Source organism: Zootoca vivipara, chromosome 3 (assembly GCF_963506605.1).
Source record: "Zootoca vivipara chromosome 3, rZooViv1.1, whole genome shotgun sequence".
NCBI lineage: Eukaryota > Metazoa > Chordata > Lepidosauria > Squamata > Lacertidae > Zootoca > Zootoca vivipara.
The window spans coordinates 9,266,559-9,410,737 of record NC_083278.1 but is presented as its reverse complement, the minus strand read 5'-3'; the positions used below and the strand labels follow the sequence as shown (position 1 = coordinate 9,410,737).

Here is a 144,179-nt window from a genome sequence, read left to right as displayed (position 1 = left end):
AGGTTTTTCTCATTTTCCATGAGACACTTCAGGATTTCCTCCTTCTTCTTTTCTTTCTTTCGTTTCAGGAAACTATTTTGCTGTATTAGAAAGCCTCTCATTACTGCTTTACTTGCATCCCATACCATATCAAGTCCAGTGTCTTTATGTAGATTCCAATGAAAATAATCTTTCAGGATATTCTTAGCTTTTACTACCACCTCTTTATCTTCGAAAAGCTCCTCATTCATTCTCCACCTAAAGGAATTCTGATCTTTGCTTTTCATTTCCATAAATATAGAATTGTGATCTGATAATGTTCGTGGTATTATCTCTATTTTACTCACCCTGGGTACTAGTTCTTTGGAGATCCATATATGATCAATTCTTCCAGAACTTTGATTTGGTTCTGAAAAGAATGTAAACTGTTTAAGCGTAGGATGCTTTAACCTCCAAATATCCACTAGGCCCAGGTTTTCTACCAATTCAAAGAAGGATTTTGGTAACTTGCCTTCATTCTTCCTTTTCTTTGTCCTATCCAATTCTGGTACTGTCACTCCATTGAAATCGCCCATAAGCACTATCTTTTGGTCCATATACTCTGCTAACCTTTCTTCCAAATTCTTGTAAAATTCCGCTTTGTTCTCATTCGGTGCATAGATTCCCACCACCAGCATTTTTTCTCCTTGGGTCGATATTTGGACCGCTATCACTCTTCCTTCCTCATCTTTAAACATCAGATTTGGGTCCAATTTGTCTTTTATATACAAAACCACTCCTCTCTTTTTATTTTCTACTGAATTTATAAATTCTTTACCCAACCTTTTATTTCTAAGAATATAATTGTGTTTTTTTGCCACATGTGTTTCCTGAAGACAGATTATATCCAAATTTTTCTTCTTCAAAATATGATCAATTTTATTTCTTTTCACTTTGTTATTCAATCCATGTACATTCCAAGTATGTATCTTCAATGATGCCATTTTACTTCCTAATATCAGGAAGATAGAATTTTATCTAGTCTTGGTCGGGTTCTTTACTTAAATCTTTATCTTCTAAAGTTCTTGGTGCAAAACAGTGAAGCATGGGATAGAGCGATGGAGAAATTTCTGGAACAACAATGGGATAACAGCAACAATCGGGGGAGGGGGGCATAACATCTTACAAGGACAGGAAGAAACACCATGGACAGAAAAATTGCCACATACAGGGAGAACAAGGATACAAAATAAAAAAATCCTTCTAGTAGCACCTTAGAGACCAACTAAGTTTGTCATAGGTATGAGCTTTCGTGTGCATGCACACTTCTTTTCAGATTTCTTCAGATCTGAAGAAGTGTGCATGCACACGAAAGCTCGTACCTATGACAAATGTAGTTGGTCTCTAAGGTGCTACTGGAAGGATTTTTATTTATTTAATTTTTTTACTGCGTCAGACCAACACGGCTACCTACCTGTAACAAGGATACAGTTAGAGTTCCCTACTTGCAGTGGAAGACAGGAGTGCCTGGCGTGCTATGGTCCATGGGGTCACGAAGAGTCGGACACGACTAAACGACTAAACAACAACTTGCAGTTTTATAAATCATATAATGTGTCAAAACAAATAGAAATAATTAATATTGTAGTTTTTGTATAAGGCATTATTATTATGACCAGAATGTAACTGAAACTAATACGATTTTGGAATGCAGAAATAAAGACAATCATCAAATCTAGCATGCGGGAGACTACTTTAGCTAAGTTATATAATTCTGTATTTGAATGATTGGTATTAATAATTGTATTATAAATTGGTATTGTTCTACTGAGGCTATTACTGGACTGTAATTGAAAACTCATACAAATTTATAACAAAATAATAATAATCAACCAGAGCTTGCAAGCAGCTATGAAGTGGTTCCAGCCCTCCCTCTGACAGTAAAGTGAGATGAGCGCCGCAACCCCAGAGTCGTCCGTGACTGGACCTAACAGTCAGTGGTCCTGGGAAGCGGCCCAGAGTGGCTGAGGCAACCCAGTAAGATGTTTGGGGTATGGTATAAATAGTAAACTTGTCATTATGGAATGGGACATTCCAATTTACATCAGAGAAATGTTGGAGGACATGCATCACTGATAGGTAAAAGGGTAAAAGGTAAAGGACCCCCTGGACGGTTAAGTCCAGTCAAAGGCAACTATGGGGTTGTGGCATTCATCTCACTTTCAGGCTAAGGGAGCCGTCGTTTGTCCACAGACAGCTTTCCGGGTCATGTGGCCAGCATGACTAACACCGTGACGGAAACCAGAGCGCACGGAAACGCTGTTTACCTTCCCGCCGCAGCGGTACCTATTTATCTACTTGCACTGGTGTGCTTTCAAACTGCGAGGTTAGCAGGAGCTGGGACAGAGCAACAGGAGCTCACCCCATCACGGGGATTCGAACTGCCGACCTTCTGATCAGCAAGCCCAAGAGGCTCAGTGGTTTAGACCACAGCACTACCCATGTCGTAATATCAGCAAACTAAATAAATGCATAGCCACCTTAGGTCTTCTTTCACTCGTGGACCCTCAGGAGATAGTATATGAGGTTGGGCTTTTTATATATCTGGACCAGCCATCCAGTAAGAGAGAGAGAGAGAGAGAGAGAGAGAGAGAGAGAGAGAGAGAGAGAGAGCGCTTCCCCAAATTTTCTTCCTACATGGAAAGGGCTTCTTTCCATCTTGCATCTGTCTCTTTAATGGCACATCCCCATTTCAAATCAAAACATTCAGCTTTCAGAGGAGCAGGCTGAAAGAGTCCGTCAGAGCAAACGCTGGAGGGAAGGAGCCAAGCAAGCTCCAGATCAGGATCAGCAGCAGAAAAGACCAAAAGGGCAAAAAAACAAACTCCATTAGACTCGGCAAGCTGGAGGCTCAGCCACTGCCCTGGAGCCACCAGAGTAGTGCATTTTGTTGCAGCATTTACTTTCGAGAACAACAAGAAGAAAAAGGCAGGGAGGGAGAGAGGGGTTGGATGATCTCCCCCCCCCCTGTTTTTTTCCTTCCCTTTTCACTGGCCTGGGTGGAAGAAGGGGCATTAATCAACTAACGGCCCAGCCAACGAAACACCTCTCTTGCCAAGCTTTTGGAACTGGCCCTATAACCTTCCCCTCCCACCATGTGACCTTGCTTGGAATCATTTTTGTTCTTCATTCATTTCAAATCAGCAGCAGGTTACTCCATTCATAACAATGCCCCAGCTGTGGAACATCCAGGGCGGACTGCTATTTTCAGTTCCATCAACTGAACCCATTCTCCAATAACACAGGGAGAGGAGATATATATATATATATACACCGCTTTAACCCAAATATAAGCCACACCCAAATATAAGCTGCACCTTTAAAATTGGGGGTGGGGAGGAAAAAATACCTGAATATAAGCCGCTCCATTCTTCGCTGCTCCTGGAAGCATAGTGGGCCGGGGAGGGAAGGAGCCGCACTGCGTTGCTGGCGGCCTTCTCCCTTCCTTCCTTCCTCGCTCTCTCCCTTCCTGGCCTTGGGAGAGAGGACACACTTTAACTTTCCACGGTCAGAATTTGGGGGGAAAGTGAGGCTTATATTCAGGCCAATACGGTATATGTGCAGGTTTTCTATTTGAGAACAAGCAAGAGAGAGAAGGGAGACTTCAGCATATAGGCTGTTGGAGAATTTCAGGGATTGGTTGGATGACGAGGAGTGGTGGGAGGCACCAGTCAGGAAACCCCCGAGGGAAGCCCCAGAAGAAGAAAGCTCAGAGCCCAGGGATTGGTGGTGGGACACTGGGGAGAGGTTAGAGGAAAAATGGTTGGATGAGGAAGAGGCAACAGGCTTTAGTGAGCAAGGAGAACCAGTTGCAGGCAGCAGTTCAGACCCAGACGCTGAAGCAGAGGAGGCGGAGCAGAGGCTGCAGCAGAATCCAGGGAGCCTGCTTTTTCTAATGTAGTGTGCTCCCCTCCTCCTTTGTCTCCAAGGACACACAGGACAATACATGGAGCAGAACAAAGATTATGGACCTCTGCCTCTGACATATAGGAACATGCTCCACCAGCCCCGCAAGGCACCATGGCTAATGGAGTTTGTTCGTCCCTTGACTGCAGGGCGGCATGAGGACAAAACAGCCATGTGCCCTTCATCCTCATTTGTCTGTCCTGCCTGATTGCAAAAAGAGAGAGGGAAAAGCCCCCCGTCCTCCACTTGGGTGGTTTTCTCTTCTTCATGTCTCCCCTAAAATGCACCCCCCAAAAAAATGCACCCTGGGGCCCAGGCCCTGCTACCCCCCCATGCTACATCACTGACACAGAGGGAATTGCTTCTAATTAAACATGCATAGGATTGTGCCGAAAGCATGGGTGGGTTTAAATAAGGGTCGTTTTCAATCTGTGATTTAAATTGGCAAGAAATGGGATCAGCTTAAATCATGTTTATATATATATATATATATCAGAGACCTTCCCAATGTAGCTTGACTACAATTCCCATCATCCCTGACCTTGCCCATGCTGACTGGGGCTCATGGGAGTTGGAATCCAGCAACATCTGGAGAACAGCTGGTTCCCCATTCCTGACATAGCGGAGAAGGAAGCCCGGGTGGGCTCAAGAGCTTAAAAGCCGAAGCCTACCTGGATCAGCGGTGTATTTGGAGCCAAGTCTCTGTGTGCCATTATAGGATGAAAGGCAGCTGGGAGCAAAACTGAAGCCACAAGAGAAAAAGCTGCACCAGCGTCTTTGGGTAGATTTGTACGCATGCATCCTAAATAAAGTCTTCATGCTGCCTCGTAGCCTCCAAAGCCTCTGGCCACACAGTCCACAATCTTGTGCGCGACATAATTATATCAGCTTAGAGCAAGAGGGCAACTGTACAATTTAATGGATTGTTGTTATCATTTTTACTCTGTGCTTGGCTCGAGGGAGAATCCATTCTCTTGAAAACTGGGGCCACGGTCCAGTCCAGTCCAGTTTTGCTATGCTCAGTGATGCTCTGAAGCATGGGGTATTTATAGGGCAAAATCTCTCTGTGTATGTACGTGATATGAAAAGTAAATGCCCACACTTTGGGGTTGATAATCATAAAAAACAACAACCATAATATGCTGCAATAATAAATGTTTGGCCTACTGGGTAGTATTTAGCCAGCTTACCTCGCCAGGAATGATGTTCCCCAGCCCTTATATCACATTGCAAAGCAGCGTCTGTGATAAGAAGTCATTCAGATATTTGTAGAATTCAGCATGTTTGTGCTACTATTCCTTTTATACTAAGTGGTCCCCCCCCCCCCGCAAAAAAGTGACACTAGATATAACTGGGTTTTTAAAAACCTTTTATCATGAAAAAACAAAATTCAGGAAAGAGGCTTACCCAAAATAACCTTAAAACTTTCATGTTTTTATTATTATTATTATTATTATTATTTAATCCATTTGACACTACTGCAAGAAACACTGCAAAGAAATGAATGGGCTCTTTCCATCATACCATAGCTTGGTGTGCTTCTTCTAGAAATGAATAAGCCATTCCCAGTAATGGATAAGAAATTCACAATATTTTATGTGCTCTTAGGGGGTGATTCAATGGTCCTGGGAGAGTGTCGCAGGCCCCAGAAAGGCCTCTGGCATTGAAGAAGGAGATCTTCAGTGGGGGAACCTGCAGCCCTCCAGGTGTTCCTGGACTACATTCCCCATCAGCCCCAGCCAGCATGCCCAATTGTCAGGGATGATGGGATTTGTAGTTAGACAGATTGAAGCCTTCATTTTTAAAAAATAAAAAAGTGGAATCCAGCATAGCGCTTGGTGACCGTTCCATCAGCACAAGTATTTCTGATTGAACAATGGAAAGTTGACCCCGTCTCCGCCTACCGTGTGCCCTCTAAATCTGTTCTAGGGCTTCTCCCAACCCTCCAGGGCAGATTTGGGGAAGATGCGGGAAGGAAACAGGGAGAAAGTCTTATTGTGCATGGAAAATCCTTATACTAATGACATGGGTTCATTGAAGTCTGCCCATGGTAATTTTTTTAAACTTATTTAAATTGAAAAACCTTTTCAAAAAACCACCCAGATGCTTTTATCCAGCGAATATAGCTGGAAATCCTTTTTTAAAAAATAATAATAATCAGCTTTTACTAATGTGCCAATCAGTCTAAGCCATCATTTAAACCAGCTCCGCCATGCCTGATGATCACCTCCCTGGATATCCATTATTTTTAGAAAGGTTTACTTGGCAACACGGCACTCACCGCCACCTCCACCCCCTTTTTCCTTAAGGGAAACTGTGGATGCAGTCAGATGTAGGAGCAAGTCATGTTGAGTAGATTCTTCCCCATGCCCCTGGGGAGCAGGGAGCATCTGCTACAGGCCTCCTCTCCAGTGGGACCTTAAATGCAGATTACATACACCTCAGTGTGCTTTTGCTTTTAAAAACACCATTGCATACTCGCAGCTTGGTTAGAGAGATTCGTCTGCTTCTTTCAAAGAAAGTGCTTATGGCATTCAAAATTGCCCTGCTCATGCAAGATGGAGGAAAGAGGAAGGAGGAAAGTAAATTCCTGTAGGCCAGGCATATCCAAAGTCCAGCCCGGGGGCCAAATCCGGCCTGCCAGTTAGTTTAATCCAACCCTGATGGCTGATCCTGCAAGGAGTATGGGGTATGGGGGGGGGGTTGAGCCCTGCCTGTCTCACTATATTTAGAATCCTGTTTCTAACTAACCCGCCACTGTTGGATTCCGACTTATCAATGCGTTGGGCTTCCATCGGCCCATATGCTCCTGCCATGAATAATCTTCCTCCCTCCTCCAGCTTGCCCGAGGGCTTGCTTAATAAGCTCCTTTCCTGTGGCTGCCACCCATGCTGCTCCAGTAACAACCAGAAGATGTAGGAGCAAATTTCACAGGCTCATGTCAACTCTCTGCTGAAGTACATTGACCTTGGTATAGTTGCCAAATGATTTGGTTCATAAACAATTAAAAAAAACACCAAACCAAGTCTCGCTTGCTCCTCCACTTTTAACGGTAGCTTAATCCGCTGAAATCACCAACTAAAAATGTTCACAGAATGGAGATCAGCTTTATTGACTTCTGATGCACTTTTTAAGCAGGGACTGCTTTTAAAAAAGTTGGCAACCCTCCATAATATCCTGGGGTATTAGCATACCTGCCAAGTTGCTGTCAGAGAAATAAGGGACCAGGCCGGAAATAGCAGACCGGAAGTAGCGCTGCCGCCATTTTGGAACTGGGTGGAGTAACATCAAAAGTCGCTTCTGAGCATGCTCCGCCCAGTTCCAAAATGGCCAGCGCGCCAGAATAAACCGGGGGGGGGATCCGTTTTTTTCAGCTAGGAACAGCTGGAAAAATGGGGATTTCCCGGGGAAAACGGGAAACTTGGCAGCTATGGGTATTAGAGGGCTTTGGCGTATCCATTTCCTGTCAGAGCCCAGCTGTCCATTAAAGGTCAGCTATGGAGGGCCTTACTCTAAAAATCCATCTATATATCTATGAGGTGAGATAATTTATTATAATTTGTACTCTGCCCATTTGATTGGGTTTCCCCAGCCACTCTGGGTGGCTTCCAGCATATAGAAAAACATAATAAACACTTCCCAATACAGGGCTGCCTTCAGGTGTCTTGTAAAAGTCAGGTAGTTGTTTATTTTCTTGATATCTGGTGGGAGGGTGTTCCACAGGGTGGGCGCCACTACCAAGAAGGCCCTCTGTGGTGTAGTGGTTAAGAGCGATGGACTCGTAATCTGGGGAACCGGGTTCGCTTCCCCACTCCTCCACATGCAGCTGCTGGGTGACCTTGAGCTAGTCACACTTCTCTGAAGTCTCTCCGCCTCACTCACCTCACAGAGTGTTTGTTGTGGGGGAGGAAGGGAAAGGAGATTGTTGGCCACTTTGAGACTCCTTAGGGTAGTGATAAAGTAGGATATCAAATTCAAGCTCTTCTCTTCTTCTTCTTCTTCTTCTTCTTCTTCTTCTTCTTCTTCTTCTTCTTCTTCTTCTTCTTCTTCTTCTTCTTCTTCTCCTCCTCCTCCTGGTTCCCTGTAGCCTCACTTCTCTCAGTGAGGGTACCACTAGAAGGCCCAACTGAGATGCTAAGGAGGGTCGGTATTAGATATGCTGCCCAAACAACTCCATGCACACACAAGAGAGATATTATCAGGCTGGGGAGCGGAGGGAGGGACTCCAAAGTATATAGAAATGCAAGTGAATGTTTCAAAAACATCTCTAAAAGGTGTGGGAGGGATGCAAAACCAGGGCATCTAATAATGTGCCCCATAGCATACTATTCCTGTGTTCAAAGCAGTTCATACGCACTGTATTGTTTGCCGTCCTTACAACAACCATGTAAGGCAGGCCAGCATTATTATCCCAGCATTTTTATGTGAGGGGGGGAGCAGTAAAATGGAGATGGGGTGGCTTCCCTGAAGACCACCCCTAGTGAGTTTGTAAGAGAGGCAAGCTTCCGAGTGGGGACTTCCTAATTCATCGCTCAGTCATTATGCTACACCAGCTCTACTGCCACTTAGAGCGGATAAATGGCTGCAGGGCTGGGAATCTCTCCTGTTTGTGGGGACACTGCCAGCTTTGTTTTCATGTGCATCCATCACACACGTAATCTAAGTTTAAAACGGAGAGTACATCACAGAGTGAATAGCCTGTGCTAAATATCAGGCACTGGCTGTCAAGTACTGGTACTGATCAAATGTAAACGATGGAAAATGTTCAGGTAATGCTGAACGCCAGATCCTGAACATCAAACATGAAACGGGACACGGTCAATATTTGATGCTGGGGATTTGGCATGGTTAATCCTGGGGTGCCAAGCTCTAATATGGACACCGTGCCATCATAGCTGCCAAGTCTCCCGTATTCGCCGGGAAATCCCTGTTTTTCCAGCTGTTCCTAGCTGAAAATACGGATTTTTTGTTTTTTCCTGGTTTATTCTGGCGCAGCGGCCATTTTAGAACTGGGCGGAGCATGCTCAGAAGCGACTTTTGATGCTGCTCTGCCCAGTTCCAAAATGGCTGCAGTGCGACTTCTGGCGCGGCGGCCATTTTGGAACTGGGCAAAGCAGCATCAAAATTCACTTCTGAGCATGCTCTGCCCAGTTCCAAAATGGCGGCAGCGCTACTTCCGGTCTGCTACTTCTGGCCCGGTCCCTTATTTCTCCGACAGCAACTTGGCAGGTATGTGTGCCATGCACTGAGTAAATGATGCCAACACTGCGAAACAAGGTCTGTCTGGAAAACCAGAATGTCTGATCTGTTTTCGAGTTTAAGAAATGCTTCCTTCTCCTCCAGCGCTGTTTAAGATGCTCAGTCCACCTCCTAATCCAATCATATGACTGTTTAAACTGCAGCCATGTTGATGGGCTAGCCCAGGAACCGAACCCATTCCTAGGCTCTTCCCCGCAATGCCTCCCTCCTAGCCCCTGTGGGTAATCATTAGCAATCGGACCAAAAAAAAAAAAATCCCGCGCTGCCTGAAGAGCTGCTGTCTTCTCTAATCCCAGTGGGAGGATAGTTTTCCGTTCGATTGATTTATACAGCCAGGCCCACAAGACATGCAGGGTGTCGGTAAGGAAATGGAAGGGAGAAACCGCGGAATAATTGCTAGATCAAGGGCAGGATTCCAGAAATGCACCACTGGATCCGTTTAATGAAAAGAATATTTGATAGAGATGAATAAATTAACCCTGCCAAGGACAAACCTTGAGAACTCGAGCAGCGCTATTGTGAAGCAAAGATATTGTGCCCAAAGCTCATACCAGTGTCACCTTGAGCCTTGGTTCAGCTGGGACTTTGCACATGCCCTGGAACCAAGTCTTTACTTTAGCTTTGCTCTGAGCAATGAGTGTGGAACTCTAATAATAATAATAATAATAATAATATATTATTTATACCCCACCCATCTGGCCGGGTTCCCCCAGCCACTCTGGGTGGCTTCCAACAAAATATTAAAATACAGAAATCCATCAAACATTAAAAGCTTCCCTAAACAGGGCTGCCTTGAGATGCCTTCTAAAGGTCTGGTAATTGTTCTCTTTGACCTCTGGTACGAGGGCATTCCACAGGGTGGGTGCCACTACCGAGAAGGCCCTCTGCCTGGTTCCCTGTAACTTGGCTTCTCGTAGCAAGGGAACCGCCAGAAGGCCCTCGGCACTGGACCTCAGTGTCCGGGCAGAACGATGGGGGAGGAGACGCTCCTTCAGGTATACGGGACCGAGGACCGCTCCTTCAGGTATACTGGACGCTCCTTCAGGTATACTTGCAAAGGAATCAAAGGAACAGGGAATGGCGTAAGCTGCATATCCTTCCCATCAAAGGATGTCACAGTGGTTTAAGCTAAACCTCCTTCCATTGCCAAAACAAAATAAAAAAAAACCCTTCCAGTAGCACCTTAGAGACCAACTAAGTTTGTCATAGGTATGAGCTTTTGTGTGCATGCACACTTCTTCAGATACCTTCAGAATGATGCATGCACACGAAAGCTCATACCTATGACAAACTTAGTTGGTCTCTAAGGTGCTACTGGAAGGATTTTTTTAATTTTGTTTTGACTGCGTCAGACCAACACGGCTACCTACCTGTAACTCCTTCCATTGCAACAGCCTTTGCATGGGCCACAACTTCAGATGCAAAAGCCTAACCAGCCTGATAACTCAACAAAGAGGGAGGCCCAGTTATAGGAAGGAAGTGCATCATCAAATATCCAAAGGATATGTCGCATGGAAGATGGAGCGAGCTTGTTTCCTCCTGCTCTGGAGAGCAGGACTCGGACCAATGGATTCAAGTTACAGTTAAGGATTGCAACTTTTTGAATAAATGTGTTTTGGGGTTTGTTTGTTTTTGAGAAATAATAAAAAATTATTTTAAAAGAAAGGAGGTTCCGGCTAGGCAGCAGGAAGAACTTTAAGACAGTAAGAGCTGTTTGACAGTGGAACGGACTCTCTCAAGTGCTGAGCTCTCCTTTCCTTGAGGTTTTTAAGCAGAGGTTGGGTGCTTACCTTCCAAGTCCCAGACTGCAGAATCCGGGACCGGCAGCCGTGTGACCATAGCTGCCAAGTTTTCCCTTTTCTCGCGAGGAAGCCTATTCAGCATAATGGAAAATCCCTTTAAAAAAGGGATAACTTGGCAGCTATGCGTGTGACACCGGAAGTTGCGTCGACGTAACTTCCGGTGTCGTTTTGCCCTTCTATGGGCACCAAAAATGGCTGCCGACGACTTCAAAAGTCGCATCTATGCATGTCAGGAAGTGCGTCGACACTACTTCCGGTGTTGCTCCGCCCATCTATGGGCACCAAAAATGGCGGCCGCCAACACCAGAAGTTACGTCTATGCACTTCCGGACATGCGTAGATGCGACTTTTGAAGCCGGCAGCAGCCATTTTTGGTGCCCATAGAAGGGCAAATCAGAAGGAAAAAAATGGGGGCGGCAGGAGAAAATAACGGAGAAAAACAGGAGACAAAGTGATACGGGGGACTACTGGGAAAAGGTAAGTAAAAAAGGGGTTTTCCCGGGGGAAACGGGGTACTTGGCAGCTATGGTTGGGTGGCCATCTGTCATGGATGCTTTAGCTGAGAATCCTGCATTGCAGGGGTTTGGATTAGGTGACCCTTGGGGTCCCTTACAACTCTACAATTCTAGGATTCTGTGTTAGTTCTCACCCAAAGGATGGTCCTGTGGTGGATAGGGCTGGACAGAAGGGGCATTAAATGACAAAGGGCCCTGAGTAGGCATCACAATATCATTTTCCTGCTGGAGTGGGGCTGGGACGTCATGAAGATCTCTGGCGAATCAGCTAGGTGGCTATGGGGTCCCTTGTGGGGGGAAAGAGAGGCATTTCCCAGGAAACGCATATTTAGTCTGGATCCAATAACCGGGGAAAGCTGCTTACTGGAGGATGCTGTATTGTCACTGTCCTCTGACTAATTCATGCTAAATAAGAGCATCTCCTTGCATTATACAGCACAGAAGTTCTGGAGATTAATTAGGCTTGCACTTAAGTGATCCGTTATGTATTATCAGTTACTGTGGGGAAATTGCCCTGTACAGCAACTGCTGTGGATAGGATTCTTGGTATGGACAATTAGAGTTTCCAATAATAGGATGATATTTCACTTGAGCTGCCTCCGATTCCTTGCATTGAGCACCTCACCAATGACTCAAAGCCATAGCTGCCAAGTCTCCCGTTTCCCCCGGGAAACCCCCGTTTTTCCAGCTGTTCCTAGCTGAAAAAACGGATTTTTTTGTTTTTTCCCGGTTTATTCTGGCGCGGCGGCCATTTTGGAAGTGGGCGGAGCATGCTCAGAAGTGACTTTTGATACTGCTCTGCCCAGTTCCAAAATGGCTGCAGTGCGACTTCTGGTGCAGCGGCCATTTTGGAACTGGGCAAAGCAGCATCAGGTCACTTCTGAACATGCTCCGCCCAGTTCCAAAATGGCGGCAGCGCTACTTCCGGTCTGCTATTTTCGGCCCAGTCCCTTATTTCTCTGACAGCAACTTGGCAGGTATGCTCAAAGCAAAGGCAAAACAAGTACACGGGATTGGAGCATGTGCAGAGTTTCAGCTGCAGCAAGCTTTTACTAAGGTTACCTAAATGTTCATGGGGGTGGAGTGACTACCCTATGAGGAACGGTTGCAGCATTTGGGACTTTTTCGTTGGGGGGGGAAGGTAAGAGGTGGTGCAATAGAATTTTATAAAATTGCATATAGCGGGGAGATAGTAGATGGAGAAAAGTTGTTTCCCCCCCCCCCTCATAGCACTAGAATTCATGGACATGGAAGATTCAGGACAGACGAAATAAAGTATTTCTTCAAACACACACAGTTGATGACAGGTGTCAGATGATCCAACCCCCACGGTAGGTTGCCAGGAATGGATAAGACAAGGAAAGTTCTTACCCATGTTGTTTATTCAATATTCACAGAGAGCGGCTTGGAAACGCAGCCTCTAGGAGTAATGGTGTTGCTCTGGGTAAATCTCCACCCCACCCCCTTCTCTCCTACTTCCTCATTTGTCAACAGTACCACCCACCTTACGGTTGCTGCTTTGGGCCATCTGTCTCTGAGCCCTTTGCTCTCCTACTTTCAATGCCCGTTGGGTTCTGGGAGAGGGAAGGTCTGGAATGCTTTCTAGTGATAACATGTCAGCCAGCTGCTCCAGCTCTGCCACCTCCTCCTCCTCCTCCTCCTCTCCTCTCCTCTCCTCTCCCATTATTTCCCAACTTTTCTCCTCATCTGCCTCTGAGCTGTGACCTCCCACAAACCACTACTGTATTGTGAATCTATACTGCCTTCCTCTTCTCTGGAAGGTTCAGGCTGGGGAGGTGGTCTCCACCATTCCTCCTCTGTCCAGTCCCTGACAGTTGAACTACGGCACTCGCTCCCACAGGAGGTAGTGACGGCCTTGAACTTGGAGGGCTTTAAATGAGGATTGGACAAACTCATGGAAGGTTAGGGTGTCTATGACTACCAGCCATGATGGCCGTGCTGTGCCTCCACAGTCAGAGGCAGAAATGCTTCTGAATACCAGTTGCTGGAAACCACAGAAGCACTCTTGTGCTTGGGTCGTACTTGCGGATTTCCGAAGGGCATCTGGGTGCCCCCTGTGAGAACAGGACGCTGGACGAGATGGGCCATTGGCCTGAACCATCAGGCGCTTCTTGCCTTCTTAAGCTTCTCGGTACAACATCCTAGAAGAGACCCTAACCGCCCCACTGCAGACATCCATGGAAGACAGGAATGCCCCAATTTTTTTCTCCACAAAGAGAGATCCCTGAACTCCTCTCCCTCTCTCTTGCAGGACTCGCCCCCAGAACCATAGGCAGCTTTGGAGGGCTGCCAGATGATATACAAGTCAAAGAGGAGCCTTTCCAACATGCCAGTCCTGGCACCTCCAGAATAGTGAATGCTCCTTTGCAACCAAGCAGTTTTGTGTCTGAGAAGTTAGACTGGAGCTTGGAACACTCAACAGGCAGAAGGACTACAAAAATCAAATGTTGGCTACTGGTTATTGCTGGGATACCCTGCCAACCTCTTCACTTTCTGAATTGCCTCTAGTTTGCCCCTGCAATGCTAAACCTTGCAGAGAACTGTCCGTGGTGCTGACTACTTGCAGGCTGTCCCAGACTGCAGCTTGCCCAGAGCCAGAATGACTCTACAGCAGGCATCCCCAAACTGCGGCCCTCCAGATGTTTTGGCCTACAACTCCCATGATCCCTAGCTAACAGGACCAGTGGTCGGGGAAGAATGGAATTGTAGTCCAAAACATCTGGAGGGCCAAAGTTTGGGGATGCCTGCTCTACAGCATTGGTCCTCGGATGTTTTTCTCTGGGCCACGCTTCAGAATAAAAATTTCCTCAAGTCACACTGAATTTTTTATTGCTATGAAAGGAATACATTAGAAAATGAAAAGAAAAGCCCCCCTAAAAGTGCTTGATTTAGCATACAACGCAACTACCTTATAATATCATGTATAAAACAATGCAGCTACATAAGAACATAAAACACTCCCAAAATATAATTATAAAGAAGCCTCTTACCTTAAGTACGTATACAAACTCAATGAGAGATGTGAGCTTGCTTTTGCCAGGTAATCTAATCTGAGACAAACAAACTCTCATCTTCTCATCAACACAAATGAAATGTTTAAATGTTTTTTAATTGTCCTTGAATCTTCCTGCCACACCTGCCACCTTCTCATCCACCAGGGTGGTGTGCTACATCCTTTGTAAATCACTGCTCTACAGGCTTCAGCTTGGAGCAGAGCAATGGGTTATTAGGGCTGCCATCATAAAATCACAGAACTGTAAGAACAATGGCAAGAAAAGTTGATGGAATATGCTGAACTGGCAAAGCTAACTGAGAGACTCAAAGACAATTGTTGTTTTGAAGACAACAATGACTTCAAAAAGATTTCATGATGTATATACAGAAACAATGTGTTGAAATGAACTCACTTGCAGGATTCGAGTAATACACTTAAAGGTAAAGGTAAAGGGACCCTGACCATTAGGTCCAGTCGTGACCGACTCTGGGGTTGCACGCTCATCTCGCATTATTGGCCGAGGGAGCCGGTGTACAGCTTCCAGGTCATGTGGCCAGCATGACAAAGCCGCTTCTGGCCAACCAGAGCAGCACATGGAAACGCCGTTTACCTTCCCACTATAGCGGTTCCTATTTATCTACTTGCATTTTGATGTGCTTTCGAACTGCTAGGTTGGCAGGAGCTGGGACCAAGCAACGGGAGCTCACCCCGTCACAGGGATTCGAACCGCCGACCTTCTGATCAGCAAGCCCTAGGCTCAGTGGTTTAGCCCACAGTGCCACCTGGGTCCCAATACACTTACAATGGACAAATATAAATAGAAAAAAGAAAAAAATGAGGTTAAAATGTTAAGAACAGATTGACAAGGTACAACTTTAATTTTAGTACATAAGGCATATAAAATTATAAGCAGAAGAAAAAAATATATGCTCTAAAGCAGAAAGGGAAGTTGGGGGAAGTCAGGAGGTTAACTGAAAATGTTAAATGTAATTGAATTTTTGATTATGCTAAAACTTGTTGTAAAATCTTGATACAAATAATTTTGAAAATAAATAAATGAAAAGAATCATAGAATTGTAGAGTTGGATGTGAACACGAGGGTAATCTAGTCCAATCCTCTGCAATGCAGCAATCTTTTGCCCAACATGGGGCTTGGACCCATGACCCTGAGATTAATGTGATGCTTGTGTTTGCTGTGGCAATTTTCTCTTGGTTTTTCGTGCAATTGTTGCTGTGTGTTGTTGTTTTAATCTTGTTAGGCATCTTGGGCATGCAAAAAAAAAAAAAGCCCTAGACATAGTCAAAGTGTGAAACTAGGATAGATCATTGGACAAAGTCTGTTATGTCAAGGCAAAGCCAAGGCAGAATTAGATGGCTCAGGGATGAAACCATGGCAGACTCTTGTGCTGGGATGGGGGACCTGTGGCTCTCTAGATGTTGCTGAACCACAACGCCCACCATTCCTGCCCATTGGTCACACTTGGTGTTGCTGGCAGGCGTTGGGGCCCAATAACATCTGGAGGGGCAAAGGTTCCTCATCCCAGCATAAGAATCTACCCTGGTTCCATCCTTGAGCCTTCTAGCTCTGTCTTGATTTTGTCTGTTGGGACCAGTTAAAAAAGGGCTATTTCACAATCCAAGTTCCACACTCAGGAGGACAATATCTTCTTACCTATGATCTTCATATGCCAAAGGTAATTCAGTTTTGGAAATTCCTTTACAATGGCACATTCCTCCCTTCTCCTTAGCGCTATAGATCCTGAGAATTAATGGACCTGATTACTGACAGAAGCAAGACACATCCGTGAACTAAAATGGAAATCTAGAGATGGCTGCCTGGGAGATAAAGTAATATGCAGTTCAATAGATTGTGGAAGCTGCTGTGCTGTGAAATATCTACTCCACTTACTTCCCTACTCTGATGCCTTTTTCTCTCATGATCTAATCACACAAACCAGCAGGATGTACAAGTACAAGCAAACTTTTTATATATATCTTTATCTTGCTTTCCCAATATCTGTATCCACAAAAAAGAATTCCACTCAGGGGGATTACCAATCATTCCCGAGAAGCCAGAACATGCATCGCTCTGTCAAGGACGTGACTTACCACTGCATTCCCCCCCAACCTAGTTCTTTCTGTGCCCACTTTAAATGGCAAAATGATTTACACTCCTTTAATAGCTCTTCAACTGGCATGCAAAGAGGGTGGCGGCCCTGGGCATGATGGCAATTGGCCAAGACGCTCCTCAGCCCTAATGAGACTGCCTGCCACCCCCCTCCAAAGCCCTGAGGTTCGCTCTCTGACTGAAAGCTCCCGGCCTGTTAACTGTCAGCCCAGTAATCCAAGAAGTCACCAGCCAGTTCCATTGCTTCTGCCTGAGGCTACTGGTGCTCATTTAGAGCTGAAAATTCAGCTCGGCTTGGACTCCCACTCAGGATCTCCTCCTTCCACCACGTGCCCAATCCTGACTACATACAGAAAGCCACCAGTGTGCTTCTTTCACTTTTCAAAACATCCATAGGGAACCTTGGACAATGGCTGTTGAGTATGATTTTTCTTCTTCTTCGTTTTTTAATTGACAAATGAGGCATTGCTGAAGAGCTGGCATCTGAATTACTTTCCTAACTTGACCTAACATGGGGGATGTTGCTAGCATACCTGCCAAGTTGCTGTCGGAGAAATAAGGGACCAGCATAGCTGCCAAGTTATCCCTTATTTTAAGGGATTTTCCCTTATGCTGAATAGGCTTCCTTGTGAGAAAAGGGAAAACTTGGCAGCTATGGGGACTGGGCGGAAGTAGCAGACCGGAAGTAGCGCTGCCACCATTTTGGAACTGGGCGGAGCATGCTCAGAAGTGACTTTTGATGCTTGCTTTGCCCAGTTCCAAAATGGCCGCTGCACCAGAAGTCGCACTGCAGCCATTTTGGAACTGGGCAGAGCAGCATCAAAAGTCGCTTCTGAGCATGCTCCGCCCCGTTCCAAAATGGCCACCGTGCCGAAATAAACCGGGGGAAAACAAAAAAACCCGTTTTTTCAGCTAGGAACAGCTGGAAAAATGGGGATTTCCTGGGGAATATGGGAGAATTGGCAGCTATGGTTGCTAGTGGTGTTTTTCTAGAAACAGAGGTGCCGGAACTCACCATGAACACCTCCCGCATTTCCTTAGAATGGCAATGGCGCCTACCTGAGAGGTGGTAGAACTGAGTTCCAATGAGTTCCAGCTGAAAAACAGCCCTGGGTGTTACAATGGAGGCTGGTCTATTAGAGGGAAATGGGGCACTGAGCCACCTGCCAGTCTTCTTCCAACCAACCCAAGCTGTGGAACTGCCTGTCATCTTCCCTTAGTGACCTTAGTCCCTTGTAGAATTCAGCAGAGAGGTGGATGGAGACAAAATTAGAATTAGTTGTCTCCACCTGCCTTTGACGTTGGCTCCACCTAGTATTGGGACCCAGGTGGCGCTGTGGGTTAAACCACTGAGCCTAGGGCTTGCTGATCAGAAGGTCGGCGGTTCGAATCCCTGTGACGGGGTGAGCTCCCGTTGCTTGGTCCCAGCTCCTGCCAACCTAGCAGTTCGAAAGCACGTCAAAATGCAAGTACATAAATAGGAACCGCTACAGCAGGAAGGTAAACGGCATTTCCATGTGCTGCTCTGGTTTGCCGGAAGCGGCTTTGTCATGCTGGCCACATGATCTGGAAGCTATGCGCCGGCTCCCTCGGCCAATAATGCGAGATGAGCACACAACCCCAGAGTCGGTCATGACTGGACCTAATGGTCAGGGGTCCCTTTACCTTTACCTTTTACCACCTAGTATTGGTGTCCCCCAATAGGCACCAACCACTGATGGTTATACACAAGTACGCAATCCAATTCTGCCTTTTGAAAGGACCAGGGGTGCCTCCTCCTCCTCATACCAAACATGCCTGTGCTCTCTGCACTGTACATCCCAGAAATTAAGAGTTGCAGCAAGACAGAGATTTCTGTGGTTAAGGTGGATGTTTGTACCGAAGAGCCTAAAGGCCCCCTCACTTCATTTCAGAGGGCTACTAGGCTCATTTGAACCTCAGAGATCAAACCACAGCTGCCTGGCACCTTGAAATTGCGAAACTCTGCCAAGGCACTCCTACTGTGTTTTCAGAACCAGAAGTTTGGTATGAATGAGTTCAGGAGATACGACTATCTCTCACTGTTCACACTAAGGAATGAATAATTTTCATAGCCAGTTTAATTAAGAACTGGAAACAATGGCTGTTTTAGGAAAACAGAGAGCTGCCTTACAGCAAGTCAGAGCATTGGTCTATCTCAGGCATAGGCAACCTTGGCTCTCCAGATGTTTTGGAACTACAACTCCCATGATCCTTAGCTAACAGGGCCAGTGGTCCGGGATCATGGGAGATGTAGTTCCAAAACATCTGGAGAGCCAAAGTTGCCTATGCCTGGTCTATCTATTCCAGGCATCCCCAAACTTCGGCCCTCCAGATGTTTTGGACTACAATTCCCATCATCCCTGACTACTGGTCCTCTTAGCTAAGGATCATGGGAGTTGTAGTTCCAAAACATCTGGAGAGGCAAGGTTGCCTATGTCTGGTCTATCTATTCTACTCAGTATCCTTTTCAGACAAACAGTATGAATGCTAAAGACCTGAAAAAGGTGAATTATTGTGCTTGCTAACCCCCAAATCAAAGATCATAAACTATCATTTTGTAAAGCATTTTATTTAAAAAAAAAATATCAAGTGGTATATAAATTTTCAAAGTTCCTTTTCCTTTTTATTTTTTTCAAGCTCCATTTACCTTCCATACCAAAAGTTCTCCAGGCAGCTCACAAAACTGAAACATTTGTTCGTTCCTGCAAAGGTTTTGGGGCGGCTACACTGCATCGCTTCCAACCAGCAAGTATCTCATAACCTCCTGCTGGAATCTCATAACTTTTAATACCACAAATGTTCTGGTTTCTTTCTGTACCCGCTCTTGTTGTGCTATAGACACACCAGACAGCAATGATGTGGCAGCATTGGGGAAGCATCGCAGGGGCAAACTATAGCAGAATAAATGTACCACTAATGCACTGTGGCTGTATTAAGAACATGTTGCACACTTTGAAGCGCATGTCTGGAGCCGATCATTGTCTGCATTCTACATGTTTGCAGGTGAGAGGAGCAGATTTCAACCACTGCCTTTCTTCGGGGAGAAACAGACCTGTTTTTCCTGAGATCTCTTTCAAATGAGGCAAGTTGCCACTTTCTCAAGGACCTGAAGACGTTACCATTTCTCACCCTGGGCTCGATCATGCTGCCTCCCCCACCTCCTTCAGATATTGTCAAGGCACTTTAAATCCCCGCCACTTCATCCCACTTAAGGCAGCTTTGAAGCTTCATCTGCTTAGAATGTCCTTTTTATGTCCCTCTTAAATTTGCAGGTCCCATTCCATTTGCTCGCCTCCAAATATTCCTCGCTGCCTCCCTTTCCCACTCGAGGAGAGGGACAATCGCAGTTAGCTCCTGCTTAACTCTGGCAAAGGGATGCTAACATTTTATTAAGACAGGAGTCATGGCAACAGTTTAAAAGGGGAAAGTGGCGGGGGGGGGGGAATATGAAAAATTACAACAAAGCAGATCGAGAACAACTGTTCCTCCCCGAAAAGACTAACAGATTTGTTGTGGCATAAGCTTTCGTGGCCACAATAAATCTGTTAGTGTCTTGAAGGTGCCACAAGACTCTTTTGTTGTCTCAGGTTGGCATGGCTGCCATTGTTTGTTGCCTGCCACTGAAGGAAGGAAAACGGTGGTAAGTACTACAGTGTTCATTTGTAAAGACCAGTTGTTGTTGTTTTAATTACCCAATGGTAAATATGCTGTGACAATAGAAAACTCTCAAGGCTGAGCCCCTGGCAGCTGTCAGAGATGAGCCAGGAATCAATATTGAAGGCAAGAAGTCATGGGAAGTCATGTTATACAGAACCACACAGTTGGTTCACCTCATTCATTCTTGGGCCCCTAGATGATGTTTGACCACAACTCCCATCATCCCTGACCACTGGCTAAACTGACTGGGGATAAAGGGAGTTGGGGACCAATAACTTCTGGGGATCCAAGGTTTCAGAACACTGGCCTTCATTGAATGGCAGCAATTCAGATTTCAGAGCTTTATTTGCCTCCCAGTTCCCCCTGGAGATCCCAGGAATCAGTTCTTTGAGTATAAACCAGGGGTAGGCAACCTAAGGCCTGGGGGCCGGATGCGGCCCAATCACCTTCTCAATGCGGCCTGCGGATGGTCTGGGAATCAGCGTGTTTTTACATGAGTAGAATGTGTCCTTTTATTTAAAATGCACCTCTGGGTTATTTACGGGGCCTGCCTGGTGTTTTTACGTGAGTAGATTGGTTTAAAATGCACCTCTGGGTTATTTGTGGGGCATAGGAATTTGTTCATTATTATTTTTTTCAAAATATAGTCCGGCCCACCACATGGTTTTTCACATGGGTGAAAAAGGTTGTTGACCCCTGGCATAAACCACTAAATCACAGCCCTTCTTCATAGTGCCAAGGACAAGAGCAGGGCCGGCTCTAAGGCAAGGCGCCAGGGCGCGCCGCGCGGCTGCGCCTGCAACCGCTGCGCTGGGAAATGGGGCGGGGGGACGCCGGAGGGATCTTCGCACCACAGCACCAGGGCGCCAGATATGCTTAAGACAGCCCTGGACAAGAGACTCACAGAAACACAGCAGAACCAGGAATACCTCATTTCTCAGGCAAAGAGATGCCTTTTATAGCCCTTCCTGTCTGGGAGCACCCAATGGCCAGCCTGGATGGGCATGTCCAATGGACTGAGGACACTTCACAGCAAGGAAGATACGTATTTCAAGGTGCAGTTCCTATAGTTCACCAAAAAGGACAGTCACACAGAGCACTGAGGAATCCCAGGTCATGCCTACGCCATACATTTAATGCACATTTAAAGTACGTGGCTTTCCCCCAAAGAATCCTGGAATTGGAGTTTATTTAGGGTCCTGGGAACTGTAGCTTTATGGGGGTAAACTACAGTTCCCAGGATTATTTGGGAGGAGGCGAGCCTTAGCTGCTCCCAATAAAAGTGTTCATTTGTTTATTATTTACTTATTGACTATTGCATTTATATCCTGCTTTCCCCACCCAAGGAGCTCAAGATGGCATACATGCTTCTCCCCTTCATCCTCACAACTACCCTGTGAGGTAGGTTAGGCGGAGAGGTAGTGGGCAGGATTCAACTAATGCGTCCCATCAGCCAAATCCCTGAACAAGGATTTCTGTTTGCACTATAGGGCTTTCCAACCTCTCCTGCCCCAGTGTGTCCCCAAACTTGGCTTGCAGTGTCAGCAGGACCCCGAGAATAGCATGCATGGGGAGAATGGGGGGGTGGTTCAGTCTGGAACAATCACCTTAGCACTGAATTCCAACTGTCCCTAAGTCACCCAGTGGGCTTCATGGATGCATGAAGATAGGAACCCTGGATTCCCAAGTCCGAGTCTGACACTATAATAACTTGTTCAGGAAGCTATGGGCTCTTCTCTTCCAGCTGTTTTACGGAAAAGGCCAGAAGTCTTCAGCAAGGGATAATTTTCATCTAAGAACTCATTCCGCTGTGCGAGCAGCTGAAGCAGATGATGACCGAGAGCCTCCCAGAGAACACGGTTGTTGCAGACATTACAGGAGCAGCGTCCTAACTTGCTTGCAGGGAAGTACATCTTTGCAAATGTCCCTCCTGAAATATTCATGCACCACCTTGCTCTGGCTGGAGGGAACTGCAGTTCTCTCCTAGCATTACCTGCCAGGAGTCCTATGCATCCAAGCAAGCTGCTACAAGCGAAAGCAACCAGAGCAAACTGCTTAGCCAGCATCCATTTGTCCCGACTGCATCGAGCAGGAGCCAGGCACTTCTGTTTTCCTTTGACTTATTTGAGGCATCATTTAATTGGGGGACATTTTCAGCTTTCCAGCATGGAAAAAACCAAACATTTTTAAAGCACAGCAGGTGCTTAAAGGATGGAGTCTTTAAAGACGCAAATACTTTTAAGCAAGGGGGAAGAAAAAGAGACAGAGAGAGATGAAAGCCAATCAGCAGGATCCCAGGTGGGTTTTTTTTATTAAAAAAAATCAATAATAATCATGAGTTAAATCATTGAGGAGCAAATGCTTACAGCTGCTCTTGCCATTTCTTGAGTCAGACATGGGGGTGGGGGGAAATGACATGGAAAGCTAACCTCCTCTCTTAGTGTCACAGTGCTAACTGGGATGGTGCCCTTCTGCCGAGGTCCCTGGTTTTGAACCATGAATGGGGAAACTACAGGTCGCCTCCAGAAGGAGTTGGACTCCCACTCCCATCAGCTCCAGCCAGCGTGGTCAAAACTCAGGAATCCTGGGAGCTGTAGCCCAGCAACATCTGATGGTCCACAAGCTCCCCATCCCTGGTTTAGAAACAGAAAAGAAGTGGAAACAGAGAGCAAGACCAGGGGATTCCATTGGCCATGTGTTGGTTTTTTGATAAAGGAAAATATATGGCATAAAAAGGAGAATTTCCTGGATGCCTAGATCCAGGTTTAGGGCAAGTACTCTTTAGTGAGAAAACCCCAGCAGGTATTTAAAATCACAAAATATTCAGAAAAGGAAAGCATAGAAATATGGGCTGTTGGACATCTAAAACATCCCCTTTTAAATTACCTCCAAAATTCCCCTCTTCCCTTAGCAGAGAAAGAGACCCCACAAGAGAAGTGAGGTTACAGGAAACCAGGCAGAGGGCCCTGTGGAACGCCCTCCCATCAGATGTCAAAGAAATAAACAAATATTCAACATTTAGTCCCATGGACTGCAAGAAGATCAAACCTATCCATTCTTAAGGAAATCAGCCCTGAGTGCTCACTGGAAGCACAGATCGTGAAGCTGAGGCTCCAATACTTTGGCCACCTCATGAGAAGAGAAGACTCCCTGGAAAAGACCCTGATGTTGGGAAAGATTGAGGGCACTAGGAGAAGGGGACGACAGAGGACGAGATGTTTGGACAGTGTTCTCGAAGCTACGAACATGAGTTTGACCAAACTGCGGGAGGCAGTGCAAGACAGGAGTGCCTGGCGTGCTATGGTCCATGGGGTCACGAAGAGTCAGACACGACTAAATGACTAAACAACAACAACAACATTTAGAAGACAACTGAACGCAGCCCTGTATCAGAAAAAAAAAATTATGTCTAGGGAACAAGCTTGTTTTGTCCAGCTATGGAGACCAGGACTCGAACCAATGGCTTCAAGTTACAAGAAAGGAGATTCTGACTAAACATCAGGAAGAACTTTCTGACGGAAAGAGCTGTTTGACAGTGGAACGGTCTCCCTCGGGAGGTTGTGGACTCTCCTTCCTTGGAGGTGTTTAAGCAGGGGTTGGATTGCCATCTGTCGTGGATGCTTTAGCTGAGATTCCTGCATTGCAGGGGGTTGGTTGACCCTTGGAGTCCTAACTTTAGAATTCTATGATTCTATCTCCTGCTTCCACAAAAGTGCTGGACAGCTGCACTCTTCTGCTATGGTGGTCTTGGTAGCTTGGTTCCCACCACTGTATGTTGTTACTTACTCTCATCTTGTATATTGGGGTGAGGAATCTGTGCTCCTCCAGATGGCTGGATTTCACATCCCAGCATCCCCAATCAGCATGGTCACAGGTTCCCCACTCCTCTTGTTTATTGCAAACCTTTTTCTTTCCCAAAGCCCTTTCTTCTTAAGCTTCAAGCACATCCTGGCAGGCCCACCAATGAAATGGTCCCTATAGACCTGGGATGAAAACAATGTTTGCCCATTGACCAGTTGGCCTGCTTCCCTTCTTTCTTACTCAGTGTCATTTTAAACATGACCCCCCCCCCCCACACACACACAGCTTTTCAAATTGGCTTTCATTAATTTCCATGTGCGCATTATCAAATTCTATTCTGTCCTTACTCTGGGGACATAGAACATTTAAAGCAACATCCCTAGGGGAAGAGTTATTTAAAATGCAGGCTCTTCTCAGCATCGCTCAGCTTTTCCGAGGCAGTCAATTTAAGATCTGCTCTCTCCAGTTTTTAAATTTTTTATTTTAAGCACCAACACTCTAGTTCCTTCCAGTTTTTGTTTAACTGTTTATTTGGGTGGGGAGGATTTAAATGGGATTACAGGTACCTCAGCCTGTCGCTATACCTTATTGTATCTAAGCAGACGTACATGTCATTGAAATAATCACCTATCCCCCTCCCGTCTCCACCACCACCTTCCCTTTCTCTGTTGTTTTCCTTTGTCTCATTTTAGATGTAGTGACTAGGTGGTGCCGAGTGTAATTGGGTAAAGTCAGGAATTTGGAGAAGGGGTGTAGCTCTATGTTGGAGCATCTGCTTTGCACACGGGAAGTCCTGGATTCAATCTTCAGCACTTAGCAGTAGCACTGGGGGGGGGGGGGGATTCCCTGCCTGAAACCTTGGAGAGTTGCTGCCAGTCTGTGTAGACAGTGGTGTCCAAACTTCTTTCAAAGAGGGCCAGATTTGATGAAGTGAAGGGCTCTGAGGGCCAACCAAAAGGCCAACCAAAGTTGTTAACCTTTTTTTAGGGTTGAGTTGTCTGTGTCCAGGGCAGCTGTCTATCAGCTCCATCTGGTACGCAGGCTGAGACCCTACCTGCCTGCAGACTGTCTAGCCAGAGTGGTGCATGCTCTAGTTATCTCCCGCTTGGACTACTGCAATGCGCTCCACGTGGGGCTACCTTTGAAGGTGACTCGGAAACTACAACTAATCCAGAATGCGGCAGCTAGACTGGTGACTGGGAGCGGCCGCCGAGACCACATAACACCGGTCTTGAAAGATCTACATTGGCTCCCAGTACGTTTCCGAGCACAATTCAAAGTGGTGGTGCTGACCTTTAAAGCCCTAAATGGCCTCGGTCCAGTATACCTGAAGGAGCGTCTCCACCCCCATCGTTCTGCCCGGACACTGAGGTCCAGCACCGAGGGCCTTCTGGTGGTTCCCTCGTTGCTAGAAGCCAAGTTGCAGGGAACTAGGCAGAGGGCCTTCTCGGTAGTGGAGCCTGCCCTGTGGAATGCCCTCCCAACAGATGTCAAAGAGGAAAACAACTACCAGACTTTTAGAAGACATCTGAAGGCAGCCCTGTTCAATAAGGCTTTTAATGTTTAATAGATTATTGTGTTTTATTTTTTTAATGTTTAATAGATTATTGTGTTTTATTTTTATGTTTAATAGATTATTGTGTTTTATTTTTTTATTACTACCTCCACCACCACCATGTATTTTCATTACAGGGATGCGGGTGGTGCTGTGGTCTAAGCCACAGGGCCTAGGGCTTGCCAATCAGAAGGCTGGCGGTTCGAATCCCTGCGACGGGGTGAGCTCCCGTTGCTCAGTCCCAGCTCCTGCCAACCTAGCAATTTGAAAGCACGTCAAAGTGCAAGTAGATAAATAGGTACCACTCTGGCGGGAAGGTAAACTGCGTTTCCGTGCGCTGCTCTGGTTCACCAGAAGCGGCTTAGTCATGCTGGCCACATGACCTGGAAGCTGTACGCCGGTTCCCTCGGCCAGTAAAGTGAGATGAGCACCGCCACCCCAGAATCGTTTGCGACTGGACCTAACGGTCAGGGGTCCCTTTACCTTTACCTTTATTTTCATTACTGTACAGAAATGTGGAGGGTATGAATTAGGCTGCTGAAACAAAGAAAGCAAGGGAGAAAACCAGGTATACCTGAGACAAAATGCATAGAAGAATATCAGGCAGGTAAATAGATTAAGATGGGCTGATTATCTGCCCAGAAGTACGCTGCCCTCAATTCTTAAAATATGCCCACCTTCCTGAGCCACTATTTTGCGACAGCTTTCATTGGGTGAACATCCAGGTTCTGATGAAATAAATAAATAAATTGCTGCTCCCACAAGCCTAAAGTCTGCCCACCCCTGCTTCTTCATTCAAAGTTTCCCTGCCCACCCAGAAAAGAACTTTTGGTTTTGCCAGAGGCAAATGTTCCATGGAGAGTTCTATATTTACTTTGTGTTTGATATTTTGTCTTCGTGTCTGTAATGACACATCCTAATGAGAGGTTGTGCTTAAATAAACTATGAAATAGGCTGGAGCCGAGCCAAGGTATTTCTCTTTGATGAGCACTGACAAACATCCTTGCTGCCAATTTGCTTCCAAATTCCACATATTTTAGGATTAGCAGTCCTTAAGAGGGACAAGGTCTACTCCTTTCGTTAGTGAAGTCTCCCCAGCTTAGCATGGTTATTTACTTGGGTCTTATTTGTGTTTTGAAGTGGGATTAATCTTTTCTGCTACTTTTTTTTATGAGATCAGCTTGCTTTTAAGACTTTTTTTGGGGGGGGGACTTTTCTCGCTCCAAAGCTAGTGTGTCAAACAGCTTAAGGAGGCGTAGAACTGGGGAGGCTTTGATACCATTCCTAATGCTCAAGGCAGCTTTTGCAGTGACATAAATGCCACCCGCAATTCATCCTGGCTGTAAAGTCAAAACAATAGGATTTGCCACCTCTGATGGGATCCAGCTATGTTTTCCCTTGCAATGGCCAAAGCCAAAAGCATGAAAACAAAACACAAATAATCCATAAAGAAGAAGTGGGAACTGCAACAAAATGTTGCAGCATGGAATGCTCCCTTTTCAGGGTGCCAGGAGCTTTGTTCTGTTTCTTATTCTGTCTGGTTTTCTGTCCCCTCTGTGCATGCCATGGCTACCCAGCACACTTGGTGCTGACTGAGCTGTTTTTCAGAGTTTCCCCGCTTTAGGGATTTCCCCCCTCTAAAGGCATTCTGCAAACCTTGAAGATCCCCTCCGCCCACTAATAACTCCCTCTTGTTTGTTAGTGGTGGCATTTAGGCTGCAAAAACAATGGCACTCCCTCACACTGAGAACTGGAAATAGAGGGAAGGTTACATGACTCAGTCCTGTGACTCAAAGAAGCATGAATGGAAGATTTTACCCCGCACTGTAGATCCTGCATGAAATCAGAACTACTATTTGTTCATCCTGGAGCTTGCTAAACAAACCTTGATAAAATCAAAGCTCAGCATTTGTTTTCGGTGCCAAAGCTGAATAATGATTTGCTACAATAAACACGGCAGCATTATATATTCAGCTGTCCTTCCTGTCTGCTTTCATTTATGAGGAAAGCATAGCCCTGAAATAGCAAACAGTACCAGGAATCTGGTTCAGAATATATTTTGCTACCCCTCAAGGCACACATATAGCCTCCAATACAGGGGTCTGGGCCATGGATAGGACCCACGGCCCTCAATCTACATTTGCAGAAGCTCAATGAAAGAAGACCGAGCCCAGTCCTCTTCTCTTACACAAAACTGGGACGGAGGGTACTGATAGCAGAGGTGGACCTACATTTTGGGGGCTCTGAAGTTTGCATTGTCATGGGAGCCGCTTTGCAAGCAGCAATGAGGTCTGGGTAACCACTGTTATCTTCTTCAGCGGGGTTGTTCCATGGCAGATCATGGGAAGTTTTTAATGCTTGACATTTTTTTGTTTCTATATTTTCCTGGAAGCTGCCCAGATTGGCTGGGGAAACCCAGCCAGATGGTGTATGGGAAACAACCCAGAAGATATTGTCATGAGGAGATAGTGGCATGTCTTGGAGTTCTCCCCATGTCCTAGCCCATAGCTGCCAAGTACCCCGTTTTCTCCGGGAAAACCCCAATTTTACTTACCTTTTCCCGGTGGTCCCCCGTATCACTTCATCTCCCGTTTTTCTCCGTTATTTTCTCCTGCCGGTGGCCATTTTTTTTCTTTCCGATTTGCCCTTCTATGGGCACCAAAAATGGCCGCCGGCGGCTTCAAAAGTCGCATCTACGCATGTCCGGAAGTGCATAGACGCAACTTCCGGTGTCGGTGGCGGCTATTTTTGGTGCCCATAGATGGGCGGAGCAACACCGGAAGTTGCGTCGACGCACTTCCTGACATGTGTACAAGCGACTTTCGAAGCCGCCGGCGGCCATTTTTTGTGCCCATAGAAGGGCAAAGCGACACCGGAAGTTACGTCGACGCAACTTCCGGTGTCACACGGCTGCTGGTCCCGGATTCTGCAGTCCGGGACTTGGAAGGTAAGTCCTAGCCACGCCCCAAACTTACCTTATTGATGTGTGTCACTTTAAGGAAGGAAAGCCTGGGTGTTTGGCCACAGGTGTCGCTAGTTAAGATCAAGTTCCCTATAAAAGGCAGGCGTTTGGGGTGGGAGAGGGAGCCTCGTCTCAGACCCAGGGCTAGGGTGCTGTGAGACGGTGTGTGTGTCCTCGCTACCCATTTGAGGGGCTCCTGGGAGCGGATTGGGGACGTGTTGGTTTGGGTATGTATGTTTTTCTGTCTTCAATAAAGGTGCTTTGGTTCACCTTCTACCTGCTTGGTTCATTTGTCCTGATATCCTTGGAAAGAACCCCTGCATTTGGCAGAACAGATGGGCGGGGGTATAAATAACAAAATTATTATTGTTATCTGTGCTACTGACTCTCAGACTTTGGGATTGTTGAAATATATACAACAACAAAATTAAACAATTTGAGTCATGTGTTACAATTTGTTACTATGTTGTGTATTTCTGTGTTTCTATATCATAAGCCACCCTATGATCCTCGGATGAAGGGCGTTTTGAAATTTAATGAATGTTAGATAATAACCTTCCATCATTCCTGACAATCGGCCATCCTGCCTGGAGCTGATGGGAATTGTAGTTCAACAACAACTGGAGGGCACTAGATTGGGGGAGGCTGCCCCAAAAATGCCTTTGTGGTCATGCAAACATATTTACATGCATTTGCACTGAAGAAAAGATGTGTCCACCCCATAATAGGCAGACCCACTTGGGAGAGATAGTTTGTAAAAACTTTGGGGAGGCAACTGAAATCAAGCAACGTTTGGGTAACCTTCCCCAAACTGGTACCCTTCTGATGTTTTGAACTACAGTTCTCATCGGAACCAGTCAGCTAAGGGAGAGAGGTGATGGAAAATGTGGTCCGAAACATCTAGACCAGGCATCCCCAAACTGCAGTCCTCCAGATGTTTTGGCCTATAACTCCCATGATCCCTAGCTAACAGGACCAGTGGTTGGGGAAGATGGGAATTGTAGCCCAAAACATCTGGAGGGCCGAAGTTTGGGGATGCCTGATCTAGACTGAGGAACGCTCCCTCAGGGTTTCCCCAACTTGGGTCTCCAGCTGTTTTCAGACTACAGCTTCCATCATTGCTGACCACTGGTCCTGGTAGCTAGGGATGATGGGAGTTGTAGTCCAAAAGCAGCTGTAGACCTAAGTTTGGGAAACATTGGCTTAGATTTTTAAGGTTTCCAACAGCCCCATCAGAAAGGCACCAGATAATAGTGAAGTGTGAGTGTCTATTCTGGTATACCATCCCTTTAAAAGTTCCAACTTCTCATTGAGGAGGTGGAGTCTGAGGCAGGGAAGAAGGCCAGTGTGAATATAAGGGCTCTGTCTGGCTTTGCAGGAACTCATTGGTCTGCTGTTGGGAGCTGTCCGTGGTCCTGCAGATCCATCGCCATCACTTTTCATGATATCTACCTCTAGGAGAACATCTTTCCCATGAGACAAACTACTTACAAGCTGTACTTCACCTCCACCTTCCCAGTTGTCTGAGATCAGCTTCCCCATACATACACACACGACCAAGCACCTGTCTCATTTCCAAAAGCAACACAAGAGAAGCAAAGCGAGCAGAGAAGCATCGGGAAAGACTTTTACCGTTCCATCACTGAGATGTGCTGTACTGTATCTTCTGCAACTGACAGGCCCATATGGCCACAGATTCTGCAACATGATTGATTGGCAATCTCCTGAAAGGAGGGAGTAACCAAGTATGCATGGAACTTAAACGCAGTGATGTACGCAACTGCTCCAACTGAATAGCCACACCAGAAGGATGATTAATATCCTGCTTAAAAAGCTCTTCGCCCATTACGGTTTTCCTACATAGAGATTTCCCGTGTAGGACAAATAGGTGCTTGCCAAAATGTGCAAAGTAGGATATGAGTTTACCTTGTAGCAAGCTGCTCAGTCTGGGTTCTTGGGCCATGAAATAGACTCACGCCATTCATCGTGCTTTGCCATAAAATACATTTTTCCGACATGAATATTACCTCGTTTTAGGGAGGAAGTGTAATGTAATGTCTGATGCAGCTCTAAGGTAGTTTGGTTTAAGACAACTCCCAGTGAAAATCTGAGCAGCTCCAAACCTCCTTGTAGGTTGCCAAGTGGTGACACCTAGAGATGTTACCTGTCCATTTAACAGTTCAAAGACGCTTGGGAGAAGATGCAGTCCAGCCTATTGTGGAGCAAAACCAGAATCCTGCTTGATACAGCAGACATGAGCTGAGGTAGAGTAATGATGTGCTCTGTGCTAAGATGAGGTGGAACTCAGGCTAGATACCAAGTAGAGCAGGCTTCCTCAACCTCGGCCCTCCAGATGTTTTTGGCCTACAACTCCCATGATCCCTAGCTAGCAGGACCAGTGGTCGGGGATGATGGGAAATGTAGTCTCGAAACATCTGGAGGGCCGAGGTTGAGGAAGCCTGAAGTAGAGTAAGGCAAGGCTACACAGAGAAAGGGGTCAGGATGTGCTCTGTATACACAACTTCTATGATGCTTCAGCAGTGACCAAACTGAGCCTCAGCCCTATACAGGAGTAGCACAACTGCTTCCTAATTCTAAGCCCTGCCTGTATACTGGAAGGTGCTGCTTTGCTTTAAGGGGCCCAGTTCATTAGGACAAGTGGGGCACTGTCCTGCCAAGCTCAGTCTACTCTCGGCCAACCCTCACCTACCGAATTTTCTTACCTACAACCAGTCCAGGGGGTTGTCCTGGCTGTCAGCTTCCTCTTACTTCCTCAACCTTGGGGTCCCCAAATGTTGTTGGACTGCAGTCATCCCATCATCTCCAGATAGCAGGACTAGCGGTCAGAGACGATGGGAGTCATAGTCCACGAACACCTGGGGACCTGAGGTTGAGAAAGACGGGTCCAGCTGTTCCCCTTGTAGAATTCAGCAAAGAGGATGACGACGGGGACAAAGCTAGACTTTGCTTTGCCTGTCATTGGCTATGGTTGCACTTGCCATTATCTCTGGCTCCACCTACTATTGGCCTTCTAGTTTACACCCTACCAATCCCAGTGGACTCTAGACACCACTGAGCCCAGCCCTCTCAATTAGTCTCTTACTACATTGGAGCAGGATAGTTTCTGATGGCACTGAGTCATCCAAGGAGTCCTTCAATTCTGAAGATGCCACATTCTCTGGCTGCAGCAGAGACATTGGCCCTGCAGGCCCAATAGGTTTCAGTGCTTCTGGTATGGGCCCTGAGGGATCTGCCCCTTCTGTTTTGAAGTCTTCCACTTCATCACCTGGTCCTGGTCCCTGACAGTTTCATCTTCTTATTCTTCTTCTGCCTCAGACTTTTTAAGAGAGGGGAACCAGCAGCCCTCTAGGTGTCAATGGAATACAGTTCCCATTATCCTTGGCCATGGGCCATGCTGTGCGGAGCAGCTGGATGCTGCAGTCCCACAATATCTCAAAGACCACAGGTTCTCCACCCATGTTTTAAAGCAGGCATCCCCAAACTGCAGCCCTCCAGATGTTTTGGCCTACAACTCCCATGATCCCTAGCTAACAGGACCAGTGGTCGGGGAAGATGGGAATTGTAGTCCAAAACATTTGGAGGGACGGAGTTTGGGGGTGCCTGTTTTAAAGGGACAGACACGGTCTCTGAAAGAAGGCCTGGGAATCCCACGCTCTTGAAACATAACTTTTTAGCTCCTTTTAGCAACCATTGTCGAAAGGCACTTAAGTCTGGCTGATTTCCCTTTTCTTCATTAACTTTCTTATTGAGTTGTCTTCTGAAATTCAAGGCAGTCAGATCTGCTAATGGCATATTAAAAATTCTCCGTGCAAACGCGATAAACTAGATCCTCATTGTTATTCTGCAGAGTGATTATCTTTACTTGATGATGCCTCAAATTTGCCCAAATTCAGACTGAAACTTTTCCCCCTTTCAATTTGAGGCTAATTCGTTTCCTAACTCCTTGTTATGGTGCAAAATTATCAAAAATGCTCTCAGCCTCGACTTGCTCTAATTTATATAGTTAAGAATCGTTTACTGGCAATTAAAATTAGCCTTAAGGGCTTCTGCAAACAAGCTGGATTAGCGAACAGTGAAACATTTGCTTTTTGTAAACAGCAACTTCAGGACATTAAACCAGCCGGCAGGAGAACGGAACAATTTGCCTGGAACAAAGAATCATTAACAAAAAACAAAAAACCCAGAAACACATGTGGGGGCCCCCAGACTGAGTCGAGCTCTCAAAACTGCCATTTTGCGAGGAAATCACACATTACCGCAGCGAATGCCTCCCCCGAGAGCACGACTCATGAGCATAATTTTGCACATAGGCAGAATCCTCAAAGGACTGGGAACTTGCCTTTGCAAAAGATGCTTCAGATTATACGTCTTCCCCCTGCCAGTGAGGAGGTGCTTACTAGCTTCAAGCTTGGCAGCACATCGGTCCAATTCAGCTGCAGCAGAGGCTATTAACTTGTCACAAACGGTAGCCCCTAATGAGGATATACATTCCCATTGGCATTAAAATATGTATCCAGCCAGTTCCACATGGTCCAGATGAGCAGGATGATGCAGACAGGAAGATGCCTCTGGGCCTGCGTTCACGTCACCTGTGCATAGAGGGGATTTGTCCAACACACTCACACACCCTTTTAGAAAAGCCTTGTGTGGTTTCCCCTAGGGGAGGGGTTACAGGGCGGCACATGGGCTCTCCCACCCAGTGGGCAGAGGGCGCGGTCAGGCTTCTTAAACCAACACCCCCCCCTGCCCTAATTAGTTCCCTCTTCACCTTGCATGCCCACTCTCTAATGCAGGGGTCGGCAAGAAATGTTAGCCGCGGGCCGGTCTACTGTCGATCAGACCTTGTGGCGAGCCGGAGAAGAGGCACGGGGGGGGAGCTGGAAGAAGAGGTGAGGGTGGCAAGTAGTCATCCTCCCCCACCCCCCAGGCCCAGCCCCAGGCCCAGTGCTTACCTTCCTAGGGACTGCCGCCACCACCACTCTTGGGTAGGCAGAGCGAGCTCGTCTGCTCTGCTCTCTGGCCCACAGGAGCACCAGGGCAGCAGCAGCAGCGGAGGAAAGATGAGTGGCGTGAAAGGTCTGGCTCCGGAGAGGGGCTGCTTAAAACGGCACTCAGCCAGCTCAGCCCAGCCCCCTTCCTCCTCTAGGCAGGGTGGGGAGAAGCCGGGAGGGGGGGTGGAATGGTGTGGGGGGGAATGGCGCAGCCCGAACGAACAGAATTCCCATGCCGATCCATGGACAGTGTGCGGGCCAGATCCTGAAGGCTATTGGGCCTGATCCGGCCTGCAGGCCTTAGTTTGCTGACCCCTGCTCTAATGCTTGAGAGGGTTGCAAGATCGTGCCTGCTAACTGTGCCCCCCCCAGCAACAGGACATTTGACATGGGTGAGAAACGGGCTCTGCACATACAGCTGCACACCTGTAGGGTCTCCTCCATCTTTGAAGGGGGTAAAACGGTAAGGTAAAGGACCCCTGGATGGTTAAGTCCAGTCAAAGGCGACTATGGGATTGTGGTGCTCATCTCGCTTTCAGGCTGAGGGAGCTGGCGTTTGTCCACAGACAACTTTCCAGGACATGTGATGGAAACCAGAGCACACAGAAATGCCGTTTACCTTCCCACCGCAGCGGTACCTATTTATCTACTTGCACTGGCGTGCTTTCGAACTGCTAGGTTGGCAGGAGCTGGGACAGAGCAATGGGAACTCACCCCGTTGCGGGGATTTGAACCGCCGACCTTCTGATCGGCAAGCCCAAGAGGCTTAGTGGTTTAGATCACAGTGCCACCTGCGTTCCTTTGGGAGGAACCTTGATTGGACAAGGCCTGCAACTGTGGTTCAGGGGCCAATTTTTCCTCACTAACCCTGAAGGCATAGCTGCTAGGGACAAGGCAAGTGGGCATGTTAGTTTGCAAGGCGCATGACCATCGGGCTCATTCTCATGATGGCCTCTCACATATCCATTGAATGTGTAAGGGCGTTCATTTTTGGGGGGGACACCCCCCACCTTGTGTCACTGTGGAATGCAAGCTGCCCAGAATCCAATTACATGTGAACAGAGAGATAAATGAGTTGGTTAGTCAAATATCTCCTGCCTGTGCGCATTGATCAGAAACTGTGTGACTGGAGCCTTTTTAAAATCTGCAAGAAATGATGACTTCTGCGTGGGTGGGGGTCACTTAGTAATTGTATCAAATTGTATTGAATCACCATATGAATTATGAGGGCTGCGGAACCTTACAAAGCTTTTCAGGGCCTGCCGATCTCGGCTGCCTGCCCACCTGACCTCCTAATCTAAAGAAATAAATAAATTACGCAACCGGCCCAAACTTCAACCCTACTTGAGTTCATTCCAGACATCTAAACTGGAGCTTACAGGTGGCGAACGTCGCAAACCAAAAGTTGAAATGAATTTGCAAGGGCAGGATCTCTCTCTCTCTCTTTCGGGCTGGGGCTTATTGAAATAATAATTCAGATCTATGAAGCAAGGTCTATTAATTTTTATAAAAGTATTAAATAATTTACCAGATAGCTCCTTTCATCTCTAAGGAATGCAGGAAAAACAGAGGAGGAGGATGGGTTGGACCTGAAACACTTACCCCTGTCTGTGAAATGCAGCAAAGTCATCTCTGTTCTGCAGCCGTTCCTTTGCAATTCTGTTTAGGCTTCAGACATCCTATATGTGCTTACCTGGGAATAATTTCCATTGAACTCAATGTGGCTTCTTTCTGAGTAAATATGCACAGGGTTCCACTGTTAGTAATTCGGGGAAGGAAGAGGGTTGCTGTGAAAAATAGAAAGCTTCAGCTGTAGGAGAAGCAAACATTTTCTTCCCTCTGTTATTTTATCACAGCATCCCTCCCTGACAATCAAAGCAGGGACGTGGTACCCATAGCACTGAGGGCAGCTACTGGTCTTACAATAGGCCTTAGGAGGAAAGGTTGAAGGAACTGGGTATGCTTAGCCTGGAAAAAAAGAGGAGACTGAGAGGAGATAGTTCTAGTTACAGGTAGGTAGCCATGTTGGTCTGAGTCGAAACAAAATAAAAAAAATTCCTTCAGTAGCACCTTAAAGACCAACTAAGTTTTTATTTTGGTCTGAGCTTTCGCGTGCATGCACACTGTGTATCTGATGAAGTGTGCATGCACACGAAAGCTCAGACCAAAATAAAAACTTAGTTGGTCTTTAAGGTGCTACTGAAGGAATTTTTTTTATTTTGAGAGGAGATAGGATTGCCATCTTCAAATATCTAAAGGGCTGTCACATGGAATATGGAGCAAGCTTGTTTTCTGCTGCTCTTGAAGGTAGGACTCGAGGCAATGGCTTCAAGTTACAAGGAAGGAAATTCCGACTAAACACCAGGGAGAACTTTGGGGTAGTTAAGAGCTTTTTGACTGTGGAATGGTCTCCCTCGGGAGGTTATCTGTCATAGATGCTTTAGCTGAGATTCCTGCATTGCAGGGGGTTGGACTAGATGACCCTTGGGGTAGCTTCCAACTCTACAATTCTATGTTTCTATGACTTTGTATTCACAGGAGTGCATCTATGATTCTATGAAATCATACATAATAGTAAGACATAATAATAATAAGCAGGAAATATAAGGAAGTTGTTAATGTTTGATGTTTTACTGTATTTGATGTTTTAATTTGCTGCAAGCAGCCCAGAGTGGCTGGGGCAACCCAGTCAGATGGGCAGCATATAAGTAATATATTATTATTATTATTATTATTATTATTATTATTATTATTATTTCCTTCCCATCGGGATCCAAATGGCAGCAACTCTCTCAGGCTCTGCACACTCATCCTATTCACTTCATCTCTGTGAGAATCACATGAGTTGCACATTGCCTACATTCGCCAGCCACAAAAAACCCCAACAAACTGAGTCGGTTTTGTCTCGTGGTGTCACAAGAGGGTGACTGCAGGCTAAGGTTATCCAGGCTATGCTTAGCTTGGCTTGGCATGGCATGGCTTAGAGGCAGCACCAAGCTTCCCTCTGCCTCCCCCATTCTTTTTTCTTCCAGCTGGTGAAATGTCACAAAGCAGAGGCTCGCTCTATATAGATTTGCAGCAGGGTCTAAAAAGACGTTTTCATACATGAAAGAGCTGACAAGGATAACTTCCAGGGAGCTTTACTAGGAGTACAGCCACTGAAGCTAACAAGGACTGTCATGGAAAGAAAATGGAGGGGGGGGGAGTATAGCATGGAAATGCTTGGACAGCTTCAGAATGGCGCAGTGGGCGAAGGTCTCTGGTTGCACCTGACAGAATGAGCCAGAGCTGTGAAGGGAGACGTTTCAGACAGGGAGTGCCCTGACACACAAACAGGAGGTGGGCATGCAGTGTCTCTCGGCCTTTCCTAGCTCACATCCCTTGGCATACATGGAAGTGAGCAGCTTAGAGCTCAATCCAAGGACTTGCCCATCCTGCTTCCAACAACATTAGAGAATGATCAAGGGAAGTAATAGTACCACTGTATTCCGCTCTGCTTTGGTCAGACCTCACCTGGAGTACTGTGTCCAGTTCTGGGCACCACAGTTCAAGAAGGATACTGACAAGCTGGAACGTGTCCAGAAGAGGGCAACCAAAATGGTCAAAGGCCTGGAAACGATGCCTTATGAGGAACGGCTTAGGGAGCTGGGTATGTTTAGCCTGGAGAAGAGAAGGTTAAGGGGTGATATGATAGCCATGTTCAAATATATAAAAGGATGTCATATAGAGGAGGGAGAAAGGTTGTTTTCTGCTGCTCCAGAGAAGCGGACACGGAGCAATGGATTCAAGCTACAAGAAAGAAGATTCCACCTAAACATTAGGAAGAACTTCCTGACAGTAAGAGCTGTTCGGCAGTGGAATTTGCTACCAAGGAGTGTGGTGGAGTCTCCTTCTTTGGAGGTCTTTAAGCAGAGGCTTGACAGCCACATGTCAAGAATGCTTTGATGGTGTTTCCTGCTTGGCAGGGGGTTGGACTGGATGGCCCTTGTGGTCTCTTCCAACTCTATGATTCTATGATTCTATGAAAGCCTCTAATGAGCTAGTCAATCACTCATTAGGAGGAAAACTTCACATTCTTCCCATGCATGCTATTCTCGGGGTCCTGCCCTTGTGGTCTCTTCCAACTCTATGATTCTATGATCCGCCATTCTCCACTAGCGCTGTGTGTGTGCACATTGTCCAAGCCAGCCTTCTCCAATCTGGTACACCCCGTGCTCTGCAACTGCCGTGGTAAGGATTCGGGAAGGATCCACTGGTAGGAAGGATCCCGTGGTAAGGATTCGGGAAGCTGCCTTATTTTAATGAGGCAGGCCATTGGTTTATCTAGCTCAGTGTTTCTCAAACTTGGGTCTCCAGCTGTTGTTGGACTACAACACTGAACACTGAACATCCCTGCTAGCTAGGGATGATGGGAGTTGTAGTCCAAACACAGCTGGTCAGTGAGCATCACAGTGGAGCAGGGATTTGAACCCTGTTCTCCCAGGTCCTAATCCAACACTCTAGCCACTAAGGTAAAGGTAAAGGACTCCTGGCAGGGGCGTACCCATGATCAAAATTAGGGGGGCAATGGGCGGGGAGGGGCCACAGTGGGAATGTGGGTGGGGCTAAGCTCTGGAGGCGCGCTGGGACTTTGGCTGCCCCCTCCGCGCCTCCCAGCTGTTCCGAGGAGGCGGCCCCAGGCTCCCGCTTCCCGCGCGAAGCTACGGAGGCGTGCGGGGAGCATAAGCCTGGGGCCACCACGCTGCGCCCCTCAGCCTTTTGCTTCGGGGGGGGGCAATTTCCCCCCCCCCCGCCTACGCCCATGACTCCTGGACAGTTAAGTCCAGTCAAAAGCGACTATAGGGTTGCAGCACTCATCTTGCTTCAGGCCAATGGAGCCGGCATTTTTCCACAGCTTTCCAGGTCATGTGGCCAGCATGACTAAACTGCTCCTGGCGCAACAGAACATCCCGGCGGAAATCAGAGTGCACGGAAATGCTGTTTACCTTCCCGAGGAGCGGTACTTACCTTATTTATCTACTTGCACTGACGTGCTTTCGAACTGCTAGGTTGGCAGGAGCTGGGACAGAGCAACGGGAGCTCACCTCGTCACGGGGATTCGAACCGCCGACCTTCTGATCGGCAAGCCCAAGAGGCTCAGTGGTTTAGATCACAGCGCCACCCGCGTCCCTCCTAGCCACTACACCACACTGGCTCCACATGGTTTCCATGTTGGAACTGAGCAAACATGTGTTAGTACCTTTGAACTCTTCAATGAAGCATGAGATGAGCGAGTCCGGCCCTTTCATCCGACTTCCTCTCCTGCTTGTAGCAGCAATTAGGACTCCCCATGCACCCTACTGTAAGTGTGTCTGGAAGTTAGATAAAAGGGAGAATGACTGAGAGAAGCCACGGCTACCACATCTCCAGTTTTGCAGAAGAGTTCAAAGCTACGTGCCCTTGTTCGTCAGATGCGTCTGACAAATTTGGCCTATTTAAAGTCATCACTACAATAACGGATTTGTTAATCTAGAACAGACATTCCCAAACTTCAGCCCTCCAGATGTTTTGGACTACAATTCCCATCTTCCCTGGCCACTGGTCCTGTTAGCTAGGGATCATGGGAGTTGTAGGCCAAAACATCTGGAGGGCCGCAGATTGGGGATGCCTGATCTAGAACAGCATTCCCCAACCTGCTGCTCTGCAGATCGTTTTGGACCTGACCTCGCCTTCAGCCCCAGCAATGGTCAGGGATGGTGGAAGTTAAATGTCCAACAGCATTTGGAGGGCACCATGTTGGGGATGGCTGATCTGGAACATGCTACACAAGATGTGCTTCTGCATTTTCTCTGAGTTGTGGCCTTAAGCCGTTTCCACGGATGACCACTAAATTAGCTTCTGCGGTTCCGATGTCCTTGATTTGCATGTCAAATCTAGATTGGCAAGAATATGCATGCAATTTTTTATTTTATTTTTCAATGGCTTTGCCTTGCATTTCCCTTTGGCCTCCACTAACAAAACTCCTATTCCAGACTAACAGCTGTTCGAAATCTCAGTCACATTAAAGAAGTGAGCTTTTGGTGTTCTATAGCATGCAGTTTCCTGGGACGTTTGCATGATTTGTGAAAGTGGGCTTAAGTGGGAGCACCTAACTGGACTGTATCCGATGAGAAATGGCTGAGGGACATAACAGACTAGATTTGGGGTGCAGCAGAATCTATTCCGTTAAGAAAAATGGGGCCCTGTCCCAGCATTTTGCCATTTTCTCCCTTCTTAGCCACGTGCTGGTTTTTTTCCTGGGGAAATCTGCAAATTTAATGCAGAAAGAGAACAAGATGGGCTCATGAGGAGAATGCATGCGAAAGGATCACATAACAGATAGATCTGTCAAATCCTTATAGGAATTTTTTTGCTTACATCCTAAGGCATCTGCTGTGCATCAGTGTTTATTTAATGTCCGGGAATATCAAGGATGCGGAATCATGCAAGAGGGACGGCATCACCTGTTCTTAAAGTATTCAGAATGGCAAATGCTCTGTGATCCTCAGGCCCAAAGCAGTGTGTGAATGTGCTTGAAGAGGAAGACAAGGTGGCTCAGAGCGAGTGCCCCAGAGTTACAGCTGCTTAAGCCTCTGGGCTTGGTGCGCAGAAGCAGAGTTTCCCAATATCCTGAAGAAGAAGAAGAAGAAGAAGAAGAAGAAGAAGAAGAAGAAGAAGAAGAAGAAGAAGAAGAAGAAGAAGAAGAAGAAGAAGAAGAAGGGATCACAGGAAAATGCAACCAGGGTTCTCAGAAGTCTGTCATCCTTTGAACTAAGGCCTCATCATACAGCAGCATCATACCATTTTAAACAGCCATTGTCCCTGTGCAATAATCTTGGGAACTGTAGTTTAAGGCAACTGTAGTTTAAGGAAGCTGGACTGACTGTTAAAGCACTCTTAAGAGCTGGTGGGTTGGGTATGGGGCGCAATCCTACTGGGAATATGCTGTCAAAGCAGACCCTCCCCCCACACCACATGTCAACTTTGACCAATAAAATTTTATTCCATTATACAACAATACAATGATACAACTATACAACATAAACCCAATGCATTGTGACTTCCCTCCTCCCACCAAATGGTAAACTATTTCAATCCTCTCTTGTATTATCTAAATTTCACCCTGTGGAATGCCCTCCCACCAGAGGTCAAAGAGAATAACAATTACCAGACCTTTAGAAGGCATCTTAAGGCAGCCCTGTTTAGGGAAGTTTTTAATGTTTGATGGATTTCTGTATTTTAATGTTTTGTTGGAAGCCGCCCAGAGTGGCTGGGGGAACCCGGCCAGATGGGCAGGGTATAAATAATAAATTATTATAAATTATTATTATTATAAATTAATTACAATCTCAATGATATAGGAATTATGTCATTACCGCTAGCGATTTCATTCCGTTGTAATTGTCCTTAGCGTAAACAATACCGTAAATTTACTCCACTCTATCCGAAATTTCTCGCCGTCCTGATCCCGGACTCTAGGGGTTAATTTGGCCATTTCCATATAATCTAGTACCTTCGTTTGCCACTCTGTCAACTTTGATGAGATGGGACTGAACTGCCCACCTGTCAGTCACATGGTCGTGATGTCAGGTGATTGACAGGTGGGTCGCCTTGCCCACCTCTCAAAGTTGGCAAAGGGGAGCGCAGGGAGAGAGATTTTTATTATTATTTCTATTTAAAAAATCATTAGTTGTTTCATCTTGCCCCAAGGCAATCCAAAAAGACTTATAACCAAAAAAGATGAGGATCACCAGGCCAATAACCAGGGGGTTATGGTTTTGTTGTTTGGGCTTAATTAATTACTTATGTTTTAATCTTGTGTTTTAGTCTGTGAACTGCCCCAGAATCTCTTGATGAAGGGCGGTATATAAATTTAATAAAAAATAAAAATGGTTGCCAGCCCTGCTTTAGGTCATTGATGGTCATCTCAATTGTCGGGTTGGTTGACATGGTCTAAAGCTCTGCTTTATAATTCTTTAATCCTCCTTTTATAGCTGTAGTTCGTTTTGTGTTTTACTATATAATCCGCATTTCTCTATACAACACCCAGATGCTGATAGCTATTGGGCATCGAGTAAGGAAAACCCTAACCCTACTTCCCTAGGAGTAAGCCCCGTGGAATTCAATAGCCTTAATTCTGAGGAGACATGGTTAGACGTTTTATTAGTAAGCAAAAAATAAAATTTCATTGAGGCAGAATTGACATGGGGGGAGGGAGGTGAAAATTATGGATGCAACTGGGTAGAGAATCTGGCTATCCAGTTCATTGGAGTCTTAGATGGACAGAATCCTAGCAGTATAATACTACAGGTGTCTGTTCAGAACCATTGGGTTCCACGCGGCTTCCTCCCCAGATAAGTGGGTATAGGATTGCAGCCTCCGTGCAACTGAGGCTTACAAGCCGAGCTGCACTCTTTAAAAGTGCTGATAATAAATATTATTAGTGGCCCAGCTGTAAGATTCTGCTAACTGTGGCTTGGCAGCATTTGTGTCAGCTTGAAAGAAAGCACAGGTCTGTTTCATGTCAGATTCCTTTGGCTGTATATAGATCTGTCCTTATTTAACACTCGCCTCCAGCTGTGTGTGGCTAGGCTCATTAGTACTCCCGAAAGGACATTTTATTACACAGTGACACTTCAGAACAACTCCTTTATTTTGTGTTCATTTCCCCACCCCTCGGCCCTTTGAATAAATCATCAAGAATCAGTTCCTTTATAGACGGCCCAGGCAAATGCTGTATCGGTGCACATCAAAATAGCCGGGAAGGCTGCAAGCCAAAAAGCCGTCTTAGGAACGGCAGGGGGATTTCAGGAACTGGGATCAACAGATAGGATTGTTGATGCCAAGTATAAAAGTATCTAATCTTGTTTCCCTTCAGCCAAACGCCCAAGTCTGGCAAGTGGGGACTTTTTGCCTGAAGGCTTTCTGTTGCTCACATTCACTCGCAGCATCATGCCGATCTGTAGGTGCTGTCCTCACTTCTGGAGGCTTGGAGTGGGGAAGGTATTTTTTTAAGGATTCTCAAATGTTCCTCGAGGGTCCCTCTTGTCGCCAGGGATCTCCTCCCAACTCCATGCCTTCCTGCTTTTAGTATACCCGAAGGAGCGTCTCCACCTCCATCGTTCTGCCCGGACACTGAGGTCCAGTGCCGAGGGCCTTCTGGCGGTTCCCTCGCTGCGAGAAGCCAAGTTACAGGGAACCAGGCAGAGGGCCTTCTCGGTAGTGGCACCCGCCCTGTGGAACGCCCTCCCACCAGATGTCAAAGAGAAAAATAACTACAGTACCAGACTTTTAGAGGACATCTGAAGGCAGCCCTGTTTAGAGAAGCTTTTAATCTTTAAGAAAGTAGTGTATTTTAATATTTCTGTTGGAAGCCGCCCAGAGTGGCTGGGGAAACCCAGCCAGATGGGCGGGGTATAAATATTATTATTATTATTATTATTATTATTATTATTATTATTATTATTATTATTTAAAGGTAAAGGGGTCCCTGACCATCAGGTCCAGTCGTGTCCGACTCTGGGGTTGTGGCGCTCATCTCGCTCTATAGGCCGAGGGAGCCAGCATTTGTCCGCAGACAGCTTCCGGGTCATGTGGCCAGCATGACAAAGCTGCTTCTGGCGAACCAGAGCAGCACGCGGAAACACCGTTTACCTTCTCGCTGGAGCGGTCCCTATTTATCTACTTGCACTTTGATGTGCTTTCGAACTGCTAGGTTGGCAGGAGCTGGGACCGAGCAACGGGAGCTCACCCCGTCACAGGGATTCGAACTGCCGACCTTCTCATCAGCAAGCCCTACTCTGTGGTTTAACCCACAGTGCCACCTGGGTCCCTAGTATTATTATTATTATTATTATTATTATTATTATTAACCAACCACATACACCCATGGGACACCCTCTTTACTAATCAGGGGAAGTGTACGGTCTAAGGGGTGGCAAACTCTGAGCTCTGCTGTCATTGCATGCGGTGTTGCGAGCTCAGCAAACTAAGCCACCGAGGCCATATTACCAGCCAACTTAAATACTGTCATTTGTGTTGGGAATTCCAACAGATTCCCTAGCGCATTGTGGCTTTTGTCTGACTGATATCACAGCAAATGGAACCTGTTCTAATAGTGGATTTCCTTGCATGTTATTTTAATGATTTGGGGGCAAAGACCTCACCTTGCCTTGATCACACGTGACCTAGGGCCTTTTTATGATAACAGACCTCAAGTGAGAGCCTCTCTCTCTGCCCCCCCCAACACGTCCGCCTGTGGGGTTTGTGTAACAACCCGCCACAATGCTGCTAGGACGTTGCTCGTGAAACGTTACGCTTGCCGAGCTTTCAGTGCACTCATAGTGGGGAAGCTAGGGAGGATGTTTTTGCCAGCAGCAACCATTTGTTGGGTGGGTGGTGTTTGTCAGAGCAACACACACATCCCAGGATATGGGAAAAGGCAGCATTTCAAGCATCTCTGGCTATGGAACGCAAGAGCAATACGCAGTGATTGAAACGGAAGTAGAGAAGCAGTGGTTTAATGTTAAACCTCAGTGTACCCACAGTGTACCCAAGAGGATAGCTTGACCGAGCTAGGCTCTCTCGCTGATATCCTAAGCTCCTTCCTTGAGTGTTCGGTTTTCTTTTCTTTTCTTTTTTTTAAAAAGCAAACCTCTAGCACTTTTACTTCCAGAGCTATAAGGAACATAGCTGCCAAGTTATCCCTTTTTTTAAGGGATTTTCCCTTATGCTGAATAGGCTTCCTCACGAGAAAAGGGAAAACTTGGCAGCTATGATAAGGAAGGCCCTCAGACATGCCGAGTTTGATTAGATTTCAGATTTCCTCATAACCTGTTGGGACTACCATGTTACAAATGAAATCACTTGCCCTTATTGGATTTAATAAAGTCAGGGGCATTGTTAGGGGTGGTCCAGAGGCTGAGTCTATTGCGCGGGGTCCCTGATCTCCTGCCTCTATTTTTAAAGTATTTGTTTGTACTTTTATTACAGGGCAGCTGGGCACATTACAGTGCCAGTCAGACTCCAGTCAGCTCCCAGATTTATTTCCAAAGGTGTACACGTACACACACACACACACACACACACACACACACACACTGTGCCAAACCCAGAAATTCCAGTTAGCAGCCACCAGGAGTCAGAGATGGCTTCCCCTCCTTTGAAATGCGGTCCAAAGGTGCATCTATACATATAAATTAACATATGCTGCTTTATCCAAATGTTTCCTATCTCTGAAGTACAAATTTCACAGCACCGTCTGATGCATTTCTACTCCAATTCAGCCGTAAAAGCCCAGCCAGAGCTCAATGCTGAATCCAAGGAGGCTTTGTGCACTTATCTACAAATGAGATTAACTACAGTGAGCAATGTCCTCCCTTGATGGATTTGTGAGCCCACCCCCAGTCTTCGAGGGGTTCCAGTCACTTATCCAGGTCTGTGCTCCAGAACCAAACCCAAAGTGCCATCAATGGTCGCTGGTGCCCATTGAGGCTGGCAGGGTGGTGGGCAGAGAGGCCCAACAGTAGGCGGAGCCACAACCAATGACTGGCCTAAGCCACAGCCAATGAAATGCAGAGGCAACTCGTTCTAGTTTTGTCCCCATCCTCCTCCTCGCTGGGTTCTACAAGGACATGGGTAGGCAAACTAAGGCCCGGGGGCTGGATCCGGCCCAATCGCCTTCTTAATCCGGCCCACAGACGGTCCGGGAAGCAGCGTGTTTTTACACGAATAGAATGTGTTCTTTTATTTAAAATGCATCTCTGGCTTATTTGTGGGGCACAGGAATTGGTTCATTCCCCCCCCCCCAAAAAAAAATACAGTCCGGCCCCCCACAAGGTCTAAGGGACAGTGGACCGGCCTGCTCAAAAAGTTTGCTGACCCCTGTACAAGGACAACACTGAGACTAATACCATTGATAGAGGTCATGGAGGGAGCCTTATGAGGAACGGCTTAGGGAGCTGGGTATGTTTAGCCTGGAGAAGAGAAGGTTAAGGGGTGATATGATAGCCATGTTCAAATATATAAAATGATGTCATATAGAGGAGGGTGAAAGGTTGTTTTCTGCTGCTCCAGAGAAGCGGACACGGAGCAATGGATTCAAACTACAAGAAAGAAGATTCCACCTAAACATTAGGAAGAACTTCCTGACAGTAAGAGCTGTTCGGCAGTGGAATTTGCTACCAAGGAGTGTGGTGGAGTCTCCTTCTTTGGAGGTCTTTAAGCAGATGCTTGACAGCCATCTGTCAGGAATGCTTTGGTGGTGTTTCCTGCTTGGCAGGGGGTTGGACTGGATGGCCCTTGTGCAAACAGCAAACTGGAGTAGATGGGGCCATTGGGCTGATCCAGCAGACTCTTCTTATGCTCTTAGTTTCTAAAGAGGAAATTGACAAACCTGGACTAGTTGTAAGTAGGCAGGCAGGCAGGCGGGCGGGCGGGCGGGTGGGTGAAGGCAGGCTGAGGTTGGTGCAGCAGTGCCCACCTGCCCTAATGGACCAGCCTCAATGTTATTCGGGGATTGCCCAACCTACCTCCTGGCATCTAAGATCAGAGAGAAGTTCCAAGTGCAAATATACTTCCAGCCATTCCACTACCAAACAGAAAATACGTTTCTTTTCCCACCTCCTCCGCCTTCCTTCAGAAACCGTGGGTGTTCTTTGTAACAATAATAGGTGCAATATTTTTAGAAATATATTAAGGGTTATGGGTTGGGCTCCCCCCCTTCCCCCCCCCAAGTTTCACATTCTCCTTTAAAATGGTTTCAATACCGAAAACTATTACTCACAAATAATACAGCAGGGGGGTGACAAGAAACACATTTCGGATGCCAAGATTGAATAGACCTCCCACTATATTCCAACGGTTTAGATTGTAAAGGAACACGAGCTCCGAAGCAAATTGCCAGCAAGGTATCTGAACTGGACAGGGCCGGGCCAAGCCAATTTACCACCTGCGGCAGAGCAGCAAATGGCAGCCCTCCCCACACACCCTGCACCTAAGCCAAAGGGCAAAGTACCAAAAGCCGGTCAAGCTCTTTTGACTCGAAAATCCCACAATCGCATCTCCCCGGCAGCAAAGAATACAAGAATGACCAATTAAACAGCAAACCACTTGCTGCCTTTTCACGACTTCCAAAATCTGATGCCTCTTCTATTTGATAGTAGAACCGGCCCCAGCTCAAGTTCTCGGGAGCAAGACTTCTTCATCAGGCTCCTCTCATTTGAATGGTGGGACACAGGCCCTTCGTGAGGGCAGGGGCAAAGGAGATCTGGTAGCCGATTTATTTCCCCTGCCCATCAATGCTACTGCATCCTGGAGTCAGCCGTTGGCACCTGTCTAGCAGCTGGGGGATGCCGTCGGTGGCCATCTCTGAGCTCTGTGGGCAGGGGCGGACGTTGGTCTTTCCAATTTCAGCAGTGCCCTGCGCAAGGCCAAAATTCAGCACCCTCCCTGCCTCTCGCCTTCCGTTCTGCTCAATTCACTTTTGCTTGCAGCACCTTTTGGCACACCCTAAACCCTAGGCGGAACTGGTAACGCTGCCCTAAATCCGCCTCTGGCAGGAGATTGTAAAAGGAGACCAAGTATTATTTTTGTATGCGACAACCGCGGCTAGGACTTTGTTAGCCCAAAAATGGAAAACCCAGGAGTTACCGATGATTGAAGAGCGGCAGACAAAAATGATAGACTATGCGGAATCCGCAAGACTGACTAGCAGGATCCGAAACCAGGGAGAGGCAAAGTTCCAAAAAGACTGGAGTAAATTTGTGGACTATATGGAGAGGAACTGTAGAAGTTTAAAGACACTTGCAGGACTGAAATAAATCCTACGAAATGACTTTAAACAGAAGGAGTAAAGGAACTGCGAGATAAGAGTTGATAAGAAAACCAGATGAGGTGAGGGAGGGAAGTCAAATCTCGGCAGAGCATTGGGAATTAGAGGTAGATGAATAGGTGTTAAAGGAGAAAATTTGTGTGTGTTTTTGTTGTTGATTGTTTTGTTTAATGTGTTTATTTGGAAAATCTAATAAATTGTTTTTTTATTTAAAAAAATCTGCCTCTGGCAGTGGTATATTAAGAAGGTGCAGAAAGTGCGAGTTGAGATTCTGTCTGGTTACCCCAAAGACTTAAAAGAGGGACAGGATCTTGTGGTCCTCCAGATAGCAATGGATTCCAACTCCCATCAGCTCCAACCACTGTTGGCCATTATCCCACGGCAAGGGATGATGGGAGTTGTAATCCAACATCTGTAATCCAACCCCAGGCTCCTCCATCCCAGCAATATAACCAAGTGAAGATTAATCTTGCAGGGGCTTTGCAAACACCTTTTTTAAAAACAAACCAACAAACCAAAAAGAGACCTTATTATGTTGTGTGTGAATGCTGAGCAGGGCAACAACATGCTCTGAATGTGAAAACTTTTGCAAAGCCCTTAAGTGGCAAAGAAAACCCTTTTCCAACAGGCAATGCTGTGCATCTTCTCCCCTTGGTTCTGTACTCAAAGACACTGCAGATGGGCTCATAAATCCCTTCTCGTGGAAAATACACTTGACATGCAAATCTGCATTAATTAATAAAAGCTGAAGTCACGGCAGTGCTTGGGGTCAGTGACTCATAGAAGGAAAGGTTTGTTTCTGCTGTACATTTGCTGCGGGGCATTTTCTCTCTCTCCTAAGGCTATGGTGATGTATTATAAAAGAAAAGTGTGTGAACCAGAGGTGAAAGCGAATGGCTTCCATGGTGGCAGAGTGTCACTATGACTCCCCCCTGGGTCTTTTCAGAACAGCTTAAAAGTTTCTCCTAATTTCTCCTTGTGATACTGTTAATTTCTGGAGGAATATATCAAACTAATGCAGACATCCCATTTGTTGAAATCCTGCACGTTCCACTGAAGTTTGCCTTCCTCCTGAAGTCCAGAACACTGCATTTAATTGAAGGTGTTCTTGGAGTAGCATATAGTATACTACACTATTTGTTTGTTTGTTTGGGTTTGATTTCTTAAAATATATCCAGTATATTCATGTTATAGAGAGATGGTGTGGTACATTGGTTAGGTACAGTGCTTTTTTTCTTTAAAAAAAATGTTTAGTGGTACTCTCATTTTCCTACTCAAATTGAAATACTGCCCCTCAATGAGGCCAAACGTACGATTCACACATACCCTGTGCTCTTGCTGACAGAGCCAATACTATATTCCGAGATAAAACATTCCAGGAGAAAATCAGATATAAAATATACATTCAAAGCAACATAACGAACAGGAAACCAAAATGTCTTCTCAAGGATTTCAAAACAAGACATTACAAATGAAGGCAGAGTATAGAATACACATTTAATGTAGCAAATCTGACAATTGTTTATCTTTAACATTTCAAAATAAAGCATTACCAAAGGAGGTCTAATATAGAATACACATTTAAAACAGCAATTAGCAAGAGAACACAATATTATCCTGAACATAAAACAATCCGCTGCTTTTGCTGCCAATGGTGGTTCATGGCAGGCAGGGGCGGAAACATGGAACTGATGACCCAGGGCTGCACTGAGAGACCCAGTGAGAAGCAGAGAAACTCCAAGATGGTGTGACACTTCCTGAGGTGCTGCTGAGGTACTTCATGGAACAGCTGACTGCCACAGCCTGAGACCCTACCTGTCCGCGGACTGTCTTGCCAGAGTGGTGCATGCTCTAGTTATCTCCCACTTGGAGTACTGTAATGTGCTCTACGTGGAGCTACCTTTGAAAGTCTCCTGGAAACTACAATTAATCCAGAATGCGGCAGCTAGACTGGTGACTGGGAGCGGCCTCCGAGACCATATAACACCGGTCTTGAAAGACCTACATTGGCTCCCAGTGCGTTTCCGAGCACAATTCAAAGTGTTGGTGCTGACCTTTAAAGCCCTAAACAGCCTCAGTCCACCCCCACCGTTCTGCCTGGACACTGAGGTCCAGCGCCAAGGGCCTTCTGGTGGTTCCCTCACTGTGAGAAGTAAAGTTACAGGGAACCAGGCAGAGGGCCTTCTTGGTAGTGGCACCCGCCCTGTGGAATGCCTTCCCATCAGATGTCAAAGAAATAAACAACTATCTGACTAGAAGAAGAAGAAGAAGAAGAAGAAGAAGAAGAAGAAGAAGAAGAAGAAGAAGAAGAAGAAGAAGAAGAAGAGAGGAGGAGGAGGAGGAGTTTGGATTTGATATCCCGCTTTATCACTACCCTAAGGAGTCTCAAAGCGGCCAACAATCTCCTTTCCCTTCCTCCCCCACAACAAACACTCTGTGAGGTGAGCGAGGCTGAGAGACTTCAGAGAAGTGTGACTAGCCCAAGGTCACCCAGCAGCTGCATGTGGAGGAGCGGAGACGCGAACCCAATCTACCGCTCTTACCATAACCACTACACCACACTGGCTCCCAAGACATCTGAAGGCAGCCCTGTTTAGGGAAGCTTTTAACATTTGATGAATTATTGTATTTTAATATTTTGCTGGAAGCCGCCCAGAGTGGCTGGGGAAACCCAGCCAGATAGGCGGGGTATAAATAATAATAATAATAATAATAATAATAATAATAATATATTATTATTATTATTATTAGGCAAAAACTCTGAACAGGAGCACTCCTGTAAGGCGGCACAGGTATGCTGCAACTTTTTTGTTGCAGATCCCACTTGCAATGTCAACGAGGTTCTCCTCGATGTTCCCGCAAAGCCTAGTTATACATTCAGCAAGAATACTGTGCATAGCTGCCCCTGTGGTAAAGTGAAATTATAGTGTGCCTGCTTTTCTTATTTTACTGCCAGAGTTTTGAAGGATCGTCTCCAATTACAGCCTTGATGCCACCTTAGGATTGATGCCTTCTTCGGATTCCTGCTGTGTGCTCTTTTTACATTATGGCTTCATCCACTGCTATTTTATTTCATATCTCAGTTCCCTACCTTCCTGTCTTATTGATTCATAAATATGTATTAAGAAAAAGAGAGAGAAAAATTATTATAGCACTTCCAGGAAAGAAAGAATGGGGCGCGCGGTGCATATGCCCGTGTTTGCGAGAGTGCTGTGCATTGCCCCTCGGCCATTTCTGCCAACCTCTCCATTCAATATGAGGAGCCAGCCTGCTCCCCGCCCTCAGCAAAGGAAGATCTGCCCTTGTGCAGACTTTACTGGTGCCCTCCTACCCATGGAAAGGTTTGGGTGGCCAAATTTCTCTTCCTAGTTCTCAAGCATTGTAAGATTAAAATCGACTGCATTGATGTGGGTTTATCTGTATAGCTCAGGCTTCCCCAAACTAAGGCCCGGGGGCTGGATACGGCCCGCAAGGCTCTTTTATGCGGCCCCCAGTGACCCCTGCCACCCGCTGCTGCCGCCCGCTCTTAACTGTGCGGCACGGCACAGCTGCCCACTTCCGGGCCACCAGAGTGTCGGAAATAGCTTGTGCACATGCGCAAGTGTCATTTCCAGCGCACTTCTGGGCCAGAGGAAGCCCGTGCACATGTGCACAAGCTATTTCCGGTGTTCCAGTGACATGGAAGTGCGCCAGAAATTGTGTGTGTGCACACATATGGGCGTGTAATCCCACGCGCTCCCACATGCTCCGGCCCACAGCGCAATCAGCGCTGGCGGCACCGGCCCTCAGCGGCGGAAGTTTGGGGACCCCTGGTATAGCTTTTATTAGTGCTGCCCATGCTTTATTTTAAGAGTTTTTTTAAAAGATGTCTTAGATGTTTTAATCTTGTACTGAGAAATGTATCTTTTTCTGACTGACGGTTGAATAAACAATAATGATGATGGAAAGGTTTGTATATGTGCACCAGTGTGGCATTTATGTACAGCTCATGTGCTTTGCAAACCTAATTGGGCCATATTGTCAAAGAACGGATTTGCAAAAATGATACATGTTAAAATATGAGGGACACTGCACACACCTTTGTAATTCAAGAAATCTTTAATATAAAATATTTTTTTTAAAAAAGAGCTCCGAATCTAATTCTGTTTTGGTTTTCTATAGCTTTGTGAGTCACCTCATCTTTTTTTCTCTGGGTGTCTTTATTTTCATGGGAGAAGGGTTGGAGGGTATGGAACAGGATGCCCCTATTTTCATCGGTGGCACTGTGTGGTTTTCACACGGATGGCGCTGTGGTCTAAACCTCAGAGCCTAGGGCTTGCTGATCAGAAGGTCAGCGGTTCGAATCCCCGCGACGGGGTGAGCTCCTGTTGTTTGGTCCCAGCTCCTGCCCACCTAGCAGTTCGAAAGCACGTCAAAGTGCAAGTAGATAAATAGGTACCGCTCTGGCGGGAAGGTAAACGGCGTTTCCGTGCACTGCTCTGGTTCGCCAGAAGCGGCTTAGTCATGCTGGCCACATGACCTGGAAGCTGTCTGCGGACAAATGCCGGCTCTCTCAGCCTATAGAGCAAGATGAGTGCGCAACCCCAGAGTCGTCCGCGACTGGATCTAATGGACAAGGGTACCTTTACCTTTATTTTCACCGGAGAAATGTGCTATCAAGTCATGTGCTGCGGTACAAAACCAGGTTTAGCTTTCCCACCATCTGGGGCTCAATGTTCCAGTTGAGGCAGCCTTTCTCTTCTCCCAACTGCCCCACACAGGACTTTATGGGGAACATCTCGCCCTGAGGGAAGGAGAAAGGAAAACCGACCAGCCACCATCTACTCTGTGAATCAGTTGGCCTCTGCCCCCCACCCCCCAAAACCCTATTGCCATCACAGAACTACTGAAAAGAATCTTGCCCTGAAGAAAGAAAATATATTGCTTTCCAAAAGCCTTTTCCTTGTAGCTTGTCTCAGCATGCACCAGGTGTTGTTCTGCAGCTAGGCAGACTGGGGTCTTTGGTTCAAGAGCAACTGCTCCATAGACCACATACCCCATAGAAATCAGACAGCCACTGGCGGTTAGGGGTTTCCATAATCTATTATACACACCTTCGTAAAAAATTGCAAGGGCTCCCAGATAGATGAGTCTGTCTGTATTCAATGACCTACCTGGACGCTTGGATAATTTCTATATAGAGTGGCTTCTTTCCGACGCTAACTCTAATGTGTCAGCGAAGGTAGCCAAATTCTGTGCTAGAGCCATAAAAATTCGGTCTCATCTAATTAGCAGTGTCCAAATATCTTCAGAACATCTTCAGGACTAGCTAAAGAGGACCCAGTGTTATTAATTGCTGTAATCTACCTCCCTAAGTAGTAACACTCCTTTTATAATCAGTTTTCTTTTAAACAATTGATGAAACCTATATTTATTGCCTATTTTTAGATTATTACTGTTTTTCTTTTATTGTCTTATGCATTTCATATTTATGTGTGCTGGTCAAGAACCGTAATAAATCAATCAATCAAAATTCAATGACAATATCTGAGGATGCTATTTTATGAGAACTGTAGAGCTTAACTTGTATTTTCTTTTAATTTTGCATGTTCCTATTGTACTGTTAAAATTTTAGTGATCTGTAATTTTTCCAAAACCTTTTAATTGATGCTTATCAGGGTTTTTTGTAAGCAGCTTTGTGAGGTTCTCCTGAGAAGTGCTATATAAATGGTTTAAACCAGGGTCCCCCCAAACTAAGGCCCGGGGGCCGGATGCGGCCCAATCACCTTCTAAATCCGGCCCGAGGATGGCCCAGGAATCAGCATGTTTTTAAATGAGTAGAATGTGTCCTTTTATTTAAAATGCATCTCTAGGTTATTTGGGGGGCATAGGAATTCATTCATATTTTTTTCCAAAATATAGTCCGGCCCCCCACAAGGTCTGAGGGACAGTGGACCGGCCCCCTGCTGAAAAAGTTTGCTGACCCCTGGTTTAAACCAACAAACCAACACTCTGTTGTAGGCCAATGAAGGGATACTGTACTAGAGAAGAAACAGCTGCAACATGATTTCACAAAGTATGGCCTTTGAGTGGGGAGGTCTTCAAAAGGCAGGAAAAGACGACACACTTGAAAATTCTTCAGCAACTGCTTTGAGAGATTTAAGAAGCAATCTTGGCCTCATCTGCACAATAGATTTAAAGCAGTGTTGTTTTAAACAGTCATGGCTTCCCTCAAAGAATCCTGGGAGGTTTAGTTTGTTAAGGGTGCTTTGAGTTGTTAGGAGATACTGGAATCCACTGGGGAAAAGGATCGACTTTTGAAACACTCTGAGAATTGCAGCTGTGCGAGGTCTTCCTAGCTACGTAACCAGTGCTTTTTTCGGGGGGGGGGGGGAGGATAAGGCTCTTAATCTCAGAGTTATGGATTCGAGCCCCATGTTATATATATCTGAAGCATCTGAGAGTCACATCCGATCTGAATTTTAGCTTGCAGCAGCTTGCAGCAGCACAGTGGGGAAAGGTGGGAATTTGCAGGATTATGCAATTCCTGGTGTGAAACTAAAAATAGCTCTTGGGACATTTCTGAAAATACCCATCAGTTATGACAGTTGAGGATTAGGGTCCTTATACTGATGACATCTCATACTTACTAAGATATGGTCTTTCTCCCAGTCACTAGTGAAGGATCTTCTCCTTCCTTCCTTCCTTCCTTCCTTCCTTCCTTCCTTCCTTCCTTCCTTCCTTCCTTCCTTCCTTCCTTCCTTCCTTCCTTCCTCTCTTCTGAGGGGAAAAGCAAGTGAAAGAGCTAACATTCTCCATGCAGAATCTCTTAACTGAAAGGCGCTGGGGGTGAAGAGGTGGAGGTGGACTCAGGTTGAGGCAGGGGGGACTGGATGTGGCAGAAACAGAAGTGCGGCTCGTTCTTTCAATTTATTTCCTTTCTCCTTCCTTCCAAGATACTCACAACAGCGGTTGCTGGAGCAGGTTCTGCAAATATCATGCAGCAAGTAACTTGTGATGACTGGGAGAAGCTTAGCCACTGAAGTCACAGAAGGTTTGGGATGCCTGAATCTCTGCTCCTGTTCTGTTCAGTCTTTGCATTCCTCCCTTGCTTCATATGGGGACAAACTATGCACAAATATTTTGAGCTTACATTTGGGTACCACAGAAGGGGAGGGGGCTGTACTGTAAATGGATGTATTAAAGCACCGCATATTGCAGATTTACAACCACCTGGAGCTTGGGGAATCACCAGGCCTCCATGTTTGATGGATAGAATCATAGAGTTGGAAGAGACCACAAGGGCCATCCAGTCCAACCCCCTGCCAAGCAGGAAACACCATCAAAGCATTCTTGACATATGCCTGTCAAGCCTCTGCTTAAAGACCTCCAAAGGAGACTCCACCACACTTCTTGGCAGCAAATTCCACTGTCAAACAGCTCTTACTGTCAGGAAGGTCTTCCTAATGTTTAGGTGGAATCTTCTTTCTTGTAGTTTGAATCCATTGCTCCATGTCCGCTTCTCTGGAGCAGCAGAAAACAACCTTTCTCCCTCCTCTATATGACATCCTTTAATATATTTGACCATCGCTATCATATCACCCCTTAACCTTCTCTTCTCCAGGCTAAACATACCCAGCTCCCTAAGCCGTTCCTCATAAGGCATTGTTTCCAGGCCTTTGACCATTTTGGTTGCCCTCCTCTGGACACGTTCCAGCTTGTCAGTATCCTTCTTGAACTGTTGTGCCCAGAACTGGACACAGTACTCCAGGTGAGGTCTGACCAGAGCAGAATACAGTGGTACTATTACTTCCCTTGATCTAGACGCTATACTCCTATTGATGCAGCCCAGAACTGCATTGGCTTTTTTAGCTGCTGCATCACACTGTTGACTCATGTCAAGTTTGTGGTCCACCAGGACTCCTAGATCCTTTTCACATGTACTGCTCTCAAGCCAGGTGTCTCCCATCCTGTATTTGTGCCTTTCATTTTTTTTGCCCGTGTAGTACTTTACATTTCTCTTTGTTAAAATTCATCTTGTTTGCTTTGGCCCAGTTGTCTAATCTGTTAAGGTCATTTTGAAGTGTGATCCTGTCCTCTGGGGTATTAGCCACCCCTCCCAATTTGGTGTCATCTGCAAACTTGCTCAGGATGCCCTCAAGCCTCAGGATAATTCCCCCTGACTGCAGGAACCCCTTGAGTAAGGCTGCTTGCCCCAACAAAGTATCTTTAAATACATTCCCACAGGCTCTTTTCTGCAAGCATTTTAATATTAAAATGATGTCTAGGTCATGAATACTTAACATCAATCATTGGAAGGCTGACATACAGTAAACGGTAGTTAATACACAAACATTTCCCCCTTGTTCTTTCCCCTTCTGTTATTGAGAATTCACAAACAGGTATCTGAAAGCACATCACACAACAATCTCCATCGTCATCATATTAGTCAATCAAACAGGCCTCAGGTCATCTTTCTCTGCCGCCTGCTCTCGCAAGTCAGAACAACCCAGGCTGCCCTCCCTCCATTCTTCATTTCCCTCCCATCTTATACTATGCAAGATAGAACTGTAGTTTTAGAGGCTGAAAAAGTCCCATCATCCCTGACATTCACCATGCTGGCTGGGGTGGATGGGAGTTGGAGTTCAACAATATGTGGTCGGTCATTCAGGGTTGGATTTTCAGAAAAGCAAATGATTAACCTGGCAGGATAACTTCTCAAGCGAACAAAATGGTTCCCTGTTTCCAGGTGGCATTGTCAAAATAATACGGGGGAGCGGGAAGCAATTCATTTGTGATAAGGTGCTTAATTTTTTCTCTCTGCCATCCATCTTACTGATTAAGATCAACCTACCCATTCCAAGCTGATTTCTCCCCACATGGTGAAAAAATATTTGGGTGGTCTTCAGAATCCCATTTTCAAAGATGTACTGAAGTCATACTTTTCCACTATCATCAGGGCATCTTGGGCTATATGTGTGCTAAATCGTTAGTAATTTTGGAGCTTCCGGAATGATTTGACACTTCTGCCTCCATTTTGAGGTCCAGAATTGCTGGTTATCAGATTGTCTCTGGTAACAGAGTTGTCTAGGTCACTGAGATGAATCCTTGATATTCCCACAACTGTGAGACCAAGCATCATATAATTAGGCCCAAGAATGCAGTCACACACACACACACACACATTCTTTCTGGAATACCAAGCGTGTTCACATGCAAATTTACCACCACCTAGCACTTCACCTATTACCTAGTACAGGCATCCCCAAACTTCGGCCCTCCAGATGTTTTGGACTACAATTCCCATCATCCCTGACCACTGGTCCTCTTAGCTAGGGATCATGGGAGTTGTAGGCCAAAACATCTGGAGGGCCGCAGTTTGGGGATGCCTGACCTAGTAGGTTCTGGTAAACTGATGTGAAAACATATGAAAACAACAGGAGTGGGGAACCTGTGGCACTTCAATTGTTGTTTGACTCCAAATCCCATCAGCCCCAGCCAGCATAATCACGAGTCTGGGATGATGGCAACTGTAGTCCCACATCAAGAGGGTCACAGGTTCCACAAACCTGTCCTGCTTGCATATATTAGATGCGAGTTTTAGGCCTGTGAGGTTTCATACCATTTTGGTTGCACACGCACAAACATCCTTATTTTCATAGGAGAAATGTTGAAGGGTATGACACACACTTTATAGATTCCACTTTATAGATTGTAATACCGTCAGAAGAAAAAATGTTAGCTGAAACAAAAAGAGTCAAATCTAAAAGAAACTGGACATTCTAGTGTGAACTTAAATGCAGGCATTTAGACAACCATCCCTCAAATTTTAAGACACTGTAGACAACACCATGCCAAAACATCTTTTTTAACACCAAAAATAGACTGAAGTATTACTTTCCTAATCAAGACATGGAATCAATCTGGACTTCTTCATTTTCACCATATCTCTGCCTCGTTAAGACTGATCATGCCTCTGAGAGCTATTTTCAAGATTTAATCTCCACACTGTTTGCAGGGCCTGTTTGTTTTTGTATTATGCACGGAGATTTCAAATTAGGCCCTCTCAATCGCTTCAAGAGCTATAGAAGAAAATTCCACTGGAACAGCGCTCCTGCATCTGTCAAGCATGGGAAATCAAGAATATTTGCTGTTACCATACTCCACGGTGTAATATTCATACAATCTTAGGGGGGGATTTCATTGAGAAAGTGTTACAGGACCCAGATAAATCAGAAGATTTGACAAACATGGTTTTTCTCTTCTGTCTAATCAAGAGAAATGTGTCGTGTATAGAGCTGCGAGATTTGCCATGGTTGCGCTGAAACTGCTCACAAAACTTGTTGAAACAAATGTAGCTGGCTGTAAAAATGTACGTATGAAATAATGCTTTGCTTTCTTTTATATTTAAAGGAAGTTTTTAATGTTGCAGATCTTGCTTTGGTTGTTGTAACAACTGCTGAAATTTCATAATGAGACACACTGGTTAAAGAATGAACATAGATGATTAGAGTGCTCTTTTCAGCCTGAAATGATATTAATGAGGCTTAATATTAATTGTGACCGTGGACTTCTTTTCGCCATTCATTACTGTACTTCTTTTGTGCACTTCCTACAAACCTTTGCCTTGGTGTCTTATGGCATCCCCTTCTTTTGTGGCTTATATAAGACTGCTCTGTTTAGCACACTACTGGACAACTGCCCCAGGTAGGTGCAAGATCTGGCCTTGGTTTTCATCTTCTGGAAGGCAGGCATACAAGTTACTGGAGAGGCACGCGGTACTCCCACCACAAATGAGAGCTGCCTTTCAAACCTCCTGCTTGCTTCCTGTAACATTTAGGCACACTTAGTTATGTCATGATGGGATGATGGGTGGCGCTGTGGGTTAAACCACAGAGCCTAGGGCTTGCTGATCGGAAGGTCAGCAGTTCGAATCCCTGTGATGGGGTAAGCTCCCGTTGCTCGGTCCCAGCTCCTGCCAACCTAGCAGTTCGAAAGCACGTCAAAGTGCAAGTAGATGAATAGGTACCGCTCTGGCGGGAAGGTCAACGGCGCTTCCGTGCACTGCTCTGTTCACCAGAAGCAGCTTAGTCATGCTGGCCACATGACCCGGAAGCTGTACGCCGGCTCCCTCAGCCAGTAAAGCGAGATGAGCGTTGCAACCCCAGAGTTGTCCGCGACTGGACCTAACAGTCAGGGGTCCCTTTACCTTTAGTTAAGGTAAGTTAAGCAGCTTCTGCTGGGGGCTGTCAAATAATGACTGGGGACTGCTGGCAGGAAAAGGTACGATTCAGTGGTATCACAGCACAGCTAAATGTACCGTACCCAAGTCATGTAATTAAACATGTCAGAGGAGAAGAGGGAGAACTCAACATAGGATTGCTACTTTGGGTGGCAGCACCTCAATGTCAGACGTGAACATCATGCATTGCATGTCAGCCAACCCTCCGCATGTCAGCCATGACATTAAGAACAATCCATTTTAGGAGAGTGAAATATTCTGGATTTGTGAACACTGAACTCACCAGAAAGACGTTTCTAGTTATTTATTTTTTATCACATATGCACATATTTCCACACAGTGTATCCAGTAATCAGCTGCCACATTCTTTGCTCAATAATTACAGTGGGCTCCATGGAGTTTGTTAATCACACAGAATAGCAATCTGCAGAAGGCATGACTGTTTTCCTCCTTAAAAAAATAAAATCAGCTGGTGTCAAGCGGCTGGTTTTACATGTACATGGAGGGACCTGGTTGCCACTGCCTTCGTGGTTGCTTACGTGTCCCTCTAGGATCATTACAAACGTTCACACCTGTGGCTTCACTGAACAACATGCATTTCTATAGTGTATAAGTTATTTAAGTGATCCATGCCCCCCGGCAGATGAGTCACTTGTGTTTTATGCAAAGGTGTTGTAAAGCAAAGATCACATGGATTTTAATGTGCCTGAACCAGTGTGTGTGTGTGTGTGAGAGAGAGAGAGAGAGAGATACATTTAACTGAAGTTAATGCAGGAGCTACAGTTGTTTGAGAGTGTGGTTGTAAAAGCACCATGCATTGAGCAAGCATCACCCTGGGCCCTGCCAACTAAAGACAGCTTGTAGCATCCTCTGCTGTGTATTTATAGAACAGGGGGCTTGGAAGCAAGCCCTAGGGATCAAAGGAACACAGAGAGCGTCTATTGCAGGCTGTAAGGAGAGGAAGCAACCTTCTTTCCCAGCATGTTTTAGATAGGTCTGATGGTAATCCACTGGCCAATTTCCAATAGATTGTCTAGTGCTTGTTGCTTGCTGGGATTCTTGCATTATTGTATTGATGGCCACTCCAGAAGGTTACTGTGGTGGTCAGTGTTATTTAAAGCCACTGGGAGAGCTCAAGGAGAATTAACAGGGACACATTGCACCTGTTTCCGAGCACAATTCAAAGTGTTGGTAAGGTAAAGGGACTCCTGACCATTAGGTCCAGTCGTGACTGACTCTGGGGCTGCGGCGCTCATCTCGCGTTATTGGCCGAGGGAGCTGGCGTACAGCTTCCAGGTCATGTGGCCAGCATGACAAAGTCACCATGGCAAACCAGAGCAGCACACGGAAACGCCGTTTACATTCCCGCTGGAGCGGTACCTATTTATCTACTTGCACTTTGACGTGCTTTTGAACTGCTAGGTTGGCAGGAGCTGGGACTGAGCAACGGGAGCTCACCTATACTGGACCGAGGCCGTTTAGGGTTTTAAAGGTCAGCACCAACAAGGACGCGGGTGGCGCTGTGGGTTAAACCACAGAGCCTAGGGCTTGCTGATCAGAAGGTCGGTGGTTCGAATCCCCGCAACGGGGTGAGCTCCCGTTGCTCAGTCCCAGCTCCTGCCAACCTAGCAGTTCAAAAGCGTCTCCACCCCCATCATTCAGCCCAGACACTGAGGTCCAGCTCCGAGGGCCTCCTGGCAGTTCCCTCACTGCAAGAATGGAAGTTACAGGGAACCAGGCAGAGGGCCTTTACGGTAGTGGCGCCCGCCCTGTGGAACGCCCTCCCATCAGATGTCGAGGAAATAAACAACTATCTGACTTTTAGAAGGCAGCCCTGTTTAGGGAGGTTTTTAATGTTTGATGTTTTATTGTAATTTTAATATTTTGTTGGAAGCCACCCAGAGTCACTGGGGAAACCCAGCCAGTTGGGTGGGGTATAAATAATAAATTGTTAGTATTATTATTATTATTACTGTCTCTCCCCCAACAAAAGTCATCAAACAGGGTGACCAAAGCAGTTTCTGTGCCAAAACCGAGCCAAAGCCCTGACTGAAAGGAATCTAGCATGTTGTACGTGATCAATTTAAAACAAGACTGATAGGCCAGAAGGAATCCAGTAAAATAATAAGTGACTCATTCAAGCCTGAAGATAGCTGTCCCTGCCTCACAGGACTATATATGGAAGAGGTTACCCAAGGGTAGTGTCAGTTGGTTCAGGCTTAGGAGGATATGAAACGCTTCAAAGCATTATGAAACTCATGTTACTTCCTTAAACACAGGCACGAACTTCTGCATAGTTCATGACACTGCCTGCCATTCAAATGTGAACAGAAGCTTGATTGGTTTGAATTGTCTGGATAGATCTATATTCTGGCTTTCTCCACTAAATCCAACTTTGGCAGGCATCAGACACGACAATAAAGGACTGAGCAGCAGAATGGTATGTCTACAAGTTTTTCATAGTTACAAAACAAATTAAGAAAACCAGTCACAATCGCAATGGCTCTCTCCCCCCCCCCACTTCTGCCATGAAGTTATATGAATGTGGGGGGGGGGGTTTGCTGTAGAAACTTTAATATCAAATGTCATCTCTAAAGCGATGAACGCACACACGCCAGAAATCTGTGAATAAGAGGAAATCGGCTTCCTACAAAAAAAGACAGTATTTCTTCAAGAAAAACTTGGGGGGGGGATCTGGTATTCAAAGATTTCTCTACTCAAGCCTGCTTCAATTGCATTAACTATACATCAAAAAAAAAGCACTTCCTTTCTGACTAAAGTTATCCTGCTGTGTTCGTCAATGAGACATTTCAAATAGCATGCATCATTTTCTGAAGCCTTCCTCGTTCGCATTCCCACAGGGTGACAGCTATTTTATATTTTAAGTGATTTCCCCCCTCCCCCCCTTGTATTTTTGTCTTCTGCAATTTTATAAAGAAAATCTGTTTGAAGTCAAGACTCTTTTATTTTATTTTTTTTAAATGGAAACTGTCAAAAATGTTAAGGTACAAAACCTACAGCCCAAAAAGAAAACCAGAACAGGTGTTCTTATGACACTTCTTTTAAGGACACAGTGAATACAAATCTTTTTGATATATTTCAAAAACGGGTGCATGTTGGCATGTATCCATGAGGCTTCTTGCATCTTTCTTGCATCTTTCCAAGGCCGTCCCCATGTCCTTGCAGGGCCCAGGAAAAATCATTTGAGGGGGGGTCCTGCCTTTCACCTTCATCTCCCTTCCCCCTGGCCTCTGCTCTCCTCCTCCCCTTCATGGTCTCTCCTCCTGGCTTATTTTTTTGCTGCGGTGGTGGGGTTTTGCTGCCACCACCACATTTCCCCTCTCCTTGCTCCAGTGGCAACAGGGCTAGTGAAGTCTTTCGCCTCCACCTCCTCCCTCCCTCCCCAATCTGGTAGGCAGGAGGTGGAAAACCTCGCCGGGAAATGAAGCTGTGGGCAGGGGTGGACTCACCCTGGAGCTTCTCAGGCTTGGCACCCTGTGCGGGGGAACTGTCCACACTGTGCTAAATTGGGTACTGCTGTGGTTTGTGGCCACCACAACCAGGCATGAGGTGCATGGACTGGGACAATTGTCCTAATGGTCCTGAGCACCTCTCCTATGCTCTATTAACAAGGTTTTTTGTTTTTTAACTAGCTATGTGGTTTGCATTATAGGGGGCAATGGGAGGGGAGAGAGCGAGCTGTGTAAGATAATTCTGTTTCCTGCTACTCACAGGCTATAGTCTGGCGAGAGCAGGTACCGTCATACATTGGTGCTATTCGTAGGACGTTGGCGGGAGGTGTGGACGTTGCCTTGCTATAGCACTTTCATAGCCCAGAGGTTAATGTGATTAAGATGCCATGATCATTGGCACTATGGTTATGCCACGTTCTCAGGGGTGCTGTTAGTGTGGCGTGAACTGCGGAGGTGTCGCGCCAGCGCCGGAGGAGGAAAAAACGTAAACACGTAGCAGAGTTCCCAAAAAATAGACCAGAGGCAATTGTACTTCATCCAGCAGAGCTTTACTTACTACTGAAGGCAAATGAGCAGAATGGTCACAAATCCAGTCGTTACTGCTTCTTACTAACATGCTATTGTAACTCTGACTTTTAGGTATTTGTTGTTTAACTTTCATTCAGCGCAATGAAAAGCTAGCGACTGGTTTGGCACACCCAAACTCCTCTGGAAACAATTCATGTGTGCATTGAGTGGCGTACCTATACTTCTTTTGTCTATTTGTATCACCTATAATAGGTGATGCTTAAACAATTGATCCAGTCTTAGTAAAGCAAAGAGGCTGAAATCCCAGTCTCACCTATGGGTGAGTAAGCCTAATTGAATTCAATAGGACTTTGTTGTTGTTGTTTAGTCGTTTAGTCGTGTCCGACTCTTCGTGACCCCATGGACCAGAGCACGCCAGGCACTCCTGTCTTGCACTGCCTCCCGCAGTTTGGTCAAACTCATGTTCGTAGCTTCGAGAACACTGTCCAACCATCTTGTCCTCTGTCGTCCCCTTCTCCTAGTGCCCTCAATCTTTCCCAACATCAGGGTCTTTTCCAAGGATTCTTCTCTTCTCATGAGGTGGCCAAAGTATTGGAGCCTCAGCTTCATGATCTGTCCTTCCAGGGAGCACTCAGGGCTGATTTCCTTAAGAATGGATAGGTTTGATCTTCTTGCAGTCCATGGGACTCTCAAGAGTCTCCTCCAGCACCATAATTCAAAAGCATCAATTCTTCGGCGATCAGCCTTCTTTATGGTCCAACTCTCACTTCCATACATCGCTACTGGGAAAACCATAGCTTTAACTATACGGACCTTTGTCGGCAAGGTGATGTCTCTGCTTTTTAAGATGCTGTCTAGGTTTGTCATTGCTTTTCTCCCAAGAAGCAGGCGTCTTTTAATTTCGTGACTGCTGTCACCATCTGCAGTGATCAAGGAGCCCAAGAAAGTAAAATCTCTCACTGCCTCCATTTCTTCCCCTTCTATTTGCCAGGAGGTGATGGGACCAGTGGCCATGATCTTGGTTTTTTTGATGTTGAGCTTCAGACCATATTTTGCGCTCTCCTTTTTCACCCTCATTAAAAGGTTCTTTAATTCCTCCTCGCTTTCTGCCATCAAGGTTGTGTCATCTGCATATCTGAGGTTGTTGATATTTCTTCCGGCAATCTTAATTCCGGCTTGGGATTCATCTAGTCCAGCCTTTCGCATGATGAATTCTGCATATAAGTTAAATAAGCAGGGAGACAATATACAACCTTGTCGTACTCCTTTCCCAATTTTGAACCACTCAGTTGTTCCATATCCAGTTCTAACTGTAGCTTCTTGTCCCACATAGAGATTTCTCAGGAGACAGATGAGGTGATCAGGCACTCCCATTTCTTTAAGAACTTGCCATAGTTTGCTGTGGTCGACACAGTCAAAGGCTTTTGCATAGTCAATGAAGCAGAAGTAGACGTTTTTCTGGAACTCTCTAGCTTTCTCTAGCTTTCTCCATAATCCAGCGCATGTTTGCTATTTGGTCACTTACTTCTTAATAGACTTGGTTAGGAAATGAGCCTAATTCCAGTGCCATTTTTGATCCTTATGTGCCTAGAGAAACTTACTAATGCTTTAGCTTTTAAAATTCAAGTAACATATAGAAGAGTGTAAGGCAGAAATTATACTATGTAAAACTATGTAGTCTGTTTTAGCTCGGCATTTAGGACCAAGCGGAAATCCCATTTTCTAGCTGGCTATGTTAGTAGCCCAGCTAGGTGTTTCACTTGTTCCTTTCTTACTGCAAGCTTTGCCAACAGCGTCCTTCTTAATTTATCTCAAAAGTATATTACTTTAGTAGCAGGGAGATGAAATGTAACAGTATGTTCTTCCAAATTATGCTCATGTAGTCACCCAATGCAAAGCTCTGAATATAGTACACCGTATTAGTTCTAGTCCAGTGCGTACATTTTTTGTAGAAATTATAGGCTCATGTAACAATCATGTAGACCAGGGGTGGCCAACTCCGAAGAGGCTGAATAGAAAAAAATTCCTTCAGTAGCACCTTAAAGGCCAACTAAGTTTTTATTTTGGTATAAGTTCATACCAAAATAAAAAACTTAGTTGGCCTTTAAGGTGCTACTGAAGGAATTTTTTTCTATTTTGCTTTGACTCAGACCAACATGGCTACCTACCTGTAACTAGAACTATGGAAGGCACCACATTGAGCCGCATGAAATGGAAGTCCATCAACCTCACCAAGGCACACGAAAGCTCATACCAAAATAAAAACTTAGTTGGCCTTTAAGGTGCTACTGAAGGAATTTTTTTCTATTTTGCTTCGACTCAGACCAACACGGCTACCTACCTGTAATCCGAAGAGACTGTGATCTACTCACAGAGTTAAAAACTGGCAGTGATCTACCCCCTTTTGGGGGGTTCAGGTCAAAGTTGTTGAGATTTTTTTACGAAGCAGGAAGGCCCATTTTTAGGGGTTCAGGTCAGAGTTGTTGAGCTTTTCTGACACAGGAGGAAAGCCCTGTTTTTTGGGGGGGTTGAAGGGCTAAAATGTTGAGCATTTTTTAGGGGAGCCAAAGTTGTTGAGCTTCTTTGGGGGGAGCCAGTGATCGTCCAGTGATCTACCGGTAGTTCACGATCTACCTGTTGGACATGCCTGATGTAGACTACTAAATCTTTATGTATTTTTCTTAGGTATCTAAAGCATTTCAGTTGACTCTTGGTCTGTGGTTATGTTTGTGTCCCTGATTAGGCTGCCTTGGTTAGTTGCTTCAGATTGAGACATAGCCAGATTCTGTAACTGATCAATTTTAGCCTACCACCAAGGAAGATTTTCATTCTCACCATCAGTTAATAAATTATCACTGTTGAACTAGCCAGGACATTTCTGTGAATGTATATAGGTATATAGAGAAGCACACATATGCACACAAGTAAATTAAGCTTGCATTTGGCAGGCACAGATACATTTTCTTGGCTGCCTTTCTCCCCAATTCAAGCCTGTGATTCAGTGGTGTGAAGAGGAAATATAATTCTCACAACACAACTTTCTGTCCCATATGTAGCTTGGAATGCTCTGTGCTGGAATTCGGGTTTCAGCAATTTATATAGAATATTTATATGACTCAATAGCCCTGAGAACTTACCCCCCCCCCAAAAAAAAAATAAACAAATCTCAAAATAAAATCACACTCAACTCCACTACAGGAAAAGAAATTATATGGTGTCCATATGGAGGCAGGATTGTGCAGGCAGCATTTCCTGCCCTTCAAAATCCTCAGAGGCAAGAGACTGGGGTGAGCAGCTGGATCTCACTCAGCCCACAAGGCATGCAAGTTTTCCCATGCTGGCAGCTGGCTGTCTCCAGGCAACAATGGTCTCCCAAGGTCCTCTGAGGCAAGGGAGTAGGGCTGAGCAGCTGGAACTGGTGAGCTTCATGCCTCACATTTTGATAGTCAGGTGTTTAAAATGTCCACTTGTTAGCAGTTGGTGCATTGTGGGCTTTGCGTGTGCCAAATTTAATCTCTGGTGGTGGTCTGGAAGTCCCTTAGCCACATAGGGGTATACTTTGCCACATATATACCCCACATTTCTAAGAAGAGGGTTATCCATGTCTCCCTGTCACAATGGCCTGTTCACATGTTCCTCTATGCATAGGGCTAACATGTGACAGAGAGAACAGGGTCCTGCCACTTGGCTTGTCCCTGGTGTTAAACAGTGCTCTGGCTCCACTCCTGTATGTTGTCCCCTCAAGCGGTCACGACTGCATACCTACACGTAAGCAGTTGATCACACATATGTGGCTGTTTGCAGACACCCGTGCTTAGCACACAGACATTGGCAGGACCAGAACAGAGGGCCCTGCTCCGTCCTCCACACTTTAACCCTATAGGTGGAGGAAAACATGAATGGGCCTGGTATTTATTCAGTACTCAACATGCCTTGCTCTTATGGTCTCTACGGGCACTTGCATGTTCAGAGTTGGTGTGGCACTGCTGGCTGCAGGCAGGATGCTGTTTATTATTTAAGAGATGTATAAAATTGCTCGTGTGTGGCTGATGACCACTGGGACTGGTGGGGTGAAAGGCAAGGGGGTTAACAAAAGGTGGAGCCAGATCCAATGACAGACAGAGCCAACAGATTCTAGTTTTGTTGCTATCCTCCTCCCAGCTGAGTTCTACTGGGGCCAAGCAGGCTGTGTTACCTCTTGGATGGGTTCTGTGAGCAGAAGCTAAGAAAGCAGGAACTGAATGAAGGCAACCTGAAGATGGTGGGGCAGTACCCCATTTGCCCTAGCAGACCAGCCACCACTGAAAGAGCTCTCTAAGTGGTGTACAAATAAAATTGTAGATACTAATCTGCCCTGGTGCAACCTGGGCTGCATCGGCAACTATTTTTGTTGGCGTCTGTCTGTGTGCCATCAGGGTTAAAGTAAAACCGCTGGAGAGTTAAAATGCTTTCTGTGACTATAGAGGCTGATATAGGAGAGGCACGTTTTATTACAGCTGGGGCAGATGAAGGCGTCCAGTTTCGCTGCTACAAATGCACTATAGCATTAAGTTGTCAGGATCACAGGTCAGGGCTACCCACCTACAGTACCGCTTTGATGGGGTTAAACGTAGATGGAAGTCAGAAAAATGGATTCCTCCTCTATATTCCAACGACATACAGTGGTACCTCGGTTTATGAACACAATTGGTTCCGGAAGTCTGTTCATAAACTGAAGTGAACTTTCCCATTGAAAGTAATGGAAAGTGGATTCATCTGTTCCAGACGGTCCGCAGAGTACTTAAACTGAAGCGTTCATAAACTGAAGCGAACTTTCCCATTGAAAGTAATGGAAAGTGAATTAATCCGTTCCAGATGGGCCCGCGGCGTTCGTAAACTGAAAATTCGTAAACCGAGGTGTTCATAAACCGAGGTTCCACTGTACTGTATATCTTCATCAATGTTTTAAAGCAAAATCAGTACTTCACTGCATCCACGTCCGAGGCATAGGGAATGGGGATTTTCTTCTTGTTGTCTTGGCACCACAGTTACAGACTGCCCTCCCAAATGCGGACAACCTGACCCCATCTTTGTTGACATTGCAACCAGTGGCAAAGACAGGGCTCTTTCACAGAGCACTTGGAGTTCATACCCTCCAACATTTCTCTAATGAAAATAGGGACATCCTATTCAAAAACAATTTTGATATTTATACTCTGTCCATCTGACTGGGCTGCCCCAGCCACTCTGGGTGGCTTCCAACATAAAACATTTAAAAAGCTTCCCTCTCCAGGGCTACCTTCAGAAGTCTTCTAAAGGTTGTATAGTCCATGTATAAGACTAGGTTTCCCCCCTAAAAACAATGTCCAGAATTTGGGAGTGTCTTATACAAGGATAGATCTCCCTCCATTTTCTTAAATCGGAGTCCCCCAAAATAGGGGGCGGCTTATACATGTGGGTGTCCTATAGACGGAAAAATATGGTACTTATCTCCTTAGGTCAGGGGTGGCATAACTCCATACCCTCCAACTTTTCCCCTGATGAAAATAGGGACAGCCTAATGAAAAGTGTTAGTTAAAGCAATAGTTAAAGCTATGGTTTCCCAGTAGTGATGTATGGAAGTGAGAGCTGGACCATAAAGAAGGCTGGTCGCCGAAGAATTGATGCTTTTGAATTATGGTGCTGGAGGAGACTCTTGAGAGTCCCATGGACTGCAAGAAGATCAAACCTATCCATTCTGAAGGAAATCAGCCCTGAGTGCTCACTGGAAGGGCAGATCGTGAAGCTGAGGCTCCAATACTTTGGCCACTTCATGAGAAGAGAAGACTCCCTCGAAAAGACCCTGATGCTAGGAAAGATGGAGGGCACAAGGAGAAGGGGACGACAGAGGACGAGATGGTTGGACAGTGTTCTCGAAGCTACCAACATGAGTCTGACCAAACTGCGGGAGACAGTGGAAGACAGGAGTGCCTGGCGTGCTCTGGTCCATGGGGTCACGAAGAGTTGGACACGACTGAACGACTAAACAACAACAAAAAACGACAAATGAAAAGTGGGACATTCCAGGATCAAATCACAAACCGGGACGGCCTCTGTTAAATTTGAGGCAGTCCCTGGAAAACAGGACACTTTGGAGAGGAGTTTTAACTTGGAAACAGCGGAAGAGCAGCTTTATATGTGCCTAAAACAAATACTGATAATTTGGGACTAGCTGAAGGTGCGGTTTTCTTTAAATTTTGCTTTTTTTTTGGCAGTCTCTACGCTTACCCGCCTGCATTTCACTGGTGATTTCTTTTCTGCAGTTGCTGCACCGAGGTCTTAATTCTTGAGAAGAAGCAGTGAGGTCATGAAGGGTTTCGCTCACGCTGACGAAACTTTTCCTCGCAACGATGAAGGGCTGATCCAACCGGGCTGCCTCTCTCACCATCCGAATGAGATCACGGGCACCTCCCGGAAGTGGCTTAATTGCACCTCGCACAAGGCCAAAGAACAGGAAGGAACGCCAGGCCTTATATGGGTATATATGGGGCGGGGGGGGGGGAGAGAGAGACAACAAAAGCAGCCCTTGGGCGGGAAGTCCGGGCCTGCAGAGGTGCCCGCATTCCCTCCTAGGATAAAGCGAAACCAAAGCAGTTTCCCCATGTGACCGGAATCCCAACAAACTCTCGCCTGAAAACTTTCCCCCTGATTCATTCCCTATTAGGGTAACTGAGGCTGAATCTCCTCCCCACCCTCTCAAAGCCAGGTGCGCGGCTCCGTCAGGTGTGTGTGAAATAAATTTCGTTACCTTTTCAGGTAAGCCTCCAAGGCGGAGGGCAGTGCTGAGGAAGAGCCGGCCGCGGCCCGGCCCGACGACGGGCGGAGGGCGGCGCTTGGGAAGAGCCGGCGTCGGGCGGAGGGCGGTGCTGGGAAGAGCCAGGCCGGGCGGCGGCGGCGGCGAAGAGGGGGAGGCGCCCGGAAGAGCCCGTTCGCTAGCCTCCTCCTTCGCAGACTCCGTGGCTCGGCTTGGGACAGGGCGCGGCGGCGGCGGCGGTGAGCGAAAGGCCCACACAGACGGGAGTCAAAGCGGCCGGTACAGCACGGGTGAGGGGTCGGGGTGGGGGTGGGGAGTGTGTTTTTTCCTGAGGTAAATCAGCGCCCCCGGTGCGGAAGGTTTGGGTGGGCTTTTCTGAGGTAAATAACCTCCCTCGGAGGAGGAGCGGCCCACCTCAGGTAACTTTCCACTCAGGCGTCGCCACTTTTCGCCCGGCCGGGCCTCCTCAGGCCGAGTTAGAAACTTTCAACTTCCGAAGGTTGCTTTAAAAGGGCGGCGGCGGCGGGCTTGGCGCAGCGCCCCGGCTTTTCCCCTCGCCCCGGATATATTCTCTCGCTCCCCTTCGAAGTGGGACACGGAACCGCCGTGCGTGTGAATGGGGAGGGGGGGGAATAGTCCACCACTCAGACGCTCGAGGCCTTTTCCTCGCTTCCCCTCCCCCCCCTTTTCTGGGCGGCGCCGCCCTCATTCCAGGGATTTGTGAGCTGCTATCTATGGGAGGGAGGAAGCACACAGAGAGAGGATCTGGTTTTCTTTTCTTCCCCAGTACTGTAGTTGGTTGAGGAGGGAGTGGGGGTTTGGGTCTCCTTTTTTTCTCCCAGGTTTTATCTCTTGGGGTTGTTGTTTTTTTAAATGTTGGTGGTTGTTTGTGCCCCGCTTGTGTGTGTGGCGAAATGTGCAAATGCACAGCAGTGGAGGGGTAGTTGCGCCCCATCAGCTACGGAACTTGCATTGTATCCTCGTCCACAAAGTTGGGATGGAAGTTGCTCAAGTGTTGTTTAAAAAAAGCAAGTCCCCAAAGAGGCTTCCTAGTTGGTGGATTTTGCTGGTCCGCTTGACTTCACCTTGAATCGGCAAACTCCTCCTGTAGCCTCGCGACACACCTTTTCTACTTAAATCCAATTATAAGCCTAGGGTGATCTGATAAATGTTGACAATCGAGATCTTGCGCACGTCGATAGTAGTAGTGTTCGGATAATTTTTTTTTCAAATTCCGTGGCCGCCTGCCATAAATTTACTTTCCTCAATCTTGGTTTAGTTCACATGCGTTACATTAATTTGCCCATTATCAAACATTTAATAAATGCAATCTGTCTCCTGTTAATAGCCAGGATGAGTTCCATTGTTGGGCTACAAGCATCTGTGCCGCAAGTAGCACATGTTGTATTGATTTTTTGTAGGAGGGAACAAGTGGCATGTTAAGTGTTCAGAAAGTATTTATAAAGTAATCCTGTGCAAGTTTGCTTGGACTAAGCCGCAACTCACCCTACCCTGAGGACTTAAGATAGGTTGATGTGTATGAGGTATCTGAAGAAGTGTGCATGCACACGAAAGCTCACACCAATAACAAACTTAGTTGGTCTCTAAGGTGTTACTGGAAGGAATTTTTTTATTTGTATGAGGTAGGTTAGGGTAAAAAAAAAAGGTAAAGGACCCCTGACAGTTAAGTCCAGTCACGAGCAACTCTGGGTTTGCGGTGCTCATCTTGCTTTACTGGCCGAGGGAGCTGATGTTTGTCCACAGACAGTTTTTCCGGGTCATGTGGCCAGCATGGCTAAGTGGCTTCTGGTGAAACCAAAGCAGCGCATGGAAACGCGGTTACCTTCCCACCTATTTATCTACTTGCACTTTGACGTGCTTTTGAACTGCTAGGTGGGCAGGAGCTGGGACCGAGCAACGGGAGCTCACCCCGTCGCTGGGATTCGAACCGCCAACCTTCCGATCAGCAAGCCCTTGGCTCAGTGGTTTAGACCACAGCACCTCCCGCCACCCGCCTGAGGGTAGGGTTGCCATATTTCAGGAAGTGGAAATCTGGACACAAAAGTTGGGGCAAAGTCACCCACCAAGCTTGGTTGCTAAGTGGTGACTTGAACCATTACAAATTTGGATAATAGCCAGATCAGCAAGTGCTGCCACCTCCCATGCTGCCCTTTCCTGTTCTAGAATAAGAAAAAAATATGAATTGTGGAGAGCCTGGTTGCTGGTTGGCCAGGGTGTTCAGAACTACTTATCTGAGGAGTGGGCAGCCTCTTGAGTCTCCCTTTTGCCTTGGAAATGCAACTTATCCAGAAAGGGTCAGGAGTAGGCAAGCACAATGTTTGACTTTGTGACCAAGGCCAGCCAGAAATTATGGACCCGTGTGTGGAAGTTGAGGTGTAAAGAGCTGATGCAGGAGTGCAGAGTTACTTTGCAATCCCAGCTGCTGTTTATGAACAGCAAATATTGTACCCTCCAGAACTCTGTCATATAACCATTGCATACCATAACAGTATTATTTCTTATTATTGCTGAGACAAGGAACTCACTTGACGTATACTTCCAATTAAATTACAAAACTACAGGTACATCTAAAAGCATATTTTAAGAGCCTTGCCTTTTTGTTGTGCTTTATCATGTACATTTTCTTTTAGAAACATTTTTTCTTACAATATAGTGTTTTGTAAACATTAGTATAATCTTAGAGAAGAGTACAGTTCTAAAGTAGCACATTAAGCAATAAGTTATGTTTGTCATATGTCAAATTGTTATTGATAAGATAAATCCCAGAAGAAGAGTGTAGCACATAATGGTTGCTCCGAGTGTCACCTAAAACATGGTTTAGTAAAATATGAAAAGCCTAGCCTCCTCTTGAGCTTGTGTGCTCCCTCCCACTGTTCCTCCTGCCCAACTAGGAGGATGAGTTAAAATGTTTTTTGTTTAACCGTGGTTTGGCATATTAGATTTGAAACTTTGGTTAATTATCTAGTGGTTAACAAACTAGTCAGCTTCATACCACTGTATCTGAAGTGGCTTCTTTGAAACTAAGTATGTTTAATGTTAACCTCAGTGACGGGTTGGACAACATGACAAACTGCAATTAACCAAAAGCAGAAGTGAAAGCTTCCAAAATCCTTAGTGGAGGGGTAGAAGGAATGCATAAGCCCAGAGGATGCTAGCTTCATTCATATCTTGCTAAATTGTATAATACTGGAATACAGTAATATGTAAGTGTTAATATTTTGTTCCTGGGATCCCATGGATTATGTAGGTTTCCCCTGTTCTATACTTCTTCAAGACAGTATCTCATTTTTTGTTTATAGAACCATTGAGTTGGTAAAAGTTACAGGTGTTTTGAGAATTGAACATAACTGTTATAAAACTGTCATCATCCTGGGTGATGACTAACTTTAGCTCCCCAAATTCTGACCTGGCTTGTGTAGCAGGAACATTAGTTGCACTCCTAGACATTGGTATAGTTGTTGCTTCCAATAGAAAGAGTATTGCTTATTGTGTTGTATCAATGTACATGGTTAGTTTTTCAAAGAAGCCACTTTCAGAATGCCACTACGAAGTTGATTACAGTAGTTTTAAACCAACCGCTAATTTGTTCAACTCAGTTGCAGGTTTGACAACATGACAAACGATTATGAAGTAAAAACAGGTAGGACAGGGCCCTACCCAGTTAGTTTACAATCTCTAATTCAACACACAGGAAGGGAGTGGGAAGTAGAGAAGGAATGAATGTCCCATTTGAGTACCTTCACTTTCATTGAGAAGAGGTTAATGGAATCTAAGAAGGCTTTGATGTATTGTAACTATGAAATCCCTGGTGGGGGGAGGGCTTTGGTGTCTTGTCTTTGAAGTCTTCTTGGGTACTGTGCAAGAATTATATGAAATTCAGGGAGATTCATGTTTTGCTGAAACTGTAGGGAGCAGCTTTCGTTGCCAGCACACTACTGTACTTCAATAACCCCTAAAAGGAGCAACCACATGGTTGCCCAGATAATTGACTAATTTCCATGGTATCACCAGCACCCTCGGAAATGCTGATGTGGGAAATATCTCAACCCAGTGGTTACTTCTCATAGGTAGTATTGGGGTTTCATGATATTGAGGCATCTGGAAGCAGCTCTGTGCTGTTCCTATAGCACAAATCAGCAAACACACTTTGCTTTATTTCCTGGAGATAAGCAGTCTGTCCTCAGCTTGTGTTTTTGGCACAAAGGGAACTTTCATTCTGAGAACACTGTTACATCCCTTCTTGTTCAAGAAATCTTTTTGGAAAGGAAAGAAACCTTTCTTGGCATTTCTTTGCAGAACGGCTTGCTTTCAACTGTTTTTTGGATTCTAAAAAATTCATTCTGGTTTAAATTTGGCCCTGGCTGCACTCATTTTCAGAGTAATCAATTTTTCCTTTGCAGCATACTGCCCAATGTACACACATTCTCACCACTGCGTATCACTGAAAATAGAGCACGGAACTTGGTTAGGTTCTGAATTGTACCTAGTGAAAGAGATTTGAGGAGCAAGAAACAGGATTAGTTCATCTCATTGGATGAACTATCCATATCATAGAATAAATATTTCCAAGTCAGGTTGAAATTTGATTTTGTTTCTGCATTGTTCCATTATATGTTAGGGAACATTTTCATACCTCTGTGAATGTTTCACTGGGTGTGGGAGAAAGGATGTTGGGGACGACCATGCTTAAAAGATGAAAGTTTTTTATGACTGAAACATGATAGCAGATACATTATATTGCAGACGTCTAAAGTATGGAGTAAGTACTACTTGACATAAAGTTAGTGGGCAGTGTTCTGAGTTGAGAGGGACAGATTGGGGCAAGAGATTTTGTTTCCTCTTCCAAATTGGGTGTATAATGTAAAACACTATAAACATCCATTGGAACTGAAAATTTATGTATCAATCTCTGGTATTTTGGTCTCTCTACAAAAAGTTGAAGCTGGCATACCATTATCTTCTGACACCAGTGTCAAAAGTTTTAGTAGCCTGTGATTTTAGAGGCCCTTTTAAAAATGTTAGGGGGTGCGCAGGGGAAGGACTAGACCATGTGGAAAATGAACATTGTATTTTAGCGGCAGTTCATTCATTTTCGGCTTTGTATTCTTGTTATAAAAATGTGTGCCTCGACATTCTGTTGTTGTGCCCATAACCTAGGTTTAAGGTGCCGTTTAGCTCCTAGCTTTCATATCTCAGTTTCTAACACTGTATGGAGGTGATTGCTACATTAATTTTAGCAGAAAGGTGCTAGTACAAATGGACTCATTAAAATTCTGCTACTTGAGGGAGGGAGCCAATCCTAATACAGTACTGTAAAAGGAGAAATGAGCCACAGCAGTATCTTCTTACCTCTTTGGTAAAGGAGTCTCTATTTTTAACAGTAGTTTTGTTTCTTTTCGGTTTTTTGGATGTATCAAGCCATATCCAGTACAACATTACTTTATAAATCACTTCTATTGAATTCATGTAAGCTTTATTCCTGCATGCACGAATAGAATTACTCATTTTGGTGTACCTACAGTGGTGCCTCACAAGACGAATTTTATACATTCCGCGAGTCAATTCATTTTGTGAAAAATTCATCTTGCGAATCGCGGTTTCCCATAGGAATGCATTGGAATTTCTTTCTTTTTTTGCCCATAGGAACGCATTAATTAAATTTCAATGCATTCCTATGGGAAACCGTGATTCGCAAGACGAATTTTTCACAACACGAATTCGTCTTGCGAGTCACCATCAGATCATAAGACGCATTTGTCTTGCGAAAAATTCGTCTTGCAGGGCATTCGTCTTGCGAGGTACCACTGTACTTGGAAATTTAGTTTCCCACCCCCAATTACAAATGCCATACTGTGATTCCACATTTTCTGTTAGGGCAAACAGGAGGGACAGGTAATGTTAAAAGTTCTGTCATGGGTGGATAAAATTGCTAAGCAGTGTAATTTTAGTGTGTACTTGCATATATGTGTTCTTACTGGAATAACTGGTTTCTCTTGTCCCCCTACAACGGCTTCTCTACAGAATCAGTCAGCATTTATTTCTTCCTCTGTCGTTGGCTTAATGTGCAATTCTCTAGATAAGCAGTGTTAAAGAGGATATGTTGCTATTCTTTCTTTGCTTTTTACTATTTGTTGAGGGCACTGCCTAGAATATGTGTGTGATGTGTAGTCAAAGTTCTTTGGATAGGATGATTAATGTCTGGTATGTAGTCTGCCAGACAAGTACAGTACTTGCATTAATGCAGTCATTTAATTGTCATCTAGGCCTCCTGCCAAAACTGATGCATTGCTCTATTCAGTATTGGAGGTGGTTCCCCCCCCCCACTGTATTCTCTCTGACTGGAATGGAAGCAGCATAGAAGAACAAAAGTTTGAGACTCTGAGTGAAAAGATGACATCACTGCACAGATATTCCTTTTCAGCAACCATTGGCTTCCTCTTAAACTGATACCATGAGCTGATTTCATTGTGAAATCTGTGGCACAGATTCTTTCTCCCTGATAGAAGCCCATGTGGTTTAGTGGTTAGATTGTTGAGCTAGGACCCAGAACAGTGATGGGCAACCTTTTGAGCTTGGTGTGTCAAAATTCGTCAAAAAACCAAGCATAACTCGGGTGGTGTGTCACTTCGAAAAAAAAACCATGATACCTTCGCTAGAACTAACACGCAGCACCGACATAGTCTGCCAAAGCGCCAAAAAACCCAGCACAGAACGGGTTTAAAAATGAACGCTGTTACACCCAATCATCGTCTGCCAAAGCGCCAGAAAAAACAGCACAGAAAGGGTTTTAAAAAAACCAAACTCTGGCTACCAGCAACAAAAAACAAAAAAAGGATGGGTTTTAACAGCGGAGACAAGCTGTGAAGAGGAACGGGAGAACAAATGGGTGGGGGAAACCAGCAACAACAGCGTGAATTGGGGCGCGTGCCAGCAGTGAGGGCTCTGCGTGTCATGTCTGACACGCGTGTCATAGGTTCGCCATCACTGACCCAGAATTCAGGGTTCATATCCCTACTCACTGAGTAACCTTGGGTCTTAGCATAATCTACTTCCTCTTCAGGTTGTTGTGAAGATAAAATGGGGCAGGAGGAGAACCATGTACAGTGTCTTGAGCTCTTTAGTGGAGAGGTGATCTATAAATGAACAAATAATGCACTTTCTTCTATTTAAATTTCTGCAGACGATGCTTAGTTTGCCACCTATTCAATCTACTGTGAACCTAGGAATCCAGAGATAATGTGGCTGAATGAGATCTGGTGGTGGGCTTAGAACTCAAAGGAGTGATGAAAGCCGAGACTGAAAAGAAGGAGGTAGTACTGTACAGTGGTGTCCAAACATTTTTCAAAGAGGGCCAGATTTGATGAAGTGAAAGGCTGTGGGGGCCAACCAAAGCTGTTGAGCTTTTTTAAAAAGATTTTACCCCAGGAAATAAACTGCCACAGGAGCCGGGTTAAACTGACCGACAGGCCTGATTAGGCCCCCGAAACAGACTTTGGACATGCCTGGTGTAGTAGATTGGAGGGACGAAACAAAGCACACCGTGGGTAGACCATGCTAGCAAGCAACATATTTAAGTGCAGGTTCCCTGAAATTGTAGGATAGCTTAGTGCTGCTATTGCAGCTCTTTAGCAAACAAACAAGAGCCACAAGACATGGATGTGGGAATGAACTTCTTCGTGGGTATGTTAGGCTTTTCAGTGGAAAAAAGAATATTAGCCTTTGAAATACCATTGTATAACCATAGTTCTAAACCACTGCGTATCCATTTCAAGGCAAAGACCTCTGTTCACACAATCCTTTCCAATGCCTTAACTATGATTTATTAGCTATGGTTTGTTGTTAGCTTACTTATGTTAACTATGGTTCTTTAATTGGTTTGTTTCTTTGCCCCACCCTGCCCTAATCACCCATCAAGCCACACAGATGCTAGTCGAGAATGCTTGAAAAATGGAACCGCTCTTCCTAGCTCAGTTTGCAAAGATGATGTTTCTCTAAGTGTACCTGGTAACAGAATCCTTTCTCTTCCCTTCATTTTGAGCCTTTGCTTCGTGGTATACAGCTGGAAGTGGTGGCATCTTAAAGAGTCTTCTGCCCCACTTATTAACATTCATATCTCTTTACAGAAGTTCATGCTTTGAAATATTGCACTTGTGGAAGAGGGGTGGAGTGTGTGAATAGAATCATGGGGGGGAGACTTTGTAAAGCTGCGATGTCTGCTAAATTCGCGTGGTAATGGGCTCATTCTCTGGCCTCCATGCACCATCCCCATCCTTTGCGCAAAGTATAATAGAAAATGTGAGGGAAATATTGTTAAGCTTAGAACTACTGTTTCAAAAGTGAACTTAGAAATGCACCATGGTGATAAAAAGGGGGGAAATCAGCACTTTTTAATGCAAGCATGTATTTTAGCAAAATGGCAAAACAGTAGGCAGCTTTGGGAAGTCATGCCTGTATTGCAATTGGCACCTGTTGCTCAAGGTCCTAAAACGATTCATGTGGTTTGTGACAAATAAAATAAGCATTGCACACTATCGCTCCCTACAATTACTTTTAAGCCACCATCTTTTGTATGCGTTACAGCAGTATGGTGTTGTTTTTAGCAAATTGTTGAATTTGAGCAGTTTCTGGGTTGTGACTGTTTAGCAGTAAGGATTCATGTCTCATTATCAGAATTGGATTATCTCCCATTTCACAATCAGTTGAGCATATTCTCACTGGATTTTAAAGTTTATGTCTGTAACTGTGATTGCTACAGAAATCTTTAATGCATGAATGTCATTATGAATTTTTTTTACCCATAGTAGGGCAATGTATTTATTACACCAACCAAAATATCACAAAATTCAAGCTTGAAACTTGCCTGGCCTGAACCATAATAATAGCTACAGTTTAAGGAGTTATCCTTTTCCCACCCCCTGCTGTGCAAACATGTTGTGGTAAGATAGTGAGTCTTTGTACTGATCAGAGTGGAGAGAGTGTGTTACCTGTTCCCACATATCAAAGATTTGTACCTGTGTTCAGGGTCAAATCATGAGGTGGTAAGGTAATATGCTAACAAGTACTTAAGCAGTGATGTTGCGGTCAGCTTTTTCTATACTGTATACAGTACTTGGCTATGGAAAACGTATGTGGATGCAGACTTGGTTGTATCATTGGCTGTGTCTGTTCTGGAGAGTGTAAAGCCCAAATACGGTATGTTTTCTGCTGTGCCATGTAATATAGAACTGGATAGTTGGAAGGAGTTAAAGAAGGGCTAGGAGCTCGGGGTGGGGTGGGGCTTCTTAAAGCATTGAAAGTACCACATTGTTTCCAGAGTTTGTGAGAACAGAGAGAGGAAATCCTTGTTTGTCTTGCTATGTTAATGGTGGATGTAGCTATTGTGTAAAGTGCGAAGGGCTATCTTAGTCCCAGCTGCACTACTTTGTTGTCAGTCCCTGTCTTCTTTTTCATGAAACTTGAATGTGTGTTCTCTGGGGGTTTCCAGCACTATGATACTGTTTGCCCTGCTGTGGGTTGCAAGTACAGATACTATGCTGCTGCTGTGTTTTTATTGCAGCACTTAAGAATCGTGGTAGGAATGACAAGGTGTCTATCCTGCTGTTCAGTCAAGACCATCAACACATTAATTCCTCATAGATCAACCTATGCAATGCACTTGAGAAAGAAATCTATTCTTTCTTTCTGCTCCCAACTGTCATCCAGCTCATTGGTCTTTGACTTGTGGGTTGCAGCAGTGACATATATAATTTTAAGTTTTGTTCTGTTGGGGGTGACTCTCTTAGTGGAAAAAGGCTAAGAAAAACAGAGTGTGTGAATATAAACATAGTGGTATATAGAGAAAAATGTAGGGACGGAAATCAAAAGCAGGTCTCATTTTGCAGGTTAGGGCTAAATGGTGGCTACTGAATCCAACTCTTCCTTTGATGGATAGGACAAGAGTAAATTTTGTCTGCTCTTGCGGCAGAGCTCTAGTACTAGAAGTAATTTGTCCTAGCCTGCAGCTGAGGCATCCATTCTATGCATACTTAGCTTTTGAGTAAGCTCTGTTGAATTCAGCAAGTCTTCTGAGTTGAAACAATCACCAGTTTGTGCTGTATAGAGAATTTTAGTAAGTGAAATAAACAGATAATTCTCTCTTCTTCCCCAGAAATGACTACCATTAATGCAGGAAACGTTAACTTCAAATGGGATCCAAAAAGTCTGGAGATAAGGACATTGGCAGTTGAAAGGTTGTTAGAGCCTCTCGTTACACAGGTAACAAAAGCTGTATGTGGTGATTTCTAATAATGTTTTGGATCAATAGTAGTGAGTTGGGTAACTATTAGTTTAATTGTACTACATCACTAGTCAGTAAGATCTGCATTGGACTTCCAAGTATAAAGTGGGCACCATGACAAACTTGCAATGTAGTCTTCTGCCCACATTTTCTTTTTCTTTTTTAGTAAGAAAACTTCAAAATAAAATGAGCAGGTTATAAAAATCACCCTTTTAAAATAGCTGGTAAATATGATCTGATACTATCTTTCATAATGCCTTCTGTGCAAAACACACATACATAATTAAAGCAAAACTTATATTGGTCTCTTTAAATGGAATCTGTGGCCCTCTATTAAACCCACAAATCAATATCAAAGGTATTGTGCTCGATTCAAAATAAGTTAGTCTTGTTAACCGGTGAAGATGCATTTGTTTAAATGGGACTTAATTAGTTAAGTTTGTCATTTCAATCAGATTTGAGTGCATCTGTTGAAGATTTTGTCCAGAGTACTTTGTGATCTCTAAACTATGTCTGACTTGAGAGACAATGAGCACCCAACAGTCTCATTCACTCCTCCTGATGTTTGCACTCCTTCTCCCCTTCCCTTTCCCCTTTTCAGTGGTACGGTAATTGTTGATACTAATATCTACATTGAATCAAGTGATATGGTTAGAAGCATTTTTCAGACACTGAGCATAGATAACTTTAAAGCAGAGATTAAAACCTTCTAATTTATAGCGTCTAATTCTTGTTTAAAGTCAGATATGGGTAGCATTCAACTTGAGGCAAATGTAATACTGACTCTAATTATCTCAGGAGAGTGATCGTAGAGAATAGCATATGAGCCTGAGTTGGCACATCTGATCCAACCATGATTAAGAGACTGCAAAATGTCATATCTGCACCACACCTCACTCACTGACTCAGTTCCAAATAACATTAGAGTGCATTTCTGTTCAAAGAGGAAATCATGACCAAAATATCTCCTTTTTGAGCTCAAATGTAATTATGGCATAATAGGTCATGCATATTACTGTACAGACAATACTGAGTGTCAGGGCATGACAAGTTGTCTCAAGTTTTATGATCAATCTCCAGGACAATCGAACCTATATCTCATCACAATAATCTATTAAATTAAGAAAGAGGACAAAGTTGTGCAGTCACATTATGATATGTGGTTTTGTTTCCTACAAAGGTGGGCGTTTCCCACATGGAAATACCTTGTTTTGGACCTTAACTTTCAGCTATTTGCTTCTTAAAGATTATGAGTGCTTGGTCTGTGAGCAAATCACTTTGCTAATTGTTCTTGCATTTACTTTTAATCACCATCCCAGTGCAGCTTGATTATTTCTTGCAGCTCGCCCTTCCTGATATAGTCCAGCATAGCTTGATCCAAACCAGAATTAAAACTTTAAAACAAAATCCAATATAATAAGCAAGCAATAATACAATTTAGCAATTCACAATAATTAACAAAGAGTAAATTATCAATGAATGTATCACAAAATATTTTCTAAAACAGTGAAAAGGAAGTCTCCTGTTAGGTAATGCAAAGGCTTTCTTCAGTTATAAATCAACAGATTTGTATAATGCTTGATCTCAAAAACCTAGGTATTTCCTCTGTGGTCTCTACGCAGATGCACACTTTCTTTTACATATCTGTTGAGGAAATATTTGAAACATAAATGGAGGAACTTTAAATTGGTCTATCCTACTGGGTGGCCTCACCCAAGTAGCTTTCTCTATCTCTATCTTTCTCTATCTGCAACGTTATTAGGATAAAATGGAATGCTACCATGAATGCCACCCTGAGCTCTTTAGAGGAAGAAATTCAAACATAAGAAAGAAAAATCCCATGTAACATTAAACAGATGTCTTGTGTATTCAAAACAGTGACCTGTTTCCATAATATAGAAAGTAATTGTGAATAACCACAAACATGTAGCATCATGAGAAGAAATTGGCTTGGAAAAGGATGAGAGAATAACAGTTTTTGAGAGAAACAGTATGAATATGGGCAGTGCTTTTTTTCTTAAAAATTGTTTAGGGGTACTCTCATTTTCCTACTCAAATTGAAATACTGCCCCTTAATGAGGCCAAATTTAGATTCACAAAATATTTAGGTGCATGTGTACCCCTGCATCCCCCCAGAAAAAAGTACTGAATATGGGAGAGGGTGAAATTCAGTACAGTACTAAAGTGCATCAAGAAAAGCAGGCAGATGAAAGATCCACAAAGTCAGAGTTTACCCAATAGGTTATAATTGTATAATAAGAGAGCAAAAGTGAAGATAGAGCTACGGATGCAAGAATGAAGAAATAAAGGTGAGAACTGCCTGTAGAAACTGTTCTGGAGCAGAAAACTGAGATTTGCATTAAAGTCTACACTCCTAATCAGCAACTAATGTTTCAGCTGCTTAACTGTTTGACATAAAATTATTTTAAACTTAACAGACTCTTTTAGCTTGATGTGTTGTTTAATTAAAATGCAGTCGATCTTGCTTGAATTGTGATGCTTGTCCAACAAATAAATCTGGATCCATATTAGCAGAGAAGGTTCTTATAGTTTGTCAACTAATAATATGTCCCGTGCGATGCTGCTTTCCAGGTTACAACACTGGTTAATACCAGTAACAAGGGTCCCTCCAACAAAAAAAGAGGTCGATCTAAAAAGGCTCATGTTCTAGCTGCATCAGTTGAGCAGGCAACAGAGAACTTCCTGGAGAAAGGGGACAAAATTGCAAAGGAGAGCCAGTTTCTTAAAGAAGAGCTGGTGGCAGCGGTGGAAGATGTTCGCAAACAAGGTATGTTGTAACACTACATTGTGATGGGGAGCTGAATTGCTATGACTGTCCCAGCCCTGAGAATTAGTTCACTGAAGTTATTAGTTACAAAAACTAGTAGCCTGCCTCTCAATACATGCACATATTTAAAGGCCACTTTCCATTCCTTTGATTATGAGAAAGAAGCCAATTTTAAGTACTTAATTGCACTGGTTTTATTTACAGATGTATTTCATTTTAATGTTGCCCTTCCTCCACGGAGCTCAAGGTGGCATGTAGAAGTAGCCAACTTCTACTTATCCTTACAATAATCCTGTGAGGTAGGTTAGTCTGAGAGATAGTGATTGACCCACAGTCACCCAAGTGGCTTTGTGGAATGCCAATTTCATCTTCAATAAGACAAGATACTAAAATTCTGCTTCTAAAATAAACTTAAATAAACTGAAGCTCAATCTATTTAAGACCGAGGCACTGTTGTTAGCGGGTGGTTCCATAGACCTGATGATGGGGAAGTTTCCTGCTCTTGATGGGGTTGCACTCCCTCTGAAGGAGCAGGTACGTAGCTTGAGGCCTCAGTGATGCTGAGTCCCTTCCATCAGCTTCACCTAGAAGCCCAACTATGCCCCTATCTTAGTGGTGACGAGCCTTTTAGAGACTTAAGTGCTCAAATTGCAAGCAAAACCCCACTTATTTTTCACAAAGTGCCAACACGGCAAAGTTGTTGAAGTGTTTTTGGGCGGGGGGATTGTGCAGGGATCTGGAGCTTTTTTAGGGGGAATGCAGAAAATAACTAACACCACTAAAAGACGCTGCAAATCGCTCACATCAGTGCAGCAAACATGCGCCTCCAACTCACCAACAGCACACCGCCAGCTGGTTCACGGGCACGGAACTTCACTTCACATAACACACGTTCTATGGAACTTTTACTGCTCACAGCGGCGTGCCCACCCAACAAAACTCCCCCCCCCCGCCACTGTGGGCAGAGCACACTCTAAGAAGCGCTTCCCACCCGCACTGGCGTGGGGGGAGCGGATGGCCACTGTGCTTGCTGGGCCAATGGCTCGTGTGCCCGCAGAGAGGGCTCGTGAGTGCCCACTCTGACATGCATGCCATAGGTTCACCACTGCTGCCCTATCTGGACAGGGATGGCCTAATTTATGTTGCCTACCCTCTGGTAATCTCTAGATTAGATCACTTTAGTGTGTTGTACGTCAGAAACCGTAGCTGGTACAGAATTCAGCAGACACTGGGGTAAAATGATCTGAGCACATAACACCAATCCAGACCACTGCACTAGCTACCACTTAGTTTCTGGCCACAAGTGCTGATTTTGATCTATTAAGTCTTATGTGGTTTAGGGCAGCAGTACCTCAAGGACCGCTCTCTCCTTATGAACTGACATGAACCCTGCAATTCTAATCTGAGACCATTCCGTGGGAGGTCTGGAGGGTAGCAACATAAGTATTTGTCTTTTCAGTGGTGGCTCACTGCTTATGGAGTGCTCTCCCCAAGGAGGCTCCGTGTGCACCATTGTTACATATTATTAATACTAATAAAATTAGGAACCTGCCAAAAACATTCCTTTTTAATCAGGCTTTTAACTATTGACAGCCTTTTTGCATGGGTGGGATTTTTTTGATCTAGAGTTTTTTTAAATATTGGTTTTAATGTATGTACAGTGGTGCCTCGACTTACAAATTTAATCCGTTCCGAAGGCACCTTCGTAAGTCGAAAAATTCGTAAGTCGAAGAATGCCATTGGAAACACGATTTCCCATAGGAATGCATTGAAAACTGATAAATTTGTAAGTCGAAGCAACCCTATCTAAAAATTTGCAAGTCGAAAAATCCCTATCTAAAACCGCCACAGTTTTTTTCCGGATGTCAAGACATTCGTAAGCGCGCGGCCATTACCCCCATTCGTAAGTCGAAAAATTTGGCTGTCGAGTCATTCGTAAGTCGAGGTACCACTGTATGTATGTGTTTTTTGCTTAAAATATTGTAAGTTGCTTTGAGTGGCAGAAAAAGCAACTAATAAATTTAATAAATAATAATAGCCCTTTGTAAAATGAGATCTCAACTTTACAATTTTCTGATAATTACCTTGACCTCTCTTTCAAGAGCATGATACCAAATTCTCTGATTTGAGAAATTTTCTTTTAATTGAAAGAAATATCTCTATCTCCCGTCTCTGGAAAAAATATCCAGTGCAATATATATATTTCAGAAGGTTGGATTTATTTTAATTAATTTTAATAGGATGGAATGTCTCTCCTGGCAATTTACAGCTATTTGCATAATTGCAATAGATATTTATTAGGATTCTGCCAGTTTTGTAAGAAAATAGTGCTGCTTCTACATATTCATTTACTGCCATAGGAAGTGTAAACTACCTCATCCAGTGATAATTGGAAAGACTGAAGAAATGTAACCCCTTTTTTGCTAACTTTGTGTACATAGGAGACTTGATGAAGAGTGCCTCTGGAGAATTTGCTGATGACCCATGTTCTTCTGTGAAACGGGGGAACATGGTGAGAGCAGCCCGTGCCCTCCTATCAGCTGTCACCCGGCTGCTCATTTTGGCTGATATGGCAGATGTGTACAAACTGCTTGTTCAACTTAAAGTTGTAAGTAGTGACTCAACTGAAACTTTCTGTCTCTTTTTAATTTGCTTATTATTAAAGTTGTTCACAATAGTTTTTTGGAATAGCAGGGAAGAAGGGACTGCAGTAGAGGAGTGCTTTTGCCTTCATTCCTCTGCTAATGGGCTTCCTAGTAACATCTGGATAAGCACTGTTGAAAACACATTGATGCATTAGATCAGGCGTAGGCAACCTAAGGCCCGGGGGCCGGATGCGGCCCAATCGCCTTCTAAATCCAGCCCACGGACGGTCCAGGAATCAGCGTGTTTTTACATGAGTACAATGTGTCCTTTTATTTAAAATGCATCTCTGGGTTATTTGTGGGGCATAGGAATTCGTTCGGTTTTCCCCCCAAAAAATATAGTCCGGCTCACCCCATGGTCTGAGGGACGGTGGATCGGCCCACGGGTGAAAAAGGTTGCTTACCCCTGGATTAGATAGACTAACAGATCTTCCTCTGTGATATGACCCCATATACAATTCTTGGCTTACATTTTGGCCAGTGGACTAAGTATTGCTATGTAAAGTCAGGCTAGAGCTATATGCCATTAAAACAGGCAGGTTACATTGTCATTCAGATTGCATGCCTGTTTTGTTGGGGGTTGGAGGAGCCCAACAGATTACTACTGCTTAGGTACTCTTGGAAGTTACTGGTACTACTTCTACAGAATCTGTATTACATTTTTAAAAGTTGTATAGTCCATATAGTTCAAAATCTGATTTAATCTTCTAGGTAGAAGAAGGCATCATGAAACTAAGAAATGCTGGTACTGAACAAGATTTAGGAATACAGTACAAAGCTCTTAAACCAGAGGTGGATAAGCTTAATATAATGGCAGGCAAAAGACAGCAGGTATAGTAACTTTGCATGTTTTGAAAGATATGGTTGCTTTATTTACTGGTATAGTATCTGACAGTATTTGTAACAGAATCACAAGATTGCAATGCTATAAATACTTTTAAGGACTGTGGGTGGGTGGCTTTCATGTCCAGGAAATGGATGTTCAGCCTCTTCTGGGTGGAGTTGTAGGTACAATGGGAGGAATTCAATATCACAGTCTTCTGACCGTTCCGCCAGTGCAAGTATTTCAGCCTGCCAGAGGAAACAATCCCCCCTCCCCCCTCTGCATCTCATTCTCCCAACACATAACCCTGATCTAGTTTTTTCAGGGGAGAGGGGGGGGGAGAACCCATTATGCAAGCAGGGCTTCTGCGGATGGGACTTGTTAGGTGAATCTTACCCATTGTCTGGAGACACTTCTAGAGCTATCTCTGTCATATGAGGCTCAATTGGCTTCTGTGCCAAGGAGTGCCCATTCCCATTTCCAGCCTTGTCTGCTTCATCAGCTACAACTGTTCTTGCATAGGGATAGCCTAGCTATAGTTATGCATATTCTGGCAATCTCCCATCTTGACTTCTGTAATGCTCTCTACACAGGGCTATTTTTGAAGATGGTCAGGAAATTGCCGCTAGTGCAGAATGCTACCACCAGAATACCAACTGACATTTTGGTGTGCAGACATAGAATACCTATTTGGCAGGATCTTCACTGGCTGCCTATACTGTATGTTACCAGTAGGGTTGGGCCCATGGACAAAAAGTTGTGTTGGGTCAGTCAGTTTGCCGTGAAATGGCTCTGAAACCCATTCCATAGAATTTAAGGACAAGTCCCTATAAATCCACAGTTAAAAATTAAGGGAGGGAGTTGTGAGTGCTGATGAGTTGATCCAAAGGCTGTCCTTTAGTATGTTTTTAATGGTTTCAGCTGCCTAAGTGATTAGCTAGTGTGCAGGACTTTTGCTGCTACATGCATCGAAATCTCCATGTAGCAAGCTCCCTGGAAGTGACTGCCATCACTCTCAACGGAAGTTCTATTTATTTTAAATTGAAGTGCCAGTCTCAGGAATTGGTTCATAATAAGAATCTGTTTTCCTTTGGTTTAAGATTGGAGAAGGAATCACATCTATGTATACCTCCAAGACAGTTGCTGGAAATGTTGTGGGGCAGAATCCTTAGAAGTTAAGTTCCAGAGTAGGCAAAGAAAATTACATTCAGTTTTCATACAACTTCCAATTCCTTGGGCCTATTTACAGCCACTTGAACATCATTAGCAAAATATAGAGGAGAGTTCTGTATTCCAATCTGCCCTTTCTTCAAGTTACAACTTAGCTACAGTACTATTCTTCTCAAACAACAACAAAATAGCAGCTAGCTCTCTGGAGGTGGTGGTGGTGTGTGTTGGTTTTCTGCAGAATTTTAAGCTTCAGTGAGTACATATCATGGTCTGAGAGAATATTGTGTACATGTATAATTAAGATTTGAAACCATAAGAGGCTTGACTGAGACTTTACTGCTTTACTATTTGAAGCTTCTGATAAAACTTGTGAGACTCTTGCTCATACTTCTCTCTGCTGTCTAGAAGTTTTCTAATTACCTGAACTTCTATTAATGAAACCTAAACTTTCAGGATTCTACTGTTGCAACATAATCATGTCTTAGAAGCCTTGTAGTTTGATATACTTCTTGATGAATGTTATGCTATTACACTACTTGTTCAAAGGGAACAATATGCAATGCTCTGTTAGTTATGGGGGAGTCTTAAGTGCTGACCTGCATCATATTTATCTCTTAACACATCTTGCTATTTGAAATATTCTCTGCAGGAATTAAAAGATATTGGCCATCGTGATCAGATGGCAGCAGCCAGAGGAATCCTTCAGAAAAATATTCCTATACTTTACACTGCTTCTCAAGCATGTCTACAGCACCCAGATGTAGCTGCTTACAAAGCCAACAGGGATTTGATCTACAAGCAGCTGCAGCAGGCAGTCACAGGAATCTCTAATGCAGCCCAGGCAACAGCTTCTGAAGACTCTGTTCAGCACCAGAGCGGTGGCGGAGAATTGGCGTATGCACTTAACAACTTTGATGTAAGTACTGCATTTTGCAGGGGGGAAATGTATGTTCCCTTTTCATAGACAGTTGGTCGTAAGTTACCTAGAAACAGATCTCCTGAGGGTGATGAGTAACCGTATCCTTGGTTTACACATGGCTATTCAGAAACTAACAGATTTGTAAACATCTGTACCATCTGTGTGAATATGGTGATAAATGTACATTTCTGTAGATACACTTGGGCACCATGAGTGCACACACAGTTGATTACATGACTGCTTAAACATCTGGAGATGTGTAGTTGGCAAGACTGGTACTTAGCTCTAGATAAGCTACCTTCCTTCTTTTGGCATGGTTATTTTCAGAGAACTGTTAGGGGGTGGCAGTAAGATTCGATGCTTAGCTTCATTCAAAACAGGGCTGAAATTAGGACATAAACTCACTTTTCTCGACTTTCACCATGACCTGATAGGAAAGCTGGAGATTTGAAACAGAATATTTCCCCTATTTAAGTGAATATGTGAAATGCAACCTATCTGCTCTTTTCTTGACAAGGTCTTCTCTTCTTCCTCAGTCCTGTGTGAATAAGTTACTTCACAGTCCCGTCCCGTCCCGTCCTGTCCCCCCAGCTTTGACTCTTGTCTCCTTTTAGCTCTGTACTGGTTTCATCCAGCTTTTGCATAGGCTGCTACTACCCCCACCTTGCATTTCAGCTTTCCAGATTTGTCTCCTTGGATCCATTTCCTTAATCCACTTTTGCAAGGGGCAGAAATAAAAGTGCCTCTGACATGAGTTCAGTGTCAGAATCTCCACCCCTTTCCCCAGACCAGGCATAGGCAAACGCGGCCCTCCAGATGTTTTGGGACTACAACTCATACAATCCCTAGCTAACAGGACCAGTGGTCAGGGATGATGGGAGTTGTAGTCCCAAAACATCTGGTGGGCCAAGTTTGCCTATGCCTGCCCCAGACCATAGAGAAGAACTGGGACTCCTTGATCCAGAACTGGCTTTTGGAGGTATTTGAAAAGCAGTAAGGCATCAGGTTCCTTTCAGAATTGCTCTTGGGCTTAGTGCAACAGGGATAAGCCACCTTCACAGATTTGAAATGAGCAGGGAATTTTGTCACCCCACAATTACATAGGGGTTCAATATCCCAGACATCTTTGGGTCATAGCAAACACAAACTTTTCCTGTCTACCAAGGCCAGCAAAAATGGGTTGCCTACCCTGTATCATACCCTGATCAGCATTTCTATGTCTTCTCTGTGTTCCTGTCAATACCATCCAGCCTTTCCTGTCCTCATCCCTGTTTGAGGCTTCCTCTACATCTTCTAGGAAGCTCTGGCATAGAAAGGTTAACCAGCCTATTAAATCCAATCTCATTTGTCTTCTCTGGCTGCAAATATATTCCAGGCTCACTACTAAGTGCTAGTGTAATTTTTAAAACCCTCAACAGCCTTCTTATGGCAGTCCTCAACCCAAGTGAAATTGCATTATATGTGAAATTCTTGGTCTTGGGTCCATTCCTTTGTAAAGTAAAATTTAGGCTGTGATTTTGCACTCTCTTACCTGAGAGTAAACCTCATTGAACTCTGTGGGACTTCTGAGTAGACATGTATTGAATTGTGCTGTTAGTAGTGGTCAAAAACCCTTTTCAGTAGTGGTCAAAAACCCTTTTCAGTGGCTGTGCTACTGTGTAACAGAATCCCTAAAAGGATTAAACACTGAAAATATTGGAGAGTTGACAAATTGTAACGCTTTGTCTGAAGATCCTTTTTAACATGTTAATGAAAAAGATTCATGTTAACATGAAAAAGATTGAAGTGGAATCCCTGCTGTAGTTTAACTTGGTATAAACTATACTGTTGCAAACTCTGTTAAAAAGGCTTTTAAGCCGGAAGGAATTGAGTTTAATGTACTACTTTGTTCTCTTTAGTCCAAGGAAGATTTTAGCCCTGCATAGGTTGAAAAGAGGAAACTTGGTAACGTGCTTGATGTCAAAAGTATGAGTTGCATTTCCTAATATTTCTCAGCTGTGTTCATCAAACTGACCCAGAGTAGTATGGCACTTACTTGGAGTTTATAACTTTTTCTTCCTGCCAGAAACAAATCATTGTGGATCCTTTGAACTTCAGTGAGGAGCGTTTTAGGCCTTCCCTGGAAGAGCGCCTGGAGAGCATCATTAGTGGTGCAGCCCTAATGGCTGACTCATCCTGCACACGTGATGACCGACGGGAACGCATAGTTGCTGAGTGTAATGCAGTGCGACAAGCCTTGCAAGATCTGCTTTCAGAATACATGGGAAATGTGAGTAACCAAATTATGTTGTGTGTGTATTTGTAAGTGAAATTTGAAAAGAGACCGTAAATGGTGTGGCTTGAATTTGACTAGAATCTCTTAAGAAATAGAACTGGAAGTAAAGTTGGGTCTTTTGTAACTTTTTTCTTTTGGATATACTCTCTTGGTGTGTTGGTATAACTTTTTCCTAACTTCTAAATTACTCCGTGCCTATTGAATTGAAATGAGGGTTGGATGGAAAAGCTGGATGTTGAGTATTCTGTAGCTCTAGTTTCCTGCAGCCCTAAATAGATGTGTCATGGCATTACATTGTGCAATTACTGTGGTGTGCGAAATGGATCTTAAATATAGCAAGAGTCCTGCTGGGGAATATCAAGAGTATATAGTACTTTTGAAGAAGTAGGCTCTTGTCTATAAAAGCTCATGCTTTGTTGTTGTTGTTTAGTCGTTTAGTCGTGTCCGACTCTTCGTGACAATCTCCAGGAGATTGTTTTAACATATGCAGCAGATATTGACAAATACAACCATATGAGTGCCTGTTGAGGGTTAAAGTGACTGAAGTGATGTGGTCTTTTAATAAATGATGACATAGCTTAAGATGGTGTTGATGCTGCAAATATAGCATCATTGACATCTGTTTGCATAAGATACATTTCTGTTCATTCAACATACTGTAAAAAGAAGGGATTTAAAAGATGGCAATAGAACTGGAACAGTGCTGACATCCAACATTTAAGCATTTGAATTTAGAATGGAGTTTTGACAGCAAAATAAAAATCCTTGCTTCAAGTCCACATAAGACTTAACTACATTGCACAGTGATAACTGTCAAACCTACTGCTGGTACCTGTCATATACTTTCAGATTGAAAATGTTCAATCTCCCATCAAATGCATATTTGTATATCCTTACAATATTTGTGGTAAACTTGTTAAAATTTGAAGGAGAGTTTCCTTCAGCAAATTTGGTGTCAACACTAATTACAAATGTAGGATGTAAGAAAGATTTGTCTAAGGAGAATGAAGGAACAAAAGGCATGTGCAGTTTGGGTGGCTGCAGTGTCAACTATCTGTTGCTTGGTCTTCCTGTTGCAAGTTCCACTCATTTCTGGATTTTCATGTGTCTCCTTTCACCCACACCCATGAGTAGATACTAAATCAGGTAAGACTGCAGTTTGACTAGGTTAACGAGCATCTCTTGTTTGCTTTATTGGAAGAATGAGTGTCTGAAATACTTTTAAGACATTGACTATTCTTACTGTAAATTGACTTGATGTATAGCAACACAGGATGCATGATAAGCGTATGGAAATAACTATGTTTGAAATAAAATTTGAGAACTGCCAAGAAATAAATTATTGGAGCGGGGAGTTGTCAAATGCCTACGAGACTGAATAGTAGTTATAGAGGGGAGTTGTCAAATGCCTACGAGACTGAATAGTAGTTATAGATGTAGCTTCGAATGTGTGCATAAAATGGCTCTATATTAATTTGACCTCATTTACAAAACAGGGCAGAGGGAATTTGGTAAGCTGCTGCTCAAATTGTATTGCAATCCATGAGTGTCAGATGTTTGCTCTAAACTCCAGGCATGACCAAACTTGGCCCTCCAGCTGTTTTGGGACCACAACTCTCATCATCCCTAGCTAACAGGACCAGCTAACAGCTGGAGGACCAAGTTGGGCCATGCCTGCTCCAACGGTTTCTTTTGCTTCAGCAGTTAGTAATCTGTGGTTGGTCATTGTAGTGTTTATTCCTTCCAAAGTAAAGTGTTAAGGGGAGTAGCAATAAGGCATCATTAGAGAGCTATTTATGGCTGTGCTTGGGTGGGGTGCAAAGAAGGAATAAAAAGAAGGTGGTATGGTAGTAGTGGGAAGATTAAAGGCAAGTATATTATAAGCAAGGGAAGAATTGGAGGATTTTGTGCTGAGGGGCACTGTTTTAAAGGTAGTAGTGGGAAGATTAAAGGCAAGTACAGTATATTATAAGCAAGGGAAGAATTGGAGGATTTTGTGCTGAGGGGCACTGTTTTAAAGGTTCAGGTTAGGATTATTGAGATTCCATTGGAGGGGTTGGGCTAGATCAGGCATGGTCAATCTTGGCCCTACAGCTATTTGGGGGCTACAACTCCCCTCATCCTTAGCTAACAGGACCAGTTATCAGGGATGGTGGGAATTGTAGTTCCAAAACAGCTGGAGGCCAAGTTTGGCCATGCCTGGACTAGATGCCCCAAAGGGTCCCTTCCAGTTCCATGATTCAAGGAAATCTTAATTCTATAACATTTTAATTTATTGAGCTGGTCAATAAACCTATTGAGGATGATTGTCAAGCGGTATACCTGGGGTGAAATCTAACAATAGCTGTCCACAACTGAAAGATACTGTTGGCACAACAGATTCCTTCTCCCCCTGTAAGCCCCCAGTATTAGCTGTGAGGGGCGGGGAGGAGGATATTTTAGCATTTGTGGGAAGGGAGCTGTAGAAGAAAGGTGTCCCCTTGCATACTGGATGTTGCCCAACTTCTATTAGAAGCTTTTGGTGAAGAATAATTATTCTATGAACTGAACATTCATGGTGTAAGTAAATTGACCCATTTATGGATCAGCAGCTAGATATTAAAAACCAGAAGTAGAGTGTAGGAATTAATTACAATGGTAGGGAAGCTTCTTCATCTTTAATTTTTTGGATGCCTTAGATGCCCCAGAATCATTCTCCCAAAATTGGACTCCAGCATTCCAGGAGGTGCCACTACTTCTATTACCCTCTCCCCCCCCCCTAAATCCAGATCACAGCAAATATAAGTAGATCTTATTTCATGGGAACATAGCTTTACTGGTTCACCTCATGCAATGACATCCACAGTGAGCAAAGCTTTCAGATCATTAGCACTATTGCAACTGTATCCATAAAACATCACCTAAATATAAGCACAAGACAGTAGAGGCAGCAACCGATTTGCACAGGGGTTATTCTGGACCCCCACGTGTGTCACTGGGGCCCACTTAAGGCTGCCCCATTCCACCCCTTTTTGGGACATTTCCAGGTTTGGGCCACGTGCATGTTTACAGTTGCACACATTGGAGAAGCGTAAACCAGTCTTTGCCTGTAGTGTGAATGAAACTTGTGTAATTAAGTAAAATTATTTGGATCCATGAGAAATCTGAAGATGAAATCTCAGTGAAAAACACTTGGCAGAAAGTAATCTTATGGTGTCACTTGGCTTGCATATTGGGCAACTGATGGCTAAGGGCATTTGTGTTGAGACAATTCATTTCCTTCATAAGAAAGCAGAAACCAAAGCGGTTTAATCTAAAACACAATTAGGCAGAATGGTGGTCAGGATCTAGAGAGTTGCATTTAAGTGTATTCAAGGCTTTGGGCATATCCAATGGAATTTGGCTTGTTTTTCTTTGACTTGCAATCCCCAGTACCATATAAAGACTACTTTAGAACTCAGAAGTTTCAAACCAAGCTTACAATAAAGCATGGAAAGGGAGTACTTGAGCACAAATCCAAACTTTTGTTAGATGTATAGAACTAGCTGCAGTTGTTCAGGTCCTAGACCATGTGTCTACTTCATGAAGTCCTCTATGCCAATCTTTTGTATGTTGAGGGAAGGTAAATTGCTGAAGAGCTCATTTACCAGGTAATGCTTCGTTTCACAGTGCTTCTGCTTATATTAGAACATTATAATCTTAACTTTGAAATCAAGGCAGAATTGTTGTTGGGTGTTTTTTTAAAAAAAAACACCCCAATTTCAGCATCATAGTAAGAAACACTACTTTAACTGACTTGAAGTGCAGATGAAGGTGAACTTAACCACATTTAGACACTAAATCAGCAGTGTTTTTGCAAGTGAGACATAGGTGCTTAAAAAAACAAAATTCTGTAGTTTGCTATGCCATTACAAAATAATACTCATTGCAGCTGTTTCCCTCTCTTCACAACCCCAATCTAGAGCCGAATAATAATGATAATGATAATAAAAGTACCCCATCCATCTGACTGGGTTACCTTAGTACCTTGCTCATGCCACATGTGTTTCCGTAAAATTAGGAAATGCAGACTCAGCCCCCCCCCCTTTTCCAGTCCTCTCGTCTTACACAAGATTGGGAAGGAGGGTGAGCACAAATAATGCTTTTAGTATGGCATGACTATCCTATTGGACAATCCTATCCTTATCAAATGGACTGCCAGCTATACCCTTGCAAATCAAAACGACATTCGCATTGTCCATGCTAGTTCAATTTAATGGTTTCAGGGAGAGTATTTAATCTTTACCTTTATCAGACTTTACAAAAGTCTGACATAGAATTCTGAACATCCATTAAAAATGTTAGTTTTCAACTGTTGGGTAAGGATTCATTTGGTTCAGGATAGGATCACAACAGCAGTACAATCACAATTCACACATATATGATAAAAAAGATGAAGTAATCAGAAATCAGTAAGATAAGAAAATAGAGGATGAATTAAAAATATGATGTAATAGTTAAAGTTGATTGTATAAGTTATAAAGTATATTGGAATGAAAAGAGAAGAAATATGCATAAAGGAAATAATATGCAAAAGATATTAATAGAGAGGAAAGATAAGTATGGATTACGTGATTGGAAGTCTAGCACATGTGGTGGGTGGAGGGTGGTGGAGGGAGATTATGTTGAGTTGAAGTATGATGACTATCGTTTTGTTTAGTTTTTTATTATTATGACCTTACGAGAGTGAAAGTTGAAGCTGAATGCGAAAGGAGGTATGTAAGATGTATGTAATGATGCATGTAAAATGAATGTAAATGTTTTTAACTTTGTTTTTTTCTTTCAATAAATAAAATTGTTTAAAAAATTTTTAAAAAGATGAAGTAGGTTCCCAAATGCCAGTTTGGGGTAAAAGCAGATTCAGTGCCTGAAATTTTGAAGAATTTTGCCTGTGAGCATATTGTGAAATGTAAAGGTGAACAGGTAATCCTAGCTAGGCAGATAGAGAAGAGGAAGAGGAATTTTTTTTGACATAGTGACAGATTCACACAACTCACTCACTCATTGGGCTCCCAAAATGTAACTTTAAAATGGGAGCCAGTGCAGTCAAGCTGGCTGAACTTTAGCAATCACAGCCAGTCTAGGTCACGTTTGTTGAACAGCTAGGAAACAACCAGTTTATACACAAATCAGAATAATACACACAGTTCTTTTCCAAATATTAGGGTTGGGTTTTTTTACTACTTTGTGTGGCACTGTGTTGTTCATTAGTCAATTTAGAGTGCCATCCTAAACTCATTTGGAAACCTGGGCAAACTGAAATCTGTGTCTTGAAAATAAAAGGATTAAAATCAAGCAGATCCCAGGCTATTTCATGCTTGTTGGGTTCTTCAGGACTTTAATATCAAAATATTAACCCAAAGTGTTTCCCATTTTTTAATCTCTCCACCCGCCTTCCTGATTCAGTAATTGCTGCTTTTTACTGCTTCTTCCATGTAGTATTTTCTTCCATTGTTTGTTTTTCAGCTGTTGGTTACATTATTTCTGTTTATTACTGTGTTGTGAATTGTTGTGTTTTTATATTGTAAACCACTCTGTGATCCTCAGATGAAGGGCAGTTTAGAAATTTAATAAATTATTATTAATAATAACAATTCACTTGAGGATCCAGAAAGTTCACAGTGGCCAAAGTGGTGTCTCCATAAGTTGTCAGACTACAATTCCCATTAATCCTGACAGCAGGGACTGGTCTATACTAATGTAGCTAACAGTGGCATTTCAATGGTGTGTAATGGAAGGTACCATACTCAGAGCCTTTCTAGACAGCCTATATTGCAGGAGCAGGTAATTTATAGCTGGTCCTGAAGACTGCTGTTGTTACATTTTGTCACCAAATAGATTGCATTACCAGTATTTTCCATCTTGAAATGGCACCAATAAAGAGGCAACTTCTATTTTTACAGTATACACAATTTTAATGTTTTTGTACACTGCAATTACTGCATTATGAACCTTTATCCTCCACCAGAAAACGCATCTTGGAACATTATTGGCACAGGTCATTTGGAATGTCTGTTAATATTTTATTTCAGAATTAAATGAAAAGTTCCAGGAAAAAAATTAGTAATGAGAGAAATGATGGATTAGAAGGACTGGGGAGACTTCTGAAGTTTGCATCATGGATGTAGCTACCCTTTTGTTCCCTTAGGTTACATGACCTGCATTTATGTTGGGTAATGGTGTAATCTAAACCTTTATACCCCTGTAGAGTGAGTGAGTGTTTGTGTGTATCACACACAAAGCAAGTAACTACTTGAATATTAAAAGTGATTCCAAAGTACTGTATTTAATGTTGCTATCAGTTGAAGGAAGATAATGCTTGTGAAGCAAACTCCATGTATCTGATCTTGGAGTGCAGATGATTGTGGCACCAAACATGATATAACCTCACCACCTTGTTCTTCCCACATGCAGCAACAAATTGTAATTCTGAAACTTGCTTGCAAGGACCTTAATGGACCATAAAGGCAGTAATACATATACTGAGAGATTTGTTGGGCAGTGAGTTCCACAAATACGATGTGGTTCTGCTTGTTTTGACCCCTCCCCTTCTAAGGCTCTGTAAGTGTAGCTGTAGAAGACATGAAGGAAAGCATTCTGATATTAGCAAATAAGAGAAAACTTCAAGCATGTGTGGAAACCGTCGCTAATGAAAACACGTAGTGTATGAAGGTTGGGGGAGAACTACAGCTGCATGACACAGTACATTATGCTAGTCTTGAGGTTGATTCACATGTGCATATCTCCATGATACATGTTTACAATGCAGTTTCTATCCATTTTCACTGTAAACAGTGTTCTGCTTTGATGATGGTATTCTTATGTTTTAGATTTCTTACTGCCAAAAAAACCTGTTTTTTCTGGGAAGAATTCTTTTAGACACCAATTAATGTTATACCTTATACAGCTTTGGTATATATATATACATGTGGTTATAAATCACTACTTTTTTCATTCTTTTGAATGAACTTTTGAGGGAGGCAGAAATAAAGGGAAGTAGCCAAAGGGAGAGACAGGATATTAATCTCATACTAGTAAATTAAAGCTGCCTGACCTTTATAAGCTAAGAGCAAACATAAATATCACTCCTCCTGAATAAATTTAGTAATTTATTTAATGATACACCTGGCACCTTCAATGCATAGGTTTAGGCGCCAGGCGAAAACTTTTCTCTATAACCAGGCCTTTGTCTGATTAACATTCTATGTTCTTTTACACATGTTTGTGGGAGGAAGATTATTGGTTTGTTTTTGTTCTTGTTATGTATTTTGTGTTCTAATTTTTTATTTTTATGTTGTGAATTGCCCTGTAATGAAGGGCAGTACTGTATATAAATTTAATAAATAATGATGCATGAAACTCTCTCCCTTCACTTATTTGATATTTGATGTATATTGGCCAAATTGTAGAAACCTGTCAACTGGAATTTTTTTGTGTTTGAATTCAGTCTTTTGGCATTTCATACATGTACATCCTTCATAGATGCTATTGTCAGTGTGATTATGCAGGTTTGAAATGATCTTCATACTGTATGTTCTGTTGGTTAAAATAATACTCCTGACATCTTTCCTTATACAAGACTGAATGTGAGTGTAGTAGCAGTCAGTTTGCCACTCAATAAAATACCCTCTTTCCTAGATAGACAAAGCAAAATAGTTAGAAATATAGCGAACATAACTAGTGGGCGGGCTTGCTGTGTACAGCTCAGTGTTGTTTGAAAGACTGGTCTATTTTTGTGGATGCCAGTGAATCATCACGCAAGCCATATGATTCCTCTTACTGGGTTTAATACTGGCCTGTGCTTTGAGTGATTGCAAGTTCAAACTTAGTAGCCCACATAGTTTTTTGTTAAAGCAGCCAAAGGTCACTATAAAGACAAGTATTCATTGTGGTAATGGAAGTATCTGCAAGACATGTCATAACTTTGTAATCCAAACCTGCTTGAGTATGGAAATAACATTGGACTGTCCTTGCTTAGGTGTCTACAAATACCAGCCCAAAGGGAAGGGATAGATAGGTGGGTTAACATGGCAGGGAGGAATAGAGAATTTCCTTGAAGGGAAAAGTAAACGCAGATCAGACTATTATCAGCAGTTCCACATACTCACTTGCTGCAGAATCCCCCTGTTCCACATGTTAAACACGAATATCCGTTTCCTACCACACATTTGGAGGAGATAATGGCAGCAGTAGGATTCTACTGGCATCTCTTACAAAAGCCCAGCATAAGCCATAGAAAGTACCCAGGAGGGCAGGGGTTGTTGGGAACTAGAAATGTTGGCTAAATAAGTCCAGCCAGTTTCACAGCTCCTACATATTTTTTAAGTAATTAACTGGGATAACGTTGGGCTATTTTCAATTGGAAATATGCTATAGGAAGCAAAAAGGGCTTGTAGTGGTAATGATCTTGGGCATGTAAATGGTTCTGTGGAAAAACTGCTGGAATTTATATTTCCCACTTTATACTAAATTCTATAGAGTTAGTGCATTGCTACTCAGCATAGTGAGGAACTGCAGACATTTTTGAAAGAAAAGCCTGTTTGCTACCTGTTAAGAAAGGGACTGACTTCTGCTGTTAAGCCTTTATCTTTCATTGCCTTTGTCCACCTTCCTAACACACTTGTAGAGTTATGCACAGCTGATTCTTGGCAAGACATGAAATTATCTGTGTCTCCATATGGAGTGGGAGCTGGGAGAAGAGGCTGGCAGTTTGCGAGAGTTTGGTATATAGAACACTAATCTCAATGAAGCTGAATAGATTCTTGGTGGCTGCAGTGTTTAAATGCAGAGAGAAATTCCCTTTGCCCAGATGCATAGAATACACTGTATATGGCTAAAATAATGGCTTACTACATGAGATATTTGCAGATATCCTTCCATCTGTCCATCCATTTTCACTCTAGTAGTAAACAGTCAGTGGCTTAATAGAACTAGAAAAATAGGAGCCCTCCTATTAACTTAAAATAGAGTCCAATATGAAAAGCTTAAGCTCATGGGTTGTGGACTTTGACTCAGTGGCTTTAAAGTCTTGCATCTCCAAACTACTCACTTTTTTTTGTTAAAGCATTGAAATATATTTATCCAAGTACTTCACTAAGAGATATTACGCATATAAAAATGGATTTTTGAGCCAATGGTTAGGTTGAAAACTTTGCAGCATAGTACAACACACAATTAATACTATATACTGATTTAAGAACTCCAAGCACCAATGTTTCTTTTCCCTCTGCATGTACTTGTAAATACTGTTGCAGCTGAACGTGGCATGATATGTTAGATCTACATATGTACATTTCCTTCTAACTTTATAGCTTTGGTTATGTGTTCATGATTTTTGAACAGTTGTATTAAATTCTCCTCTCCAATGAACTTCTGTCCACATTAGATGCACAGTAATATTCAATTCCATAACCCAATCTGGAAACTGTATTGTTATCCAGAAATCAGTTTTGTTCAGAGTAGTTTTGTACTGCCTAAAATATTTCTAAACATTCTGCTCAGCAAAATAGTGTTCCTAAAATTGCTTTTTTAGTAAACCATCTCTGATATCCTACATTAAAATGTTCTTACGTCTCCCAACATATTTGTCTCACTTCTGAATAAACCAGACCAGGATTTGAGCATAAATCTTACTTGATTGGGATGTTGCAATGGTAGATGAAAGCTGTACTGCAAGGACTAATTTGTCCTCCAGAGAAACCAGTAGTTGGTGCATAAAATAGTTTTCTGGTCTAGACAAACAGCTGGAGATGAAAGGAATAATTTTCTGTGTTTGCTTTAAAAAAACAACCATCTCAGTTTTCATTTGTGTAAAGTATATATTGATTCTTAGTCTGAAATGTGTCCCATTAGACAGATTTAATAAAAGTTGAAGTGTATCTAATACTTTGAAGACCAAACTGCATGCTACTGATTGCCTGTAGAAGGTTGATATTTCAAAGCAATGGGGATGTAATCCTGGTTTATTCAGAACTGTCAACAGCTATATTCTGAATCTGGAACACATTTAGATAAGCTGAACTCTCAATATGGAGTTAAGAAAATAATAATCTTTTTCCATGCTTCAGTACACTGGAAAATCCCCATTTGCACCTTTCCACTGTAGATCATAAGTCCCAAGAACCAGTTTTTTTTAATGAAGAAAATTCCATTAAATCTCTACTTCAAAAGAAAACCAAGCCAGCTGAAATGTTGGGGATCATAGCTACAATGCTTTAGTTGGTAAAATGTCCTCCCTTTACTGGGTCCTGTAAATATATGCCTAACATCTTTTCATCCAGACCATTCTTCTAAATCAAATCTGGAGGCTTGAGAGTAAAAATTTACACGTATAATTACATTAACATGAAGCAGTTTACATATTTTGGGTTGAGCATATTTAGACTTCCAAACATTAGGAGTGCAAATTTAATGCAAACATTGCTGCTTTAACACAGAAAATACTATGGGTTTAAAAAAGCCACCCTTAAATACTGCATCACTCAAAACAAGTAGCCTAGAAAAATCCAAGCTTTCTCAACATTTGTAAAAAAAAAAAATCAAAAATATGTGTAGGATCCCTGCAATTTAAAATAAGTTTATCTGATTTTGTGTTTCTTTTTGTTTTTTGATTACCTGTATATATTATACTTCACATTCTTTATAGGGTAGTTGCTGACACTTGCACTGTCCGTAACCATTAATGATGATGAAAGGTCCTTCATGGCTGGCTTCATATTCATTATATGGTCCTTGGTCTGACATGTTTGACATATGTAGCCGTGTTTGAGATCGTAGTTGCCTGTGGCTTTGAATCATTGAGCACTGCCTAATTTTTCTTAATGTGGGAGGGCAGCACTTCCTGGAGATGAACACTACAAAAATGATAAAAAAGAAAGAAAATAATAAAGCCATTGTTCCTGTAATTACCTGCTGGCTGAAGACGGCATTGTTCGGCTCAGGCAACTGCTCTTCTGTAGTAATGGGTATGCCTGTCGTAGTTGAAATTTCTTTGTCTCCCACATGGAAATTTGAGGAGCTTATCCTTTTTGTATATTCAGTCGTTGGAGCTCTGTAACTTGTAGCAATGGATGTAACAACAGTTGATAAATTCCAACAAAGCTGAAAACCATAAACTGCATCTAGAATATCCTCTCCCTGGGTGTGGTTTGGGCTATGACAAAGTATCGAATGCTCCCACCGACCTTGGAAGCCACTCAGCCATGTGGCTAGTGCACATATTTTGGGGCTGCATTCCCAGGGATTGCTGGAGAGGCCCACTGTAGTAAGGGTTGCAAGTGAATATAAAACCTTGGACTCCAGAGTGGTTAGCTTGTTGTTATCCAGTAAGAGTACTTTAAGATTAGGCATTGTTTCAAAAACTGTCATATCAATGGCTTTGATCTCATTTCCAGACAAATCTAGCTTTTCTAAAGTGCCCCAGGTCCATTCCATCCCGCATGTCAAGTTGCTAATTTTATTCCCCTGCAAGAAGAGCATGTGCAGATTGCTTAGCCGTAGGAAATGAGCAAAGTTAATCTTTGTCAGCTGGTTGTGCTCTAGGTGAAGTTCCCTCAGTTTGATTAATCCTGCAAATCCATTGCGTGCCAAACTTCGCAAGCGATTTGTGCTCAAATCCAAAAAATCCAAACTACGGCAGTCTGAAAATAGACGGACTGGGATAGTCCTCAGGGAATTGGAACGTAAACTCAAGGTTTGCAGTTTGCGAAGGCCATAGAACAACTCAGGATGCAAAGCAGACAATTGATTGAAAGAGAGGTCCAAATGTTGCAGGTTAAGCAGTTGGCTAAAAGTTGTGTTTGGCAAATAAGAGATTTTATTTGAACTTAAAACTAATTCCTTGAGTTTATACAGTCCTTGAAAACCATCTTCTCTTATTGTATCAATTTGATTATGGTCTAAATGAAGCCAAGTAAGTTGACTGAAGCTTGCAAACTGATCCCCTTCAAGTTCCATAATAACATTGTGCCTCAAAGACAAACCTAGACAGCCCTTGTCAGTGGTGTTTGGCACTGAGTGAAACCCCTGAGAGTCACAGTAAAAGAGCAGCTTCTCGCAACGGCATTTTGGCGGACAAGCCGTGCCCAAGGCAGGCAGCATTTTAAAAACAATACTCATTGCATATACTGCTGCCAGCATAGGAGCCCCTAATGGCCACTTGAAATGTAAGCCTGCAGAATATAATTCAGGGAAACAACAAAATAGGATATTTTTATCAGATGTATGCTTCCAACAAGACGGATAAAGAATGCTACAGATAAATCACATGCATTAAAATGTTTCAGGTCTTAGAATATAAAACAAATCCTAGTGAGCATCTCTGAATTATTGACATTACTGATAAGGCAACTGAAAACTGCCTTTTAAATCTATTGTTGTCTAAATGTGCATTTCTGAAGCAAGGTTGACTGCACATAGTACAACAAACAAAAATATATAAACTTACCCATTCTTTTGAGTGCGTTGGCGGTTGCATTCAGTCGCAGTTTTAGACTCAACACAGTGAGTCTGTAAAAGGCTCTAACACTGACAACCTTTGAATAATTTACTTTCTTCTGCTGTCCTCATCCGAGGAAAAAAATGACTTGACATCCTCTTTTCTCATATTCCTTTTGAATTCATTTCCTTGATTTCCAGCGGTAGGTCTGTTAATTCCTTAAACAGTGCTGAATTGGAGTTCTTGGTACTGCTGCTTAATTGAAAATGCTTTCAACTGCTATGGCTTTTTTGTCTTAACTTGTTGATGGCAGAAGGGTGGCTTATTGCTGAGAGAAGCTTCTGTAGTCGCTTGAATGCATTTGCTGAAAAGCTTTCAGGGATACGGTACAGGAATGCATTTGCTTATGTGCTGCGACCACACAACTGTATATAGGCTGACGTCATCCTGTGACGTTCCTTTTTGTTTGGGTTTTCCAGAAGCTTTGCAGTTTAAGACACAGTGGTGCATACTGTGAATTGTGAGATTAGACTACCACTAAGAGGAAAAACTAATTGTAGGAATTTTTCATCCAGCATCCAAGTAATTGGAATGACTTTACATGAATCTCTCTTGCAAGTTACATGTTTATAACAATAGCCCTGAGCTATACATCTGAATTTGTGAAGTAAAGTTATAGTACAGATTTTTGTGACATGGTGGTCCTGCTGGCATTCTTATGCCTACATGTGTGAGAGCAGGGTGCTAAATTAAAAAAAAAAAATCTGCCAAGGGAGAGTTGCAAGGGGTTAGCATGTCAGAAATTATTTGTATTGCTATATAATTAAAGATCTAGTTTAAAAGGAAGAATTTTTATTTTTTTATTTGCTAGAAATGGAGAAAGAGTGTTTTGGTAAAGACCACATAGGGGAGTCAAATCAAATGCAATAGCTTTAATAAATCGTTTTCTACTTTAAATGTGTTTTTTAAAAAAATAAAATAAGATAATGTCATTCAAAGCTCTAATGGTTCTACTTCTGGATAGTTCAGATATTATTTGAGAACAAGCAAACTTGAGTCCTATTCCAATGAAACAAATGTGATAATGAGAACTTGAAGAACAAAAGCAAACCTGGGTGGACAAAGAGTTCACAGGGAAACTTGAAATAGATCTTGAGGACGTTTGCAGGCATCCTGATCAATTTTCAGCCTTTTCTGGAAAAAAGTAAACTTTACTTTCCCCCCTACCTAGCCAAAGCAAATGTTAATTGCATGAGTCTGGGTTTGTTTGGCAAAAACTACCATAAATATTTAGTTTTGCCGTGTGGGTGATGTAGTACAGGTAAAAAAAACTACCTGTAATTCTAATAAGCAAGAAGCTTGTGGCTTTTATTTTTATTTTTAAAATAGAATTGTTAATTGGAGGAATTTTGTTCAAGTTGTGTAGCAAATTTTATCAGTTCAAATACTGGAATAAATAGGCTATGACAGTAAGAATGAATGCTAACTAACAATTCTGTCTTAAGTATTTTGAGACTTGTTCTGTCATTAACTACGGTATATTCTGCAACTTTTAAATCATTATACATATAACAAACTCAGTTGCTTTTCGGTTGTCATGCTCACTAGAGGGCAGCACTGCACTCACAGTGGTAAGCAGACATTTCGAAGCCTGCTTGAAATGCCAGTCTCGCCCAGTAGCTCTGTCGGTTATTTCCCTTTTTGTACCTCTGTGACAGAACTGGAAGGAGGCTGTCCCAGCATAAATTGCACCCCCCCCCCCAAAAAAAAGAATCCTATTAGGTTCTCACCTCAAGTTGTCTGCTTTGGGTTTTTTAAACCCAATGCTTAAGGACCTCTCCATTCACTCAATCTCTACGGGTATTAAACAGTTTGGTTTTATGTTCCCAGAGGACAAGGGAAACTTCCCACATTAAAACTTCACAAATGTAGCATAGCCAACATGCGTGTGGGGAAAGTTTTAATGAGAAATTCCAGAGTTTTCCCCTAAAACCAGTGACACGCAAGTGTTAAGATATGACGAATTATTATTTGGGGAAAGAGGGAAAAGTCAAGAAAAAAATGGAAGGCAACAACAATCACTCTTGACAAAAATAGACTTCTTGACAAAAATGTAAAGTTTTTGTAAGTCTATATATGTCTGAGTCTCAAAACCTGTGCAGAGTTGTTACTATTATTTATTAACTTTATATACAACATCTTGGAGAAAGGCAGTTCTAAGAGAGAGTATCTTTGGTCACCTAACTAGATGGTTTCATGAGCCAAAATATTGAAGGGATGCTTCCCCTATTTATAGAAATTTGAAACCACTTATAAACCTGTGACTCTCTGGATGTGACTGAACTCCAAATCCCATCAACCCCAACTACCATGGCAATGATCAGGGATTATGAGTCCAGCAGCAACTGGAAGGCCACAACCCACCCCCTACTGTGATTTAAACTATTCTATCATAGAACTAAGTTTTTGCCAGGTTCAACTATGTATAAGTGCTTTATGTGTTCAGCAGTGCCATTGTGTGAGAGCAGAAGTCTGCTCGTGCAGTGTTTGATTCAACCCTATGTCTATATCAACCATTGTAAGTATTCAGTCCCATAAAGGGGCTCCTTACTTGTGCATGTGACCTGAGCGTACAAAGTATGGCGTTCTGTTTGGACTTCAGTGTTGTTAGCTCATCATCTATGAGGCATTGCCTTTGACACTGAAGTCAACAGAGAAACCTGGGTGTTCAAATCCTTTGGAAAAGAGCCATTGCAATGGGTACAATACATTAATAAAGCTTGTTTGTTTTATCTAATTTTCTAGGCCGGACGCAAAGAAAGAAGTGATGCTTTAAATTCTGCAATAGACAAAATGACAAAAAAGACAAGGGATTTGCGTAGACAGGTACAGTATTAAATATGTATAAAGTGTTCATGCAAACAGTTACACTACATAACATTCCATTTATCATGTTAGCTTGATTCTAGCAGTCTTTAATGTTCTGTTCATTGTAGTAGAAAACTAAAAGATTGGATTCAATTAGAAGTTGAGTGAGCTGGCCTTGGAAGAAGGGAGTCGCAGTGTCTTCACAGAAGCCTCTTAGGTGCAGCTTTGCTGGAGGCGGGGCCATGATGAGCTCTTCCTCCTCTTCTCTTCAGCAGCAAAGGCCAACCTAATCGAGCCACTGCTTACAATGATTGTCTTCCTAGAATGAACTCTCTCCTTATGAAGAGAGAGCATCAGAGTGAGCCATTAGCAATGCCTTTTTGTTGCTGCCTTTTTCCTTGGCTGCAGGGAAAGTCGAAACTGCTTTTGTGTCAATCTAATCTTGTTAAAACATGAAAAATGACCAGTTTCAATACTCCCTGTCATGAGTCGCCATACTTTGTTATAAAGTCACCAACATCTCACGGGTAGTGGGACAAATCAGATCTGAAAAGGCCAAAGCACTGTAGTCAAACCTTGGATACATGGAATACGTCTCACAGCTTTTAAAACATTATTTTCCCAACAAGTGAAATCTGATAGAACTTCTGCAGTGCCTTGACTTAAAACTTGATAGGACTGCTGAGAACCAGGTTTCGTGGGCCAGATCCAGCCTCTGAGCAATACAGTGGCCTTACCTCATACTATCTAATTGTTTAAGCAAGTACTGTGTTTCCCCATTAAGATTATTATTTTGAGGCTAAAATGATTATGTGACATGAAACATTTACTGGGGAAGTTAGCTTCAGAATAGCCTCCATACAGCAATGCCAATTGCATTAAAGTGAAGGATTATGTGTGTTTAATAATAGGGTTGCTGGCAAAGTGAACTTTTTATTAATGCAGTTTACACTGAAGGGCCAACATTGTTTTGTTCTCTGTTCTTAGCTCCGCAAGGCTGTAATGGACCATGTTTCAGATTCCTTTCTGGAGACAAACGTACCACTTCTAGTTCTGATTGAAGCCGCCAAGAATGGGAATGAGAAAGAGGTTAAGGAATACGCACAGGTTTTCCGTGAACATGCCAACAAGCTGATAGAGGTAGAGTGATAATTTAAAATTTGAAAAAACTTATATCAGGTTAATTATGTGTTACGTGAAGTATTTATCTTCCATCTACAACCAGCCAGCTTCATTGGATCACTTCAGGTTCTGGTGTGCTGATAGAGAAACCTTGCTCTTTTAACACCAAGAGCTTTCTGTCCTTGCTTCTCTTTTATAAAAACAACCAAACAAATGAAGTATATATCTGGAAATTTCCCTAGCTAGCCTTATAGCTACAATACTTGATTTCTAAAAATTCTCCTTTTACTTACAGTTGAGTTTTGGGCAGCGTGTTAAATACAGCTTTTCCTGGTTGGTAATATTATGTGCGTTACAGAGTTTTGTGGGGTTTTTAAACAAAGTTGTGGAGAGAAGTTTGCAAGTGTGACAGCATAAGTGCTTTAGAGAAAAAGAGCCAGTTGGCTAGTGTCAGATAATATAACATTTCAAGCTGGACAAAATATTTACATTTGAAATGGCTGTAGATTTATCTGTTTCATAACTATGGAAAAAAGTATTTTTATTATTGAGGACATAAAAGCCAGAATTTCACAGATCGCATTCCTGCATTTTGTTAACGTTAATGCAAGATTCCAAGTGGCTTTACCAATGCCACATGCCGCTATTAACACAAGTGTAAAAAGGCTTTGCACTAATATGGAATTCAATGTTATAGAGAAGCTATAATTTTGAAGGCAGGCATTTGTCACACTTGAAAGCCTGTTTAATGCATACATATTTATAATTCTTTGTAGTATCAAGTGATAACAAATCACCACAGACAAAAGACACCACACCAGCCAACACCAGTTGTTACAGTGCTTTTCAGTGGAGGTAGTCAGTATATGTGGTTGAGATGTCAACAGGGAGTGAAAAATTTCATCATACAGAAAGTATCAACAGATCAGCACACAACTTAATGTAACTGCTGAGGAGGAATTTTAGGGAACTGCTAACTTAAAATTAAATGCAAAATCTGTTCAGCAAAACATAAGATTCTCAGTTAATTAAAAATTCATGTAGGCCTTGTGTGAGAATACATCTCTGTGTTATCTGTTAACCATGTTTATCTACCTTGGCCCAAGTGCCTCAGGGCTTTTATAGAAGAAAATGAGAGGCACAGGCCTTGAAAAACAATGTAACTAAGCTAAAAAAAATTTAAAAAAAATATTTTGCAAATACAGAGAGGAAAGCCATGAGATCAGTCAAGAACAGCATATTACCAGATGTCACTATATAGTGATTAACGTTCAGTATAGTTATGTATAATAAGTGATATATACAAGATTTCTACAAATATATTTTTAATAAACCCTTTTGCAACCTAACTTAATCCGTTGCGTTTTCAGCCAGGGCCACCCTCCACACCCAGTCATTTCATGCAATAAAAGACAAGTTTAAGGCAAGCTTCCAGTTTTTGGAACTCCTTCCATACTAATCTGTGCCTTGAAGACTGTCCAGAACATCAAGGCCAGACAAATGTGAATGGTTTACTGCATAATATCACAGCTTGGAATGCCAGCAACCAGAGGAGCGAAACAGGAAGCAGACGACTACATATGAAGGAGGGTCATTTTTTCCTTTATGCCCCCTCTAGCATAAGGGCCTCAGACTTTTTTTGATATAACAAAGTTGAACTCAGGTTGGATGCCATCTAAATTTAGCCGAGTTACCCTTCTCTAATTAGGGCTGAGGTAGACTTGATTGATATGGCAATTCCATTGCCATTCACTGATTTGTCATGCTGATGTCAGTTTCCCAAGCACATTTCAGGCTCATAGTAGAAATCCGCTTCAGATAAATGTTACATATTACTGAGGGGGGCAGCTTTGAAAAGACAAGTTCATCCAACAGCTAATGTTTTATATAGTCTTGAAACTAACTCAATAGATTGATCTTAAGTTATCTGCTGTTATGTGATTCAGTATTTTATAAACCACTATGTCTTGTAAACTGCAATATGATGGCTTGTGGGTAATGGTGAGCCCTTCAATACTCTAAAATATATTTGTTTTTTATGATCAGTAGAGAGAAACATGGTTTAAACACAAATCAGGAAGTGCTGAAGGCTGGGACTTCAATCTAAAAGTGTGTTGAATGGGGTAGCTAACACAGAATCATAGAATCATCAAATTGTAGAGTTGAAAGGGACCCTGAGGATAATCTAATCCAACCTGCAGTCTTGTCACTATAAGCACCACTGAGCTATCCAGCTCCATCCATGTTGCCATCCAGATACTTTGGACTACAATTTCTATCATCCCTGAATATTCACCATGCTGGCTGGGGCTAATGGGAGTTGTAGTTGAGTAATATCTGAAGTGCACCATGTTGGCTAATGTGGCCTATATCAACATTTACTTGCTCAAGTAACAGAGCCTTGTGCTTGCTTTCTACAAGTAAACTTACAGAGTTAAGAATGCCTCACTTGAGACATCAACCTAATTTCTTGCTCCAGTGTCATTGTTAATGAATTTCAAAGCAAACTTTAAAGAGCTGATCCACATATAGAATGGACAGCCTTCTAGAAGACTACCCACCGCTTAATGTTCTGTCACCAGCACATTAGCTCAAATCATAGTGCAGTGTTTTAGGGAAGTAGTTGTAAGTACGCATTTGTTACTATTATATCTGGCAGGATTGTCACTTGGGGGTAAATAGAAAGTTGTTCATCCAAATGCTAGCAGCACCAGTAGGCAGCCCGAGGTCATCCATGTATCTTAAGATGTAAAGGGCAGATTCTTGGAGATGGGTTACAGAATTGGCTAAAAGAGTGGTGTGTGTTTTTGATAACTGTTTTAAAATTAATTTCCTCCGCCTGTACTACAGGAAATAGTTCCAAACTCGTAACTACTTGTTCCTTTTGGATTAGCTAAATTATCATTCACAGCATATCTGTCACTCCTAAGCCTGGGGCAAGGGGGTATGGTCATTGATTTGCTGTCAGTGTGTGTGTATATTACCCTGTCACATAGAATAGTGTACGGGGCAGGTGCCTAGCAAAAGAAGCAATATTAAATTGTGTGCATTTGGCAGCTTTTGTCCCACACTGCAAATGTGCAGTATTGGCTATTCCATACATGGAGAATATATAGCAGGGATGGTCAGCTTTAGGTTGGGAGGCTAGGCTTTCCACAGTCAAGTTCTGAAGGGACTACAGAACAGAAACATACACTGATGACATTCCCTATTTTTAGCAGCCTGGTCAGTGGGGTGATTGAACACCACGATCTCCTGAGCTGAATAACCTGGGGTTGGAAGGGCCAAGAAAATCATGTAAGAATCAGACCTAACTGTCCTGGCTGCCCATTATATTGGGAAATGGGAAAGCAGCCATGATGTGGGAGCTTTTTAGGATTTTCTTCAGTTTCCCAATAGGAGGCTGTGTTCCTCAGCCTAGTGAGGAACAGTGCTTTTGCCATCTCTCCCTGGGCTTGGTTGCATGAAATGTCCTGGACAACTGGGCAAGCAGCAGTTGCATGAAGACATTTGGTGGGACTGTCCCTAACTACATGGCAGTTTGTTTGCAGATCCTTCGACATTCATGGAATTCCATGACATTAGAATGTTTTGGTTATAATCATGTGAAAACCTTAACCTTTGGCAAGGATTTTGAGGTCAGCTCAGTAAGAACAGAATGATTTGATAGATAAGAAGGAGAAAATAATTCTTTAGTTTTTCAAAGGCCAGTACAGGAAAAGAACATTGTGTCAGTATTGGTTGTCGCACATATTTTCCTGTGCAACCATAAAAGTGAGAAGTTTTGTAGTATGGATTATACTCTCCACTACCCAGGCATTGAGTAGGAAATCTGGAATCCTGCTAATATGAGTTTCTAGCCCATATGATAGCCACACCATCTTCCTTGCTGACTTCTGACTCCAAAAAGGAGACAAATCCAGATCCTCTAGGAATATACAAAGTGAAGTGAAAAGACATTTGATCTTACAGAGGATCACGACAACCCTATTTAGAAAACATTTATACCAGTCATCTAGGAATGATGATGAAAAGGGGTGATTTCCCTTGCATGCCTAGCAATTTATCTCATTACTAGGATTCTCAAATGTGGATTTAAAAACTAATGTTTAATGCAAGCTAGCATTATGCTGGGGCACGCAGTTCAAAGCTTTCACTCTGTTCCTGCTGCTGTGCCACCAGGAAGCAATTCAGTGTCTGACTTGTCACAGTGCCCAAACCTGAATTTCAGGTTCGTTTCTCTCCAAACAGCCACAAGTGGTAACCAAGGTTTATTCTTGTCTTACTGCTTGTGGGTTTTGGGGGGGAGAAGTGTCAGCCCAGGTTCGGATGTTGCGACAAACCAGATTTTGGTTTCTTTCCCAGCAGCACAGTCAGGAACAAGCAAAGAACATCAAGGAACTACGTACAACAGCATACTGCACACCAACATTAAACCATAGGGGTGTTTTTTTTACTGTGTTTTAATGTGATGTTGTTGTTTAGTCGTTTAGTCGTGTCCGACTCTTCATGACCCCATGGACCATAGCACGCCAGGCACTCCTGTCTTGCACTGCCTCCCGCAGTTTGGTCAAACTCATGTTCGTAGCTTCGAGAACACTGTCCAACCATCTCGTCCTCTGTCGTCCCCTTCTCCTAGTGCCCTCAATCTTTCCCAACATCAGGGTCTTTTCCAAGGATTCTTCTCTTCTCATGAGGTGGCCAAAGTATTGGAGCCTCAGCTTCACAATCTGTCCTTCCAGTGAGCACTCAGGGCTGATTTCCTTCAGAATGGATAGGTTTGATCTTCTTGCAGTGTACAAACCTATTAAGCTTTTAAGATTAGAACATGAGGTTTGAATTTGATAAAACTGTCAAAAGAGTAACAAAGCCTTTATCTTCAAAGGTATTACCAAATGTTTGTGTTCTTTTTAAGGCAGTAATTCCAGACTTGTCTTTCCAATGTACAGCTGATTTTTGCCTTTTCTAGAATAGCCAACCCTGTTATTCAAACCATCTAGGTCATCTCCTGGACGGGTGACTGCCTTGAGTTCTAGGTCAGGAGGGTATTAATGTAAGAAAAAGAATTTGGAAGGTCAACAAAACATTCACTCAGTTAGAAAGAAGAAAATCTACATTTCTTGCTATTTTCTCTATGCCCAAAAAAGTCTCCAAATAGCAAGGAGAAGGATGAACAAAAACAATCCTTCCATGCTTGTGTTCCACAGATTTGCTCTTAATAAAGTTAGCATGTGTGTGTTTTAATGTAACAAAAAAGCTTGTTTATTTTTAGTTCTGTAGACTCATCTCTCCTAGCAGTTAATAATAGGGTTGGTGACAGAGATTCACAGTAGATAATACACTTGTCTTTATAATAAACTTGAAAATAATGCTAACATAGAGCTTTGATTTTTTTAAAAAATGTAAAATTCTTTATGAACAACTTTGTTAACGAGCCATTTAGTTCTGTCACTGTTCAAAATACCTAATCTATACAATATGATTCTTATGAAAGCATAGATAAAAGTACAAATGGGTGCAAAGATCCCTGAAAATAACTAGAAGTCTTTATACTTATGGCTCCGGTTCTGCCTGGTTTCAAGTCCTGACAGCAAAAACTTTGGCTTTCCTTCCATGACAATGTCTGTGTTTCTTTAACAAAACACATTAAAATGCTTTTAATATAAATCTTTACAAGAAACCACCTGTTTACTAACCAGAGTTTAGGCTTCCTTTGGCTGGCTCCTTGCTAGAAAGAGGCGAAATTTTGCTGCTTATAGTGGGATGGAACGCACTGTTCTTGTCTTTGTACTAATTTTTACATATTTCTGTGCGCAAATGTAGGCTTTAAATAACAAGCTGTCATTCACCTGTCAGTTAATAACTACAAACCCTCTTAGAATCCCTCCTCCGAGAACAGGTTCCAAGATATAGAACATTTTCACTTAAAAATAACATAGTTTTTTATGTGCCCTTTCATTTCCCTTCTAGAAAGCAAATGGAAGGACTTGTCTCTAGTTAGCAGCTCAAGGTTCCAAACAAATCTCTAGAAACAGCCAATTGTCATCTTTTTCTGCACCAATTGGCAGCAATGTATTCTGTTCTGTCTTGGATGCCCATAAACTGCTTGCACATGAGTGGAGAATGTTCCCACACAAGGCTACGCTTCTGAGAGGCCAAATCGCTAAGTGAAACTATAGATTGGGACTCTCAGTACACCTTTAGCTAAAGTATAGGTTTTCTTTAGAATAGCCAAATGAACCGACTTACTTTGTTGTTTAGTCGTGTCCGGCTCTTCGTGACTCCATGGACCAGAGTACGCCAGGCACTCCTGTCTTCCACTGCCCCCCGCAGTTTGGTCAGACTCATATTGGTAGCTTCGAGAACACTGTCCAACCATCTCGTCCTCTGTCGTCCCCTTCTCCTTGTGCCCTCAATCTTTCCCAACATCAGGGTCTTATACATGGGTGTAAAGCAATAATATTGGATAACAATCAGTCTGTTCAAATGTTTTTTACTACATGCAATTTGGAAGACCAAATGTTTGAAGGCTAGCCCTGGTTGTAATACATGAAAGTGTTAGGTGCATGCTAACACTTGTTCAGAAATGTTTGGGTTTGTTTGTGTGTGTTTTTGGTTTTTGTAATTTAAGAATTGTTATTGCCAGTTGTAAAAGGCATGCAAACTGTAACAGTCTCCTTGTGAAGAGCTTTTGATTCCAGAAGCAAAAACACCTTCCTAAAATACCTTTCTGTCATATGCACAGGTTGCCAACTTGGCCTGTTCTATCTCAAATAACGAAGAAGGTGTGAAATTAGTCCACATGTCAGCAAGCCAGCTTGAAGCCCTCTGTCCTCAGGTAAATTATGAATGGATCTATGAATTCTATAGTCTTAATTCTGCATGAAATGTGCGGAGTGTAAATATATTTTTAGTGTGTATAATAATATTTTGCCTGCTAAAATCAACGCAGTAAGGTAGGTGGTTTTTCAGATCGTAATAGAAAAGTTATTGTAATCTCTTAATACAAAGCGTAAACCAGCGGTAGCTTAAAGCTATTAACATAAAATATTCTAGTGAGTTGTTATATCAGTGGTAACTAATATCCTCTGTCATCTGTTTCTCTATTGAGCAAAGGGGTAATGTGTGCCTGGCAATACTCCATTTAGACGTTGGAAGGAAAACAAAATTGTAAACAGATGTGTTCATGACATTGTTATTTAAGTCAGTTGAACATGTGCAGACTCTGTGCCAATCCCCAACATATTTAGATCTAAATTATGGGAGGGAAACCCTCAGTCTTTCTTGCTTTTTCTTTATACCGAGAGCTGCTGTAACAAAAAAGTTAATCAGGAAGATCCCCAGTTTGATTATTGCCATGAATTAACTCAAGGGAACCTTAACCAAAACAGTTGTAGCCTCTGTTCCCACCCCCCAGTCAAAAACACCCTACTGATTTTTCAGTTTTGCCAAATGTAGATCATTTTTAGTACATAAATCTGAAAATTGGTAAATTCATAGTGTGTTTTTTAAAAAAAAACGTTTTGCGTTACAGGTAATAAATGCAGCTTTGGCTTTGGCTGCCAAGCCACAAAGTAAGCTAGCTCAAGAAAACATGGAGATGTTTAAAGAACAGTGGGAAAAGCAAGTTCGTGTGCTTACAGATGCTGTGGATGATATCACTTCCATTGATGACTTTCTGGCAGTATCAGGTAATGGGCTGCAGAATGCTAAGATTTCTTTTATGTTTAGCTTCATTGTTTATCCTGCTACAGTGGTACTGGAATATCCTCTTGAATTCTGTGAATAGCATTGCTGGTTTGCTGCAACAAAGAATGTAATATGGTGGCAGCACAAGCTTTTGTAGGCAAGAGTCTACAGCATTTAGCTTGTGCACATATATCTTTAATAAGGTTGCCATACGTCCTGGACATACCTGGAGTAGGAAGGATTGTTCGGGGTGGAAACCCTTCAAAATTTGGCAGCCCTATCTTTACGTTCTTGGCAAAAAACAAAACAGTAGATGGGTGTCTGGGGCAAAAAGACAGACAATCCACCTGACATTGAACCCCATGTGTTTTGACTATTCGCAATTTTGACTTTAGGCGTTATCCCTGGAACGTAACCCCTGCATAAGTTGCAGGCTTACTGTATTTCATCAGTTGCGTGAAGTAAATGAAAATGGATGGTGAAGATGTCGATATATAAATATAGAAGAGGTGTAGATATGCTCTTTATCAGTCCTGTAGGAGGAGAAAAACAAAACTAAAACAGGAGGAAAGCTTTCCAATAAGATCATCCAGTCTTCTGAGGTCTGTGAACACATTGAGGCAGACATTTGCAGGCAACCACAGCTGTTTTAGCCCAGAACTCTCTTGGTCACATCAGTCTTGGGGGGGAGGGGCATTTCCTTTCCACAAATAATTGAAGCATAGGGAAAACCTATATTGTACAGCCAATAGCACTGCCATCAATATATACATCTCCCCCATATTTGTGGTGTGCATGGAACAGTACTTCCTAACATCTGTTATCCAATAAACATTTTCTACTGTCCTGGAAATTCCTGTTTGCGTTACGTGCACACAATACAATAAGGTGACAATCATTACGGTTTGTTGCTGTTGAATGATAACAGTTTTGTACAAAAGAGCAAAGTTTATTGTATAAATTATTATAGATTGCTGGGAGACTAGTCTATTTATGCTGCTTGACTTATTTGCTAACATAATTGTTTGGATAAATGGATAGAAGATACAGTGTATGCCAACTTTAATTTGCATGTTATTTCCTTTCAGGCAGCATTTTGAATACTTTATTTTATTAATCATACAGCTTGCAGCTAGGTTTTGTGTATTACTTTTTAAAATAAAATGTCTGACTACCTCAGGGACTTTAGAGATAACAATCACCAGTCATTTACGGTTGGTGTTCAACATAGATTTATGTAAATAAAGAAGTATACCAGGCCACTAGAACAGCTCTTTTCTTCAGCTATGGCTATGTTGTGGTAGAATGTCAGGCTTGTACTGAAGCGGATGTCTAGCATTACTAACAGGTTAAAGGGACTATAGCGGAGCAGCACTGATTAACAGCCATTTCTTTTCCCGTAAACCTCAGCTCCATGAGATGAAGTTTTCTTAAAAGCCCTTCATTTCCTCAATCCAAATTTTAGAAAGTATTGTGAGCATAGGTAACAACACAGAAGCCCTCGCTGCTGTTGCTACTTCTCTGGATCTCAGGCCTGGTAGTGGAAGTGCAAAATATACCACTGGGCTGCCTCACTCCTTCTTTATATAGAGCTGCTGTAGAGAATGAGGTGTTGAAAACGTATGTTATGTGAGTTTGTAGCCGTTTTCCACATTTTCCACTGTGCCTTGCCACACACGCAAACTTGCAGCCCAGCCTTATGGCAGACTTCAGCAGTAGTTACTATCTTGCTACTGCCAAGCTAAGATGCCTACAACTGCAGCCTTTTCTTCTCTGGGGCTGTGGAGGACAGTCTGACTATTCCTACCTGCTTCTGCTCAAAGGGTTTCTCACTGTAATATAGCCTTTCCTTCCCTTCCATTAATAATTAGTTCCTTCCTTCCTTCCTTTATTTATTTATTTATTTATTTTGTTAACAGCGCTCTATAAAGATCTTTCCTAAAAGCATCGGCCAGGGTGGAAGAGACAGACACTTTAGCCGATGACAGAGTGAAGCTGAGGAGGTTGGAACCTGGTGCTGCACATCCACTTTCACTGGATTCAGTCTCTGGATTTTATACTAGGGACTCCCTAGGGACCCAGGTGGCGCTGTGGGTTAAACCACAGAACCTAGGGCTTGCTGATCAGAAGGTCGGCGGTTCGAATCCCTGCAACGGGGTGAGCTCCCGTTGCTCGGTCCCAGCTCCTGCCCACCTAGCAGTTCGAAAGCATGTCAAAATGCAAGTAGATAAATAGGGACCGCTCCGGCGGGAAGGTAAACGGCATTTCCGTGTGCTGCTCTGGTTCGCCAGAAACAGCTTTGTCATGCTGGCCACATGACCTGGAAGCTGTCTGCGGACAAACGCCGGCTCCCTTGGCCTATAGAGCGAGATGAGTGCCGCAACCCCAGAGTCGGACACAACTGGACCTGATGGTCAGGGGCCCTTTACCTTTACCTTAAGAATCCCCTGTCCTAACTGTTCTGCACCCCCAGTTTCTTAATCTTCATTCTGCATTCATTCATTTGCTCTTTGCTGAATAATGTTTGTTACATAGCTAATGGCTGCATAAAGTTGCTCTCCAAAGGTGCCCTTTGAAAGACAGTGGAAACTTGAAACAAGTGGTTTGCAAAGGCCGTGTGTGGTGGCCTGGCTCCCGCTTTGTATACTTCTGATTAACATTAGACTATTTCAGAATGGCTTAATGTCAAGAATAGGAACATGTGTGAGGATTTGGAATGAGGGGTGAATATCAAAAGGAAGAGGAAAAATCTTTCTTGTAGTACATGTCTCACTTTTCCATAAAGGAGCATACCGCTTCAGTGCAAATATTTAATACCTTCAGTGCCAGAAGTATCTGGAAAATTGAGCACCATAAAGCGTGAAATTGTCAGAGCTGCCCGAGGAACATGGACAAATGATTGGCAATAAGAACTTGAGCATCTTCATCTTTATCGGGCTTCAGAAAGATGTTTTGTTTCCTGAAGAAGTAGATGTAGGAAAGTGAAAAGTATTATCTTCCCATCAAATTCCCATCAAATTACTAAGAATGTTCTTAGGTATTTGATTTTGTCTGCACCTCTCACTTTGTTGTCCAATTTGATCTATAAAACTTTTTAGAAGAGGGGTGGTGGAACCTGTGGCCCTTGGCTTGGTTTTCTGCCGGTGTGGGGAACCTAGAGGGAAGAGAGCAGGAAGGAGAGCAGAACAGGATAACGCGAGGGAAAGACACAGGGGAGCCCTCTGCAAGTGATCTGCTGCCCTCAGCAGACTATCACTGAGGGAATGAGGTTCTCAACAGGATGGAGAAAGGAATTAAAGTTTCCCACCCCTGTTTTAGAATGTTGATTGGAATGTGACTTATTTCACGTCCGTATCGCAAATAAAATAGACTTTGAACTGGTGAATGATTACAATTTCCTTCAGTCATGAAATGGGGGTATAGAGGATTTTTTTCTTAATTGAACTTTTTATTAATTGCTGCATTTTGTGCTCAACACGTAACAACAAAAGACTTGGGATTCTTCACAGCCTTGACCAATCCTCCTCACGCTCCGTGCTGATGCTGTTATACACCAACATAGGGCGAAATGTTAATTTTGAATTCTGCTCTGTTCTATTTTACTACCAGAGAATCATATTCTGGAAGATGTAAACAAATGTGTCATTGCTCTCCAAGAAAAAGATGTTGATGGCTTAGATCGCACTGCTGGTGCAATTCGTGGTCGTGCAGCTAGAGTAATTCATGTTGTCACTTCTGAAATGGATAATTATGAACCTGGAGTGTATACAGAAAAGGTTCTGGATGCAACAAAGCTGCTGTCAAACACAGGTAAGATAAACTACCTCATCAGGCTTTTAATTTCAGATACTTACCCTGTTCAGTGCTTTCTGCTTACAACTTGGTGTCGGTAGGTACAGCAAATTTATTAACTGTTTAAACCTCAGTGCTAAATCTAGTGTTTTGCTGGAATATTTGCTTGAAATGTGGGTCTGTTTATCCATTGTGAGCCCCATGGTACCTCGGTTTATGGACACAATTGGTTCCGGAAGTCTGTTCATAAACTGAAGCGTTCATAAACTGAAGTGAACTTTCCCATTGAAAGTAATGGAAAGTGGATTAATCCGTTCCAGGCGGGTCCGCAGAGTGCTCAACCTGAAGCGTACTTAACCCGAAGCATGGGTGTAATTGGTTCCGGAAATCTGTTCATAAACTGAAGCGTTCATAAACTGAAGCGAACTTTCCCATTGAAAGTAATGGAAAGTGAATTAATCCATTCCAGATGGGTCTGCGGCGTTCGTAAACCGAAAATTCGTAAACCGAGGTGTTCATAAACCGAGGTTCCACTGTAGCTGTCATGGAGACCTGAGAGTCTTCAGATGTTGTTGAACTAGAAGTTCCACCAGTCAATAAGTCAACATCCCATCCCTGGGATATAATCACTAGGAAATTACTGGCTTGCAGTACTAAAATGCATGTCCTAACAGAACAAGTTTCCTCTCTTGAAAGAAAAAAATGTAAAGTCACAGGTGAGAGCTAAGCGGAACTGTAATTGGTAAATTTAAAATATCATTAATTTTAACATACACACCCAATACGTTTCTGGTCTGGAAGCAAGTCTGATACTCTGTTGAACTGTAAAATGCAAACAGAAGGAATTGTTTATGACCACTCTGTCCATGCATAAAACCACAGCAGACAATTAGTTCTTTTTGACCTTGAATTAAGATGAATTAATCATAAAATCAATATCCTCATTCAGAGGGATTTCTTAGTGCCATATGACTACTATATTCAATCCTAGAGCACTATGAACAGTGCCGTGTGTGCTAGTTAGTAGCTTGAGCTTAAAATAATTTGCCAATGCGTCTTCGTGCAGAGCCACAGTATAGTTTGTACCATCAAACGTCTCTGGTGGTACTGATGACACATGAGGCAGAATCCTTCTGGCAGACTGATTAGTTCCATTTTGCTCCAACACCAAGTTCCAGTATCACTATCCTGCATTCCTCTTCCGCAATGATGATCTTGGTAACACACAGTACATTTGGAGTCAGCATTTTTAATGCTTCATTGCAGATCACTGTGGCTACTTAAAATTTCCTTAATTATCATCATCAACACCATGTATTTGTATGCTGCATTTCCATAGTAAACTATGCTGAAGGGAGCTCACAACGTTGATGAAAACATTTCCTTAAGAAATATTCAATAAAATTATATAATCCCATTATAATGTCTAACAACAAAATACAGAAGCATAATCTTGAAAATACGATGGATCCCCAAAATTAAATCTTGGCCCCCAAGAGCAACCCCACCCTTATAGTCTCTAAGCACCTTAGCAGCATCCTTTTCTGGACTGACAGCAAGAAGGTCCCTGGTACCTTCAGCAACTGCCTTGGTCTGGACCCCGCACCCCCAGGTCAGGTGGAAATTGACCAGCAAAGCAGAGAGCAGGTGTAGCCAGGACTCAGGGCAAGAAATGCAAAATTGAATATACGTTATTTTATAAAGCATTAAAGGATCTTTATAAGTCTCAATTTGACCTCTTATTTAGGAAAGTATTTATTTCACCATGCTCTTCCTCCTTCTGTAGCAATGGTGTTAGGCTCACCACTGAGGCCATATGTGAGAACCTGTAATCTAATCCTGCATTTGTTGCACTGGCAGACTTTCCATTTTCTTGCTCATGTTTTTGTCATACTAACCGTATCTTAACGAATTAGTATTATTTTGTCATACTAACCGTATCTTAACGAATTAGTATTATTTATATGGCCCAACAAAATAACTTTTATTAGCAGCCATAGAATTGTAGAGTTGGAAAGTGATCCCAAGGGTCATTCTAGACCAACCTCTTTCAATGCAGGAATCCTTTCCAGAGCCAGACCTAGGCAGGTGGAAGCAAATCACCAACCTTCTGGTGAACGCACCGACCCGTTTATTAATGACATTTGTATACCACCAAGCAACTCAGGTTTTCTGAGTGGTCAACATCATCATGTCTCATGGCAAAACTTTTTCATATGTACACATTTCAAATGCACAATACAATTAATGTACAAAACTAGCATGAATGTAGTCACATCCCCACCTTTCTTAAGTGTCTGTCCTGTGTGTATTATATGGCCTTTGTAGGGATACGGTTAGGAAATCTGAATGTGTGTGATTTGTAACATTTCAATGAAAGAACAGTTGTACCAATAATGTTTGTGGATTATAAAACTGCATTTCAGTATTGTGTTACTGCAGAATGTGCATGCTAAGAGCCACAAATTTTATTGTATTCTGGTAAGCGGAATGTCCCCCCCCCCTTGTGTTCTTTAGTTATGCCACGTTTTACTGAACAAGTAGAAGCTGCTGTAGAAGCACTGAGTTCTGACCCTGCTCAACCAATGGATGAAAATGAATTCATTGATGCTTCTCGATTGGTATACGATGGAATTCGTGACATCAGAAAAGCAGTGCTGATGATCAGAGTGAGTCAGTCTTTATTTCCTTAAAATGGCATTCATTGGTTTTCTCAACCACATTTTTATTAAACAATAAGGCAGTACAATAGCACTGAGTGTCTGTATAAACTATACACATACACATTCTAAATTTATACAGCTGCTTCACAGCATAAGCCCTCTGGGCAGCTCTCAAGGCATATATAACAAATCAATTAAAATACAAAATGGATAAATGCTGTTCAGCTAAAAAAACATGACACAGATTTAATCTTAAATACTGCTTTTACTCCTATTTCCACCTGTCTGTTTTCACTCTTCCCCCAAAAAAGTTTTTAATTACTTAACTGAAATATATTTTAAGTTTTTATCTTGTTATATGTACATGTATTAAACACTCTTAATTTACAACAGCTGCTTTGAAACTTTTAAGAATGGGATAAATAGCTTTAGGATTGACAACACAGAATAGAACTGTCAAGGCTAAGATAAAAAAGCAGGTTTTGATAGGCTCTTAGGTCACAGCAGGGGGAATAAATCTAAGAAAATCCTGTACTGTTAAGATTACATCTAGTGCTTCAGGAAGCAAATTCAAAAGACACCCTGTTTGCTACTTCAATTTTACCGAGGCAGAAACTCAAACTTTAATGAATCAGTAGACTATTAAGTTAAAAGTGTGTCTCATCTTCTTGGGCCTATGTTGAAAAGCTCTGATTGAAAGCTTCACATTTCAATCTAAAATGCAAATTGGAAAGATGGTAGAAAGCTTTCAAAGCAAGTATAAGAATGAATCACAAATATTGGAAGTTTTAACTAATACCGTTCATTAATTATCGACATTTAAATGTAAAGCATGATAATATTAAGCATTTGTGTACTTTGAATTAAACCAATACGTACTGAGAATGTAAAAGCTAGGTGACAAACCTTTTTTATCTAAGAAAGATTAAACTACAAGACAGCTGATGGCAGATCTTCATTTCCTCATGTTTTGTGTATTAAAATAGGGATCTAGATTAAAGGGGCTTTAAAATTATGACCTGCTGTGACATTACCACATTGGCATCATTTGTATTCTAAGGCAGAGATTGGCATGCATTCCCAGATGAGATTATGAGGGTGGTTTCATGTAATACTTCCCCAACTTCTTTTTTCCATTCTATTCTCCCGTAATTCAAATAGAATATATACTTTCCCCAAAAGTTGTATCAGTATTGGAGAGGGAAAATAACAAGAGCCAAACCTGAAAATTGAAATATTGCACCTTGTCTCAGCAGCTGTAGATTCTTTTGTCAGAGCTTGCTTCATACCTATTTGCTCCCCTGCTGCAAGTATTCCGATTTTTAGACACACACACACACACAGTGATGGACTTGGGTACTATGGCACCCTCTACAAGGCCACAGTGCACCCCCAGCCCTCACAGTGCTTTCCCAAAGGTGAGTAAGGAGGCACCTGGCTTTGGAAAGGAGGTACAAGAATGCTGGCAAGAGTCCGAGAACCCTCCTGCTTCCTTCCCAAAGCTGTGAAAGTGCTAACTAGGCTTTCAGAGTCACACACCTCCTTCCAAAGCCCAGCGCTTCGCTTATGGGGCTTTGTTCACAGAAATTATTTCTCTGTTGGGAAACAACTTTTATGTGATGAGTTTGCATGTCTGCTTATTGTATATGCAAGCCATTAGTAAGCTATAGCAGATCGCTGCTTGGCACAACACAGCGTCTACATTCAGCAACTCATAATGCTACTTCTTTTTTTTTTTTTGAACATACTTTTTATTAATTTTACAGAATACAAAAAAGCAAAAAAAAAAAGGTACATACTTAAACCCCTTTTCCACCTCCTTCCTACCCACCCACATGGGTCCTCCCCTGCCACAGAAGTATCCCATGTATGTGAACAGTCAGAGATGGTCCATTTTATGCTTGGGTTTCTGTCCTCCCCCCCCTCCCCTGACCCCAAAGCCCCCCCCTGCCACCAGGGAGCTCCAGCAAACCAGGGCAGTACGCAGGAGGACATCCATCCAACCATCTATTGTCATACCAAAAAAAAAAAAAAAAAAGAGAAAAATAGAAATAGAAAAAAGGGGGGAAAAAAAAGAAAGAGCGAAAAAAGAAAAAAAGAAAAAAGAAAAAAGAAAAAACAATACAAAACAAAAAAAATTTTCTTGCATTCATAGTTGTAAAACCATATGTTGTCATATGCTACTCATAATGCTACTTCTGCCTAGGGAAGCCAAGCTCATGCATTCACTGCTGTGTTGGCCTTTACATAAGTTCATTCTATAAGTAGAATAAATGCAAAAGTTTACTGCAGCGTATAGTGTATCCTAGGTATTAAAGGTAAAGGGACCCCTGACCATTAGGTCCAGTCATGACCGACTCTGGGGTTGCACGCTCATCTCACATTATTGGCCGAGGGAGCCGGCGTATAGCTTCCAGGTCATGTGGCCAGCATGACAAAGCCGCTTCTGGCAAACCAGAGCAGCACATGGAAACGCCGTTTACCTTCCCGCTGTAGCGGTTCCTATTTATCTACTTGCATTTTGACGTGCTTTTGAACTGCTAGGTTGGCAGGAGCTGGGACCGAGCAACGGGAGCTCATCCCGTCACAGGGATTCGAACCGCCGACCTTCTGATCAGCAAGCCCTAGGCTCAGTGGTTTAACCACAGCGCCACCTGGGATCCTAGGTATTAGTTTGCTACTAATAAAAGTACAAAATGGAGCAAGGGCTTCATGATCTCATTGAGTAGGAAGACAAACATTGACTTTCCTCAGTTGACAGGGAGATAAATTTAACCAAAGATGAAGCTTGTGTAGCTTGTTGCCAAGCCATTAATACAGCCATACACTTTGCTACTGCTGGCATCTTGATTATAAGAACAGAAGAAAGAAACTGATATGAATGAAATGGTAGCTGCATTTTTCCAAACTTATGAAAAGCAATATGTTAACGGGATTGACTTGTAATCCTAAGTACGTAGTAACACTCTGAACTCATGGGCTGCCTTCAAAAATTAATACTAAATTGTGTGTGCTGCAGTTAGAGCTATAATACCAAACAAAGAGATCATTGCATTTACTTTCACTGTCATCCAGCCCCATGCTTGAGACTCAGAGCAGATTATAATATAACAAAGGCAAACATACAGTAGCCAGAATAAATACCAAACTTCCCAAATCTTGAGCCTGTTCTCTGAAGGCGTAAAGGTAAAGGGACCCCCGACCATTAGGTCCAGTCGCGGACGACTCTGGGGTTGTGGCGCTCATATTGCTTTACTGGCCGAGGGAGCCGGCGTACAGCTTCCGGGGTCATGTGGCCAGCATGACTAAGCCACTTCTGGCGAACCAGAGCAGTGCACGGAAACATCGTTTTCCTTCCCGCCAGAGCAGTACCTATTTATCTACTTGCACTTTGATGTGCTTTCGAACTGCTAGGTTGGCAGGAGCAGGGACCAAGCAACGGGAGCTCACCCCATCGCAGGGATTTGAACCGCCGACCTTCTGATCGGCAAGCCCTAGGGTTTAACCCACAGCGCCACCTGCGTCCTCTCTGAAGGCTTACATCATTCTAAATGGGGAGTTTCTTATAAGTGTTGGGAATCCTATTTTACTTGTCTTCAACAAAAAATGTGAAGGAGGCTTAATCTTGGAGTATCAGTTAATGAAACAGGTGGGCACAATGCTCTGCATTTTAACATGTGCATCCCAAATCAGTTGTCCACAGTTTTTTAAATTATTAAAACATTTATATTCAATCTCGCCATCAAATTATGTACAGGATGCTTTAAATGTCATAAGCCATACATTTAGCACAAGTGGTGGTGCCATTTCTAACTGCTTATCTGTAAGCCACAAAATGTGAAAATTCATTTATGTTTAGTTTTAAAGCTTTTAAATTAGATGCATTCCAGAGGGAATAATTCCAGAGATGGTTGTTCACTGAATTGCTCTTGACTTTTTGTATTTTTGTTTTCCCAGACTCCTGAAGAATTGGATGATTCAGACTTTGAGACAGAAGACTTTGATGTTAGAAGCCGAACAAGTGTTCAGACTGAAGATGACCAACTTATTGCAGGCCAAAGTGCAAGAGTAAGGCAAACTGTTCCAAATCTCACTGAACATATGCAGAACATTTGATCATACTTTAATCAAGAGGCCAGCATATCGTCTTAACGTCCATCTTTCTCCAACCATCTTCTTCCTTCTTTTCTGCTTTGGGGAAGAAAATAGAATTAAAACGGAAAGAACGGATCAGAACATGACTCAGTTGAGAAGATCCAAGTGCCCTGTGTCAGTTCACCTCTCCAGCTCCACCCCCTCATATGTACCCTATGCATGCACGACTCTGCTAGCCTCATCCTTAGTTACTTCTCCCCTCTGATGCATATACTTTCCTCCTGCCACATTAGTTAATCCCTAGCCTTAAGATAATTTTACCCAAAGATCGTGAACTCTTCTGGCCCTATCCTTTCAACTATCCCAGTGAGTTCCTGAAACCTATCTTGAGTCTTAGCTGTTTGTCAATCATTATGTAATCTGATAAATGGCATTTCTATTCCTGTTTTGATTATTTCTTGCCTTTCCTTCTGCCCCGCATTTTGTAATAGAACCACAGACCTAATATACAAGATCGTCAGATAAGATCACCTACGGTAATCTGACATCTGCATTAGAATTCCCTTTAATAGCCAATGATAAGTTTATTCATAAACAAGGAAATAAACTTATCATTGGCTATTAAAGGTTATATTTACATCCTGCCTTTCCTGCAAGGTGGAATACTTGGTTCTCCCACACACGGTTCTCCTCATGGCAACCCTGTAGGTTAGTCAAGGCGGAGAAATGGTGACTTAATCAACACTGCTCCAGTAAGATATTGGGCAGAGAGGGCATTTGAACCTACACAGATTCTTCACTAATTAGAATGTACCACTTAGGACTATTTTGTTCTGCTGCCATCATATAAAGTGCTGCCACTTGAGACCATTATATTTGGTCTCAGCTCTCTCCCTCGTCTTTATTACAGCATTTATTTTCTCCTTCTATTATGCCACCTCAACCTTTTCTCTTTAGATTTCACATTCCTTTACTTTTCCTAAGATTGCATGGCTTCCAAACTATTTATTCTGAACTCTTTCCAGTTCCTCTTCAGATTTCTTTTAAGTGATGGATACCAAAACTGAAAGTAATACTTCAATAATTGGATTAACTTCTGTGTTGCAACCAAATAGCCCTTCATATGTATATTTTATGCTAAACGTCAAACTTGGCAACTGTCTTACTTACAAAATTGTAGCAGAGCAGAGGTAATTCTCACCAAGCAACGTAGGTAACTTCTAATTTTTCTGTGTGTGCGTGCATGCACAGTATGTTTGCACAGAACACTACCAGAATAATTAAAGGAGATACTTAAATTCAAGTGGCACTGCTCCAAGGAGGACATGCCAGTACACTACTTGAAACTGCAGGTGGGCTACTTGTTTGTGAATAAACATGCCTTTTCAAGCCAGGCACCCTGGGTTGCCCTGTTGTTTCATATAGCCCAACAGTGGTTTAGCTCTGTTATAATTTGCTTTTGCTTGGTGAAATAGCCATACAATTTTGTCTGTAGACAGTGTGTGTTTAAACTACCAAAATTCAATCCTAGATTAATTTGGAACATCATTATCTGGTAATTACATAGGATGTGTTCTTGCTTCAGAGCTTTGCTTCCGAGCACTCTTGAACCATATTCAATAGGTTCTTCTTGACAATAAATATAAATTTAATTTCTAGCTATCTACCTGAAGGTAGATGAACTCTACAGCAGGTGATTCGATAATGGTTTGAACCACCTTGCTGTAAAGGCTATTGTACTCTACAAAGAGAAAAGGATTAAAAAACAAAGAAGGCACCCTCAGGATGCTAGCAATTTCCTCTCAGCAGGACTTCAGAAACCAGCCTTTTATCAGTGACTTTCTTTCCCAATGGTCTGTACTTGTAATGGTAGATAATTCATATAGGTGCATGATATGGATCAAGATGGAAATGTTCCTCTCATCCTTTCAGATATAATTTGATTCTGCCCCTATGAATTAGTTGGCTAGTGAAATAACCTGAAAAGCCATCTTGCCAATGAATGGAAGTAATTATATGTGAAACCATTCTTCTTTCCAGGCTATCATGGCTCAACTCCCTCAGGAGCAAAAAGCAAAAATCGCTGAACAAGTTGCCAGCTTCCAGGAAGAAAAGAGTAAATTGGACGCTGAAGTGTCCAAATGGGATGATAGTGGTAATGATATCATTGTTCTGGCAAAACAAATGTGCATGATTATGATGGAAATGACAGATTTTACCAGGTAAGGATTCTTCATGGACACGCCATCTAAATAAGCATTTGGGGGGCAACTTTATTTCATATCCTTTGTTCAACAGGGCTCTGTTAGATTTACATTCGTTCCTAAATGCTGTTGACTGATCTGACTAGTATTGTCTGTTTTCAATCTGGCTTTAGCCCTCGCTCTGGTACTGAAACGGCCTTTGTCAGCCTGTGGGGTGGTGATTAGCAGAGAGAGGGAGAGGACTGATTCTCCTGGATCTTCCAGCAGCTTTCGTTAACATCAACCATGGGATCCTCTCAAGACCCTGTCCAAGTTTTATGTGCATAGTACTTTTCTTCTGTGGTTCTATTCGTGTCTAGGTACCACTTCCAGGAGGTGGCGCTGGGGGATTTCTGCTTGGTTTCGTGGCCCCTTGTCGCGTAGGGTTCCATCTCATCCCGCATGCTGTTTAGCATCTACACAAAGCCACTGAATGAGATCATCCAGGGAGGGAGGGATAAAACCTAGATTGTGGAAGTGCTTTATCAGTGCCTGGCAATGGTAATGGGATGAGAGCCAAAAGGCTGAAGCTCAATCCAGACAAGATTGAGGTTTCTGCTAGTGCACGGTTCATCTGCCCAGATCAGTTGTGGTTCCCCCTTTTCTTGAGGAGGTTGCACTCCCTCCTAATGGACCAGGTTCATCATTGGAGGACGCTCATCTCTCTTTGTATCTGGAGGTGTGTCATGAGACACTTTTTACCATGTTAGGCTAGAAATCCAGTGAAGTGCTGTTAGTGCAAGCATTTCACCTTGTACACCAATACTTCCTTTTCCTGTGTGCCTGTGCAAATTTGTTTTGGGTTCCCTCCCCCCCCCAAAAAAAAGCCACTTCAGAGCAGATAGTTGGGAGCATGGGTAGAGTTAGAAAGAGATGGTTCTGTTGCTTGGGCAGATGTCCTTGCACTAACAGGACAGTTTCATTTGGAAACAACCCAGTGTGGTGTCTGGGGGCCTGCTTTTAAAAACAGTGGGAAACTTTAGTTGGCACAGATTACAGGTACAATAATACACACTGGAACTGGGTATCATGAATATAATATGCTTGTACCTTGCCATCTCCCCTGACTCGTGTTCTTCATTTCGTGCCCAATTCAAAGAACTGGTTTTGACCTTTAAAATCCTTCTTGGCTTGAGACCTCAGTATCTGAAAGATTACCTCTTCGCTACACTTTGAAATCATTATCCATGGCCCTTCTCTAGGTGTCATCTACAACTGGGGAATGCCATGTGGCTTTGAGAGGGCCTTTCCGTTATTTGTCCTTTCAGTAGCAGCTGGAGACCTTTTTATTGTCCCTGGCCTTTTAAACTATAATGTGGGTTTGATACTGCCTTAGCTGTGTGGATTTTCCCCCCTCTGTCCTCTTTAGAATTTTAGTGCTGCAAAGTCTCTACTCTGTTTTAATGTAGTCTTTCTGGTTTTCATTGGCTATGTTTCATTTTATTCTCTTTGATTCTGGCAAGCTATCCAGAGATCTTCTGCTGTAGGGTGCCATATAAATTGTAGAAATAAATAATACATGTCTGAATAACTAAGCTCTCTCCAGCACATGCATTGCTGAACATAGACTTAATTTTTTTAAAAAAAGGAAATCCCACATTTTGTGAAGATTAAAATGTAACTTCCTACATTGATTATCTGTGATGCATACATGGAGCTTCCAGGAAACTGCATAGAAATTTGTGATCTATATTCTGAAAAACTGGGCCAAAATGATATTTATTTTAAAATAGAGTACAATAAATAAGATTTCATAGTATTTATTAAGCAGAGAAGTGGTGGTGTTGTTGTTGTTGTTGTTGTTGCATATTGCAATAATTTAATGATCTGACACTTGAAATTAGTTCACTTTTGGTTTATTTTTATTATAGGTTAATGACTGTGTTCCAAAAAGTATAGGAGTGTCCAAGAGTTTGGGCCTGCCTTGTTTGTTTTTGTTTGTTTGCAGAGATTTAGATAGGTTTGTATGTATACGCATACATACATACGATCCCACCAACCTGTAAAAGATCCTCTTTTTGTGAAAGTGGTGAGGTCTGTGATCAAGAAATGCGAACTATTCTTTGGTTCCTTCCAATATGTAGTATGATACAGAACTATGTGAAGAACCTGGTTCACAAGTTTTACCTTTTTATATCTGAAACATACATGAATAATATGAAGCAATCTTTTACAGTGTGTTTCAGTGCCACATTAGTGCAGCCTAGTTATAGTCATTCCTGTACAGCGGGAAATAATTGAAAAACAAAGATGTCCTTGATTTGTGTCCCTGATTCTAATAGACAAATGCTGTGCTCTCCTTTTTTTGCAGAGGGAAAGGGCCACTGAAAAATACATCTGATGTGATTAGTGCAGCAAAGAAAATTGCAGAAGCTGGGTCAAGAATGGACAAGTTAGGACGGACAATTGCTGATCATGTGAGTTGGAACTGTTTTTCACAAACTTTTAGTTTAATTTAAACTGGGGTTTTAGATTCACAAGTACAAGAGTCCTGGAGCTAGCAGCTTGTTTTATGGTGTCTTCTGACTCAAATTATTGATTCTTTGTTCTCTTGCACTTCAGCTTTTTATTTGTAGCTGGATCATTAGTTTGCCCTGAGTTTTTGTGAAGCTTGGTGTTCACTTCAAAAATTGTCATTGAGCATAGAGTTCCCAAAAGAAAACTGTTACTTTCCACTCCTGGTTGTTTTTTGTTCGTTTTTTCATACATTGCTCTGCAACTACTCAATCATTGTGGATGCTTGGACACCTTACCCCCCCCCCAAAAAAAAACAACCTCAAAAGAACTACCTCACTGTGTGTTCCCAGCATTAGAAAATGCAGGTTAAGTTGTAATCTTTCAACTTTGTTTTTGAATAATTACTCTCTGAACGCTTGCTTTAGACCTCCAGTTGAACAATTTCATATTTGAGACACACATTCATTGTGAAGTTCAGCAAATTGCTCTGGCTTGGCACAATCTGACCTTAGGAAGATGATGAGCCTGAAGGCAAGCAGTCACACAGCACTTAACCATATGCACTTCTAGAATGCAGTGGAATTACTACATTGCCCTTGTCTTGCATGCCACCAGCAGAGATGTCAGTATTTTGGAACTTGCATCTATCTCGAGCTGTAGGACTGAAAGCAATAATAGCTTTTTCCATTTGCAGTTACAAAGTACTTTTTCTCACCATTTAGATGAATTTTCACGCATTGTGAGAACTTCATTCATTCAGTATTCCATCCCATTGTTACCTTAATTAATTCTGCCTTTTTTTTATTCACTTCACAGTGTGTATATTTTGGAATTTTCAAAAGTGAAGACATATATTTTGCAGCCAGATTAGTTAAACCGGGAAAATCTGACCTGTGCAAACTAGCACAATTTTAAGCATGTTAATGCCTTACAGGTGCAAGTTCAAGATGTTGGCATTATAGATTGAAAAGCAATGAATAGCTCATGCAATTGCTCTCAACAAGCAATTATTCAAAGTATCTACTTTTGCAAATGAAGTGAACAATATACGAGATAATGAAACTCTTAATTCTCAGCCATTCACTTTTGATTTTCCACTATGCAGTATAGAAAGCCTAAATGTGTATTCACTAAATAGCTACACTATTTATTTAAAATTAGAAGCAAAAATCTTTTCTTCCATATTAGGCTGTGGGATCCATGGATGACATTTATACTGAGTGGGAAAATTCTTGGTGCTTGGTGTAATGGGCCGGGGCTGGAAACCTGAGTTCAATTCCTGCTCAGCCATGAAGCTCAGAGGATAAATTCTTCACAGACTTGCGATAAAATGAGGCGAACTATGAACTGCTTCAAAGTTTTTCTACCATTAAACCATGTATGCTGCCACCATATGTTTTTTGTTTTAAAACAAAAGCAGAATAAATTTCAAAAGAGAGAAGCCTCAATCAGGACATACTATGAAATCCATATAACTGTATTATTACTGTTTATAGGTCAATCAGTGTATATAGACAGGCATTTTGCCAAACCTTTTTTACAAGGTGATGACTGACCGTTGCATTAGCAGTCTTTGTGCAAGAGGTATTCTACAACATCAGCTTTTTGCCTAAATTAGATATTTAGGGTAGCCTGTATGTTCGTTGGCGGATTGGAAACACTATTGATATGTGATACACTGATCAGTTTTAATGTCTCAGAACTAAATACCAATTTTATTTCTGTCCTCAGTGCCCAGATTCTGCTTGCAAACAGGATTTGCTAGCCTATCTGCAACGTATTGCTTTATACTGCCACCAGCTAAACATCTGCAGCAAAGTGAAGGCAGAAGTTCAAAACCTGGGAGGAGAACTCGTTGTGTCTGGGGTATGTAAATTTCTGAACACATCAACAGTTGTACAAACTTCGTTTATGTTAGTTTTTTAGGATTCTGAACAAACTGTGTGTGTCTTCATTTTGTTTCTGATCTCTGAATATATAAATCTCCTTTTGGAAAGATTCTTGGAGCATCTTGGTTTTGCTCAAAAACTCATTACAATTGATTCTGATGATCCTTACATACTTAGGTAATTCTGGTAAGTCAGAGGCCATGCTAGATATGCAAAGTATTGTGCAATTTTTCACAGTTGTGCTATGCCTTTTCATTCAGAGAGCAAATTTACTTTTATTCCTGTTTTATACAGGATACACCTAAACTTTGTTCTGCAGCTGTCCAGAGCTGAGACCATTCTACAGCTGTATTCTGAATAATGGTTTATTTTCTGAAAGCATCTTAGAATCTAGATCTAACCCTTTTACTTCTGTCCAAACTACCACTGCCAAGTCTTTCTTTCCTGCCAGCATGTATGTTTGTTTCTCATCACTTTTTACATCAAACTGCTTGTCTTTAAACCTCTCCACAAACCTGCCCCATCCTATTGTTTCTACTTGTGCTCCTCCCAGTCTACCAATCAGCTACTTGGGACTTCTGCTTTCAGGCTCCCCCAATTATTCCTTTTGCTGCCCCTGGAACTTCCTAGTAGAATAACCAAGCAATGCTATCTCTCTTCCCCTTGGAAACCTGTAGTTTTAACCCTTTGGTCCCCAGCCAAGCTGTGTGCACATCATTTTCATCCCATGTTTCCTTCCCCTTTTATCTCATTGCCACCATTGGAAACTTCTTCAGGCAGTAGTGACAGTCTTTTTCTCCTCACCTCCCCATAGGTTTATATTACGCTGTAAAGCCCTTTGTATATTGATGGTGCTTAATAACTATCAGCATTTTCTCACACTTCTGCTATATGCACTGTAGTCTCTTTCACTTCCCCCTCCACTCTGCAAAACTGGAGCAGTTTTGTAGCACTTTAAAAAATGTCATTGGGCGGGTGTGTTTGTGGTTGTGTGCATGCACTGAAGTACAAACATGTGTACCCAAATGTAAGACTGCATGCTCCCCTACAGCAATGCAGTTCCCCTGCCCAGTACTATGCTGACATCTTCAAGGGTTTACATTTAAGGAGTAAGTTTTTCCAGCACAAGAATGCTATCCCACTGTATCAAGGCTCCCCATTTATCCATAAAAGTTTTATGCATCAACAACAACAACAATTTATTATTTATACCCCACCCATCTGGCTGGGTTTCCCCAGCCACTCTGGGTGGCTTCCAACAAAATATTAAAATACAGTAATCCATCAAACATTAAAAGCTTCCCTAAACAGGGCTGCCTTCAGATGTCTTCTAAAAGTCTGGTAGTTGTTGTTCTCTTTAACATCTGATGGGAGGGTGTTCCACAGGGCAGGTGCCACTACTGAGAAGGCCATCTGCCTGGTTCCCTGGAACTTGGCTTCTTGCAGCAAGGGAACCGCACAAAGGCCCTCGGCACTGGACCTCAGTGTCCGGGCAGAACGATGGAGGTGGAGACGCTCCTTCAGGTATACTGGACCGAGGCCGTTTAGGGCTTTAAAGTTCAGCACCAACACTTTGAATTGTGCTCAGAAACGTACTGGGAGCCAATGTAGGTCTTTCAAGACCGGTGTTATGTGGTCTCAGTGGCCACTCCCAGTCACCAGTCTAGCTGCCGCATTCTGGATTAGTTGTAATTTCTGGGTCACCTTCAAAGGTAGCCCCACATAGAGCGCATTGCAATAGTCCAAGCGAGAGAGAACCAGAGCATGCACCACTCTGGCGAGACAGTCTGCAGGCAGATAGGGTCTCAGCCTCCGTACCAGATGGTGCTGGTAAACAGCTGCCCTGGACACAGAATTGACCTGCGCCTCCATGGACTGCTGCGAGTCCAAAATGACTAAACAGTGATTGTGATAAAGACACCTTAGTGGTGCTCGGAACATGGTTCTTATTGCTCCACAAAACTAGTCCATCCTCGACTTTTTTTTCTGATCATCAAAAGGTTTGTTCTTAGCTACACATGGTGTTTAGACAATTACTTTCACAGAAGGGAATTCACACTATAAGATATGGGAGAAATGAAAGGTTCAGATCCCAAATCTTGCAAGTGGCTGCTTGAAGAAGAAGAAAACGAGTGAATTCCGCCTTTGAGAATAATGACAAACTAAAGCAGAAACATATAGTAGTGTTGGCAGCAGCACCTTCACACAGAGTACATTTCGTGTAGCAATAGGCTCCTAGCATATCTGTCACAACCAGGGGGATGGCGGGCGAGCACTGCAGAAAACACAACATGTATTGCTGTGGTATTCTGCATGTGAGGGCCCTCTTTGGCAAGGCTCTCAGCATGGAAAATAGACATAGCTGTTACCCTGACAGCCCGCTAACATGTTCCCTGGGGTTTTACTGAGACTATAAAATGCCTGTGTGGCTTACATGGTCTTCTGCCATAAATAACTGCCTGTCTCCAAGCTAGACTCGGTAGAATGTAGTTTAATACACACTGAAAAATAAAAGTGCATACGCCATGTAGGTATCCCTTTCCCCATCAGCCAGTTGAACAATGACCTAGTTTGTTACAGCACTTGCCTTCCCATTAAGTGATTGTTTGTGACGTATAAATACAATGTTTTGGAATCTGGGAAATAAAAAAATGAAAGTTAAAATCAGCAAAAGGAGTCAGGAATCCCATATCACTTGTTTATGCAGTTCTTGGTCAGAAGGATTTTGTTAAATGCAGGGTATACAGGAAGGGTTATTCTCCACTGATATGCAGAATCTGAGAAATGGCTGCAATGGATCCTAACCCAGATTCTCTTTGTAAACGTCTACATTATCTGTGCTGCTGTAGAAATCGTAAAAATGAAAAGGCAGTCTTGAGCTGTTAATTAGGAGGCCTAAATCAGTTAAAGATCCCTCAAAATATGCTAGGCAGTTAATCTTTTTGCAGCTTCCCTCATGGAGTCTTTAAGTTCTGAATTGAAACAATCTGTGCCACCCTACCTGTTGCCACCTTCTGTCAATCTGCATGTCGTTTTTGACAGTGCAGTGATGAGATCCTTCACAGATGTTAATATGATACATTTCAATGCCAGCAGATAGTGGTCACTATGCATAGTGGACACATCAGCTATTAACACAAAGTGTTAACACAAAGTTAACACAACAGAATACTGGCAGAAATTGTGCAGTGCAATTGTGTGCTTAAGACTCCATATTTTATCAGTTTGTTAAAATATACAGTATTGACTTAGTAGAGTAGATATCACAATCCAAATTGACACATACAAGAGCTAGCTTATCCTTCATTGGTGTGGTTTTGTATTTCAAAAATTATCCACAGGTTGTTGGGGTTCCCCCCCCCACTCTGGCTTAATTAAATTTTCCTTACTGTCCATCTCATTCTGCATGTTCCTCATGATTAGCAATAGGCCATGGAGCCCTCCAATTGAAAGCCCTATCTCAAAATACATAGACAGGTGCTAGCAGCAGCAGAATAACCTTTACAGTCTAGACCAGAGGTTTTCAACCAGTGGGCCGTGGCACCCTAGGGTGCCTTGAATGATGGTCAGGGGTGCCGCGGGCAACACTGGCCTCTGTCCCTCTTTCCTTTCCTCCCTTCTCTTGCCCCCCAACTGTTTGCACAGCTGTTGGTTGCAGCAGCCCTGGCTACAAGCTCCCTAGGAGAATGGTTCCCCTGGGGCTGGTCAGGGGGTGCTGGTTGCCAGGAGCTGAGGCAGCCTCAGAGTAAGCAAGCAAGCAGACCAGAGAGTCCAGCCAGCCAGTCCACCAGCCCTTGCTGTTGGGAATGGACAAGCAAGTACTAGTGTGAGAAGCAGCTCTCTTTGGGGCAGGGGACAGCAGCAGCGAGACTAGGGGCGGCAGCAGCGGCTGCCTGGAGGACTCCCAAGGAGAGAGGAGAGGAGGCAGAGGAAAAACTCCACAAGGGAGGGTGTTTGAAAAAGAGTTGGAGGCTGCCTGCTCTGCAGGCAAGGGGCGACATAACTGGACTCCTGAGCCCCACAGGGGTGCCGCAGAAAGAATGGTCAGGGGAGCCGTGGACTCAAAAAGATTGAAAACCTCTGGTCTAGACCATATACTATAAGCAGGGACAGAACAGAAGAAGCCCTGTGGAACAATAGCTCCAGGTTCACTGATATGTCAACAAATCAATTTCCAGAGAGGTGGAGTGGAACGAGGTCTTGTCCTCCTCTGTTGCTGCTAAAAAAATTGATTTATAGCCGATGGGCTCAGAGCAGGTAGCAGTTACCACATGAGACAAGTTTTCAGGTGACCTCTAAACATGAGCAACATTTATACTGGGCCAGCCACACACCCTCCTGCTCTTCTCACACAGCCGCCATTGTAGAGAAATGCTTCTAGTTTACAGAAGCTTACGTCCTGATAAATGTTATTTTTTTGAAATGCCAATGACTGTTTTTGCTGCAACAGGGCAAAACATAGCCATACCTTTGGAAATTTCTTCCTAGCTGCTTTTTCTCTTTAAGTAATAGCTAAACTGAGGGCTTATTTAAATAAGTTCATTTAACTAAATTTTATTCAATCACCATTTGGCTATTAAGTACTGTACTTTTGCCCAATGGTCCTGTTAAAAGAAACACTCCAGGTTTTTTTAGTGAAGCACTGAAGACTCCTTGGACAGTCCAAGATTATGTCTGCAGCACTAATTTTTTTTTTAAAAAAAAATATATGTGCTCCTCTTCCTTCATATGAAAATACAAGATTTTCACCCAGAAGCTGGGCATGTAAGGAAGAATTCCTTAAACTTATGCAGGCAAAAGCAGAATGCTGAAGTTACTTCAATTTAGCATGGAGACTTTAATACTTCATGCCATGCCAGCAATCAAGGTGAGCTTTAATCTTACAAGAGTGCTTCTGTTTTGAAAGTGATGAGGATCTGTATTTCATGATTGTGTATCCAGCCGTCAGATGACTTGGGAATCTTGACTGGCTGCATGCAGTGGTTGAGTTCATATTATTCAAGAGCTTTGGACTTGCATTTCTTGGACAGCAGCCCTTGTCTCCACCTCCACCTGCCCAATGCCAGATAGAAAACCTCTTTTGAAAGTTATGGGGACTTCTAAAAGTAGTCTGATTGGATGCAGGGTTCAGATTCTGACATTTTTCCTTTGAGTGCATCTAAATAAGCCCTTTGAATCCTGCCCACTGCTTTCCTTCTTTATTCTCCTTCTCGCAATTCTTCTAAAGCAAGCACCATGCTCAGTTTCAACAGGAAACCTCTATGGTAAAGGAATCTAAGGTATGTAAAGAGACAATATAAATGTTATTCGAAGCGCCTTCCGTCCTGCCTTTCCTAAAATGCTGCACAATGAGCACTATCTGAAACTAAAGGGACTTCCTTGCTGACCTGCTTTTAGGTGGACAGTGCCATGTCGCTGATTCAAGCTGCAAAGAACCTGATGAATGCTGTGGTGCAAACGGTGAAGGCCTCCTACGTGGCATCCACAAAATACCAGAAGTCTCAAGGGATGGCTTCTCTGAACCTGCCAGCCGTGTCCTGGAAAATGAAAGCCCCAGAGAAGAAACCACTCGTCAAGCGAGAGAAACAGGATGAGACGCAGACCAAAATCAAGCGCGCTTCCCAGAAAAAGCACCTCAACCCAGTGCAAGCGCTCAGTGAATTCAAGGCAATGGAGAGCATTTAAAACGGGGGAGTAGTATTTCTGGATTTCATTCCTACTATCAGATTTTTCTCCCCAATATTCTATGGATTATGTTAGAAATCATTTACACAATATTTTTTTTGATAAAAATCACTTAGACTAAAAGGAGGTAAACAAGATATATGAAGCATGGGTACATCTTTAAATCTGAGAACATGTTAATTTTAGTATGAAAGTGCTGTTTAGAATTCTGTGGCATTTCCCCCCCCCAGCTTTTTAAAATAATAAATCCTGCTTTTAAATCTATTCTATAACCAAAGTTGAATTTACTGTAACATTAATCCTTCACATAGCGGGATCATGTAATTCCTTTAGAAGAAATGTGAGCCTTCTCAACTTGGAAGTAGAATGGAACTTGTACTTTTATCAAAATTATATAATGTGCTTTGGGTGGATAGAGAGTATACAGTAAGTTTGGAATGTTGAAATAATTGATAAAATGGAAAACGCTAGTTGCTGCTTAAAACACTAAGACAACCATAGAAAATGATTTTGAAAAAGTAATATACTATAGCATTCTTTTCTAATTTAAGCAGGTTTTGACTCCTTTATGTGAAATGGAACACTTTGATGCATTTGCTCTGAATTGCTGGGTTCAAGGTTACCTTTCAGCATGTGCATCTTTTGAAGACTTCCATCGGAGCCCATAGGGGGAGCTAAAGTTACTTAGTGTGTAATGCGAATTGCATCAGAAGGAAAACTTTTAATACTTTTTCTTAAGATGGTGAGAATAACTTACACATAACTGATGTACTTTGCTGGAGGGACTCTAATAAGTGGCTTGTTCGAGCCACTGTTGTAAATGTTGCATGTTTCCCTCGGCATTCAAATGCAAATCTATCATTGTGTTCTTCTCATAATTGCTATGCATCCAGCCCTGGGCTTTTTAAAAACCTAGCAAATAGCATTGCATTCAGACTGCAATTCAGGCATTGTTTGTCATACTGGGAGCCTCATGGTATAATTTTGCTCTTTAAAATTTTTATGGATTTCTGTTTTTATACCTTTTCCAATAAAGTCCAGTATAAAAACCAGTTGTGAGGGTCAGAGCTTTCTTTGCAGTTTATAAAACACTCCTAATTCCGTAATGAAGTGGCTGGGCTATGCAACTAATTACTGGCAATTTAAAGGCCTAGTCATTGGTGACTAACACATGAATCACTTGTTCACTTTAGTTAAAATGTACATAATGGAGGGTCTGCTATAGTTTCATTGCACCATGGGCAAAATTACTATACTCTTATGGTGACTCATACCGGGTGCTTGGGGAGAAGGTACTCAAGAGTTAACTCAGCTGAATTCTTGGCATGTTATTGAAGCACTGGTTCCAAAGGTTATCTGCTCATGCTTTTGTTTGGCTCTTTGCAACTACCGTATTTTTCGCTCCATAAGATGCACTTTTTTCCTCTTAAAAAGTAAGGGGAAATGTCTGTGCTTCTTATGGAGTGAATGTGTGGTCCCGGGTTGTCTGCAACCTTCCCTTTCCCCTGAAGCCCCGGGAAGGTTTGGGAGCAGCGGGCAGGCTGTTCACCATTTCCCTGCGCTCCTGGGCTGCTCTTGGAGTGGGGGGAGCCATGCCGCTCTGCTGGCCGCCTCCCCTTTCCCCTGAAGTCCTGGGAAGGTTTGGAAGCGGTGGGCAGGCTGTGCAACGTTGCCTGATGCTCCCGGGCTGCTCTCTTTGAGAGAGGCTTTGCCGACGGCCTCCCCTTTCCCCTGATGGCTCTGGGGATGTTAGCCAGAGGATGGCAAGAAGAGGCAGCTGCCGAGAGAGGGGAGGAAGAGAATGGAGAAGGAGGGGGACCGAGAAGCGGGATGAAGGGAGAGGAGGTAGGTTGCTGTGAGTGAAGAGTCATGGTAGAGGGCAAAGGAGAGGCAGCAGCAAAGGGGGGAAATTGCAGGCATCACCTGAGGAGTTTGGGTGAAAGTGATGGAGAGGAGGAGGCTGGAAAAGGGCCCTGTGCTGCTTGGGGAGGGAGAGAAAAAAGTGGGGAGAAGGAAAGCCTCCAAAGTCTCTGCGGGAGGAGAGCGATCCCTGCAGAGGCTTAGGATGGAAGCTGCAGGCTTCCCATATGGTTGGTGGGCACGCAGTTTCCCTCTCTAGCCTCCCAAGCCTCTGTGGGGATTGCTCTCCTCCCAAGGAGGCTGTGATTCAGAATTTTTTTTTCTTGTTTTCCTGCTCTAAAAACTAGGTGTGTCTTCTGGAGCGGAAAATATGGTGCTCAGTTCACCCACCCCAGTTTAATCATAGCTGAGGGTTTACCATGATTGCACAGGTGGCTCTTACTTTACACCAACCCTAGTGCTAGCAGGAGCAGCAACTGCAACTCTGGCTTCACAGTAAATGCTTTAACTTATGGCTTACTCTGAGATGTAAATGCCGCTAATAATGCCTTAAACCAAACATACACAATTGAAATATATAGTAAATAAGAGAAACCTTAATACCAAATCTGTCCCAGTAGCTGTATTGCCACTATAGTTAGATAGGAAGATATCGAGATAGCAAGGAGTTACAAAGCCACAGGATTCTGATGCAAAACCAATGAAGCAAAAATTGCGTGATCTATTCTACACATGAAAAGAACAGGCTAGGTGTCTGAGAGAGCCTTTTAGTCACCCAGAGAGGTTAAAATGAAGGCAGAATATATTTTAGTGTGTCATCCCCTCCAGGCTGATAGGGCAGCAGAATCTTCTTAGAGGCTGGTAATTAATTTTCCCAACGATTGGTGAAGGTCACTGTATGATGAGACATTAGGATTGAATGGAGACCATTTAAGTTACAAGTTTGAGACAGGACTCTCTCTGTTCACCAATTATTCCAGTTTAATGTAAAATGTGTTTTTGAAATGAAGCATTATTGTTTGTACAGAGGTACATCTATAAGGGGAAGTATCTCAGGTCACCAGTAAACACAACAAAGAGCAGGGCTGAAATAATCTGGAAACAGTGGGATAGAAACAATATAAAAGTAAAGGTAAAGGGACCCCTGACCATTAGGTCCAGTCATGACCGACTCTGGGGTTGCGCGCTCATCTCGCATTATTGGCCGAGGGAGACGGCGTATAGCTTCCAGGTCATGTGGCCAGCATGACCAAGCTGCTTCCGGCAAACCAGAGCAGCACATGGAAACGCCGTTTACCTTCCCGCTGTAGCGGTTCCTATTTATCTACTTGCATTTTGACGTGCTTTTGAACTGCTAGGTTGGCAGGAGCTGGGACCAAGCAACGGGAGCTCACCCCGTCACAGGGATTCGAACCGCCGACCTTCTGATCAGCAAGCCCTAGGCTCAGTAGTTTAACCACAGCGCCACCTGGGTCCCAGAAACAATATATGCCACCAATAATATTGCAACAAAAAGACTGCATTTTATACTGTCCAGAAAGACAGAGGAAATAATAACTTAAGTAAACTTCTAGCAGATAAACCTTTTCATATTGATTGTGTTGTTTAGAATTCTTATAATACATCCATAGCACTGCTTTTTAATACTGCTATCTCCAAGAGGGGGTATCTTGACCGGCTTTTATTTTTGGTCATATTTTCTTGGAGGTGAATTCATTTCATATTTCCTCTCCTGGAAGTGTTGCCTACCTGACCCTCCTAGAGGTAACTTTCCTAGCCTTCATGTGCTCTCGCTGTAACTTTCCTGTGAATTTAATCCTCATTTATCACAACTGCTACATGAACATAAACCAGCTTTTGTGTTGCCAACCAACCAACTAACTACAGGTACCATTGAGTTACCTGATTTGGAACACAAATCTGTTCATCTCACAAAGCTTGACTGTGCTATAAACAAAGCACACCTTTTCTCCTTATTACGTTCTGTGCATGAGCAGTCTGTGGATTTTCAGCTGACCTTCATAATTTTACATTTTTCTAGACACGTAACTACTATACAGCTAAGCTGTGTTGTACAAAATACCCCAAAAGGCTAACAATTAAGGTTACAGGGACTGCAGTTCCTAAGCTTTGGGCCTCTTTACCAGTCATATGGGGAAGAACATAGCAGAGAAATAGACAAAGGAAGACTTTTTATTACTAAGCCTCAACATGTTCTGGTCAGAGCTTCCCAAAACTTGGCCAAACAAGTTCTGGTATTGCACAGCTTCCTTGTTCCCAAGTTCAGGAGCTTTGAACAGTGTCTGGTGTCAATAACTTGGACTGCAGTGGACCAAGTAGGTGAGTTTGTAAAATCTTAACCAAACCAGCTTTTAAGGAGAAAGGTACCCCAAGCCCTGTGGAGCTTACAAAAGGTGAAAGGCCTTGTTAGGAAACCTCAAGACCATGGGACAAAAGATGCTGGAGAGTACCAAATAAATCATATATTCAGGTAAGACTGCCTATCTTCAGTTTCTCCTTCTGCAGCTTCAGACTCCTTAGATTTTCTGTAAAAAAATCTAAGGGCAGGATGCATTTTATAGTCCACACCTAGAATGTTGCCAAATTTATGCTTCTGGGCTGATCTAGTATGTCCCTCTGCTACTTTCTGCAAAGCCAGTTTATCCTTCCTCTTGAAATGCATGTCTAAACCACTCCATTCTTCAAGCCAGCCGGAGAGTGCGAGTTAGCTGTGGATGATGTGCCTTGGGGGGCTTCAGACTCAACGATGTAGTAAAAATCGGGAGGCAACAAGAGGGGAGGAAAGCGCAGCCACCGTTTTGCAAAGGCGTGCAAGACAACTAGAACTACCCAGGCTTGCAAGGGGGAAAGGGAAAGGGGGACAAAGAGCACAGCACGTTGTACAGCCACAGGACCCTGGATGAAATGCAGTTATGCAGCTGCATAAATGGCCATGCAATTTCCCTCTTGGCAATACAGTACATCAGTGTTCAGAATGTACTTTTTATTTCTAAGTGTTCCATGTGAAGAAAAGTGAGAGCCAGGAAAAGAACATAGGGAAAAGAATGTAATGATAGAGATTAGGAAGATTAGCACCTACCCAATAATTCAGTTTTCTACAAAAAGTTAGTAGCAGCACGTGTGGTTCTAGATTTGCTTTCTTTCCAAGGGCTCGTGGCAAACTTGAGCCATGAAATCATGGGTGCCTACATTTACCTACATCTGGTAGCCAATAAGATCAGTATCAACCATCCAGATCAGTATCACTTTTTTCCACTTCTCCCTGATAGGGATGCGGGTGGCGCTGTGGTCTAAACCGCCGAGCATCTTGGGCTTGCCAATCGGAAGGTCGGCAGTTGGAATCCCCACGATGGGGTGAGCTCCCGTTGCTCTGTCCCAGCTCCTGCCAACCTAGCAGTTCGAAAGCACACCAGTGCAAATAGACAAATTGGTACCACTGTGACGGGAAGGTAAACAGCATTTCCTTGCGCTCTGGCTTCGGTGTCCTGTTGTGCCAGAAGCAGTTTAGTCATGCTGGGCACATAACATGGAAAGCTGTCTGTGGACAAACGCTTGCTCCCTTGGCCTGAAAGCAAAATGAGCGCCGCAACCCCGTAAGTCGCCTTTGACTGGACTTAACCGTCCAGGGGTCCTTTACCTTTTTCCACTCTTCCCTGATAGGATCAGCAGATTTTCAATTCAATAGGTTCCGCCACTCCCATATTGAATCTAGTTATGTGGAGCGTCTTAACATTAAAACCCTTTAGTAAGAGAATAACATTTTGGATTGCTAAGAGTTAAAACTCATGCACCATCTCAAACCTGAATGGGTTCCTCTTCCCGCAGGTGGCCATTGATCATCTGAATATGGCGTATATATATTTCAGATTGTAAACTGCTTAGACTGGCAGGCATGTCAAACCTGCGGCCCTCCAGATGTTTTGGCCTACAACTCCCATGATCCCTAGCTAGCAGGACCAGTGGTTGGGGAAGATGGGAATTGTAGTCCAAAACATCTGGAGGGCCGCAGGTTTGACATGCCTGGCTTAGAGGCTTTCTGCTGAATATGCAGTATACACAGTTTAAAAATATGTGTGGATTTAAATATTTCTCACTGTGTGTACTTTGGAGAGGGATGGCATCTCATAGCCTGGTAAAGGGCTTGTTCTGTCTGCAGAAGGTCCCAGGTTCATTCTCCAGGTAGATCTGGCAACGGCTAATTTCTGGAAGCCTGGAGAGTCAACACTTGACTGGCTAGAACAAACTGAATTAGTTGGACTGGTGGTATGGCTTTGTAGAAGACAGCCTTTTCTGTGATCTACATCAGAGGCTCCTTGTAGAATGCAAATAACTATGTACTAAAGTAGATGGACCCAGGTGGCGCTGTGGTTAAACCACTGAGCCTAGGGCTTACTGATCAGAAGGTCGGCGGTTCGAATCCCTGTGACGGGGTGAGCTCCCGTTGCTTGGTCCCAGCTCCTGCCAACCTAGCAGTTCGAAAGCACGTCAAAATGCAAGTAGATAAATAGGAACCGCTACAGCAGGAAGGTAAACGGCGTTTACATGTGCTGCTCTGGTTTGCCAGAAGCGGCTTTGTCATGCTGGCCACATGACCTGGAAGCTATACGCCGGCTCCCTCGGCCAATAATGCGAGATGAGTGCGCAACCCCAGAGTCGGTCACGACTGGACCTAATGGTCAGGGGTCCCTTTACCTTTACCTAAAGTAGATGGAATGTGGGAACAAAGATGATATCCATCCCAAAGCAGCTCGTAAGACAAATGTCATATATAAAGCATAAACACAACAGTAATGATGTTAAAACGTCACATTTCAATCCAGATACTAAAACGGAACAAAAACAGCAACAGCAGAGTCAGCAAAGAAAAAATAGTTTACAGCCAGCCGGGGGAAAAAGGTGGTGTTTTGACACAAATAGTAACTATTCTGG

At 43.2% G+C, this 144,179-nt stretch overlaps 2 protein-coding genes across 6 annotated transcripts; one reads left to right on the top strand and one right to left on the bottom strand.

Annotated features, from left to right (window-relative positions):
• The first annotated feature begins 69,339 nt into the window (after window positions 1–69,339).
• Window positions 69,340–138,421, top strand: CTNNA1 (catenin alpha 1). 5 transcript variants are annotated; one of them, XM_035110170.2, is made up of 18 exons: window positions 69,340–69,464; window positions 79,664–79,770; window positions 82,385–82,580; window positions 85,022–85,188; window positions 85,937–86,056; window positions 87,868–88,134; window positions 90,203–90,406; window positions 105,672–105,752; window positions 106,722–106,874; window positions 113,602–113,694; window positions 114,391–114,547; window positions 118,155–118,355; window positions 120,855–121,006; window positions 124,958–125,068; window positions 127,136–127,317; window positions 129,650–129,755; window positions 131,527–131,661; window positions 137,082–138,421. In XM_035110170.2, the coding sequence occupies exons 2-18, from the start codon at window positions 79,666–79,668 to the stop codon at window positions 137,367–137,369; spliced, it is 2,718 nt and encodes a 905-aa protein (XP_034966061.1). In that variant the 5' UTR covers window positions 69,340–69,464; window positions 79,664–79,665; the 3' UTR covers window positions 137,370–138,421. The 5 variants fall into 5 exon arrangements, with proteins under 5 accessions (XP_034966061.1, XP_034966060.1, XP_034966058.1 ...); XM_035110169.2 differs by lacking the exon at window positions 69,340–69,464 and adding an exon at window positions 69,477–69,497; XM_035110167.2 differs by lacking the exon at window positions 69,340–69,464 and adding an exon at window positions 69,630–69,774.
• Window positions 101,054–102,870, bottom strand: LRRTM2 (leucine rich repeat transmembrane neuronal 2). The gene has a single exon (XM_035110171.1). It carries the CDS (start codon window positions 102,566–102,568, stop codon window positions 101,054–101,056), a length of 1,515 nt encoding a protein of 504 aa, XP_034966062.1. The 5' UTR covers window positions 102,569–102,870.
• Window positions 138,422–144,179: the final 5,758 nt, after the last annotated feature.

Excerpts from the sequence above, each read along its gene's own strand:
- CTNNA1 (XM_035110170.2), top strand. The coding sequence starts at position 79,666 with ATGACTACCATTAATGCAGGAAACGTTAACTTCAAATGGGATCCAAAA. Across the intron at positions 79,771-82,384 it reads TAGAGCCTCTCGTTACACAG|GTTACAACACTGGTTAATAC; the intron begins GTAACAAAAGCT and ends GCTGCTTTCCAG. Across the intron at positions 131,662-137,081 it reads GAGAACTCGTTGTGTCTGGG|GTGGACAGTGCCATGTCGCT; the intron begins GTATGTAAATTT and ends ACCTGCTTTTAG.
- LRRTM2 (XM_035110171.1), bottom strand. The coding sequence starts at position 102,568 with ATGCTGGCAGCAGTATATGCAATGAGTATTGTTTTTAAAATGCTGCCT.